This window comes from Aptenodytes patagonicus, chromosome 2 (assembly GCF_965638725.1).
Source record: "Aptenodytes patagonicus chromosome 2, bAptPat1.pri.cur, whole genome shotgun sequence".
Taxonomy (NCBI): Eukaryota; Metazoa; Chordata; class Aves; order Sphenisciformes; family Spheniscidae; genus Aptenodytes; species Aptenodytes patagonicus.
The window spans coordinates 943,847-1,084,863 of NC_134950.1; the positions used below are offsets into that span (position 1 = coordinate 943,847).

Consider the following 141,017-nt stretch of genomic DNA (forward strand, 5'->3'; position numbering starts at 1 on the left):
CGACAGTTGGGTAGGCTTTGCAGCATGGCCCCTCTAGCAAGCAGCATGACTGGACTGTGGCTGTACAACCCCTGACTCCCTTGCTGCGCAAATAGTTTTTTTTCCCCCCCTGCCCCTCTCTTTCTTTTTTTTTTTCCTCTCTGTCCTCTCTTATATTGTCACCTTTGAAAAAGCTTCTACATGGGGCTGTGCTGGCTTGTCCTCAGTGCCTTTCTGTGTGCTGGAAAAGAGAAAAAAAAAAAAACCAAACCAAAAAACCAGGAGCCTAGAATTCCATAAATAAAACAAAATAGCTCAGTTCCAGCTTTTCCCCTTTGAGAGTCTAAGACAAGATGGTTTGTTATCCCTTAGCAGTTTAATTCGGTATTGCTATCGCTAATAACAGGCTGTAAGTTTTGTACTGAGTTTGCAAGACCTCAGGATTGAGGCTTGTTAGGTTTGCTCTGACTGAGCTTGTCTTGACCTGCCTGAGGCTTTCTTTTTTTTAACTTGGCTGAGTGGTAAGAGCAATTTTTCTAATTAACCAAGTGGCTACGGCTAATTTGTTTTACTTTTGTGTATCTTTGTATAGTGCAGCTGTAGGTTTATATAGATAGCAGTAACAAGCTGTTATTCTGTGTAGAATGAGGTATTTATGGCTCTGACTTAAGACATAGTGTAGAGAAATGCAGGCTTGGTACAAGAGCAAAGGTCTCGAAGTGGAGATGTGGGGTGTGGTGCGGAGGAGTGCAGGTATGGGGTGATAAGATGGGGCCTGGGCTGGAACTGGAGACCTCTCGGCTATAAACCACTCACTCAGCCGAAGAAATGCAGACCTGGAGCTGGACCAGGCTGGTTTTAGGGGTAACAAACAGTGCAAAAGTAGTACCTAACATATGTAAAAGGCACTGCATATAGTAAATTGAGATGTAACATGCAGCTGCAGACCAATGAAAAAAGTATGTAAAAAAAAAAAAGTAACTAAACATAATTGAAATGACTCTTGAGTGGATCCTGGGGAGAGGAAGAAGGAACCATCAACACGAACATCTTATTCTTCCTGGCACAGGGCTCCAGATGCTGATGACTCACTGTAACGTCACCAGCATGAAACCCCCAAGAGTGGGAAGGGTGAGCATAACACCAAGAAAAGGGGTAGAAACCACTAAGTGTGTGTAATAACTTTAATAATGTTCTGCATAGGATTATTCTTTGTTTTCCTATAGTAGTTAGATCTAGACCAACAATCATTCTTGGATGAGACTGTTAAGATTTCAGTTATACTAATATATATATACACACACACATACATGGTGTGCTTTCTCTTTGCCCATAAAATGAGATTTTTTTGAGGCTGTAGCAGTAGCATGGCATCTTTCTCCTGGTCTTTCTCGGTTCTCGTGGGCTTCCCTGATCTTGCTGGTACTACGCTAAGCTTAGAGTTGGGGTAACAGAGCTGGTAGAGTAGTGCTTGGGGCCAAGTCATGGGAGGGAAATCGGCGTAGCCACAGGGGGAACAAGCCTTCCCAGTGCTAACCCAAGGCTCCAGGCTTGACCCTGACTGGGCAACCAAAGATGAGGGTCCCAGTCCTCAAAGAGTGGCTCCTCCTTGCTGGACCCAGTATGCATATGCCCTTTTCTTTAGGACCAACGCACAGCATGCAAGTCCAAGAGCCCTCATTCCCCTTCTGGTGGCCTTGCTTCCTCCTAGGCTGTTCACCGCTTCCTACCCACTTATCTCCTGCCTTCTTTCGAAGAGGAACCGCTGCTATCGGTAGCAAGTGCTTTCCTTTTGGCTTATTTTGAGGTATTGAGTAACATGCGCTCAGACGAAGGCAGTGCACAAAACTCAGACAGCAGATGTGAGCACTGGGCTCCTGCAAGGCTCTGCAAGTATGTGCCAGCCCCCTGGTCTGGGCTGTGCACACTGTGCAACGTGTGGGTTGACCTGTGTCAGCCTTTGCATCGGCCACCCTCCCAGCCAGGACTCCACGGAGGATTGGGAGCTGCTTCCCCTGAGGACTGTGCAGGCAGAGAAGAGCAAATGGAGATCATAGAATCATAGAATAGTTTGGGTTGGAAGGGACCTAGAAAGATCATCTAGTCCAACCCCCCTGCAATCAGCAGGGACATCTTCAACTAAATCAGGTTGCTCAGAGCCCCGTCCAACCTGTCCTTGAACGTTTCCAGGGATGGGGCATCCACCACCTCTCTGGGCAACCTGGGCCAGTGTTTCACTACCCTCAGCATAAAAAATTTCTTCCTTATACCTAGTCTAAATCTACCCCCCTTTAGGTTAAAGCCATTCCCCCTTGTCCTGTTGCAACAGGCCCTGCTAAAAAGGTTGCCACCATCTTTTTTTTATAAGCCCCCTTGAAGTACTGATAGGCTGCAATAAGGTTTCCCCAAAGCCTTCTCTTCTCTAGGCTGAACATCCCCAACTCTCTCAGCCTTTCTTCATAGCAGAGGTGTTCCATGCCCCTGATCATTTCCGTGGCCCTCTTCTGGACCCGCTCCAACAGGTCTGTGTCTGTCTTGTGCTGAGGGCTCCAGAGCTGGACGCAGTGCTCCAGGTGGGGTCTCACCAGAGCAGAGCAGAGGGGCAGAATCCCCTCCCTCGACCTGCTGGCCACGCTGCTTTTGATGCAGCCCAGGATACGATTGGCCTTCTGGGCTGTGAGCGCACATTGCCGGCTCATGTCCAGCTTTTCATCCACCAGTCCCCCCAAGTCCTTCTCGGCAGGGCTGCTCTCCATCCCTTCATCCCCCAGCCTGTAGTGATACCGGGGGTTGCCCTGACCCAGGTGCAGGACCTTGTACTTGGCCTTGTTGAACCTCATGATGTTCACATGGGCCCACTTCTCCAGCTTGTCCAGGTCCCTCTGGATGGCATCCCGTCCCTCTGGCGTGTCGACCGCACCACTCAGCTTGGTGTCACCTGCCAACTTGCTGAGGGTGCACTCGATCCCACTGTCTGTCATTGATGAAGATATTAAACAGAGATGAGGGCTATTCTGATGGCGTGTCTGGCTGCTGTCCTCTGCGTGGATGTTGGTGAGTTGTTCAGGATTACAGCAAGGCTTGGGCTGGGATGGAGAGAGCTGGCATTTTCTGGGGAGAAGCCACATCTGTAACTAAGTCCAGTGGTCTTTAAGAAGTCGGTAGATAGTGATTAAAGAGCTGGTCTGCATGGTCAGCTTTGCCTCTCCTCCATGCTGTCACAGCAGGGCCCAAGAACTGCCAAGGGACTTGTGCTGCAGACACCCTGCAGCCTTGGGCTGCCCACAGAGCAAGTCAAAATCTGTCACCTTCCCCTATTCTCGCAATGCACAACCAGAAAGAGCCCTTTGGGTTTTTCTCTGCAAACCCAATCGCACCTTGAGATCTGCAGCTAATGCTACTTCTTGGATGGGGGTGCAGTTAAGCTTTGAGCCAAAAATTGAGTGCAACCTTCACCGCTCTTCTGGCCCTGTGACCATTTGCTAAACGCTGTAATGGGATAGTTGAATATCAACGTCAGCAGAAAGCCCCTGCTGCCCACTCACCTGGAAGGAGGGTTTTTCTACAGGGAAGTGTGTGTTTAGCAATTTTGGGTGTGGAATAGTAGAAAGGGTAGAACTGGCTCAGCCAAATCCTCTATGTCTTATTCTAAGTCCTGTGGACTGCATGAAGATGGGAACAGGTCCAGGTGGGAAGGGGGGTTTCTTGCTTTGATCTCATGCAAATCACTTCTGTTCCCATCCTGTAGCCAACTCGCTGATGTGCTACACCTGCACCAACCAGACCAGCAATGATCAGTGCCTGATGACTTCCCCATGTGCCAAAAATGAGACAGCCTGTGTGACTATAGTTGAGAAGATAGGTGCCGGTGAGTCCTACTGCCATGAACTGCCTGGGTTGTGACCTCCCGACCCTGCTGCCCAACGCTCCTGTGTCCCAGCCCTGCTCTCAGTGGGTCTCTGTCCTTCCCCCCTTTCTGCTCCAGTGCACTTGGGTCTAAAACATTCCCCTTCCACGGGGCTTTGGGAGAACCTGAATAGTGCAGGGTTACAGCCTAATTATTTCTTCGCTTGAATAGCGAGGCAGAGGGTAGTTAAGTGAACACCATAACCTACATAGACTTGGGTGATCTCTCACGCTGCTTACACAGTAAAATCAGGGTTTGCCCTTGGAAGAAGGATTCATGGGTTCGTTTTATATGACTTTTTATCCACTCACCAACAGAAGTTGATCAGCAAAAAACTCATTTTAAATTGCGGTATGTTTCAAGATTCTCATGAATGCTGCAGTCAGGACAACTGCAATCGCAACGAGGCATCTGGGAACTGCAGTTCTGGTCAGTGTTACCAAGCACTTTCTCTGGACTGGACTGTGATGAGGTCCCTGTTGAATAACCCGTGCAAGCTTCTTAACCTATCGTGGTCCCCTGGCACCCGCAGTCATTTTGCCCATCTGTCCCCAGAATGTCTTCTGAACATCTGATGTTCAGGCATGGAAAGACCAGTCTGAAGCCAGCTTGAGCTTGATGAAGAGATCCCTCAGTTATTCTTTTATAGCTTCTCATGCAACAGGGCTCTGCAGCCACAATTTAAAAAAAAATAAAAAAAATAAAAAAAAAATTCCAAGGTGTTTGTTTATTCCCTTTTTTTATTGAGTGCTGACTCACAGCAGGGCTGGGGTTTTGTAAGCAGCATGGTCAGGTTGTTCATGCAAGTATACAGAGAGCTAAACAAATGGAGGTGAGTGGGAGGAGGGTACAATCCCGATCAGCACAGCCCCAGATCAGAGTGTGTCTCTTACTGTTTCAGCCAGGCAGAAATTTCTGAAGGCTTATAGAAAAAGTTGTGGAAAAATAACGAATTTGCATCTCCAGTGGTATTGTTCCAGTATGCTGTCAAGACTCGGTTCTTGACAAGGTCTAGGGCAGCATGGGGAAGGCATATTGGCAAATGAAATGCCCTGTGTCAGTTCCTGGCCCTGGGGTCAGCTGGTAGCCATCTGTATAGCCGAGCTCTCTCCCTCCAAAATAAGGTGGCTGAATCTAAAATGCCAATTGTAAAATAGATCTGGAATTGTCAGCGATGGTCCTAGTTGGTCAGGCCAAAACCGTGCTGAGGAGCATGCTAACGATTAAACGGTGTGGACAACTGTGGGACAGCCCTTGAAACTGCGCATGGGCTCTCTGTCTTACTGCTATAGACATAGCTGCCTCCATGAGAGCTCTTCTGCAGTGTGGTTCCAGCCCCAGGGCAGCTGGAAGGGTGGTGACCTCCTCTGGAGCTTGTGACACCTGGACATCACTGCTGGATACCCCTATTAATGCCCCCAAGTACAGGTATGATCCTGTATGTAACTTAATCCAGACCCAGCTGGGATTTGGGCAATACAGGAGTCCCAGAGACGCCACAAAATCAGGTAATACTGGTAAATAGAGATTTGGTATGCCCCTGGGGCACCATTTCCCTGCCTGGCTTGAAAGAGAGGAAGCCAAAGGGCAGGTTCTCAGAAGGATTTCAACACCTTGGTGTAACCACGCTGTGTTCTTGAATCCGAGTATCTCTGCCCTACAGCGGGACTCCCATGGTGACTACCTGGCCACCTTCACAGCATCCAGGAATGGGGGAGTGAGATGGGGACAGATCTGTGTCAAAGGGATGGTGGTGACAACCCACCTTGCTGTCCTGATTTTGGAGAGGTCACGACCAGGAAGGATACAAAGAATGAGCCTTGCAGGACCAAGCACAAGTAAATCCCCAGGGAGGAGGAGAAGGATGGAGGGAAAGAGCCAGAAGGAAAAATTACTCTTCAGCCACTGTCATTGGACCCAAGGATTGGAAGAGCTGGAGCTTGCCCTCACCTAGGAGGTGCTCAACACACACAACTGCCTCTTCTTCTAGGGCAATGCACGCTTCATAACTCTAGTCTCCCCTGCCAAAAACAACAGTGGCACCATGCTGACCTGGCCTCTTCCTCCACCACAACCCCACCCAAAATGAAGGATGGGGAACAAGACAGGGTTAGATTCTGCAATTGCTTCAATGGGTTTTATTTAGGGCTGAAAAATCCCTGGTGGTGCAATCATACCTGGTGCTGAGAACCTCTTCCCTCCTGCAACCCCTGGTGTACTAGCAAGTGGGTGGGAAATGGCAATATGTCAGACTGGATGCTGATGTGATAGATGGAAATATTTGGGAACCTTCTGAGATACCACCTGAGAAGTGATGAGCGTCGGAGGGCCTGGCAGACATCATGCTATGACCACAGGGAAGCTGAATAGTTAAAAACTTCAGGGCAAATAAAAGGAAGAGCTTCTATGAGATCAAGCCATGATGTTTCTGTCCCTCCTTGCTGTGATTCCGTATGTGGACACTTGTCCGTAGGCCTTTTGTGAGAAGAGCCCAGTATGAGGCTCCCGGGAGATGAGCAGCTACCTGGCTGACTTCTGTTCATCGACTTCCGATCTCTGCTCTTCATCTAAGAAGACACAATGGGCAGAACATTGCAGAGGGCAGATAAATAAAGATGTGTTTTCTAGACAGCTCCAACATAGTGTGGTACAGCCAAGAGTAAAATTAGGGACCACACCCTCATCCTGAAGGATGTGATTCATATGCCTGCAAGGGTCTGATATCCAAGGCTGAACCTAAGCTAGGGAAATAAACAGTTCCCGGGAACGTTCCCTGATCTGTAATGCCATCATCCACAACATCTAATGAAACATTTTAATCGTTAGCATGTTCCCTGGCAAGGTTTTAACATGGAACAACCACCACTGTCCCATGCATCGTCTGGAAAAAACAGAGGAGAGAGCACGAGGGAAGGACTATTCACAAGAGGCCCTGTTGATGTCCACCTCTTGGCTTCCGTGCTGGAGGTGGTCCTGGACACATTTAATTTACTGCTATAGCTGTGGTCTCATTTCTGCTCTGTGATGCTGGATACCAGGACACCTTTTTTGCAGCTCTCTGCCCTGACCCAGCCAAGCACTGCCTTCCAAGCTGCAGTCATGCTGCTTCCATGTGTTGGCCACCCAGGGTGACACCACCATCCTTAGTCTCCCATGTGCCTCTGAGGAAATGCCAGCCATGGCAGTCCCAAACCTCACACATATGCATCAGACATACCTGAGGCCAGGATGGTAACTTCCCAACTATCTGGCTCAGTGGGCCACCAGCAACCCTCAAAATGCCAAGCGGCCCATCGTGCACCCTTGTCCATCATCACACTTGCCCATCAAACCACTCCTGCCAGCGGACCAGTGGTGGACCACTTCCCGTGGCCTTGCAGATCATCTTCCTGCTGTCAGTGAGGAGCACATTTGAATCCCTGGACCAGGTGACTCCTCTCCAGTTCTGTGTCAGAGAGATGTTCATGCCATCAGTCCTCGGAAGTGGGGGAATAAACTGAGTCAGAGACATTTCTTTGTTCAAAAAAACAATCAAGAATGCACCTTGTTAATCATATTGAAGAGTAACACAGTTATTTTTCCCTTCTTCCTCAAAAAAAGAGTCAAATCTGGTTATAGCAAACTGCTTCTTTATCAGCGCAGGCCTTTGCTGGGATGCTCCCACTGCTGCAGGACGCTGAGCCTTGGCTGCCCAGGCTGATTTCCAGACGCCCCAAAGAGTCATTCCTGCAGGAGGACACCACGCAATGAATCACGCTGGGCAATCCTTATTCCCCGGAATAGGTCTAGCTCCTCAGTTGCTGCCTCGTGACATCTGGGAGGACTGACATACCTCCTCTGTCATCCACGGTGGCATGCAGTCCCTGAGTCTGGCAGAACTCCATCTGTTGGGCAAACGATGTGGCTTATCCTCTCCACACCCAGAAGGTGTACGTCCATTGGAGAGGAATGGTTAGTGCTCATGGAGTTATCAGGGCTGACTTCACCATCCTGTTGAGCCTGCTTTATGTCAGCTGTATTGGCAGACCCAGTGGTTTAACGCCGGTGTCAGAAACCTCAAAAATATCTGCAAATCAACCAAAAAAGCCCACCCCAGTAATCCCCTCCCCTTTTTTTTTTTCTTAAAAAGGAAGACACTATGGGTTTTGGTGTCCCTTTGAACTTCCTCTGGCCATGCCTTCACTATGACGAACAATGATTAGTCCCATCAGATGCTCTAAATGTCTCTGATGAGCATGACCCCTGCTTCAGGGATGCTTCCTCATCTGACTGATCTCCTGCCCAGAAACTAATGTTGGGCCCCAATCATTTTCGCCCTCCCCTCGTCCATCTAAGCTCTTTCTTCCACATGTTTTCTAAGCCTCTGCCTCTTCTCCTGCATCTCCATCTCGTAAACCCCAGGCTGTTTAGCTACAGCTGGATCCCTGTTCTCTTCGCTGCAGACCGAGTCTTGCAGGGTGGAGAAGGAAGGGGTGAGCAGACAGCTGATTGCCCAAATGTCTTTATTCAAAGGGGCTGCTCCTGCTTCGTCCTCTCCGCTCTTTGGTAGCCAGGCATGCGGTGACTCACGGAGATGTCTGCTGATATTCAGTACCAAACTTCCCGGTAACTCTTTCCTTGGAAGCAGAAGTGGGACAGGCAGTCAAATGGAGGCCCCGGAAAGGCTGAAATTATCAGCTCCAGGTTCACCCAAATTGTAAGTATGCAGCAAAACCGTAAAGGCTGAGAACGTTATATCTGACTGGTATCTAGCAGGACTTTGAATCGGATGCTCCATGTAGAAGGGGGACGAAGATATTTTTACCCTTTGCTCAGCTGTAGCAAAGGAAAGCTGTTGCAAAGCTGGAAACCAACCTCCAGTGTCCCAGCCTCTGCCTTTGAACCCCAAAGCCATTGCTCTCTTGCGGCAGCGGCTCTCAAAACCAGGACGCAGAGCATTTAGGACTTTGTAGATAACCAGCAGCTTTTATAGGCAAACAGGAGGTTATAAGACATTTCCTGTTTATGTTGCCAACCATAAATATACAGCTAGATCTACCCTGACTGTACATATTGGGAGTTCTCCAGGTCTAACCCTGGAAACGCACTTGGCAATAATCCACCCAGATGAAGCCATTAATTTATGCCACTTATTACCATTTTGCTTTGAGTAGCTGCCTTCACTGAACTATCTGGCCACAGATGTGATGATCAGATTGGAGCTAAACAGTACAAAAGCCCCACTCAGACATCAGTAGCACTGCTAGCCTGACCATAGATAAATTAAAGCATTAAAAGCAATAAATGGAATGAATTGCCTTAGTGCTTTCACTCCTCTCCGGACCCATCAGACCAGCCTGAAGGCAATAGCAAGGTGAGAAAACAACCCACATGCATTCCTAGCCTGTCAAATAATGCATGATCCCTGCCCACTCTTTCAAAATCGTTGTCTTCATCATCACTCAGTCCAAACGCAGGGAAGATATATATCCTGTCCCCAGGTGAGGGTGCTTTTCCTGGGCTGCGGAGACGACTGAGAGAAGATGAAGGCCTCCCTCCTTGCCATGCTGGCTTTGATCCTATGCGCAGATCAAGGTGAGGTATCACGGTTTGCTACTAGACAAAGAACAGTTGCGTGTTTTAAAGTCAGGGAGGCCTCGTAGCCAGGGAAAGAAATCATGGGAGAGGGTGTCTTAGCTCTTGCAGTGGTGCAGCTGAAGGACGCAGTGGGTTTCTTATCTGTAGTCTCAGCCTGGATGTGTGAAAGGTTTATTTTCTGCAGGGAACTTTCCCTATAGACTCATGCGCTACTGGATTTTTATGAAAGCAAGACAGAAAAAAGGAAAGCAGTTGCCACTGTTCTGCCTTTGTTAAGAGACTTTCCAGTGAGTTTGTCTGTTGAGGTGATGCAAGACTGTGGTTATTTCTAATTCTTGATGAAGAAGTGCTTCAGCCTGCGATAGCACAATACATCAGCAGCTCTGTGCACCTGGTTCCTACTGCAGTCAGTGACACCGTTTCTAGCAGCAGCAGTGGGACGGGGCCGGACCTACAACATCTGGCCTTGTGCAGCTGCCTGCTGGATGCCCCTGATTTCTGCCCATCTCAGAGACCTGACAAGCTTGCTGATTTCAGAGATTTTGGGATAAAGTTGGGGAATTAGGGAGAAGTTAGGCTGTGGACTAAATGAGTTAAGCAGCCTTATGCTGGGATATTGGGCGGGGATGTATATCTGCATATTATTTGCATTATAGATTATGTATTTTATTTCACAGAGAGATTGCAAATGAAATCAGAGCCCTCTTAAAGTATACGATCTTATAGCCTCTATGGACAAGACAGTTAAGCAACCAGAGAGAATAAATGCTATCCTCATTTTGTAAAGAGGAACAAGGTTTGCCAGCGCTTGGAAATTTGCCACATTGTCTGGTGCAGAAAAATAATTTCTTGGAACAGTTATTTCTGTCTCATTGTGTCCTAAGCATACCTTTCTGCTATTTAGCTTTGTTCACTTACCAGAATAGCGATTTTGACAAATTTCCAAGTGTTAACAAGGCCTGGGGGACAGAGAGATTGTCTTCAGTGCCAAAACGAAGACTGCCCTAATCTGTGTTAGATAACCTAGGCAGTAAAAATGAAGTGTTAGACTGCATGTGTCTTAGGGCTGCATTCACACAGCAAAGAGTTAAAAGCCGTTCTCCTTACCTTTTTTTTTAACCCAGGTAACACATGTATGTTTGAGGGCACTGAAGTCCCACCCAAAGACACAGGCATGGGAGACTGACTTCTTTAGGCTATGGAGGTCCCAATTAACCTTATTCAACTGTCAATGCTTACTGCCCAATTAGGCTATAGTCTACTTTATAGTGTCTCCAGCAACTAGAAAGGGGGACCCCAAGCCTTGGGACATGCCTGTAGACTCTTACAGAGGACCCTGTCCTTCCCAGCTCCCTGCATCACATCAAACCCAGTACCCTTGGCCCATTGTGCTATTGAGTGCAGGGCGCAAGGGCAGACTTGCACCATCGGTGCGTGTACGCGCAGATGCGCGTGCCTGAGTGCATGTGTTGGGTGTAAATGTGGAAGTGTGTGGATGGCGGAGTGGATCGGCTCTGGGTCTCGCAGCCCCATCGCTTTCAGCAGACCCGCACCTTGTGCATTCGAGAGTCAATGGAAAGCAGGTGGTAATTCTTGCTGCCGGGACTAGCAGGATTTTGTCTCCATCTTCCATATCCTCTGTCTCCTCCTGCAGCAAATGCCCTGTATTGCTACACCTGTGACTGGGAACAAAGCAACTGGAGCTGTCTGAAGGCCAAGAAGTGCTCGGACAAGGATGAGTACTGCGTGACCAATGTTGCCTCCGTAGGAATTGGTATGTGCTGGCTGTCCGTCCTCTGATGGGGACTCACAAATGGGATGTGGGGTTTCGATTGCATTTGTTATGGTTGCCCCTTGTTGATGGATGGGCTGAGGAGTCATGGAGAAGCACATGTGGGAGGTGGAGCCCTTGCTAGCCCAGCCTTCAAAGTTTGCATGGTTTGAAATCCTCCTCCCCATCACACATTGAGATTGTCCTCTTTAGCCTTTGTTTTATGCCTGCATGGAAAAGGCAGGGGGCACTGGGAGAAGAGGAAGGACAAAGAGAGGATCCTTCAGAGGAAGAATAAATAAATTTGAACCTTGATTAGAGAAGGAGATGAAAAGAAGCAGGTAGCCAGGGTGTATGAGAAGGTGTAGAGAGATATAGAGGGGAATAAAATCATTTCCTTCAAGCAGAGAAGCCTGGAAATGTGCTTTCAATCCAGGCATGAACATTGTCTCACGGATGCCATCGTACACCTAAGAAAGCCTTGACATGAGGGTCCATGCTGGGAGGTGCCAGATGCCCAGCAGGGATATTGAATGCCCTGTGTAGCTGGTCACCAGCGCTTATTGGGCTGGGGTGGGATCGGGGTGGGTCTCATTGGCCATGCTGGTCCTTGGGGCTGTGGGGGACAGTGGGACTCATTAGCCCATCTCCCTGCTGTACAAGATCGAGAAGCACTCAACAAACTCTCGTTGCTAATACTGCTCTCTCCCTTCTTTGGGCAAGGCTTTTTGTCTTTGTGGAAGAGGATCACCAAGAAGTGCTCTGAGACCTGCCCACACCACAACTTCAGCCTGGGCCTGGCTTCCTACACCTCATATTGCTGCCAAACCTTCTTGTGCAACCTGAATGCGTGCCCGGGACCCAGGCTAGCTCGGCAGTGAGATGCCAGGGACTCCCATGCCAGTGTCCTTCTTCGCCTGCTCAGTGGTGGTGGGAGAAAGGGGCTTCTGAAGGCCTGAAAAGCATGGTCATATTCCCCCAGGAGGGTATGGACATCGAACATGCTTCAGAATAGATAAAGTATTATGGTCACCACCTCCTGCCCTGTGTTGCCTCCCAACCTGTAGCTTCTCACTTGCTTCTCATGCCTGAGCTCTGTTGCCCCGGCAGCTTGGTGGAGAAGCGGCCGTGCTATGTCCTGCAGCCTGGGGGAGAGAGATGCTGCTTCTGCATGTCCTGCAAATCTCTCGAGGGGTTTCTCCTGCAATCTTACCTTATCTCGGGTTGCTGCTGGGAGCCACACAGTGGCAGCTTCCAGACTCAGGGAGGGGGGTGGGCAAAAATAACAACCCCTCAGCACCAACTCGGAAGGGAAACTGTGCAAACTCACAGGGTTGCTGCTGGGGAAGGGAAAAAGGCAGTCCTGCGTATAAAAGCCTGAGCCTGCGGTGGGTGCTGACTGCAACGCTCCTCCCCTGCACCCCTCACCCCCTCTGTCCAGCCTCTCGCTCCCAGCCCCCGGCTAGGGCCAATGACATCCCCCTGTGCCCCATGAACACTCAGCCACATCAGCCACATACCTCTTCCTGTTGGCTCTGCCTGCGGTGCCACATTTTTATCAAAACGATGCTTATCTGTACAGCCTGCACATCTGTGCACATCTGCGCACATCTGCTTAACTGCAGTCCTTGTCCCCACCTCCACTTCCAGCGGCTGTCCTGGGTCATCCCTTTCTTCGTGTTGCCTCGCTTGCTCGGGGCTGTTGTTTGAGCCAAGCGACCTTACCCAGGGCTAGCACTGCCCTGGACCTACCACTTGGCATTGTGTCTTCCAGCAAGCCGTTCGTTTACCTGTCCCTCCGACATCCCCCAAAGCAACCGCAGGGTAATGAAAAGTATTTGCAGCATTTGGGTCGAGCTGCTGAGGAACAGTGGAGGGGTTTCTAAGAGAAGAATACAGATTTCAGAGAGGCCAAGTATTTCACGTAGATGTTTCCAGAGGCTGCAGAGAAATGAGGGTAAAAGGAAGCTGAAAAAATGAACAATGATGAGAGCTCAGAGATTTTTCATTGCCAGGAGTATTGCTGAATGCCTCTCCCTCCTCCCAGGCAGCACTTTTTGGAGGAGTTTTGTTCTGGCAAAAGCATGGAAATGCTTAAACTTGGGTCAGCCTGGGCTCCCAAATCTGCAAAACATTGCTCAGCCAAGGGATGACGCTCTGCGCTGCGCTTCGAACCCAGCCCTGGTAAACAAGAGGGACAAAAGGGGCTTTGAGCCGTGCTGAGAGCCTCTGCCTTGGGCTAGTGCCCGTGGTTGCTCTGGATGAATGCTGCCTTCTGAAGTGCTGCATAACAGAGTCTTCAGAGATGTGCGCTCTCTTTTATTAATCGACTTCTACTTTCCTTTACCCCCTCCTTCTCACAGTTACGCCATGCTGCGAGGGCAGATCTCCGTGCCAAAGGAGCCACGCTGGGTGATGCACCTCCCTTTATCTCTTCATTAGACCACGATCTCTTTCATACCCTATTTAGGAATTTGCGTTTTTCGCCCTGAAGCAATCCGAGCCCACTCCTGTCCCTCGGTCCGAATGCTCAAAAGCTCTAATTTACTCCTCACATGATATTTTCTCACAAAAAAGGGACTTGTGTGTTTTTTTTTTCCTGAATGCCGGAATTATTCAGCTCTCTGAAAGCACTGAGGAATCCCAGTTGGACAGACTCTAATAATTAATATTTCATTGTGTTGGATTTACACGTCCTGCAGTGGCGGAGACAGAGTCTCCCACAGCCTGCAGGAAAACACAGTCGGGTATTTTTTTTGCCACTTTAAAGCAAAACTGGCTGTTTTTTGCTTGTTTTGGTCTGCCTTTGCTGCAGAAAAGCATTCTTGTATCCCATGGCTAATACAAGGGGAAATAAATCATCCTGGGCATAGTTGAAGAGCAAAGGGTTATTTCCCTTGCCCAAAGGGCACTGCAGCTCAAGGACATTGAAATCTGCCCTCCTCCCGTGGTTCAAAGCTACCCCGGTGGCAATTATTCCTCTCCAATACACCCAATCTGTGCAGGGAGGAAGACGAGGCGGGTGTGATTCCTGATCACTAATTTTGACAAGGAATTAGGGCCAATTGGGACCACAGAGAGATGGCAGTCATTAGCAAGTGGATGAGGCTGTCCAGAAAATTACCCTGAGCCTGTGCCCCTTGCTACGTCGTTGTGCAAAGCAGCATTCACCCCTTGGATTTGAAAGGCGCTTGGAGGACCCGAAACAGAAAGGGGTTGTGAACTGGGTGGAAAGGAACTAGTTGTAATCATCACTACAGACTGCGCTGAGCTGCTCTGACCCCATTCAACGATGTGATGGTGATGGGAGAGGTGGGAGAGAGGTGAACGAGCCCTTCTGCTCTCCCCAGCACAAGGCAGGGCTCAGGTGCAACACCCACGCGGTTCGAGGCACTGCACAGTGCAAAAGAGACGACTCAGCTGGAGATGGTCCAGGGTGTGGGAGAAAGATGCTACAGAGACTCAGCACGGTGTTATTGCAGGCATTTGGGGAGGGGATACCCAGCCAGCCAGACATGGGGAGGAAGGGGAGAGAGGGCTGTTGTCCTCCAAAGGGGCTAACAGACCCCGGTGCAAGGCATGGAGATAGGTCCATGGAGAAAGAAGTGCCCAAGCATGGCACTTAGAAGAGGCAGCTCAAAGCACAGAGTCCTTTCAGCGGCTGGAGCTGGCAGGCAAACACAGCATGGGGATGAAGCAACAAACAATTACAAATGGCATAATAAATGCCTGGTTGCAGATAATAACTAGCAGTTTAAATACCTAAGGGACTCGTCAGATGGACGTCAGGCGGAGTTGTGACGTGGCTGTTTCGGGTCCAGGCTGTAGGACAGTTGGACTCGCTGGGTGTGGTTGTCACCCTTCCCTTCTGCTATCAAAGCTACCAGCTTACAGCCTCAAACAGCCAAACCCACGCGATAAATTTAGCCCTGCGCCAAGCTGTGTGTGTGGGCAAGGCTGGAGGAGTGCTGGGAGAGAGGCTGGAAGCAGGACGGAGCCGTCAAGCCTTGCAAAAAGGGGAGCAGCGGTGCCCTGGGTAGGGGTCCCCATGGGTGGTGATGGCAGATGAGGACAGCCAAGGCTTCCTGTGGTCAGCAGCAACCCCATCTGTCCCACGGCCACACACCCCACTGAGATGAGTATCACGCCAGGCAGGAAAACACCAACCCACCCTTCTGAAGCACAACAGCCCCTGATGTGTTGCCTAATTCTCTGCAGGGCTCAGGGCAGGGGGGTGAGGTCCGTGTTTCATCTGTGGAGTGGCCAGCATCATCGGGATGCCGGTGAGACCTTCTGGGTCACGCAACCTGGGGAGGAGGCAGAGGGGGGGAAGTGACCTGGCTGTCTCCAGCAGGTACCAGGGTGTGCTGCAGGATGGACAGACACGTCTCCGGACTCATGACACCTCCCTGCTGGGGGCTTGGGTGGAAATGGTATGGGAAATTCAGCTCTGGGGGAAATTCCAGCTCTCTGGGGAAACCAGGATTTTCCAAACAAAAGCCAGAAGCTGAAATAACAGCATTTCCCAGGCAATGTTTGGAGTCAAGCCACATTTTTGTTTGTGGTACAAATCAAAAGAGGGGGTTTTTTTAATAATTTTTATTCTCCTTTTCTTTCTTGACTTCTGACTTCATAAAACATACTTGATTTCAAGCATTGCAAACTGAAATGGCCACTGGGGACTCATGCTGTGCCCTTCATTGACTTATCTAAATGCTGGATGCCTCAGTCTGTGCCTGCCCCCCGAGTTGCAGAGAGCTGGGCACTTCTGGAGCGACTCCCCCCTCCTAGGACAGGCATCGAAGATGGCACTTGAAGGGCTCAGTGGAGACCCCCAACTCTTTCCAGAGGCCCAGGGCAAGTGAATCAGAGAGACCTACCATTTACATGCCTAAATTAGTTGCTTTGAATCCCAGCCTCAGTGAGAAAAAGAAAAAAAGAAAAAAAAAAAAGGGCGGGGTGGCAAAACTATCAAAAAACCCCTCCTACAAGAGGAAACTTGATGGAAGTTGGCACATTTCCATAAAACTTTGATGTCTGGTGCAGTAATGAATATTCTGAATTATGGGGGGGAGAACAACAAAAAACCAACAATTTCCTGGGAAATCCTGGACGGTTTCCAGCACAGAGAACCAGACTAAGCCCACGAGAGGGAGCTGGTGCCTCTGTGCAGCGCCGGACTGGCCACAAAATGCTGCCTGCCCGCAGAAAGCCTGTGCTCCTGGAGCAATTTCCAGGGGGAAAACCAGCAGCCGTGCGAGGGATGAGACGTCTTGGCTGGAAGCAGCCCAGGGAAGGGTGGCTGCAGGACCGCGCTGCCGATGCCAGCCACACCGAGCTCTGCTTGCTGACGGCGGGCCCTGGCCAGCCTCCAGCATCTGCTCGCTCCCACGCCGGCGGCAGCCAGGGACGTGCCTTGGTTTGGCTGTGCAGGATAATTCTGGTGCACCTAACTTCAGCTCCTGGGTTGCCTGTGCTAGAAGAGGGGGCATTTGCATCCAAGCCCCAAAGCTGGTACCAAGCCCTGCAAGGTTTCAATCCAGAGTCTGTGGCCATGGGCTGCTTGGAAGTGGGGTGCGACCCTCTGTCCCTCCCTCTCTTATGGTTGCAGTGCTCTTGGGAGTCTCCAGAATTGCTAGGCTGATGTTGGGCTGGGCCTGGGCAGCATGAAGGGAACCTTATTTTCTTGGTACCTATGAGGTCCTGGGGAGTAGAGGGGGGGTCAAATCGGATGGCGCTACGCCTTTCTGTCCCATTATGAGTGACTCTGTCCCCTCTTTCTGATTTTCCTACACATTCCCTCTTTGCGATGACTCCTTGAACATCTTCCTGCCCCTCTAATAATAAACTCCGCTGACTCCCTCCATTCCTCTCATAAATGGTCACAGCCAAAACACAAGACTAGCACCTGCAACCCACCATGCATGCAAATAATGGAAATTCCACCTTTTTCCTCCTCACCCATGGGTTTTAAACCTGTCTTCAACCCACTGCCTGATGCCTTCAGCAACTGTATGAAAGTAGAGAAGGGAAGAAGTCCACGAAGGTCTTTGGGGAGAAGGTCATCTACGGGAGACTTCAAATGAAGCTCTACCACCGCTTCCCCATGTCTGACCTCGGGAGAGTCACTCGGTGTCTCTGATTCATGTCCTTAAGATGGAGATAACAGTGCAGGGCTTCTCGCCCTGACCTGGAGGGCTCTTTGGATCTCGGCACTCAGTATCTTGGTGATGTTTCACCCAGCTGGTCCAGGGATGTCCTTACACCGGGATGAGGAAGGGTCAGCCTGCCCACCCACGGCAGATGTCTGTGCACTCAGAGCTTGCCTCTCCCAGGCCCCTGCAGCGCTGTGCTGCTGTAACCGGTGTGAACACTCTCCATAATGTGATGCAGAAACTTGTCATGGCAAAGCCAGGGCTGCTCCCACGTCGCTCACTCCTCCAGAAATGCTGTTCTTTGACTCACTGTGGTGCCAAGGAGCTTTTGTTAGGAACTCTGTTAGAAGCTGGGCATGCAAACAGTGCAGAAAGACATCTCTCCCCCACTTCCCCATCACACAGGAGCTTTTACAATGGATGAATGTAGACACAGAGGTGAAGGCAAGGGTGTGGGCATTGTTTGGTACATCGGTCGCTTGGTCACTGCCTGATTTGTTGTCAGCAGGCTGACAGGTCTCATGATGGGCTGAGGCTGCTCAGTAGGTCTGATGGGGTCCAGGACCCCTTGTCCAACTCTGAGGCTCCTGACAGTGCAAACATAGGAGCTCCAGGGCCAGGACTTGCAGAGCCGGGTGCCCTCAGAAAGCCTCAAAAAGCAGCAGGAGGGCTGCACGCTGCCACTGACCTGCCTCTCCCTTCGGCAGGCAGGCTGCCTCCTCCCCAGCACTGGCGTGGGTGAGAAGGAGGGCTGAGCACAGCACAGCCTGTGCTACAGCAGACAGGAGAGTGAGGAGGAGGCTTGGGGATGTGCCCCACCCTGCAAAAGCTGGGAGACTGGCTTGTCTGCTCATCACCCAGCTCCCAGCTGGATGTCAGCAGTGATGAGAAGGGAGGGTCATGCTTTACCCCCTCCCCACAGCAGAAAAACCTCCCCAGGATGCTCTGTGTCTCCTTTCCCCATGCTCAGAGCGGTACAAAGCTTTCCCTGGGCATGTGGACCTTGCTGCTGGGGTGGATGTATCTGGAGACAGATGCTCTCCCCAAGGTTTGCTGCCTGCTGTGGGGCTGAAGGATTTGGAGGAAGCAGAGCTTGATGAATTCCTAGGTCCGACCATATTTCATTTCCCAAAATACCCACCGTCGCCAAGGCGTGGTGGCAGAAACGCAGCGCTTCCCCTAGATGCTGTCCTGCTTCCAAGGAAACCAGCAGGAGCGGTGCTCAGCATCTCCCAGGCATTACTGAAATGGTCCTGCCTGCGTGGCCCCGTTCTCTTATTTGGAGCAAGAGGGAGCTGGGTCGGAGGCTGTCACAGCAGTGTCCCCACAGATAATCTCACCTCCCACTCCAGACCCTCCATGTAAAATGCTGCACCGCACACGTTGGCAGGAGTGTGAGGAAGCAAACGGGTGAAACCAAGCTCCTGAAGCTAAATGCTACAGGGAGAGGCTCCATCCAGACAGGTAAAGAGCACAGGGCAGGGTCCCAGGTAAACAGCACAGGACCCATCCCACCATCAGGACCAGGTGGCAGTGAGGGCACGGGAGATGTCGCGGCCTGGTTTTTGGCTGTGGAAGTGACACCAGAAGCATCGCTTGGTGCTGTGGACGTGTCAGAGGAGAGAAGATACCCTGTGTGTCTGCTGTGAAAGCCATGCCCAGAGGACAGGGGGTGAGGTTTTGGCCGCAGAATGGGTCTCGTGATGCTGAGCCCACCCCAGAGCTATTTCTGTTGGCACTTCCTTCATCCCATCTCCCTTTCAGCCTGAACGAAAGTGGGTTCTCCTCCACGCAGGGAGGCAGGAGAGAGCGGCTGTGAGCAAAACCAGGGCCCGATGCCAAGCGCTGTGTTTACAGCCCCGAAACGGGAGGGCATGTCCCTGGGTTTTGCTTTCAGAGGAAGGAAAGCTTCGTGGGCCTCTTTTCCCATCAGAGATTCTGTTTCCTTTCCCCCGCCCTGCTCGCGCAGCAGTGGCCAGGTTACAAAGCAAAGCTAGCGGGAGCAGCGAATGCAGCAGCAAAAGCCACCGCGCTCCCACGCCCGTGACTTTGGGCATGCATCTCCTCACTCAGACTCAATTTTGAAGGCTCTGGAAGCCTTTGCTGAGACATTGTAAAGTCCCTTCAAGACACGGTTGTCTTTTTTCTGACATTTTAACAAGTTGGGAGTGGGTTAAAGCCTGGTACGCAGTGTATCAAAATGGGGCGAGTTATTCCTACCATGCCCTTTCCTTAGCAAGCAGGAGGGTGTCTGCAAACCCAGGGTGGCTTTTCCACCCTGGTATTGCTCCCTGGATCAGTGTGGGTGGCTTTTGTTTCCCATGTCCCTCCCAGGCTGTCATCCGTGAGGTTCACAAGCCCTTGTTTGCGCTGAGTGGTTGGCGAGCTGGGCTCAGAGGGTCTGCTCTGCCCATGGATGGGATCGATCACGGCATGTGAGCTGCTCTCACCATAACCCGCGAGCGGTGGGGACGTGGTGAGAGAAGCCAAAGCCCAGCTGCAGTGTGCAGGGATGCTCTTGAGGTGGACCGATGCCTTTCCCTCCTTCTGCCCTACCACCAGCACAAACACACCCCAGCAAAACCATGCCCTGCTTTTCCAAAAGAATAATAATTAAAAAAACCCAAACAACACACAGCCTTGAATTTTTGGCTAACCCTGCTGGGAAAATACCCTTCTGCTCGCCCAGTGAGGAATACGATTGTGTTCCCAGATATCATCCTGTTTGTTCCTCTGCCCTGCTGAACACACCCGTCGGGCTGGGATGGTTTCTGCCAGGATATTTCCTTGATCTGCAGCTCCTCCGCCTGCCGTGGGCTTTCCTCCGGGGACAGCCCTGCTCTCCTTGCCCTCCTTGGCCGCAGTTGCAGAGGTTTCAGCATGGCTATTACCTGAGGTGTGACAAGTTTCTAGACGTAATGAGGGATGGCCCAAGCTCTTGTTCTCACCATGCAACTGGGATTTTGATGCCGTACCTGGCCGGGTCAGCAGTAGTGGGTCAGGAAAGAAACTGGAGCATCCTGATCTTCCCACGCATGTGCTGAGTTTTTCCACTCACGATGATTTTTTCCACTCACGATGAGTTTTTCCACTCCCAGTTGGGGTTCACTTGGAAAAAAACAGACCCAGAGCCCTTGAAACAAATTAAGAGTAGAGAGGTTGTCTATGGAGCTCATCACAGCTTTCCCAGAGAGAGAGAGAGAGAGAGAGAAACGTGCTTTTCTCGTTTTACTCTCAGCTTTTACCTAACCTTGGAAATTTCAGCTATTGGGTTTCAGCACAGGGGATCACTGCCAGGCCTAAAATACCCATCACGCAAAAGATGAGTCAAGAACCTACAGCAAATAAATGGGGGGAAAAAAAAAAAAAGAGCAATTTTGAAAACCGTGACTGTTTTCTTGCCTTCTGGGGTGGGGTGTGTGTGTCTACCCTTTATAATGGGTAGACATGGAAAATTTTATTTCTTACAGAAGTAAAATGGACGACTAGACTAAGGCTTTCTTGGTGTCCCTGCGGATGGCTGTGGAGGCTCTCACAAGGCCAGCTGCTACCACAACTGTGTCCTAGGTGAGTTTCTGTCACATATCACTAGCCTGGCAGGTTCAAATGACTGCTCTCTACACCACCATGTACTGCCAGGATCTTAAAGTTTAATTCAAAAAACCCCACAAAACAAACACAACCCCCCCAGTGACCAGAAAGACAGTTGTGAAGACAAACATGAGAGCTGTCACCTACTTTTCTTCCTGAAGAGGCTGGCCAAAATCTTCTGCGGCAAAGCTTTTGATTGGTCTTTCATATGCATTTGTGCTGCCACGGTTCAGATGCCTATCGCAGCCCAAGGTTTCCAAAGCAAGACCAGAGCCTCGCTTGTCAGGACCAGTGTGAACATACAGCAGAGGGGACGGTCCCATTGTCGTGCCTGCACGTTGACCGCTCATGTCATGAAAGAGGATCAGGAGGGCTGAACCTCGGACAACGGGAAATTCCCACTTTCAGTGAAAAAGCAATGACAGTTTTGGGAATTATCAACTGAGTTGTGTTACAAGTGCAAACTTAAATAAACCTGTGAGAACCATTTCTCCCCAAACACAGTTGTGGCCAGTGGCATCCTCCTTGGCGAGGACTGGTGTTAACTCTTTTGGGGGAATCCCAAGAGGGTAATGGGTTTTTCTCTTTCACCTCTTCTTCCTCCTCCCAACCATCCTTCTTCACTGCCCTTTTTCCTTCAGACCCTGCAGGTCTCCAATATCCCCTCTCCTGGCTGCAGAGATGCCACCACAGAATAATAAACCTTGGCCCTGGATCCAAGAAGGATGATTCACATCCATAACTCTAACCTGTTTCCTCTACAAACAGGGTGGCTACAGCCAAATTGCTTGCAAGGAGCAGCCCCGTGTCAGGGCACTGTTTGAGATGATGCTGGTTGGGGTGTGCCCGAGCCATGTTGATGGTCCAATGGCATGGATGGCATTGGGGCTGGGCTTGTGCCCTGTTTGGTGAGCTAGTCTGGATCTGGCCCTTCAGCCAGGGCATTGGCAGTGATGTGAATCACGGTGGTTGACTCCATGCATGATGGTGCTGTCTGATATCTCCCCATGAGCCTCTAAGCTGATGGGGCTGAATTATCGCTTAAGACCTTGGATGTTAAGGGAATGCTTTGGTCCCCTGTTGGCTGGTAGCTGCGACCCCAAAGGACTCATGTTCCTCACCCATTATGACCAATAGCAAGGCTCCTCGTGACCGTCACAGCTGTCACGCTGAGATGGAAGTCTACCTGGATCACCTTGTATTTCAGCCAGACACGGTGGATCTGGGCTAGCCCTGTCCTTCCTCGCTGGAGGTTTGGTAGCCTCTGTCATCTGCCACAAGGCTGACCTGAGGAGCTCTGTCCTGTTGTTTGGAGCCTACCAGGTCAGCTACAGTCCCAGATGTGCTTTGGGAAAGGGAAGAATAGAGCAGGCTGCCTGCAACAGTCAGGCCTTAGAGGGAAAAGGCAAAATCTCACACGCAGGTCTTCCTTTTTCCCTGGGGTTGCTGGATCCCATGATCTCCCCCCTTCCTGTCCTTCACCTAACCCTGTTGCCATTGCATGGCCAGCTGAAGCAACCCAGTCTTCCCTGACCTGCCAAGGAAGGAGGAGAGGACACGACCAGATCAGGCTGATGCTGTCCGGGGCTGGGCTGGACTACTTGCCCTGCATGCACCATCTGCGTGACTCAGACACACCGGGAGCACTACCCACGGCTGCCTTCTTCCCACCTTCTCCCATGGCGTCTCCTTTCCCCACTGAGGCTGCAATTTGCAACCCCGAGCTGAAACGGAGAGTTTCCTCCCTGCACCATGGAGGAGAGCTGCGATCGGAGCCACCCTCCAGAAAGAAAAAGGGAGAAAGTGGGGAGAGTTGACATTAAAACATCCCCAGACCTGGCATTTTGCTCCACCTTGCCACTCCATCACGGGTTGAAAACACGCTTTGTCTGGCTCCAGTTACACAAAAGGGACAGGCGTTGCACAATGCGCTTCCAAGGTCTGGCACAAACACATGCTGTCGGCTGCCAAGTTCGAAATGGGTTAAGGTTTCTTCCTTAAAATTCCCAGGCTCTGTTAACTGTTAATATCCTCCGTGGCACCATTGGGTTAACACCCACCTAGCCCAGTTTCTGCAGCAAGAATCACCCTGCTGCCCTCCGCTCTTTTTTTTTTATGTCCCTGGGAAAGTAGTTTTAACACCTCCGCGCTGTGTCCCCTGAAGTCTCCTGACACCATCTGCACTTCCCACTACCCCAGTTGTCTTTGCCCCGGCTTTTCTTCCAGCTCTCTTCTCCCCTTGCTTGAAAAAGTTGGCTGCTCTCCGCTTCAAAGGACACCCGTCCCCCGCCCCACCACTGTGGTGCTGGTTGGAGGCCAGAGCCCTTGCAGTGGCCCTGGGCGTGACTGCAATATCAACAGCGCACAAGAATAGCGTGGTTTTGGGACCTGGCCAGACCCCTGTCCGGGACCCAAAGCCTTTGCAGTCTTATCCTTCAGGGACACAGTGCCAGGGGCCAGGTGATGCCCCAGATGCCTTCGCCATCCGGGCCCCACAGGAGACTCCGCAGTCTGACTCCAGTGGCTGATTAAACTGGGATTTGTGGAGCTATAGAAAATGCTCCTCAGACCCTGAAGGGCTGTGGTTAATACCTGAACAGTGTCTGCCCATAACAACATGTACATTTTGCACAGCGCTAAGTAATGCCACCATAGGAGAAACAGTGAAGCATCGATACTTCCCTCCCATCCCATCTTATTTCTTACCCTCATTTTGCCTGTCTTTAATTATTTCCCCCCAAGCTTTGTGTGTTTGCTTTGATTTATTTTGCTTTGTACCGATATTTCTCAACTCCCTCCTCTCTCTTTCCAGTTCTGGGTAAAATATTAATCTTGTTTATTATTATTAACCTTCCCTCTCTCTAATCTATTTAAATGCTTTCTCACATTTCCACTTCCTACGGCCCATTTCTCACTTGCAGATTTTCTATTCAGCTGCGCTTTGCTTTAACAGTGTCATTTATTTACTGTTCATTTATTTGTTTTAATTTCAAAGCTTTTCTTCTTTCTTGTTGTGGGCTGTGTTCATGCATTGCTTCATTCTTCCTGCTGAGAAGCTGCATTTTTCTGCTTGGTTGGCTCCAAGATGAGCTAAATTCAGTGCAATAATTCTGTTTCACTTCTGGATTTTTGATGTAGATGGAAGGGAAGGAAGTTTTGGTTTCCATTTCTCCAGCTGGCTGAGAGAAGCCTGGCTATTATATGGAAATCAAACATGTAGACTAATACTTACTATTTCCCCCCATGCTCTAGCAGATCATGTTTCCTGCCTGATGTCGTTCACGCATGTATTTATACAAAGTCTTGTTCAGAGAGTATGGCTTTTTCATAGATTATTTCCTAAGTATAGTTGCTACATTAGCTGTCATGTGGGTATCTCACATCCTTGCTAAAAAAGGAGATGATTAAAGATTCATGCTCAAGGTCAGGGCAAATCCAGAGAACAGAGTGGAAGATTTCGAAAACTGGATGCTCATCCCCTCCACCCTGCTCCGGGCACAGGCAGAGACAGAAATTGTTGGGGGCTGAAGCTGCTGTAGAAAGGAAGAACTGGGCAAAGGAAGAATGACTGGAAGCAAAAGGCCCGTCACAGGGGTTGGGCAAGGGGTCATCTGCCCAGGATCCTGCAGACACATGATCAGAGGAAGAGCCTATGAACCAACTCCTTGGGGAGGAATTTGGGGAAAAGAAAGAACAACTGGATGTTCTTTATTCTGTTTCCACATCATTTGTGACCTTACAAACCTTGACTCTGAGCTCCCCTTGGTCATTTCTCTCTCTAAAGATGAAGGGTCCTGGTCTGCTGAGATGTCTTCTTGACCAGGACTTGTTTTATTTCTCAGTCATTTTCGCTCCTATTCGTAGTTTAACTCCTGCAGCTGTTTCCATGCACTTTGTGCCTCTGCCGCATCCTGCCTCATTTGGCAAGAGGTGATGAAGTGGTTGTGGGAGCAGAAGGAGGGAGCCCAGAAGGACTGGAAAGGTCATGAGGGACTGGAAAAACCTGACAGAGCCCAGACTTGGTCTACAGGTAGCAACAAACATCATCGCTTGGAAACCCTGGATGCTTCCGGAGGACAGAGAAGCAGAGCAAAACAAAAGCATCGGACCCCATCCCTGCCTGGACCATGGGAGCCTCTGAGTGACAGTCTCCAGGCACAAATAGTGTCATTGCAGGAATGATACAAGCTGGTTTTCTGCTTAAAGCACTTTCCTTAGTACCAGTGAGATAATTCTGAATGGCTGCAGACAATCCAGCGAAAACCTTCTTTTTTGCCTCCTCCCCCACTTCCCACAGATACGAAGCTCTCATATCAGGGCAGAGAGAAAGGATGGAGGATGCCAGGCGACGCCTACCATCTTGCAAGTGATGAGCCACCCCAGACTGGCGCAGCTGCCTCTGCTTTGCTCCAGGTTTCGTGGTTCAGCCCAACGGAGTAAGAAGGGACTCCCATGTTTGAATCAGATAAATTGTTTCCCAAATTAGCAACGCAGACATGGTCAGCAGGAGTAGGCCTTGGAAAAAAAGATTGGATCTGAATGAGACGTTAAAAAAAATTGCTACCGGGAGCCTCGTAATAGGTTCCTACGCACAAACACACCCATCACTGATCACATCTTATGTGCTGTCACTCCCCAAACCTCAAATTACTGCAATCAAAGGAAGTCAAAGTAAACGCGGTCCCAGTATAAAACCTTAGCGTCGTGCACCATCCTACATTGTTCAGGCTCTGAGGGCACAACAACCATGAAGGCTTTTCTGATTGCCCTGCTGGCGGCAGTCCTGTGTGCCAAGCAAGGTAAGGAGCTTCGGAGGCTGGGAAAGCCAGACGGAGAGGATGAAAATACCAGAAGAGAAATTAGAGATAACACAGGGACAAGAAGGTTTGACAGCTTTTATTGCAATTGGTGAGGTCTTGGTAGTGCAGTTTTTCTTTGGCATCAGCTGTTGTCAAGCAATATTTAGTGTGGTTGAGTCTTAGATTCTGAGTGAGTTCTGCCGAGGTACCCATAACCCAAAGAAGATGAGCTCACCGCTCTGGTTTCTCAAACCCTCAAGTGTCAAGCTCCGACCACTCACATCTGAAGACAGACATGTGAACCCAAAAATACTAATAGGAATTAAGCTGGGCTCACAGTTTTGCCTTTGGTTTTATTTTTGTTCCTGAATGAAACTGGAGGAGCTGTTGATAAAGGTAATACGGCTGGTATTGGCACCGCATCTTCTGCCAGCGTTTCACTTTATTTCCCACAATGACATTACAATTAAGAAACTAGGTTGCTGGCAGATATTTGAAAGTCTAAGAGCTCTTTGCTCATAGGTTTGAAGAGCTTTTTTAAGTGTCTGGGAGCGAGTGTGTTTGTAATGGGATGCACGCTGCTCTGTGCTCGTCCTCTTTCCAAAGGAGGTGCAGATATAACTAGATAATTGTGTTGAAATATCCAGTTGAGAAACATTGGCTCTGTGCATGTATTTGCAATCCCGAGGAGTACTGCAAGCCTTTTTCCACCGTTAAGGCTATTTCTGGCTGCATTCGCAAAACTAGAGCTAATGGAGGGTGGAGGCCAGACGCAGGCAAGGCTTTATAACAGCTATAATGGTTTAAGCTGTTATTGTTTCCTGACTGGGAGGGATTTTCCTTGCATCAGTCAGTGAACACGAGTGCATTTCAGTTGCTTTCACGCACACGTTGGGGTCTCGGCTCCATCTGCAGCAGGAAGTGGCTTGAACAACCTTGTGAGATTTGGCAGAAAAGCAGATCAGAGAGGGCTGCAGGGACTGTAAAATGCAGTAGCGCTTGCTAGGCAGCATGTCTGGGATTGCTCTGGCATGGTCTGCAGAAGGACAGCAGCCCACAGCTCGGGTTGGGGGACCTCCAGAGGAGAGGTGAGAGGCTTAACTTATCCAAGTGATGGAGAAACAGCGAGTGCTGAATAGTCAGTTAAAGAGAAGTTAAAACCAGGATGCAACAAGGATGATTTTATCTGCTGTTACGGAGAACACCTGCGCTCGCAACACCTGGCACTAGAAAAGAGCATCTGGGTAGGTTTCAGAGCAAGACAGTCATATGCTGAGGCACCCAGAGCTGTACCCAAGGCACCTGAGCTCCCCGTATCAATTCTCCTACCTGGGGTAGTTCGGGCCTAAACCGGCTTTTAATTCTCTTTTAAAACTGCTTCTGGAATTGTCTAACCAAGTTTCACGGGCAGGTTCAACTTCAGAGATTGATTTGAATCAACAGCAGCTGGGCTTTGGAATGTCCCTGGGAGGAGTTTTCCTTGTTGAAAACAGGTTCAAAATCAATTGAAAGGGGCTTGTCTGTGCTGAAATAAGAGCATTCCTGGGTTGAGAAAGCCAGGAGGAACTGAACCAGGGAAATTTCAGCCTAACGGAGGACTCTCCCTGGTTTGCAATTTGATCACCTTCAACCAAGAGCTCTCCGCCGCTGGTGACAATGGAGCAGGCTGTCCCCAGAGCAGCTTAACTGCCTCTGTCACCCCTGCTCAGAAATGAGGAGCATGTCATGGGACTCTGAAGAGGAGGGAAACAGTTTCCACCAGTTGTGAATCCACTTCCAGGAACGAGATGGCACATGCCTGTGTTTCTAGCATGGCCAGCTGGCCAGCCTGGAGATTTGACTCAATTTACTTCAGCTTTGTTCAGAAATACATATCCTACCTCCTTCTGGCTTTGTAATAGACCTGGCTCAGCCCTGCTAATAATATCACTGAGAACATGTTGTTCCAGGCGCTGGTAGAAATAATCTTTCTATTGTCCAGGGCAACCTCTCCCAGGGAACTCCCTTTAATGTGGCTCTGTGCTCAGTAATTTAGCTCACAGGGTGTTATAGGCTTTAATTAATTCATGTCCGTACAATGTTTTGCAGACGCAGTCTGAAAATACTAAAAACTAAGCTCTCACCTGAGAACAGTGCCAGTTCATCCTCTCCTTGCCAGAGCTATACTAGACCCAGCTGGGCAGGTCGCGAGCTCTGCTTTTGCAGGTTGGCTGTCAACCAGGCCAATGCGGACCAGGGGGAGAAAGAAAGGTCACCCGAGAGTGCTGCTCAGGCTGAAAAAATGTGTTTTCCAGTTTAGTCACCGAAAATCTCAAGTAAAGAAAGAAAACTCGTTTTGTTCTGTTTGTTTGCTTTTTCAGCTTCATGAATCAAAACCAACCTCTAATGCCACTTGTCGTGAAGACTTGCTCGTAACGTACTTTTCACCTTGTATTTTCCAAGAAGGGACACGGCTTTTGAAGCTTTCTTCCCAGGAGAGCACTGCTGGAAACCACTAATATGTGTCATTTGCGCTCTTTCCAGCTTCCTCGCTGTTTTGCTACACGTGTGACAACGAGCACTCCAACTGGAACTGTCTTAAAACCTACAAGTGTGAAGACCATGAGAAATACTGTACAACCACATACAGCTCTGCTGGGTTTGGTGAGTATCTCCCACACCTCAAGGCTTTTTTTTTTTCTCCCCCTCCAGGGAAACTGATGGGCAATAGTTTTTTTAGGGCACTAGTTGGTCTTGTTGGAAAGAATCGATCACTGAGGTTTACGGATCACAACACGTAACGTGTGTGAATCCCTCAGCGGCGCTCTGTGATCCACCACCTGCGGTATGCTCCTCACCGCCTTGTGGCAGGGCTGGTTGAAGCACACAGATTTTCGTGAGCAGACCCTGTCACTTGAGCTGAGAGCTCACAGACATGCTTTGTGATGGAGGTTGGAAAGGGGTTGGATGTAAGTAATGTGGTTTCAGAAATCTACAATGCATTGGCAGTGATTTTTTGCTGTCCTATGGGAAGCATGGTGTGGATTTCTACCAAGGACTTTCTAGTGTCACGCATTTGATCCAGGTTGTGTGGATACTCACCCAGCACTCATCAAATCCGCCGATAGCTGTTACTGCTGCATCGCAAATTAAGCATAGTGCAATATACCTCCTCCTATCGCCCTCTGGTCAGCTCTTGCACAAGAATCTTAAATCACAGCTCTCCTTTCTTGTCTCTTCTCCATCCAGGCAAGGACATAGGACACCGCATCACCAAGAAATGTTCTGTAGACTGTCCTGAGACAAACTTGAACTTCGGTGTGGCGGCTTATTCCACCAAATGCTGTAGTACCTCCCTGTGCAATTTCAGTGGTGCCAACAGCATAAAAATCAGCTATGCCGTGATGTTCCTGGGAGTTGTGGCCAGTTTGATCTCTGTCATCAGGGCAGGATTGTGATGAGGGGTGGGAGAAGATGTGACAACCCAAGAACCTACCAGGTATTCCCCAACTGAGAAACCAACATCCTCTGTCAAGTGTCTCCAACAGGGTCTATGCTACCCTGTTTTTTCCAAGACATTGCTTCAGATGCCATCCACAAAACGGCACAGCAGTGTAGCTCCTATTTCCTTCCCCCCCCCCCCCCGTATCATTGTTGTTTTGTACTAATTTTCCCTGCAAAAGCTCTTTTGATAGCATGTGTGTGACAATCGTCAAACAAAATAAAGATTTGTGTTATTCTAGAGCGTGTTTGTTATATCCACACTAAGATCAGCCTGAGAAAAGAGCTCTGCCAGAAAGGTCTGTAATCTGAATCTCTAATTCACATTCAATTCCTCTTTTTAGCACCTGGGAGTCTTCTCCTGGCTGCCTTTCTCAGCTGACTCTGTTGCATCCAGCAGCTCAAGACAGACACTCCATAAAGCCAGATGTTCTGCCTGATCACTCAGTGCTAACGAATGAAGGTGACAATCTGGAAAGGTCAAAGATGTTTGTGGTGTTCCCATTGCAAGCAACAGCGAGAATTGTTTTGTACCTGCTAACACACAGGACTGGGGGTTGGCCAGGTATTGGTTGTGCTTCTGGCTGTGCTGCAAAGTTCTCGTGTGATCTCTGCAGGGTGGATGGCTTCAGCTTTTAAAATAGGTAAAGGGCCCACACCAAGATGCTGGAGATGTCCAAGATGAGGACGGTGCTGCTGGAACCTGTCCTCGTGGAAAGGGGACCCTGCGTGCCTGCTTGGAGAAGGTGCTGCTGTCTGAGTGATTGCTCATGACTTCCCTGCAGCGACAGGGGAAACAGGCAGAAAGAGCCTGGCAGAGGCAACGGGTGTCTGATCTGGTGGGGGAGGTCTCTGCTCCTTCCCTTTCCTCTGTCGCTGCTGCATTTCCAGGCTTGGGGATGGAGGAGATGGGGTTGAGATCCCCTGCAGCTCTTGGAGGTGCGGAGCTATAGGTAAGATGGGCAAAATACATGCACTCTTGGAGCTGGAGGGTGCGTAATTCCCAGCTGAGCAGTTTATAAGTGCAGTGCTGCATTTCGGGAGGGCTTGTATAGAAGTGGCACCCGGAAAAAAGCCCTGATGTTTGCAGCCCAGCTGGATTTGAGGGGAGTCCTGCTCCACCAGCGCTCAAGACAGGCTGCAAAGTGCATGTGTTTCTGTGCAACGGGGAGAAACTGCAGGGCTGGCCGAAGGCTGTGAAGATGGGATTAGGTTTAGTCATCCTATAAAGATTTAATTTCTGGGCAAGGAGGGTGTTCTGGCATTTATTTAATTACGAGATGGGCTAACTGAAGAACGGTAGTGTTGCAGCATTTCTGTGCTAAGGGACCAACAGAAACTTGGGTTTTGCACTTCTTTTTAACCACTTTTCCCATCACTTTTCCTATATGTTAATCACAATAATTTCTGAAATGATTCTCAAAGCTTTTGGCCAACTTGAAAATCCACATTCAGTAAAAACATCTGAATTTCACAGTTACTTTTAAATTTCAGCTTTTGTTTCATGAAAACGACATGTTTTCACCAAAATAAAGATATTGTTTGCCCTTCTCACATGACAATTTCAACCAGGTTTAGAACAAGATGAGCAAAACACTCTCCTTCCTTCTCCACTCAGCAACTGTCAAGGGAAATAAGTCTTTCCACCCCATCCTCCACCCCCCATTAAAACCCCTGTTACTCTTTCCAAAATCTTCTTGAAGTTCAGAGCTTCCAAATACTTGTAAACCGTGATATTATCTTCTCCTTTGCCTTGTTCCCTCTGGTGTTCTAATCATCTGTGTCCTTTCTACCCCCATGGGTTCTTTTCAATCTGTCTCATCTGGCACTGGCGAGGGGTGAAGGTAACATTCGTATCAGGGGGACATACGGGACCAGCTGGGAGAGTGCAGGACCATCAAATGGAAAATCTCGACTGTCAGAAATCCTGCAATAACTCCTTTAAGAAATACAGCCTTGCCATCTCAAAATCTCAGCAGCTTGCAGGAGACGAGATATTTTAGTTTTTGCTTGGATGAGACTACAAGGGAGGGTGGGGGGGGGGGGGAAAGTGCCTGGCTGAGCTGCTATTTCTGTACCTGTAAATGGATGCTGTTGGCTGAAATAAATCTGAATGTGGGCTGCCTCTGCAGGCAACGTACAGGCTGCAGAATGGCAGAGCCCCCTTTTCTGCTATTACCTCAAACAGTCAGCAATAAAAGTTGATTTACCGATAAAGGTTCATGAAATCCCTTCTGGATTGGGGAAAATAAAATGTTTCACAAGGAAGAGAGGGTTGCAGTGCCTGGCATGGAGGGTGCCAACTTCTGTTTTCCTCCTGCCTGGTGCCTTACAAAGGTATTGGCCTTATGAAGCCAAACAACACCCCTCCTTTGAGCTTTCTTGGTTAATTGCCACCTCTGTTCCAACTGAGTTTCATGCTCTACCTATTGAGAAAGCAGAAGTTTCCTCACCTTAGTCACGCAGGTTTCCATACTAACAATATTTATACGTCCAATTTAGAGGTGTTGGAAAGAGTTACATCACCTCAAGAACTGGGCATGCCTTTTCGATGAGATAATGACTGTAGGTGGGCGATATTGGAAGCCAAAATATTCAATGGGAGATGGAAATCTGAGCAACTTGGAGACTAAGAAAAAAGGGAAACAAAACAGATGGAGAGCAGCAAGGGGCAGAGTTGCTGGCAGAGGCCTGGGGCACGCAGGTCGCTCCTGAAGCTCCGAGTGTCACGTGAAAGGGATCCAGCTGGACCGTTTCTGGGACTGTGCCTCCGTCCCCACGACTAGATGGCGGAAAGACAACGGTGGGAGGAAAAAGCAACTGCAATCAGAATAAGATGGGAAAGATTCCGATTTTATACAGGGAGATAGGATGAAACATGTTAAAAAAGGAGGAGTAAAGAGCATAATTTTGGCTGGCTATAATTTTTTTTTCTGAAGATTTAATGAGTTGAGATCCTTGATCAGACAATCCCTCATTCTCCATGCTTTTACTGGTTTGTTTTTTTCTCCTGACATTTATTTTTTGTAATTTGTGAAAAAAATCACAGCTTGTTCAATGCGACGGGGGTGGGTGTTATTTTATTTTTTAATTTAAGTGGTCATTTTCATTGCCCAGTGGAATTTATTTTCTAGTAAGAGAACATTTTCCCTCATACAAAATATCCAATTTTAGAACAGAAACATTTACGATTTTGAACTGCTGTCTCAAAAAGGCCCACAGAAAATGATGTCTGGTCCCCTATGAAATGCAGTGGAAGGAGACTGCTCTTCTGATCTAGCTGTATTGACAATCCTGGGAGACATTTTGTAGAAGTTTCAATCCCAATTTCAATTTCAAATTCAATCAATTTCCATATGTACTAAAACAGTGTGCGAGGACAGGATCTTCAAGGATGCAGCCTGATCTGAGACCGATGCTGACCTGGAAAGGAAAACATTCCTCTTCTCACGTGGACACTGTTTTGTTTTTGTGTTTTGCTTTGCCTCCACTTATCCAGAATTAGAAACTGTTGCATACTTAACATCAGATGAACAAACTGCATTGTGAAACAACAAGGAAAAGAAGAAGCGGGGGGGGGATAATATATGCCTGTTTAGATTTCCACCAAAGCATACTTCCACACACAAGCACTGACACGTTACTCTCAATTATCCACCATCTGACACAGCAACCCTACTGTTATTATCCTAGCATCAAAGCAAACACTGCAGAGGTATAAAACCTGCCCTGGGTGAGTCCTCCTTGTTTTGGAGGCTGCGAGACCTATAAAGGATGAAGACTTCTCTTCTCGTCGCGCTCATCGTAGCCCTGTGCACGGAGAGTGGTGAGTCTCCAAGGATTGCTTTGCACTAGCGAGACCCCCCAGAGTCGGGGCATGCCTTTGGTATTGCAGGATGACAAGAGGATTTTGCAGCACGAATGATAAAGCTGAAGGGTCGTTAGGCTCTAGAGAATATTCCAGTCCTCAGGATAAGAAGCCAGGGGACGTGTCCCCACCAGAAGCTGGAAGGATGCTGAGGAGCTGAAGTGGGGGATGAGATACCCATCTCACCTGACTCGCGCAGGCCCAGCCCAGCCCTTGGAGTGGCTCACTGTAGGCAGCTGAGAACCCTTGGTGCGGCTCCGTGAGAAGGGGGATTAGTTGAGGGATATACAGAGCTGGACAGGCAAAGGGCAATATGTACAATAAAGCTGCGAATTTGACATATAACTAACTACAGCCTGATTATTATTTTTTTCACTTGCTTGTTTATTGGTTGCAATTACAAACCATCATTACCTAAATTGGTAGTGATGGGCATGCCACAAGAAGATGCAATTCTGGCTCCCGTCTCTTTCTTGCAGCTTGTTGCTTTGAGGTGCAACTTTGCCGACGTCGATCCCAGGTCTGGGATGGAGACGCAGAGTCCCATTCTCATTCTGATAACTGGTGGCTGTTTCTTTTGGGAAAGATGCACTGGGAACATGCACTTTAACTCTGCCTGGCTGGGCTCTGCCAAGGACCGCTGCCTGTGCCTCTGGAAGATGCCCCGTTTGCACAGGGGCGGGCTGTGGGTCAGGCAAGGAACAGAGGGTGCAGCCTTGAATATCCCTCTGACTATTCCAGGGGAATAGCTGATTTCCTCAGTTTGGGGGGCTTTTGCCTTATTGCAAACTGAATTTTTCTCAGGCTCTGCTGTAGGGCTTTACCTGCAAATTACTTGCCATTCTGGTCCCAGTCTAGCAGAGCACTTAGGCTCACACTTAATTTGAGGCTGTATATGTTCTTACTGTGGGACTTCACAGGCTTTAAATTTGGCATGTGCTAAATTATTGTGCTCAACTGGGTTGAGAAAGTTGAGGGCAATAAAAAGATTCTTTCCTGCTGCTTATCAACTGTAATCACATTTTTTAAAAAGGTCACGTAATGAGACAGCAAACTTACCAAAGGAGTTGGTGAAAATTAACACATACGCAGCACCACTTCACTGTTCAATCTAGCCAGAAGGCTGGTTGCTGTTCCAATTAATCCTGAACCCAACTGATTTTAACCGTGTAAATCCTGCATCCGCCGGCAGTTGCACTTGCTAATGCTTTACATGTGTAAGTTGTTTATCTGGGTGGCTCGAATTATTCACATGAAAATCTTCCTTGAGGAATATTCTTTTTCAGTTAGAGCAGAGGTCTCGCTAGGCACAGACAGGAGACCTCCAAAGGCAGCCTGGTTTAACCCCAGGTTTGCATCCTGAGTGGAGCACGTTTCTAAAGGAATATTGTTCCCTTCCCCGCTTAGTCCTCATTACAACGGCTGTCTCAAAAGATGCAATAAAATCAGAAGTGTTTTTCAGTAGCATGAGCAATTGTCGTTCTTACCGGGACAGAGGATCAAAATTGTCCTACCTGACTTCAGGGTCTTAACTGAGCTACCAGGTTAGGAGCCCACATGCCTCCAGAGTCCTCTGTAGTAAATGTGAGTGAGAGAGAAACCTCCTGAGCACAGAGATGTATTGGCAAACTCACCTCTGCAGGTGCTTGCCCCCTCCCCTGGCTAGAAGAGTCCCAGGACAACTGTACTCTTAAATTAGCAGCTTTGGGAGGTTGGGATGAAACAGGACTTGGGCGTGTAACAAGCTCCACTGTTTCCTGTATAGATTCAGGAAGTTTTTCTTGGAATGGGCTTGATTAAAGAAGCTGCATTAATCAAGGAATAAAATGAGTTACATGTCTGGAAAACCCAGTTGTGTTAATTAAGGAATAAAATGGGTTACATGTCTGGAAAACCCAGTTTGGGGACTCTGCTCTAGTGTAGAGTTATTCTGGGAGGAAAGGGTGGTTCCCAGTGGGGCGGAGCAGAAACGTGCCTGTGTGGGCTTTGCACGAGAAAAGAGAATGAAGCCACGCTGCTTTGAGTGCAGATAGTCTAAAGGAGGGTCCCAGACTTGAAAAAAAAACATGTAGCCTGCAGCGTCAGGAGAGTACTGAATGCAAGAGCCAGGCAGGACAGCCCAGAGAGTCTGGAGATGGAAACGACCATGACCAAGGTAGGAAGCAAATTGCAACAGTCTTGGTATCAAGTCAGAGTGAGCCGGGTGCCAGGTCTGAGGCTTTTGAAATCGTAAGGGTGTTGAGCATGGAACAGAGGGAGATGGGATCTGAGTCACTGCAAGCCCAGTTGCCTGGCCTCTGTGTCCTCTGCTAGCTGCTCTTCAGTGAGAGACAATAGAGGGAGAGTAGGATCTGCGAGGACTACAGACCGCAAGAGGAAGCTGATGGTCAGTTCTGGGTGGCCACGGAAAGGGCAAAGGGGCTGTTAGCTGGAGTGGGGAGAGAAGACAGTTTCCACAGTCAGAGAAGGATGAATAGTGCCCTAACAGGCATTTTTGTGGCTTCCTATGAAATACAGTGCACAGCCTGGTCACCTGGGTCACGGTCGGAGCTGGGGCCAGCTCTGGGCTAGTAGCACGATAGGGAGCAGAGAGCCTGTTTGGGCCAGATGAGCTTGTCTGAGGTCAAACAAGGGCAGCAATGAGGTCAGGACACTGCTGGCAAAGGCACCAACAAGGGCAAAGAAGCTCAGGCAAGGGAGAAGAAGAGCGAGGGAGATGAAGAGCAAGGAAAGCAAAGGACAGTGCTGGTAGAAAAATAAGATGGGTATTAACTGGCCGTAGATAGGGATAGCCTGGAAATGAGACGAATGAGCCTAATCCCCGGTGGGTGACATTACTGCAGGAGTGTTTGCTCCAGATAAACAGATGAGTAGGAAATTCCCCTTATCATGCAAAGAAACCTTCCCTGAGGATCTCTTTGCTATGAATGACTGCTTTAGCTTACTTGAGTGCAAGCTGTTTTCATTCATTCGTATTAGCACAGCGTTTGCAGATTCACAGTGTTACAGATGTACACATTTTGTAGTGTTAGGCAGTCATCACCCACGGATGGCTGTAAAAAGGAGTCTGCTGCAGCCAAGGGGGTGATTTGCCGAGCCCTGTCTTCTACAGGTCCAAGATTGCCTCCCGACACAGGAGTGCTCTGAAAATGAACCAGCCAAATGCAAGCATCCATCTTCCCAGCAAACACTGAGAAGCAGATCTAGGTCACTCGTCCCTCATTTAAGATACGCTGGGGGGTCATGCAGCAAAATATTCATGCCCAGTATGGCCAGGGGGGTTACTCTTAGGTGTGTGTCTCACTTTTTGTATTCAAAAAATTTTTTAAAATAATTCAGTGTTGGTCTGTGTGCTCTGAGAGAGGATGTGTAGGCCAGGACTCTTCAGATGACTTGAAGAGGATGTGAAAGAGTGTGGACAGGAATCCACTGGTCTCTTTCCACGCAAGAACTAGTGTCCAGCAAACGGGGCTTAGAGGAGCCAGGTTGGAAAGAAACCACAAGAGCTTCATGCTGCAAGTGGTATTAGACTGGCATGCTCTTTCCAAAAGCACACTGGGGATACCAGACGTTTAAATGGATTCAGGGAAGACTTAAGTAAGTATCCAGAAGGAAGATCCCTTGAGGGTTACTAAATGAGCAAACCACGTCAGTGTCGGGAGTCTGAGTTTAAAGTAATTTGGGTCCAGGAGAGTCGCTGGGGCCAAGTTTCACGCACCCAGGAGGTTGTCTGCCTGCGGCCGCTGGGCTTGACAGATCCTTCATCTGGACCAGCACCACCAGTTTTGTGTTCCTACGGATATTTCTAGAGGTGACTGATGGGTGTTGTGTGCTTCTTTTGCAGCTTTCTCCTTGACATGTTTCACATGCAAAGATGCATCTTCCAATATACATTGTCTTGGTACAACCGCGTGCTCTGACCATGAGAAGTACTGTCTCACAACCTATTCTGTCACGGGACTCGGTAAGTGCGAAGCTTTTCCAAGGTTCCGATGACAAGATGGGGTTCAGGTTAGGCTGACTGCAGAGCCTCCTCCCACCATGAGGTGTGGTGGAAGAATTAGTGAGGATCATAGCACACAGAGAGCATAGCCCATCTCTGTTGCAATATATCGTAACAATACTGCACTGCTGATTAAACACACTCAGGAATGGGAGACATTGGAAGAGAGAGGATTTCTCTGCACAAACCCCTTGTCTCATCTCCAAGCTCAAATATATGCTCATGAGGTGGTGGAATTGGAAAGGGCCAAGTATTGTGGGAGGAGCAATCCCAAGGCACGTTGGTGACTATGTCTTGCAATCTTGCACTGTACAAATGCATTAGATCTCCAAATTCTTGCCCAAGGTTGCACTCAGCTGGCCCTGAAAACAGCAGAGGAGTCATAAGGCCTGGAGATGGTCTCCACAGGTCACATACGCACAAATAATGATGCAGTGTGACGAAGCCCAAGGCAAAACCAACAGCATTAAGTGCAGAACAACGTATTCCCCACTGGCTATTGCACAGCCAGTCTATCACTGGAATCTGTAAAAAATATACAAGATAAAAAACCTGACTTTTCTTCCTGTTTTCTCCCTCTCCCACTTCAGGCAATGACCGTAACCAGCGTATTAACAAGAAATGTTCTGCATTTTGCCCAACAATTGACCTGAATATCGGCATAGCCAGTGTTGCTACCAGCTGCTGCGAGACTTCCTTGTGCAACATCAGTGGTGCCAGCAGTGTGAAAACCAGCTACAGTATGATAGCTCTGGGCGTCTTGGCCAGTCTCGCTTGCATCCTCCGGCTGGGTTTTTAAAGGGGCTGGGGGGTGGAAAAGAGCTGCTTGGCCTTGCATTGCAAGGGATCAAACTCTCATCTGTACACTGTGAATGCTGCCCGGTTTCTCCTACCTGGAAGGTCACATCCCATCAGCAAATATTTTTGCTCTTACCGTGCTCTGATGACAATGCATAAGAGCACAGCCCTACCTCAAAATGGTGTTTGGAAGAGAAAGGCATGATGTGGAGCCCTGCACATGCAGAAGGGCACCATATAGTCACCGTGTCTCTTACTATTGGCCTTTGTAACTCCCTGCATTTTTTTCCCCTTCATTTTGTCCCTGCCATTCTCTTGTGCCTTTTTTCCCTTTATACCATTTTCTGCCCTGTATCATTTTGCTCTGAGGAAGCCTTTAATATTATAGTTGTTAAACAGAAGCTGGGCACAATAAAGTGTCATTTTATTCCATTGTGTGACTGTGTGGTATGGTACATCGGGCGTAGAGGCTGGATGCATCCATGTTAGCAGCAACAAAAGCGGAGGCGTTAGTCTGCAAGTCGAATTGAAATAATGCTGAAATATATTGCAATTGCTTTGCATTCACTTCAGGAAGCCAGATTTTCTTTTTTTTTTTTTTTTCCCCTGCATTGGCAGAAGTGTCATTTTATGACTCCATTTCAGAGTAAACTGTATTCTATTTAACCTGCTTTCAATTTCTCTTCTGGGTCAGCTGGCTGAAAGGAAATGGCAGTTGAGCTCTCCAGCCGGCAAACAGAGGGGACAAGGCAGGACTCAACACCAAGCGATCTTGAGCATTAAGTTTTATTTAAACTGATTTAAGATCTTCCAGTGGAAATTGCTTTATAAGCATTACGGATTATTTTGAAAGGGGAGGAAAGTATCTTGCATGGTGTTTAAAGGAAAATCATCAGAAAAGACAGACGGTTTCTACCGTGTGTCTGCTGGAATCTGGAAATTTCAGCTTCATCTATAACAAAATATTAACTTTGAAAATAAATCTTTTATGTTTGCTAGTCAAGTTCCCTATTGGGGTTAAAACTGAAGGAACTCATTCCCCTCCACTGACCTTCCTTGTGGATAATCTTAGCTAGGAATGAGAGATTTGCTCACTTAAACCCTTCTGAAGTGAGTCACAGGAGGCTGAAATGCTTTCTCCTGAGCTGAAGAAGCTCTCCACTAGGATTACTCCAGCGAAGATCTCCCAGGGTAATTAGTTGGGTGCAGCTCACCCAGCTGGTTTTCTCTCCATAGACTCATTGCACAGGGAGAGCAGCTACACGCTTTGCTCACTCTGCTGGGTATTTGCCAAGAGCAGAGGAACACCACCACTCAGAAACAGCCGGATCTTTGTAACAGGTTTGTAAAGGAAATGTGGTCTCATGGCTCCAGCTCACCCCAGCCTGCTCCCATCCCTTCTTGTCCACCCATCCTCCCATCCACATCCGACCCCCACCCATGCACTCCCTGGCTGTTTTCTCTCCCAGCCTTCCTTGTTGGCTTCTTCATCCAGTCTTAGTCCGGGCTTTACCTCCAGCCTCTATTTTCTTGCTAGAGCCTCAGCTCATTTTTTTCTCCTTGGTGCAAATGCAAGGTTGGCCAAGGATACTCCGTCTTCAGCCATGAGACTCTCCGTTGTCCTCACGGTTCCTATCGCACTGCTATCCCACAGCTACTCTCTTCACCTTTCTTCCCCTCCTGCCAGATTTAGAGATATTCAAGTGGCGCACACATTTGAACACCTCGAATGAGCCAAGAACTGTTCTGTGGCCTTGGATAGCCATACTCTGCCCCACACCCAGATGGTAAGATGGTAACAACTGAACTTTCTGAAGTAGTCTTCAGCCTTTGCTATCCACAGGTTTAGGATTTCTTAGGGACAATGCTGGTTGGCACAGGCAAAGGCCAAGCTGGGGCTAGTACTGCCGCAGGTCTTGTCCTGCTGAGCTTGTGAACACGGACCCGCTCTTGGCATCCAGGTTTAAAATAAAGTCATGTCTTGTGCTATCTGAACTTGGCAGATGCCTCCATTTTGGGTTGGGAGGGAACCTGGCACTTGAAGGAAGGTATAAAAATGTGTGGGCAAAGGGGGTGAAGGCACGCGGTAGAGCCTGCTTCTGCCGTGGAGGGTTTCATGGTCTGCTTATGGCTGTTGCATGGAGAAGTTATGAACAGCGCTGGGAAGCCAGGAGTCCCATCCTTAAGGGAGCAGCTCCATCCGTGGGCCCCAGCCTGCCTCCCTCTTGCCTGGTTTCTCCCTCATCCCATAGGTTTTGCATTCCCTACTGCCCAGCAACACAACCCGTGCATGTGGGCCAAAGGTTGACCCATATCTCAAGTTACATAAAAGGGCCCTTATCTGGAGGTGGGAGCAGCAATTGCCCTGAGGCACAGGAGGTCCTAAAACCATGAAAGTTCCCTTAGTGAACCCTCCCTTGGCAGCGGGTGTTGTGTAAGAGGAGACTCCTCTCTGCCAGCCTCCCTGAGAAATCCTGATGTGGCATCTCCCATGCAGATGCTGCTGCCTAATTCCACATCCCTCCGCCCAGGGTTTCTTATTTGTTGGCTCCCATGGTTGCATGCATACTCCTTAGATGAGAGTGGCGAGCTGCCCTGCAGAGACATCTGGGGTGCCTGGAGGGCTCTTAGGAAGAAGATGAGTGTCTCACTCAAGTAGTTGGGATTGCTCCTGGGAGGTAGCTGGCTCTCTCTGTGTGGATTATCTAAGAGCTCAGTTTTCGGTGCTCTGAGTCACTGCGCCAGGATCTGAATCAGCCAAGGGGGCCTTGCCCTGCCTAAATTAGGCACCTTGAGGAGTTAGTTTAACTTTGGCCCTTCTTTTCCCTCACTCAGGGCTCTATCACCACTGATTCTGAAGGACCTATGCTGCCTTCTGCTCTCCTCAAATAATTTGGCTGTCTTTTCCCTCACAACATGAAATTTCTTCCCTTTCTCTCTGCTTATTTGCCCAGATCCGATTAATACCCAGTGAATCAATGACAAAGCAAGAGACAAGATGGATGCAAAAGATCAAAACAAGGTCTTCACTGGGTCTAAAAAGCTCTGGAAGCCATGGAAAGTGACAAAAGCATCATTTTTCCAAAATTAACGGCTGCTCTCTTGTCATAAAGCTAACTCATGGTTCCATTTTGAGGTTCATTTTACCCTGAATGGGTAGCAATGAGATATTACTCTAGAGGTGACTCAGCTTCCTTGCGTTTTTTACAGTCTTCCTCAATCTTACTTCTCACTTGGTGTCTCTGGCTTACCTGCTCCAGGCCCTCCTCCAGGCTGAAGGCTGTGATGCTGGGCAGCAGGAGACACCCTTCCTACGCTGGCTGCTTAAGCGTTGCCTCAGACTGCATTGAGTTTCGTAATCTGTCCTTTTGAGAAAGAAGGAATCACCGCGACCCAGTCACTGTGCTGCAAAATTACTGCTCTCCGGACGCTGAGAAGAGGGCATGCTCCAGCATTGCAGCACACCTAGGTACTAACGAAGACGTTAATGTCCTGGGGACAGCTCCCAGATAACTGTTTGACATAGAAGAGCTTGTTTCCTACTCAAATTCCTCTCCTTAGTACATGTTCGATGGCAGTGCTGGGGATGTCTTAGCCTCACCACTCTCTTTCAAAACTGACTTGCACTGAGCCAACATCCTATTGCGTGAAGGTTCGTGTAGAAACGAATGGATGTTGGCAAAGTCAACATGAGGGGGCATATGGCAATAATTAGAGCACTCTTTCATTCATGGAGGAAGGGAAAAGGAATATATATAACAGAAGTCTATGGGATAATGACTAGGACTCAAAAAAGGAAAAAATGGTTGCTCCCTTTTACCCTCATTGCAAAATACCAGCGAGAAGACACACCCACTAATTATGAAGAACAACCTGTTTATAACACACTTGCGCAGTCAACTGAATTCCCCTCTGCAAAGCAAGTGGTTTGATTTGATCATCACCAGCATGTCCCCTGCTGACCTCACAAACCTCCAAAACCAAGAGCCGGGATGTCTATTTTGACATCGGGCTTGAACAACTCTGGAATTCACCGCCTGATGATGTCATTCTAGGAGCAGTTTAAGAGAGCCTGAAAAGTATCAGAAACTCACATGGATAAGAAAATCATCCAGTGTTGGAATGATTCATATTAGAAACAGACAAAAATACCCTACTGATGGCTACTTCTAGGGAACCGCCTGTTAAGTTATTCCGTAACTGCCAGCCAAAGGGGGTTTTGGCAATTTTTTCTTTTGCACATTCTGCTACCTGCTGTCCAGGACTAATCTCACTTTGGAAGAAACGCTGTTGAGATGGCAGCTCGAGATCTTACAAGACGCATCTTGTGTCAGGGTCTATTTCCCTGAATGTCAGAAACAGATTTTAAGAAATTCAGAGGAGAGCAACACAGAGGAATAGAAGAAAAGGGATTGATTTAAGAGGAGAGATTGAAAAAGAGACAGTTTGAGAGATGGCTTTTTTCGAAGTAGAGCAACAATTCCAGGATGCCAATTTGTGGTAACATAAATTAAGGTCTGACTTCCAGAAACTGTTGGGTATGGAGAAAAGCAGACCCTCTAAAGGATCCCTGAAATAGAAGCAAAACTTCATTAAATAAAAAGTGTATAAGGTATTTGAGAATTGCAACCAAGAGAGGAGCAAGCAGAGGGCTTAACTACAGGTAATGGAAAATTGATAAAGAAATGAAGACTGACATGAAAATTTGAGGAAAATCTTCTGTTTAACTAACCATTAGCTAATTTCATTTAGTGTAAAATACACTTATTTTATTGGAGGTAAAGCAGCGTAGGCTAGTTGAGAGTCTGAGCTTCTGGTACTGCGGAATAATTAAAGAAAATGAACGGTATGAACCCTGGTACATCACGCGCTGACTATCCAAAGGGATTAGAAAAATGCACTGCTAGGACTATCTCCCCGTGCCTCCGGGCTCCGCTATTTCATCAGTGCAGCTTGCTGCTTCTCCTGGGAGGAAGGCAAGGAAGAAACTCGGAGGAGAAGAGAGCAGATCCTCATTTCCCGTCACTCATATGACCGGAAGAGCAAGAAATGTGTTGCTAAAAGGACTTTTCCCCAAGGTGCCAGCCTGTTCCATGGTCTCCAGCATCGAGAACTCCCACATGCATATTACACACCCTTAGGTTGATTTCATGTCCACCCGTGAGCCATCGGGAACCTGTAAAACTGCTGCCATTCAAAAGGTATATAACCTGCCCTCCAAACATCTTCCCAATCCGGCTGAGAGGATCTGGTGGAGATGAAGACTACTCTTGTCACCTTGCTGGCTGCTGTCTTGTGTGTGGAGCAAGGTGAGTCTCTTCATGCTGCTGCTAGTTAAGATAAGGCTTATAGAGGAGATGGTGAAAACTTTTCACGTGGCAAAAATTTAGAGGGCTGTCACCAACTTTGCGGTATTGCAATGTTGCAGCCACGCTGCCACCAACTTCCTTCTGCACCTTGATTAATGATTTGCTGCAGAAATAAGATCCTGATAAATTAATTCTTCTTTTCAGCAGGCAGTACTGAGTGATAGAACTCTTATTGTGCGGCGCTGGATGCCAGGTTACATCCACACAGTGGTCTATGGCGTCTTCCCAAATGATGCAAGTTGGAAGTGCCAGAAAGCAAAAAAAACCATGTTTTTTTTAGTCATATCATTTTTTGAGTATTTTACAGACTTTTCTGTACTCTTGCTTCCTCCATTGTAGTGACCCACGTGGTTTGCCATGTGTCTCGCTCCCTAGGAAACGCACCAGTGAGAATTTTTATAGATTAAATCAGAGGTAGAGTTGAAAGAGCTTTTCTGTGCATATGTCATGTTAAAGGCATCCTTCTCCCAAAGGGAAGTCTGAGGTACTCTGAATGTGTGTTGTCCTTCTGGGACTGATACACATGTGTTGCTACATCGCTACTCGCATGTAGGAATAATGACCAGATTGCCAATATTTCCCCCACACCTGATGGTTTCCCAGAAACCATGATGCATATCTAGCAGGGGTTGAGAAAGAGGCATCCAATTAATTCTTGCTCTCTGATGTATCAACCCCCGACTCCTACACTTTTTGGACAGATGGTTCTGCAGCATGCCTGGAAGATCAGAAGCTTCAGCCAGTTTTGGGGTGGGAAAAGGGGTATTCAATTCTAAAAAAAAAGAAAGGATTTTGTGCCGATAATTCCTGAATGCAATGACACAACATGGACAGGGGAGAGTAATTATCAAAGGCAACGTCCTCAGTGTTACCCAGAATGAATTGGAAAGCTAACAGAGATCCGAGACTCTGGCAGCACACATTTGTGGTGGGATACCTCATTGCTGTAGTACGCCGATGACATTTTATATTGGCATCAGCTTCCAAATGGACTTAAGGACAGTCTTTTATACTTCGCCTTTCTGTAGCCCAGTCTAGATTGGAGAAAGCTAGTAGTTCTAATATCAAGACTTTCACATTCAAGAGTAAGAGATCGCAGCTTTCTGGCCTAATACAGGGACAAAGGAAAACTTGGCGATAACTGTTGTTTGATCCTTCTCATGTATCTGGGGTCTCGTTCAAGACCCTAATAAGCAACTTAATAAGCAACAGTCTACCAGTACTTCAAGGGGGCTTATAAAAAAGACGGCGGCAAACTTTTTAGCAGGGCCTGTTGCGACAGGACAAGGGGGAATGGCTTTAAACTAAAGGGGGGTAGATTTAGGCTAGATATAAGGAAGAAATTGTTTACGCTGAGGGTGGTGAAACACTGGACCAGGTTGCCCAGAGAGGTGGTGGATGCCCCATCCCTGGAAACATTCCAGGTCAGGTTGGACAGGGCTCTGAGCAAGCTGATCTAGTTGAAGATGTCCCTGCTCATTGCAGGGGGGTTGGACTAGATGGCCTTTCGAGGTTCCTTCCAACCCAAACTATTCTATGATTCTATGATTCTAACTTTTGATCAAAACTGTTGATCTCTCAGCCCACCAAAGAGGGTCTGTTGCCATTTGCATCCATGAACTCACTGTTATAGATATATTATGTCCAGAAGAAACCTTAAAAGGTCATGATCCTTTTCCCTGCTCCAATGCTGGACCAAACCAGGCAGATGTTTCTCTAATGTGTCCTTGAAAGTTTCCAACAAAGAAGATTGCACAGCCTGGAATTGCTCAGACTCTCATCTTTTTAGAAAGTTAGTCTTAATATCTCTTAACATCTTTTTTTTGTACAGTTTTCACCATAGGATGTGTAGAACAGTTTATTACTTCTTTGCAGCTTCCTTCTGCTTGCAGGAAGAAGGTCTTCACTCAGCATATTCTCATTTTTAATAAACAAACTAAGTGCTTCCAACCTTTTCCAGGAGGTCATATTTTCAAGATCTCTGACCATTTCTCCTCCCTCTCCTCTGGTCTCTCTCCAAATGCTTTGCATATTTTTTGAAGTGCCGCATACAGATTTGGTCATCGGTGTTCCAGCTGAGGCCTTGCCAGAGTGGAAAGGCCACTTTGCATATCTTGCACATGACATTGCTGCCTGTGTTCCTTTGGGTGACGTTTGTTTTCATCGCTGTGGTGTGACACAGTTGACTCCTGCTGTTTGCACTGCAGTCCCTAATTGTAACTTAACTAGTTGTTCCCCATCATACATTTAAGTGGTTAATTTTTATCTTAGTGTAATATATTTCTCTTTATTGAACTGCATCCATTCTTTTTTTTTCATTCTTTTATTACATCCATCTGTCAAAATCACTTAGAACTCTACTTACAGTATGTTTTCAGGTATTTTGTCCTTGGCATCATCTGAAAATGTGATGTACATCCATTATCCTATCCCTACTGTCACTAGTGATGATACTGTATAGACCTGAGCCCACAGCAGAGCTCTGAAGAACCTTATGAGTTGCACTGCTCCAATTGGTTTGACCAATAACCATTGCAAACTACCCCGTGAGGGTGCTTTCACGTCTGGCTTTGCACTTATTCTGTTGCATTTTCACTAGCTTGGATTTCCTGGGCTTGCTCATAACAATGTCATTCAAGATTGTGCCAAGAATTTTGGTGAAACCTTATTGCCTCTCCGCTGTACTGACTTCCCTGTACTCAAAGATTCAACTTTTTTAGTGATGAACGAAGCAAAAAAGCTACACAGTGTTACGGCCCTCTCAGCATCATCAGTTGATAACTTTTTCCTTCCCTTCCCTTCCATCAGGAACTTCTCATTTAATGGTCTCTCTGACCTACATTGCCCTTCCACTTTCTTACAGCCAACTTCTTATCAGGCAAGACTGCGCTCACAGGAACGTGTCCTCTAGTTGCTTTCTGCCCTTTCCATACTGACAGACTGTCCTCAGACTGACCAGGAACATAGCAAGCATCCTGCGCCTGTGTTTGCTTCCCTTTCAGAAAATGTCTGTGTTTTTAAAGTAACTCATCCCCTCTCCTACACGCAAACCCACATATTTTTCTCTGGTTTTTTTCGCAAGCTCAGAACCCAACTACCACCGTAAAACCTATAAATCAATTCATCTGCCTAGCTGGAGAGTGTTCTGCAGACACTGGTGTGGTTTCTCATGCAGGCTGTGGTTTTGCTCTTCTTCCTTTTTATCATTACTTTACAGCGCCTTTCCGGAGGTCTACCTACCACCTTCTGGATTTGAAGGTAAGCGGTACATTCTTGACAGACAAGACAGCTCATCGCTGCCTGCCCTTCCTGCCAGTCATCTTCTGCATCTGTATTGTGGACGTATGAATTATCCAACCAAATATGTGTTTAGCAGTTAAACCGTACTTTTGGTTAAGACTCCCCATTTATTCTCTATCTTACAGTAGTATGCAGAAGTTCGACAGAGCATCTGACTACTCTCACCAGACTTCCTAGGACTGAGGTTAGGCCAGTTCAGTTAGTGGTGTTCCACCACAAGAAAGGATACGTGACAGTAGTCTCCGAGCCAGATGAAAGAGAATTAGGACAATGGGCATTGTCCACTTCCTCGAAATGCTCCAGGCATCCTCAAGTTCTCCCTGGCAAGCCCTGCCTAGGCTTGCCCAGGAGAAGCGACTGAGCAGTAATTGGTAATTCACGTGGCAGAGCTCTCGGGACAGAGAAGCTATTGCTCAGTGATAATCTCCATCATAAAAGACCCCAAATCCTTGAATTCCACTCACATCTACTGCTGCCAGAGATTGCAAACAGATCGATAACACTTCGCAGTCTGAGACATATGAGACAGAGAGGGATTTAACATTGCTGCCACGGGTCAAGGGATAAAGAAAGTCGCCGGTCATTCACACACAAGCATTCATCAGGCTATAACTAGGAAAATGGAGATATCTGGATTGTAGGTATTGTGGTTCCTAAACCATGTCATGTGCTTTCTTTTTCCCCTCGCTGCCAGCTTACCCATTTATGTGCTACGTGTGCCAAGAACAGGAGTCCAACAAGAACTGTTTGACCATTTCCATGTGCACAAAGGAAGACAAATACTGCATGACTGTCCGTAACAACGTTGGAACAAGTATGTTTCTGAACATCACCTTGTTTGTGCTGTAGAAGGGCAGTCTCGGGAACGGGTTTTCATCCCAGTCACGGCCACGTAGGTAAACAACAGCCCTGGTCACCAACTGTTAGGAAACACCGACCTTGTTGCTCGCTATTGCAGTCACTGCAGTGTCAATACATACCTGATATTGTTACCAGGAATTGGGGAAGTGCTGAAGATACATATATAGCAGCACCAGAGAGTGAACTCAAGCCTGGAGCTGTGTGCACTGCTTCACGGTTAGCTCCCCCCAGCTTTGCGCTGACAGCTCCAGCTAGCTCTTGCTATGGCAATACTCACTCCCAGGCTTGTTTTCAAAAATGTTTGGGCAAAACTGCACCACGGCTGACCGCCCCTGCCATGCACAATCCTTCAGGGCTGTCCTTGGGGCTCTTCACCCTCAAACACCTCCATGTGCTCTCGGACCACATCTCAGGTAATACAATACATTCCCCCCGCCCCCGGTTTTATGCTGTAGGAAAACTGTCCGGGTGGGCAGCGACCCAGCCTGAGCATTGCTTCAGGCAGCCTGAACTGAAAGCCAGCCACACGTGCTAATTCCACTTTAGGGACAGAAGAAACGTGTAGCCTAGAGAAGACCAGCATCATCTTGCAGCAGTGTGGACATGGCCAGACTGTTGCTAGTCCTGAGCAGAGGACATATTTGCCTTGGGGACTAGTCCCTGGCTGCCTTTTATTCACCAATGCAGATTTAGCCAGGGAAACATTTTAACAATGATTCTTACATTCTCCTCTTTCTTTTTTCCCCCCTTTCTTCTGCATTAGAGCTCAACAAGCCTAAATATGTCATCTCTAAGATGTGTTCTCCAACGTGTCCAGCAGCAAGTCAGCAACAAAACCAAACCTATCAGAGGGTTTCTTGCTGTGAGAAGCCATTATGCAATGTGAATGGAGTCAGCAGCAAGCAAAGCAGCTATGGAGCGGTGTCCCTGTTTGTCGTAGCCAGCATCACTTACATTTTTGCATGTGGACTGTGATGGGTTAGGAAAAACTCCCTATGGTGGCATTGTCATCTGAAATAAAAGTGTCTTGCTCTGGGATAATTACTGCTCTCAAAGAGTTGTGCTTTGCGGCTGAGCTTCCCCTGGGATTTTTGAGAGAGTCTAAATAAGTTAGGTGCTGAACTCCCATTGATTTCCTAAGCTTACTTGAATCCTAAGTGTCCCCAGACATTCAAGTCACCTAAGAAAACACATAAAAGACAGCCCTTTTGACATGTTTGGGCTTCAAATCGTTACAGCTCTGAAGAGAACCTTGAAGACATATTTTTGCCTCTTTGAGTTTCAAAGCACTGCGAGGAATAACAACCCACCCTGCCTGAAACACAGGTTTCAACAGTTATGTCAGCACAGAGGGGATGTTCAGTATCTTCTGTTCACAGCAAGTTGGTTATCACACATCAGTCAAGCAGTTCATAAACGAGTAAGCAGAGGTAAAGCTTATTTCTGGCAGTATTTTGGATGTTCCTCCAGCCTCAGTGGGGAACAATTTCTGGCTCCTCTGGCTCTTTGCTCTCGTAGGGGTATCACATTTTGAAATGAGCATCCTTTATCGCCCAGCTCCGATGTGTTGGCTGAGCTTGGGGAAAAGGCAGAGAGGATCAAACGTGGCTGAGAGAGGAAAGGCAGCAGCAGGGTACCAGCGGGGAGATGGGAGGGAGAAGGGAAGGAGGGGGGCAGCATGGTGAGCACTGCGCTAGGAATTGCCCGCACACTGCCTCCTCACGGACCTGGTGCAGCTGGAGAAGAAGATATCCCCGTATCTATGTCCTTCTTTTTTTTCAGGACCCAACCAACCTGACAGCTGTTCCTAACTCCAGTCATTTAGAGATCGTGAAATGGTTTCTACAAAACCACGTTCCTGGCATTGAAACGATTGATTGTGCTGGGCTTTGTTTGGTTTCGCACTCCAGGCTCCCTGCTCCCTCCTCTCCCTGCGAGAGCTGCAGCTGAGGGGAGACAGAAAAGCTCTGTAGGGAGGCTGGGGGGTGTCTACAGAGAAGAAGAAGGGCAGGGAGCCAGAGACTAACACAAACAGCCCCGAGCTTCTTGGTCATAGCCCTTGCTGCAAGCTCACTTTTCTGGAAAACAAACAAAAAAAAGGAAGTTGGCAGCATCACTAGCTCAGCTGTGTTCTGGGGGAAACCAGAGCTCGTCCAAACAATTCAAGGAGGTTTTTATTTTTTTTTTTTTATGAGATGTATCTTAGAATCATAGAATCATAGAATCATTGAGGTTGGAAAAGACCTCTAAGATCATCGAGTCCAACCGTCAACCCAACACCACCATGCCCACTAAACCATGTCCCTAAGTGCCTCATCTACACGTCTTTTAAATACCTCCAGGGATGGGGACTCAACCACTTCCCTGGGCAGCCTGTTCCAATGTTTAACCACTCTTTCAGTAAAGACATTTTTCCTCACGTCCAATCTAAACCTCCCCTGGCGCAACTTGAGGCCATTTCCTCTCGTCCTATCGCTTGTTACTTCGGAGAAAAGACCAACACCCACCTCGCTACAACCTCCTTTCAGGTAGTTGTAGAGAGCGATGAGGTCTCCCCTCAGCCTCCTTTTCTCCAGGCTAAACAACCCCAGTTCCCTCAGCCGCTCCTCATAAGACTTGTTCTCCAGACCCCTCACCAGCCTTGTTGCCCTTCTCTGGACACGCTCCAGCACCTCAACGTCCTTCTTGGAGTGAGGGGCCCAAAACTGAACACAGGATTCGAGGTGCGGCCTCACCAGGGCTGAGTACAGGGGCACGATCACTTCCCTACTCCTGCTGGCCACACGATTTCTGATACAGGCCAGGATGCTGTTGGCCTTCTTGGCCACCTGGGCACACTGCCGGCTCATGTTCAGCCGGCTGTCGACCAGCACCCCCAGGTCCTTTTCCGACAGGCAGCTTTCCAGCCACTCTTCCCCAAGCCTGTAGCGCTGCATGGGGTTGTTGTGGCCGAAGTGCAGGACCCGGCACTTGTCCTTGTTGAACCTCATACAGTTGGCCTGGGCCCATCCCATCAGTATCTGATGTTTAAATGAGCTCTTCGGTTCGTCTGAAGCATTGCCTTGGAAGTCTGCTGTGTTTTGGTTGCACACGTGGAAGGATGCACATTTCTGAGATGTTGCACGCTGCCCGTATTACAAAGCAACTGGTTTCCCAAGAGGACGATCAGCCAAAGATGCCCCACCAACTTCATGTTTTGTACTGTGAACTCTGAAGCCCGGTGCCTGGTTTTAAACATTTTGTTTAATGGACAGGAGGGAAACAAAGCAAACGAAGAAGGTGACACCACAGTGCTGGGCAGGGACAAGAAGACGTTGACGCTCGTTGATCTGAGCATGCCGGTGAGCCATGCCCAGGGATGACAGATGTCAAGAGGGCCAAATGTGAACTTGCCAGCAGAACATGCTGTTAATTTTCTCTCACCCAAGCAACCACAAAAGGGAAGGAAAGCTGTGACGGAAAAGGGAAAGGGAAAGACTTTTTAAACCAAAAGGAAGGAAGAGATGTCCAGCTGCTAAGAGCAGGGGCTGGCAGCACAGGTAGGGGCTGTGGTAGCTGTGCTGCATCCCGATGCCATGAGCACGTGCTCCACAAATACTCCACGCAGAGGGAAGACGCTTCTTCCCTGCAATACATCGTGTGCTTTCAAAAAACTCCAGGAAAGTTGGGCTCCGGGCCAAAGCCGTTACTGTCTTTACAGCCAGAAGGAAGCAGAAGGAGCAATTTATATCTCAACCAGTTTCACTGGACGTGAGAAGGCAAAGACCTGGTGGCTGAGGCCAGCTGGCAGGCAGGGAATGAGTCAAGGGTTAAGACAAGTCCACTGAGGCTGGTGGCGTGTGGGGGACCAGGATGGCCAGAGCGAAGGAGGGAGAACAAAACCTCAGCCAGATCTTTCTTTAGACCAGTAGAGCGGGAGTTGCTAGAGGGTCTGGAGAGAGATGTGGTCCGCTCAGAGCCCAGCTAGGCCCAGCAACCACTACTGAAGACTCCCTTTTGTGGCCTTCCACTTCTGCACTGGGAACCCCGGCAATTGCACACTCTTTAAAAAAGCTGCTTGGTTCTGCCTACAGGGACTTTCTCCTGCTGGCAAATTTCTGCATGCATCGTGCCCCCTTGGAGGGCCTTATTGCCTTCCTAGCTCTTCCCCTCCTCTTCACCATGCCAGTTTAAGTGCTGCCTGCTGATAGCACCCAAACAGATGTTGCCTCCAACAAGACAAAATGGACAGAGGGGTTCCTAGGTCTCCTTGTCTACAGATTTAGAGGAACCCTTTCTTTTCTTGAAAATTCTGGACGCCAGAGCACCTGACCATCCCAGGATTACGCCGATCGATCCTTTTCAGGTGAAGTGCCTTAAGGTTTTCACTGTGTTTAACAGGATTTCCTGGTTGCGTTGCCAGTCATACCATCAGCCACCTGGTTCCTGGACTGAAAGCCCACAGTCGTGAATGAGGAGCTGAAGGTTTCTGAAAAGTGAGTATGGGGGTAGGATCTATGACTGGACTTTGTCAGAGCTGATGCTCTGAGTGGGAAATCACTGAAACTCTTTCAAATAAAGAAGGAAGAGGGACACTTAAAAGCTGTCCTTCTTCGTTGGGGGTGAGAAATGGGGTACACGTTGGTCTGGCTAGTGACAAGGTCACAGCTCCCTTTCCACACCAGTACCTGCCTTCCCTGAGCTGGAGGAAGGTGCAGGTAGAAGATCAGGCCTCCTGTGGCCCAGGAGTTTAGGCACAGACAGCCAAGCCTCCTCTTCCTCCATGGGAAGAATCAGTCACATTTGCCTTTTCAAATGAAGCTGCAGCGTGACGTTTGGTTGGTGGTGCTCTCCAGGCTTAGCTGTGCTTGCTGGGAGAAGACATCCAGGTGATGCTTGGAGGTGCCACTTCAGCGTAGAATTTGTTTTGCAGTCTCACAACAACTTTGAGTTGCACACCCAGAGTCAGGAGACGTGTTTTTGCTTCCAGCCTGCAGTACGTGCAGAGTAAAAGGGAAGACAGGTGTGGAGACGCTAACCACATCTAACACAAGAGTAACAGAGCCGTTTTGCTGCTGCAGTTGTTCATGAGATTAACACGGATTAGCCAACCAACACATCAAAAGCAAGAACATTAAAATGAAGCAGGGCACAGGTCTAAGCAAATAAAAGGTGGTGTTTTCAGTATGAGTATGCACATCCATGAGGGATATCAGCCAAACTAAGTGGTGTCCAGGTACAGAGGCATTGGGAAAAGAAATCTTTGGCATCCATCGCAGCTACCAAACCCAGCCTGCTTCACCCGCTCCTGTTTCTTCACAATAGGGAGCTCTGGGTATTTCAGAAGACTGGATACCACCAAGCTCAGCATCCACCATTATAAAGGGATGGGGGGGGACTTTGGAGGCATACAGAGCAGTTAACCCAGACCCCAGTCTTGCAAAAAACTCTGAAATAAATCATCAAACAATTTGCAACGGTGTAGGGGCTATCAAGGAGATGGGGATGAACAGCAAGAGCTTTGTGACAGATGGGTGTTATTCCCACCTGTGACAAGATGGCAAAATCTATAGTTAGGGTGAAAGTGGTACCTGTCACATAGCTTAGTGTTAATAAAGCTTTTGGCACCGTATCACATGACAGTCTCATAAGCAAACTAATACAGACTACCTAAAATCATGAGCAAATAACTGTCAACAGCTTGCTGTCAAACTGGAATGATCTACTAAACAGGGTCCTCTGTGGCTTGCCTTGGCTCTGGTATGATGCAATGCTTTAATTACCGGTTTGAATGACGGATTAAAGAATAAATTCATTGAGCTTGCAGGTGACAAACTGAGAGAATCTCCAAATAGGATAATTCTGTGTGACTCTGATAAACCTAAGCGATAGTCTGAGAAAGAGGATGCAATTTAGGAAGGACAAGCACAAAGCTCTACAGTTAGGGTGGACCCGTCATCTGCACAAATACAGGATAAGAAAATCCCCCTTGCAGCAATCTGGCAGAAAAAGAAGTTGCGGTGGGTGTTATAACACATCACAAGTTTAACATGTGTCAAACTTAGTGAAAAAATTATGAAAAAGAAGGCGGCCTTGTTGGAACTCTGCAGTCCATTGAAAAGTCTTACACGTTGCACTGGGAAGTGTAAACTGGAGTGTGATGGGATCAGATCCTTCCAGTTTCTTCTCCAAAAGAAAGGCCTGGGCTGCTCCATCCTCCCCACTTCTTGCTTTAGGTTTCACATGCCAGCAAAGGAGCTTTTAGATAGTATCAGAGAGGTTTCCTAGCGTCTAATGGATAGTGCAGAGTTGGAGTCATCTGCTGGGAGAACTGTCTCCAGCATCAGCAGCTTGAGCATCATTATCAAGTTGCATCAAACCATGATAGAAAAATACTGTCCTCAGCATCTTGGTGCCTCTGCTGGGGCTGGAGAATGAACTTAGTTGCCTCTCCTGATCCTCTCCGTCTCCTTTCTGTCATTCCCATGTACCTGTTGTGGGTGCTAGTTCCCCTCACTAGACCAGAATTGTGGTGTTCAGGCTTGACTTTGCTTTATCATAGAATCATAGAATAGTTTGGGTTGGAAGGGACTTTAAAGGTCATCTAGTTCCAACCTCCCTGCCATGGGCAGGGATACCTGCCACTAGATCAGATTGCTCAAAGCCAAATATACAGCAATGTCTAGCAGCAAAGGTGACCCAAAGATGCTCTTCCACTGACATCATGTAGGAATTTTACTCCAAAGGATGTTCAACTCCCAGAACACCTTCAGGGTTCCCAGGATCTCGGTCAACAGTAAAAGCAATAGATGTGCTGAGCCAGTGGGTGGAGAGACAGCTCTGCATAATATGAATGACATATGGTTTTCTCCTCTTTCAGCTGATTTCTCACCTAGGCAAATCCCGAAGCACCACACAAAGCATTGTCATCATGCATGGGGGTGATGGGTTCAATCTTCCTTGGTCCAGAAGGGCCAGGAAACAGGCACTGGCTCTGTGCCCAATGCTCACAATAGCTCATCTGGGATCTGCCTCCAGCTCCAGGGCCTGCTCCAGCGTTAGATGTTAATCAGCAATTAGATAATGTGCAGACACTGCTCCTGGGAACAAGAAACTCCCTTCTGCAGTCTACAGGAAATTAGTGTAATAAAACTCACTGCAAGATCTTCCCGGAGAAGAAAGCAATTTTATCCTACAAAATCTCTAAGCAAGTTGATTTTGCCCTCTCACACTCATCCTTACAGATTTAATTTGATCACTGCCTCACAAGCACCAACGTGTGTGTGCCCAGATGATCTGGCCAGTGTCACTTCTATGCCACAGGTAGACAAGAGATGACAGCTATGCAGTTCTCATCATGCCTCCGAGGTTCTTGGCAGAGCACAACAAACTGATTTTGGACTTGCCTTTTACAGCCTTTAGAGAGAGGATGCTGCTTTGGCTCCCTTTCCCTTTTATTTTGCCCCTCTTAGGTGAAATTCCTGAATTTCCCAGTCCTTTCGTTTTCTTTATCTGGGTGTTTTATGGCTCCCTGTTCTTCACCCTCTGGAGACTCTTATCTAAGGTCAGTTTGTTCCTCCTCTTCATTTGAATGGAGTCAGACACAGGGTGCTCTAGAGCAGTCAACACATGCCTTTCCTTTTAACCCTTGCTCTGCTGTTTCTTCTAGGTGCTTTCACACACTTGCACATTCCCACTCCTGTGTCTTTCATACCAAACTCTACATTTCTACTACAACTCTCCACAAGCCCAGCACCTTGCCTACAGCTTCAGCACGGCTTGTGCAGCCTCCCTGGACCCTGGCGAATTCCGTATTTAAAGAGGCACGTTTTTGGTGGAATGGATGGGGAAGGGCCCGAAATGCCTCTTCCCTCCCCAAAACAACCAGGCGATGAGGTCCCTGCTGTGGGAGGGGAGATGCCCCCAGGCACAGGAACCTTTGCAAGTCACTGCAGAACCTCACTGAGGGTTCAAAAGAGGCCAGGACAGGAAACAGGGCTACAACATGGGTGTAAAGTTCACCTAGGAGATGGAGATAGGACTGGAGACAGGTATACCTACTACATAGGTCAAGGGCCATCCAGAAGACAGGGTTGGAGACAAGGTCACAACCCGAGTCCAGTGGCCATCTAGGACACGAGGCCAGAAACAGAGCTGGAGACAAACTACCTACATCACGGGTCCAAGGTCCATCCAGGAGATGGCTGGAGGTAGACATACTTACAGCGTATTCCTGGCAAGGACAAAAGGCTCAGGCTTGGGCTTAGATGTGCACTCAGGGCATGACAACATGAGCCCATTAGTAGGGGAGTCAGTTTATAACGCTGGAGCATTCTAGAGCAACCTTTCTTCAGAGGTAGCCTGGTCGCTCCAGACACGGACGTATCTTCCAGCACACTTCAAGCAGCCTGGAGAGATCACAGCAGCAATCAGAGCTTAACTTTTTGCCTGAGTAATGACCCCTGCTTAAAGCTTCACGGTTATTTTCCTGTCAAAAGCCTAGAATAAACAAGGAGGACAGAAGGTGAATCATGCAGACTCCGGAAGAAGTGTGAGAATACTGATTTCTCTGGTACCAACTGAGCATGCACCAGCCAGCAAACCGCCTTCACCTTAACAGCTCTGGGAGAGAAAGGAAACGGAAATGTTGATGTCAATCAGAAATGAAGGTCCATAAATCTGACAGCCTGATTGTGGCTGCAGGTTGTGGTTTAAGTGGGCAGAGTCTGGAGGTCCTATTCCAGTAGATACTGCAGCTCAAAGATGTACCTAGTTATGCACCCACATTTTCAGGAACCTCAGTAGCTAACTAAGAGCTATCTCAGGTCTGTCCCCATGGGCTGCAGCAGAGAGTGGCCTGTCAGGGTGACGGAGGACAGTGAGCTGTTTGGCACTGAAGAAGGCTCAAAGAAGCACCTGCGGCTTGGTTCGCCCATAAAAAAACTGTCTGGAGCATCCTTGGATGATCCAAGAATGTTCCTGAAGGTCTTCTGGGCAACCCTGATCCAGAGCAACCAAAAGGGGCTTCAGGAAGAGAAACATCCAGGGGTGGGATGATGGGGAAGGGCTGGCATATGAAGTCAGCCCTCTCATTCAGCCAGGTGGAGCAGGACGGCGTGAGCAGGAGTGCAGGGGATGGTGCATCATGGCTCCAGCAGTCTTTGCAGTGTAGGGGGCTATGCCAGCACCTGGGGCAGTGAGGGCCTTTACGCCATGACTACATTGCAGCAGACTGCTCTGAGCAAAGGCACTTGTCCGTCTGAGAGGAAACGCACCTTGCAGCAGGGATGGAGATCCTGGGCTCCTGCTCTTTCAGGCTAGAGAACAGGTCGCGTCCTCCCAGTCCTCTGCTCTGCCAAACTGATACTGCACATTTTACAGTGAGATCTCTTTGACAGGTCGGACAGGACTCTTCCACAGAGCAGTCCCTACCCTCTCCGGCAGAAGAGAAGTCTGAACACTTCTTATCTCTAGAGAATGATGTAACTATTGAAAAGAAAGGACTTTGTCCCCTTCCTGTGGTGACCATGCAAGGCGTTTCAGCAGGTTTGCTCCACGAACCAATTCTGCTCCACTAACTGGGGAAACACCGCATTTGCAAACTCGACTGGGGTTTAGGTGCCTCACAGAGACTCACGTGCACAGCCCTGGCCAGGCTCAGGAAGTCTCATCCAAGCCCTGAAATAGAAACGTGGTGGTAAACGAAACTCTCCGCATGCCACCTGGCTCCACAGAAGCTGAGCAAGATTTTAGCGGGCCCAGGTTTCAAGCTCAAACTCCTGAAGTGCCAGTTCAGCACCGAAGCGTTGCAGACCTAGTAATTCCGGTTTTAATTGCGGCACCCATCTCTGCTAACCTGCTCCCTTGACCCGCGAAGGGAGCTGCCAGTCTTAATTTACTGATTTTAAGACTAGCCATTCCTCTCCAGCATGCAAGCAAACCTTGAAATACGTACTCTAGCACCAGTTTTGCTTTATGATTCAGCTGCTTCCTTATCTCCTTTTCCCTTAAGCATGGTTTTGTACTTTTCCCCAGCACAGACCACATTCCTGCTGCTGGACTCTCCCCCTGCTGCCTTTCTTACCGCCTCCCTCTTCTTCTGAAGAGTTATTTTTCTGCCTTGCATTCACAGTATGAAGCCAAAGGTTCAACGAAGCTCTCCAACAACCCCCAAACTTGCAAGAGGCTGGATTATTTGGTGCAGTGGTTTGCCGCGCTTTGCTCTGGTACAGAAAGCCCTGCCATCAGACAGTTGCTGTGTCGAGCTTTGCAGCCTGCTCTCCCACACCATAGCCTTGGTAAGGAGATGGGAGACACGGACTTAGACTAGCAAGCTTTCAGAAGGGCTTCCTTACCTGGCGCATCTTCCACCATAGCGAATTGGTCCCCAGTCGCTCTGCCCACCTCTTCCATTTGCAGCATCCTGTAATTAATGCTGTCCCCACCCAGCCATTTCAGTAGTATTGGGATGACTCCAGATCCCGTGGTGAGTTGTGTCCTGTGTCATTCTTAGGTCCCCTGTTTTCCTTCCCAGCAGCAGACGGGGCCTCTCCAGGAAACAGTGGAACTGATAATGTTAAATCTGGGGGGGGGAGGAAAACAGAAAGCTGTAGGCCCTTGTACACTTCTCTTGGGGATGAGGGGAGTGCACAAGACACCGAAGGAACAGGAGAGCTGAAGGAACATGCTATGCCTTCCTGATACCCAGAAATTAAATCTCAGGTGCTGCACCCCAAAGCGGAGATAAATGCTGCGAGGTTGCTCACATGATGGTGACAAAAAGCCAGACCAACTCTTAAGGGCACAACCTGAACTTGGTCTGTATGAGACAGGGGTTTTGTGAGTCTATCTGAATTACGGTTGCTCAGGCTACCGCAAAGCTGAAACTTCCCATTTTTTTAGCATTTGATTTGTAAACCAGAGAATGAAACAGTCCCAGCAGCCCATTCCAGTGGAAGATATTAGACTGCAGAAACACACTGCTTGCAGTCAGTTCCTGCTAGAATAACTGGCAACGACAAATAAAAATGAGCCATAGGAGAGAAAAGGGAAGTGGGGGTTTGCAGGCACAGATTTGTTTTCCAAGTAGAGGACTCTGAATACACTCTGACAAGACAGGAGCTGGAATTTCTCCTGACAGATGCATTTGCCAGGAAATCCTGATTCTGCAGAATTAAACCCATCTGTGGCATACAGAGTTTGTCAAACCTGCGCTTGTTTCTTGCTGGCTCACCAGCCGTCTCCTCCATTCCCAGGCTTCCTTGACAGCCAACTTCACAGGGTTCTTCCCCCAACGTCTTCCCTGCAGCTCATTTCCTAGAGGACTTAGCTATTTCTGTGGGACCTACTGAACCTGGGCCACTCCAGCAAACCTTTCTGGTGGACTGCCCCAAGCCCTGAAGACCCATCCTGTCAAGCAGCCCAGGCTGTCCCATGCCACCCCAGCTGCTGGGCCCTCGTACTTTCAAGCTTCCAACCCCGTATGCCTAATCCCATTTAGGCTCTGGTAAACAGCTCAGGAAGTTCGGTCCCTACATGCTTGGGTCTTGCATGCAGGGGGCTTGTGCATGCAGGGGGTCTTGCATGCAGGAGATCTGTGCATGGAGGGGAGCCCTGCACACTGGGGCTTGCGCATGCAGGGCATGTGTGCGTACAGGGTGGTTGTGAATGTATGCGGGGGGGGGTGTGTGGGGTGTACTCAGGGAAGCTGTGACTGAAGATGCACGGAGGAGGGGAGGGAGGCATGAACGCAGCAGGTCCTCGTGGGTGAAGGGAGTCATGGACGCAGGGGGTTGCACTTGAAGAGGGCTGCGCACGACTGGGGTCCGGCATGCAGGGAGCCCTCCTGCTCCTGCCTCTTCCCTCAGCGAAACACAGGGGACCCGAAAGGGGGACGGAAAAAGCCTTCGGGGCAGGCCCAGGGGCGAGCTGGCTCTGCTCCCGCGGGGCTCCCAGCCCCTCAGCGGGCCAGGCGCTGGCACGCCGCCCCGCCGCGCCGACTGCCCCCTTCCCCGGCCCCGGCTCTCCGGAGCGGGGCAACGAAACCAAGCGAGGCCGGGGAGGCGGCGGCGGGAGGAGGCGGGCCCGGGGAGGCGGTGGGGGGAGGCGGGGCGGGGCGGGGCCGCTGGCCTTTCCCCACCCCCGGCGCCCGGCCCTGCCGCCAAGCCCTGCGCGCCGCCAGCCGCCCTGCGCATCTCGCTGGCCCCCACCGCCGCACCATGAAGGCGCTCCTGCTCGCTGTGCTGGCTGCGGTGCTGTGCGTGGAGAGAGGTAAGGGGGGGGGGGGATGCCCCCACCCCCCCCGGCCACCCTCAGCTCTCTCCGAGGTCCCCCAGTCCCTCCCCAGCCCTGGGTTTGGGAGCGGATTCGGGAGGTGGCGGTGCTGCGTCTTTCAGGGTGGGCTCTGGAAGTTGGAGGTTTGCGCGGGGGGGGGCGGTGAGGGTTGCCAAGGGGCTGCGGGGACAGAGCTGAGCCGTGCCGGGGTTTGGCGGGGAGGTGGAGGGGTGTCTTTCCAAGACCTGCCTCGCAGCCGTGTCCCTCTTGAAGCAGGAACTTCAGGGCTTCCGTGCCTGTATGTGTAAGTGTGCATCTTCAGCTGTCCATCTAGATATTTTGGAGCTTTTCCCAGTTGCAGCTCGAACAAAGACCAGGGCCGGCTCCGCTCCCCCATACGGCGCAGCGAGCCGGGATAACAGCGCCGAAATGGGCTGAGATGCAGCCGAGGGGAAGGAGGGTGGAGGGGAGATGGAGCCCAGCCCTGGCAATGGCTGATGGAGCAAAGTCTGGGCAGAGCCACTCGTGATCCTGGCTCTTGCTGCCCCCACAGCATCCTTCGGGGCAGGCTGCGGTGGCCGACGTGTGGGGAGGTGACCCCCCCAAGGGACCCTGCCCTGTGGAGCGCATCTTGGGGCTGCCACCGAAGCTGGGGAGAACGTGCTTCCTGTTGCTGGGCATTAAGCTGCAAGTTGTCCAAGTCGCAGGATCTGCAATCCCCGCCTTCTCGATGACTCCATTTCTGACTATCCAAACTCCATGGGGCCGTGCAAAACCCCATATTGTTTCCATATGTCGATGCTTGGAGAAGCCAAACAAAGAGCAAACAGGAGAGTTCTGGGCCCTCTGAGCCCCTACTCAGGAAACACGGGCCCTCCTTGTCTCCTGAGGACACCAGTGAGAAGAAACTAGTTGTTTGCTGCCCTTCCCGGTGCCCCCCTCCCGGAGGGGTCCGGGAAGCAACGGCCAATTCGAGCGTTGGGTCTCCATCAGAGCCCAGCTGGCATGTGCTCAGCTCCAGCTGGGAGGACGGGCTGTCCAGGCCAAGGCAGGAAGGGGTTTCACTTCCCCCCCCCCTCCAAAAAACCTTTCAGCTTTAAACTAAGTTCTTAGCCAGGCAAAAGGGTTTGTTGCAGGTAGCTTTATCCCCAAACACTCCCAGCACAGCCAGGGAGACTTCTGCGGAAAAGCTTTACCCCCTGCTCAAAGTGCCCTGAAGATCTGGCATATGGTGTATAAGAATATTGTCGAAGAGCAATGGAAAAGGAAAGAGCGTTTGGCATAGGGACCGAATGGAAGAGCTGCCGAAGCAACAGCATTTTTCACCGGTGCTGCTGAGCTTCAGAGCGGGCTTTTAAAGGCTTTTTTTTTTTTTATTTTTCCTGCATTGCTCTTTGCAAGAATGGATTCAACCTCTTATCTGAGGAATTCCCCCAAATGATCCGCTCTGTTTCTCGGGAGCTCTTTGTTCCTCAGAAGAGCTGAGCAGCAAACAAATAAACACATAAATTCTTCCCCTGGAAGAATGCTGCATTTTCTAGTCGGTGAAAACGAGGCTTCCCGTTTGCATTGTTCAGTCTTTGGCTTTTTTTTTTTTTTTCTTCCTTTTTTTTGTAGCCTTGAGCTCCAACTCCTCGCTCTGTCTCCAGCTGCGTAAAATAATTCTGCACCCCTCTTGTGCCTTTTGTCTAAAACACTCAGCCTGCTTGCTCCCTTCACTCTGCAGTGGGTTTTTTCGTTATCTGCTTGCTGGGGCAGAAAGTGGCACTAGTTATGACTGCGTATTTCCTCTCTGAAACTGCGTTGAAAGACTCGCCTCTCCTGGAAAGATTTTGTCTATATTCAGACCAGGGGTAATAGGTAGGTGTGACAAAGAGAAACATGGGGACAGGTAAGAGGTGCTGTGGTAGAAGCATAGATTTAGTCACGTGGCAGAGAATTTAATGCCTAAAGGCACTTTTATGTGTACAAATATTTCTGATGTGTTTGTATCTGGAACCTCTAAGCCTTAATGAATAGCACTGCACCACTCGACTCGTGCGTTCAGCATAGTGAGCAAATGCATATGGGGACATATGTCCTACCATAATGCCCACAGGAAGCCTATAATCCACTTCATTCCTGGTTGCAGACGATGCCTGTGAAATGGGATGAGTCAATTTGCTTCCTCACTTCGCCCTCAGGGTGGTTGCAGGGAGAAGGGTTTGTGACAGGTCACCTGAGACTTGAGAGCAGAAGCATGCTGGGGACAAGCGAGCAGGAGAGAGCTGGGCTTCACTCTGAGGTCCCAGACTGAGTTTTGGCCAATGAGGTCAAAAATGCCACCCATGGAAACGCTCTGAGGGCTCAGCAAGGGACGATGACAGCCTGTAGGCTCAATGGCTGGCTCCGTCCTCCTCCCCCTCTCCTAGATCCAGAAGCAAGGTCAACTGACAAGCCTCTCCTGGGCTTTTGACTCAGCTGGTGGCCCTGTAATCCTGGGTGCTGTGTGTAGGTTGTGGCTGCTGCGTTGGCATGCTCAGCTAACTCTGTTTTGTTGCGAGGATCGTTGGCAGACTGATGATCGTTGGAGGATGTATGAGACAGTCCAGGAAATTCTTGCTTAGGGGGTTGTGGTGTTGGCTTCATCTCCAAAGCAGAGTCATCTGGCTGCCCTGATGTGACATTCAGGATCTCCCACTAACCTGCTTTAATCCGTTTCCCTGAGATTATGTTCTTGTTTTCTTACCCTGCCTTGGCTGTGGCTGCTCAAAAGTCATTCCTCAGAGCACAATTGTTATTTTATCTCAATTTTCCCATAAAAAGCTTTTCTTTTCCTGAGAGAAACAGGATTGAGAAGAATCTCAGGAGGTCCTGCAGTCCCATGGCAAAGTGGGACAGCTGCTGACCAATATTTGTCCAACTTGTTCTTCAAAATACTCCATGACAGGGACTGCTGAGCCTCAGCAAGCTCTCCCAGGGCTTCACTGACTTCACCTCCTTAGGATAATCTGTTTGTGGTGAGGCTGAAAGAGGTAGGAGCAGGAATGATGCTGCCTTGCACTTCCCATCCTGAATCAGCCCCTGCTCCGTTTTGCATCCTGTAAACACAGAAGAGAAAGGCAGTGCCTCATGGAAGGGCTTGCCGTCTGAGTGCTCAAAAATCAGAGCCTGTGAAACATTGGGAACAGACCTGATCTGTCTGCATATGTAGGTCAACAATTGCAATGTGGATGTGATGTTCTTGTATGTGAAATACAGAGATCATCCGTCCACTGCAAAGTGCATATGTCCGTGCTGAGTCACTGGTCCAGGCTGTTTCTGCAACCATTTCCCACCACTGAATGCTATTTTCCAATCTTTCCTCTTTCTTGGGCAGATCTGAAGGATGAGGGATGGGAGCTAGCTGGTGCAGTCCATCCTGCTGGTGTAGGATAGACCGTTTTAGGGGACCTGCCATGGAGGAAGGCATGCTTTATTTGCTCTCCCCCTGCTCCAAATTAAAAAATTTGGTTGCACATGCTGCCTTCATAGTGCTATGACTCCCTGGGTAGCAGGACAGTGCAAGTCCTTGCAGGTCTTGCGGCCATGCTGGGCTTGCTCTAGCTGAGAAATTGTTTCCACCATGTGTGCTAGCTCAAGCGTAGCCTGAGCTTTGTGCCTTGTTGCCAAAGGCAGGTCACGGAAAGCTCAAACCCATGGTCACGCCTGGAGCTTTTCCCATCAGTGTCTACGGTAGCTGGGCTGAGTAAGCCCAAATCTCAGGCTCCAGATTGCAGGCCTGAACTTGCCTCCGTTGTTTAGTTTCTAGTTGGCAGCTGTAGCTTGAACCCTCTCTTGGTGCAAACAGGAGCGTGCCGTAAAGTACCAGGCTGACTTGTGGTTGTATTGAGGCTTTAGCTGACAGTTGATCCTGCCAAGAGCTCAAAATGTATCCCTTATGCTTGAACCCTTCACTTGGCTGATTTTTTTGGGGAAAAAAACCTGTTGCAGATTGATACAGACGGAATAGCAAGCATGTCTGTGGCCAGATGTGGTGCATGCCATGTGTCAGAGGTGGGGACCGCCAAGCGGGGAGGTCTCCCCACCAGCCCCTAACTGAGGTGTGCCTTTCCCTTGCAGCCCACACGCTCATCTGCTTTTCGTGCTCGGATGCATCCTCCAACTGGGCCTGCCTGAAGCCTGTCAAGTGCGGGGAGAATGAAAACCACTGTGTGACGACATATGTCGGAGTGGGAATCGGTGAGTGATGACAGGACCTTCCTTTGCCCCTCTTGGCTGCTCTCCTGGGTCGCCTGCTGAGCTGCAGGAAGGCTTTCCTTCCTTTGACTAGAAAAAAGGGGAAAGTTCTCCTTAGCAGCTGAGTGTCGGACCATCCCAAGGGAATTTTATGAGGGACGTGCTGCCAGATGGAGTCATGTTAAAGCCCACGTGCCTGCACTGACGCCAGGAGTCCGAGGGGAATCTCGGGGTGGGGGCAGGGAGGTTGCTGATGAATAAGTGAAAGCGTGGAGGATGCTGCAGGCTTCCTCTGTAGGAAGCTCCAGGGTTGCCCTTCCTGCTTTTGCCCTGTGTTCGGGTTGTTCATCCCTGAGTCCCACCTTCGCTTCTTCGCTCTCCGTGGACGAGGTGGGCTTGCCAGGAAGGGAGATTTGCAGGTTTCCTCCCTAAGTGCCAGGAAAGATCTGGGGGGGGGGGGTGTCTGTGCTTCCCGGCTGCTGCTCCTAGGGAAGCAGGCTGCTCTGGCAGGTCTCCTGGCGCCATCGCAGAGACCAGAGCCCAGCCTGGCTTGCCTTGCTCTCCCTTGCAGGAGGGAGGGGTGTTGCATGCCTGAGTTGCACGGTTCGCAATGTGGGCAGGTCACGCATGCACAAATGGAGGCCGGGGGCTTTTATAAGCCTGTCGTCTTAGCACAGTGCTAATGGTTTCCTATTTCCTGCTGCTAAATGGGTGCTGCGCCTCTCTCGCAGCCGACACTTGAAATGCAGCCTTCGCTCACGAGTGCCTCCCTGGTGCTCTGTATGCCCCGTGCTCCCTGTCTCGCTCGAGGAGTCCCAGGGTCAAGCTCGAGTGGGATTTTTGAGATTCTTCACCGGAGCTGTAGCGGCCAAACTTTGGCCGACAGCCTGGAAGGGGTATCTCTGGGGTGTTGCACGGTCTCTAGAGTCTGTGTGGGAGGTTGTCATGGGTGTTCCTTGAGATGTGTGGGCTGGCTGAGATTACTGTCGTAGCCTGATGCCAAGAAGCACTTCATCCTCTTCGTGCCACCTGTGATGCTTTGGCTATTTCTGTGCTGTTATTTCCTTTGCAGAACAGGTGATCAGAAAGCCAAGAAACATTATAAACCCGTCTCCTTTTTGCTTTTCTTCCTTTCCTCCTGCCCCAACCTAAATTCAGGCAGCAAGTCTGGCCAGTCCATCTCCAAAGGATGTTCTCCCATTTGCCCCAGCGCCGGGGTTAACCTCGGCATAGCGGCTGCCTCCGTTTACTGCTGCGACTCCTTCCTCTGCAACATCAGCGGTTCCAGCAGCGTGAAAGCCAGCTACGCGGTCCTGGCCTTGGGGGTCCTCGTTAGCTTCATCTACGTCCTCAGGGCTCGCGAGTGATGGGGCTGGCCAAGGAAGACCCGTCTTCCACGGGCCGTTGCAGGTCTCATTAGCCAATATCTTCTCTGTCGCTGTCTGCAAGGAGATCTTCTACTTCTCAGCAGGCTTCCAAGATGATTGTTTCCCAGACTTTATGCTCTTCCAGCATCGGAGACCTGGGCAGTTTGGCCAAGCTGTTCTCCTCCTTCTGTGGACATACCCCACTGCACTCTCACACCTCCTTGGCAAAGGTGGATCGTTTTGGAAGGGTTTCTGCTTTTATACCTAATACCCCCCCCTCGTTTCTAAGGTTGGTTAAAACAAGGCTGGGACTCGCCAAGAACCAATTGACCCCAGATACCACCCGGTCAAGTGTTCAGACGTTCCTGCCTCTCGCCTCCGTGGAGGTGCCTGGCACCAGCGTGCCCCCAGCACATGGGTGGTCCGGGCACCGGGAATGCATGACCCGAAGGGAGACACATTCCCGGCCCCTGCAGCTGCAGTCTCTTTTTATAAAATCGTTTCATTTCTTCCGATCCTGGGCTGACTTTTCTGGAAAACAAATGACGTGTACCTTGTCCCTCCAAGCTCTGTAAGAACCAGACCTGAATAAACATGCTCCTGTTGTTACCTGAGATGGGACGTGTGCTGTGTGTGTTTCCTTGCTCCAGACAGAGAGATTAGAAACGCTCTTAGAAGAAACCCAAATATTATGCCCGGCACGAGGGACTCTTGCCCTCTCAAGCGGCTTTTGAGTGCTTCATCTCAGCATTCCTTCCAGTTCACCTCTGAGCAGCAAGTCCATCTTATCCCTGTGTCTGTCCTTTCCGATAAACACCCGTGGGCTGGCTTGTTTCACCTCTCTTGGGAATTGCGTTTTCCAGGTGCATTTTAGTGAAAAATGTCAGTTATTAGGGTCTGAGTCAACCCCATTACTCCTAACGGAGCAAGCGCACTGGGAACAGGACCTCTAAAAATTAGTCTGCATATTACAAAGACTTGGTGCCTCAGTTTCCCCACTTCGGACTTGTGATGGTGATAGACAATAACATCGATACCTAAATGATCCAACAGGTCTGTTTGCAAAACTTAGTGAAGTCAGAGGCGAAGACATCAATACTCAGATCTTTAGGTTCAACCTGCAATCCCTGGCTGATGGGCTGATGGTGCACGTGGACTGCAGAAGGTGACTTCACCACCAAACCTGCCACTCCTGCTGTCCCTCAGATCCCAGGATCTTCCCAGGTCTTTCGGCAGCGTTGCTCCTGGAAGTTCTCGGCCGTTCCATGGGAGATGTGTCCGCCTGCCATCTCTGCATCGTGCTGGTTTCCTACCTGCTTTGCCTACCTGTGGACCTGCTAGACGCAAACCAAGCCAAAATTGAGCCTTAAACTGTCAGGCGAAAGCTTGCTGTCACTTCCACTGATTATCAGAGGTGCACTGGGCTTTTTTTCTCTTCTAGCAGCAAAAATCAGGCGTAGCGTTGGCGCTCTTTAGCCATGCCCTTCTTGTACGTGGTTCTCCTGTTTTGTGTCAACAAACAAAAGCTTCTCAAGCTGCACACACTGTTCAATTATACCTCTATCCCCACTTAAATGAGTGATAAACAGCTTCTTTTGAAAGATGGCATGCAGATGTATAGAAATATTTGCAACAAAAGTGGTTACGTGTTTTTTGCTCCCCCTCTCCATCTTTTAATTAAAATGACACGGATGCTAATGACAGCCTTTACAACAGGAGGGACTGGTCATCATGACGTGACCCGCAATTAGGTGATGAGTTTGGTAAGAACGCATCGCTTGTCTCGTTGGTCCTCAGATGTGCCTTCCTCTGGTTAATGCATCCTCCCTCGCCTGCTGGGACCACAGGGCTCGAGGTGCGCCGCAAACCTCTGCTATGCACATATAGCACAGGGAAAATTGGGGAAAAAATGACTAGAAATGGGGTAAATGTCCCCTAGCTTCCCTGTGCCTGAGCCTTCCTCCCAAGAGGGTTAGAAACCTCGTTTGCAGGGTTAATTTGTTCCCCGCCACTTGCTGTGAGTAGGTGGTGTAGTGAGACCAAGGCAGCACCCAGAGTACTCTACCTTGCAAGTAATGGGGCTGTAACTCTTTTCTAGCCACCTGGTAAAAGGTATCTTAGTTTTTGGACTCAGTTACCCTCACAACACCTCTGCTGCGAGCGAAGAGCTAAACTTCAAAGCCATCGGCATAGCTGTGTCCGAATGCCTGTGCATGCCTTGACGAGGCTCTTGATGCCACGCTGGGCTAAACTTAACGAGCCGGGTTACGAGACCTGGTTGCCTCCTCCAATGGCCGTCTCCTTCCTATCTCGGCATTTCAGAGTTTGCTCGTGCCGGGGACTCGGTTATGCAAGGGAGCAAGGGCTGGCGGGAAAGGCATTCAGCAGGCTACTTACCCTATACAAATAACAAGTTATTGTTATAGATGGTATTGCCAGGGGACAAATCTGAAGGTCAGTTCACACATGTTTTTGAGCCTATAGATGATGAATAGATTGCATACGGAGATTTTTTTTTTTCCCTCTTCACTCTCTTTTTGTCTTTCCTCCTCATGTGCTATATTCCTGTACGCTTAGTATACGGAAGAAGAGATATTTGCAGTTTTTCCTTTCGAACGCATGTGGCAAAGACCTCTTTGATAGATACATGTATACTTGAGAGAGAGGGAGGGTATGACAGCTTGTCAAATGCAAGAGATGTTATTCAGCAGTTTAATCCCAAGCATCATATGATCAGTTCTGCCAACTCCCACAATTTCTGGTCCTACTATAGATTTTTTTTTTTTTGTCCCCAAATCCCCAGCACCAGAAATCATGTGAGAACTTCAGCTGTTGTAAAGCTCAGGAGTGAAAGGCCTGAAAATGTGCAGCTGTAGTAATTAAAAACATTACTAATGATAAGAAAATAAATAGCATGAACCCAGCATATATAAAGCATTAAAACTGGGGGCTTGTTAAACCAAATGCCTGATTTGGAACTTGAGGGCCACGATGAGACAGCCCTGAAGTGCTTTGAATGTGTTTACTTGGACTGTGGAATTAGAGATCGACATCTCAGCAGAAAACTCAGATCTTCACCTCTTCTGACAAGAGGTTACGAGGGGAGGCAGCTTTGCTCTGTACAAGCATAAAATATCCTGGAACAGTTTTCACTGGAAAATAAGAAGAGCTTAAGTCAAATACCTGCCCGTTTTGGAACACGCTAATCGGAAAACGGTTTCTGTGCTTCCGTCCAGGACATGGCTGTATTTCAATGGCAGCTGCTGCCGTCTACCACTATGCCAGCATTGCAAGGACTCTCATTTTTGGGTGTTGTCTGTACATGCTCAAAGCTTACTGCGGCACCAGCCCTTTCCACTCAAGTTCGCTGGGTTTGCTGTTTGCTGAAAAGGAGGAGTTAAAAACGAACAACGTTCTTCCAGCTGTTTTTGAGAATTTTTTTTTTTGCGAAAGGGCAACATTTCTCCTTTTGGAAAGCACAGACCTGAGGTGACTTCCTTGCACAAACAGCCAGAACAAATAAGGCCAGTTGCTTAATCATTACTCAAAGAATCCACATCATTACTCAAAGAATGTCCTTGCTTGGTGTTATTTTACTCAAGTTATGGGTTATTTGAAATGACTTGCCTCCTAGAGACCCTATTTGCAATGCAGGTGGCTGTGGTCCCACCACCCTTGCGGGAAGCCTGGGAGCTCTGGTCCGGGTGGCTGTGCCTCCATGCTGGAATGAGGTATAGGCATCCATGCTCTCCTGTCTCTGGGAAAGGATGCTTGGAGGTTTAGGGCCCTATCACAAGCCCCTTGCTCCTGTGATCCCAGTGCTTTTGCACCCTGCAGCCGGGCTGTGCTTTCACTGTCATTCTCCGCGGTGAGGTGCTGCGGGTCTCAGCTGTTTGGGATGAAGATGGCTCCGAATCCTTCCTTGATCCTGGAGGAGTTATTTCGCCCCTGGAAAGCTGCTGTCTGAGTCTATCAAACTGGAATGGGGATAGACACACCCAATTTTGCATTTTGGGAGTGTCCATGGTGCACAGGGAAGCGAAGCCCCGGGTCGGTCCTGCCATCTACTGGCTTTTGCCAGACCTGGTAGAGATGCTTCGAAGCCCAGATCTCACAAGTCAAGGAGGAACATAAAATCACGAGAAGGGAGCCAAGGGCGAGCTACCTTTAACCAGGTAATTGCATGCAAAGCAGAGAATCAGAAGCATCAGAGACAGATTGAATGTTTTAATTTGTCCAGCTTTGCTCTGACAGTGTAAATTGAGAAATGAAAGGCTTAACAGCCTTCCCAGGACCAACGTTTTCCGAAGGAACATTTTTTCCAGCCCAAACCCTACCGTTTCATCAAAACTGAAACAATTCATGAAAATATAATAAGGCCGATAAAGTGTTGCAGAAAAAATATTGACACATTTTATTTCAGCTTTGTTGGATGATCCCATTTCACTGAGGTGGTTACACCGAAATGTTGATTTTACTAATACGTATATGTGAGATTTGTAATTGTGTATTACCTTTATTGTAACAGAATAAAGAAACATTGATTCCTTTAAATATATTAACATAACTGTAGAGTATGTTACATATTGTTTCTTATACTCTAATAAAAATATATGGACTTAATAAAAAAGGTACACTTGGAAGAAAATTTTTGGATGGTTCTGCAGCTATTACAGATATTACCTCTTGCTTTGTGTGAAAAGAAAGCGCTTGGGTTGGATTCAAAGCCCAGGGCTGGGGGTTGCAGGCCGGTCAAAAGGAGGACAGACATAAGGCTGAGCCTATAGACTATAGGGAGGGATAAATCCATACATGCCATCTCAAGGTCATTGGAGTCTCTTCCTGGTGATGGGTAAAGAACAGGGATTGTCTTTGCCTTCAATAGTCATGCTCATAAATATCGTTGACTTGCCCGTGACCCTACTGGGAATGGAGATGGGATTTGTCCTTTGAGCCTCTGCTCTTTCTTGTTGGAGAGGGCGGCTATTTTGGGCACATAATGGCCCCTGTGTGGGTGTCTGTGGGCAGCTGCTCCTCTTCCCAAGCTCCCGGGGGCTGCAGTGCTTCAGGGGCTGCTCTGGCCCCTCTCCGGCCCGCAGACAAATGCACGCACGTGGACACACGAATGTGGGGGCTGGTTGCTCTGGAGACTCCCCCCTGCTTTTCTGAACCAGGGAACATTCATGCTGCTTTGCAAAGATGTGTCATTATAATTTTTATTTAAAGCTTTATTATTTTGGGGAGCCCAGTTGGATCCTGTGGGAGAAGGAGATTATGTTCCCTGGGGAATGTAAGACAAATGCAGAATAGCAGCGATGGGCTCTCAGGAGTTTCGTAGGAACAGCAGCAGGCTGTTTGAAACAGAGTTAAAAATATCTTTCCTTTTCTCTGGATAACCCCAACCTGGACTATCTTCTTCCTGGGAAAGACTCTTCTTCCACTGCTCTCCCTCCTTGCAATCTGTGTTTTGCAGCCCTGCCTACAAGTGTTTTTGGGACAGGAGAGCACCAGCATTGACAGGGAGTATTTTCAGGACGGGAGGGCACTGCACAGCAGGTGGGGACAGAAGAAACCAACCCCCAAGAGGCTACACCTCCATCCTACCCAGCATTCCCGTCCTTTCTGTTCACATTGCCTTCCACGTGCCCGCTCCTGCTGCTCTGTGGGGACCTCTCTGTCTCTAGACAGGCCCAGGATGGGCTCTCCCACATTTCAGGTGTTTGGAAAGTTGAGGGAAATGGTGCCATTTCCCCACATCTAAGAGTGGACGCCATTAATGTTTTGACCCAGAGGTAATAATGCTGCTTCCTTCATTGAGATCCATATTTCCAGGTAAGCCTTGTTAAGAGATGTAGTAATACCAAATACCCGAAAGTATTTCTGGAAACTAAACAACACAGGCTCTTGACAGTGTTTCTCTTTCAGTTGGCTCTGCAGACGTTTCTCACTGGCATCCCAAGGTCATAGTGATTGTCTCAGGGTATGAGACACCACCTGCTAGCAAATGGGTCTGAAGCGGGAGAATTCCTGCCTCCCCATCCCTGCCCTTTTCTGTTCCTCTGGACATGCCTCCACTCTAGCCATGGCAAACACAGGTTTTAGAGGAAGGAATAGCTCTGGGGCTGGAGGGGAGTCTCCAGAAAACAGGTTCATTTGCTACTTTTGATGTGGAGGAGTCAAGAAAAGTGTGTAGGTATAGTTTGCAAGTGAAAATTTGAGTGATGCTAAAGGAAGGAAAAAAAAAAGGCTGAATCAAGAGCTCCACCTTCCTGCCAGTGCTAACCCTCTCCACTTTCTTTCCCTCTGGTTCCTTTTCTCCCTAGTTGAAGGTACTGAGATCCTCATGAAAGGCCATGGGGAGCAAGGGGGAAGATGGCACCTCCAGGCTGCAATGCTGACCTGAGCAGCAGCCGAGATGGGAGGAGGCTGGAAAGATGGGAGGTGCTTTGCGTGGCTGTGGGAACACGCTCCAATCTTCCTGCTTATCATCTCCCAAGAAAAAAAGATTTAAAGCGATACACAATGCACCTTGGTTTCCTTGGGTTTGGTGATCTGGCCCTTCCTGTGACACAGGGACACTTGGCCATCTGATCTGCCATTAAGTTAACAACTCTTGTCCTTTGTGTAGAAAGAGTTAAGCTAGCACGTCTAAAATGTAACACGGCATCAAACCCCTGGGGGAAGAGGTGTAACCAGCGTGCCTTGCTCTCCTTCTCCATGGCAATTAACAGAAACAACGACTGGGTGTATTGTATTTCACGCAGATTCTTGTCATGCCCACATCACCGAGAGCGATGTCACGTTGTTGTCCCTGAGCGCCAGGTGCTCCTGGCTGCGATTCTGTCTTCTCATTGCTAAAATCGCGGGGATGCGGTCACCCGTTCTCGCACGAGAGTCTGAGTTTGGCACGAGGACCCCTTCCTGAGCTCAGACCAGTTAAACCTGCTGGTTCCAGAACGGCACCCTTTTAGTATCACGGTCCAAACTATTAGAGGAAAGATGACAAAACCCAAATACGAGCACTCAATAGATGTGGGACGGTGGCACCTTGTATGCGACCACCTTGCAGTGCTCAGGTTCTTTGTAAGGGCAAGGTGCAGCTGCTCATTGCGTGTTGGAGTTCAACTCATGGTTTGTTCAAAGCAGCTTAGACAAACTGAATTTTTCTCTCTTTTTTATTTTCACATGGATATATCTCATCCTAAAGCTGATTGGAACTAAATGATTATGAAAGCTGAATTTTGGAAACAGTGAAAATTGAAAACTACCAAAACAATCCTAAAAATACCTCCCTTCCTTCTTTGGGAAATGGGTTGGGACCAGGCATTTGCATTTTCTTCTCTTGTCGGAAGGTGGCAGTGGCAGGCCCCGGATCTGCCAGTGCAGGCTCAGTAGGACGTCTTGGGATGGGTGTGTTGATGTATCAGGACCACAAGCCCCTTTTGCTAAGGGACATGATGCAGAAAGAAGTTCATCTGGAGCTTGGAGATGAGGAAGAAGTGCATTAGCTCAGCATGCTCTTCACTGTATCCCAAGCATGGAGACACCACAGCATTTCTGATCTCCTGTTCCAGTATTTTAACGCTCACATGGAGAAATACTTTTCATTATATCTGACAGAATTTCACTTCCTGCAACTTGTGGTTGATGGGTGCCCTCAAGGAGAGCCCAGCTCAGCCTTCTCTTTGACCCTCTTTTATGCCAGATGCTGTTACACCCCCTGAGCCCTGTCTTCTCAGCCTGTTTTCCAGGTTGAACGAACCCAGCTCTCTCACAACTCCTCGTATTGCCTATGGTCAAGCTGTTGGCCAAACCACACTTGCAAACAAGGAAGAACTTGTTGGGGATGTGAAGTTTGGGGGCAGCCTTGGCTGCAGTGACCATGAGGTGGTGGAGACCAAGATCCTGAGAGAGGGGAACAAGACAAAAAGCAGTATCACAACCCTGGGAGTCAGCATGGATTCACAAAGGGAAAATTATGCCTCACCAGCCTGATAGCCTTCAATGATGAGGTGGCTGGCTTGGTGCATGATGCGAGAGAAGTGAATGTCGTTTATCTCTACCTTATTAAGGCTTTCAACCCTGTCTCCCACAACACCCTCATAGACGAGCTGACAAAGTATGGGTTATATAAGTGGACAGTGAGGTGGACTGAAAACTGGTGGAGCAACTGGGCCCAGAGGCTTGTGATCAGTGGCACAAAGTCCAGTTGGAGGCAAGTCACTAGTGGGGTACCGCAGGACTCAATACTGTTCATCATCTTCGTTAATGACCTTGATGATGTGGCAGAGCTCACCTTCAGCAAGTTTGCAGATGATACAAAACTAGGAGGAGTGGCTGATACACCAGATGGGTGTGCTGCCATTCAGAGGGACCCGGACAGGTTGGAAAAATGGGGGAACCTCAGGAAGTTCAGCAAATGGAAATGCAAAGTCTTGCCTCTGGGGAGGAATAACCCCAGGCATCAGGACAGGCTGTGGGCTGATAGGATACAAAGCAGCTTTGCAGAGAAGAAACTGAGGGTCATGGTGGACACCAAGTTACACATGAATCAGCAATGTTCCTTGGTGGCAAAGGCGGCCACCAACCTCCTGGGCTGCATTAGGCAGAGCATTGCCAGCAGGTCAAGGGAGGTGATCCTTCCCCCCTACTCAGCACTTGTGAGGCCACACCTGGAGTCCTGTGTCCAGTTCTGGGCTCCCCAGTACAGGAGATACCTGGATGTACTGGAGAGAGTCCAACAAAGGGCCACAAAAATGATGAAGGTGCTGGAGCATCTATCCTATGAGGAAAGGCTGAGAGATTGGGGACTTTTCAGTCTGGAAAACAGAAGGCTCAGGGGAGATCTTATCAATATCTATAAATATCTGAAGGGAGGGTGCATAGAGGACAGAGCCAGGCTCTTCTCAGTGGTGCCCAGTGCCAGGACAAGAGGCAAAGGGCACAAACTGGAACACAGGAAATTCCATTTAAACACGAGAAAAATCTTTCTTTACTGTAAGTGTCGTTGAACGCTGGGAAAGCCTGCCCAGAGAGGTCATGGGGTTTCCACCTCTGATATATTCAAACCCAGCTGGACACAGCCCTGGGCAACCTGCTCTAGTGACACTACTTTGAGCAGGGGGGGTTGGATTAGACCATCTCTAGAGGTCCCTGCCAAGCTTAACCATTTTGTGATTTGCTGCTGGTGTTGCTGGGGGTGTTTGCGCTCCTCTGCTTTGTGACAAGTGCCCATGAACTGGTCTTGTCTCCCACCGACCTTCCTTTGCCCATTTGCCAGGACCATCAGATGGGCTGAACTGCTCACCTGGCTGGGAAACATCACCGCTGGGCTGCTTCTCTCACCTTTACCAGGGACAAATGCTCCAGGAGGCAGAAGTTTTTTGGTCAGAAGCTTTTTCCTGAAATCCTCAAGCATCTGGAAGCCAAACCTGGGATGTTTCTTGCAGCTGGTAGGAGACAGGCCGAGCCTATCACCTGGGCAGTGAGGATATCTTCAAGACACTTAGATTTTCTACTGATTTGGGCAGACTGAACCTGGAGACACGCTCCTCAGCCAGACATGTGGATATTTCCAGCTTCAATGCTAAACACTGCGGCATTAGAGGGAGTTGAAAAAGGCTTGGAGGCAAAGCTGCTTCCTTTCAGTCAGGTCATTTACTGTTTTACATGTGTTGTCCTTGTTTTTCCCTTCTGGGTCAATGAGAAGTGACTCAGATAGGAAAGTATCTCTCGTTCATCAGGTTAAGTCTTGAAGGAACATAATTAAAGCAGGTAACAGCTAAACTGAGCAAGCGATTTACATTCCTGCATCGTTAACAATGCCTTGGAAAGCTGGTTGGAGCAAACAAGTGATTAATCCCTCAGTCAGTCAGGGTTGATGGGAAGGGAAAAGATACCGGCTTGAAAGCAAAAAGAAAAAAAGGAAACTAGAAAAATTTGATGGGGAAGGAAGACAAATTCCCACTAGTTATAAATATATGATCAATCCTTTCTATGCACATTATGAACAGAGAGGGAGAACATGCTTCAGTAGTTATTAAGTCCTGTAAGATTCCCCCATAGGACCACTGTATCCATAAGCTGGCCACTGGCCAGGCGAGTGATAAATATGAAAATCCCACCCAGAAGGAGTTAAGTGCTACACAGAAGTTAGTCTAACTAATAACCTAGAGGTAAGAGGTACTTGCATGGAGTTCAAAGTGAAAAAAAACCCCACAGGTCAGGGGCAGGGGGGAAAGGCAGGTGAATCATTACATACAGGGAACAGGAATCCTTATGAAAATAAATCATCTTGTTCCCTACCTTCCTGTCCTGGTGAATATACAAAGCATCACTAATTTCCAGACACGGCATACAACACACGCCTGGGGCAGAGGGGATAGCTATAGTGAGGTCCAGTGGGAATTTGGGAAGAGCAGCAGAGTTAATGAAACCCTTCGTACTTGCGGTCTGGTCTGATCTGTCTGTCCCAGATCCTGCACTAACCAGCATCCCTTATGTCCCAGTCCAGTACCATGGTGGAAACCAGTGTGGAGAGAGCTGCCAAACTTTCTGTACCCATTTGCAGCTCCAATCTAGAGCAGACTGACCTGCTACCAGGTGCGAAAGTCACAACTCTCTGCTCAGCAGGATGCTTTGAGGCTATGGCTTGTCAGATTGAGGGGACACATGCCCTTTCCCCAAGGGAATCTTCCAACAACTCGGTTCCAGGAATCACCCAACCTTTACATGCTCAATAGGCTTGAGAGAGGGCCGAAGTGTCTCGCAAAGATGTGCCAGTATAATGGTTTTAAAGCCAGGCAGAGACATGCTGGATCTTGGCCATACGTTGTAGGGAATTGTAGTAAAATCAATTAGTAGGAATAAGGCTGCTGTGACTAATGAGCTAATGAGTGATGCCTGAGTGGAAATGGCTCTAAGAGAGCTGCAGGGTTGGATTCGTGATGCATTATTGATAGGGGTAGGCCAGGTTCCGGCTTGGCACTGTTTGTTTTTCGCTTTGCTTTTCCAGGTTTCTCTTTAACTTTTGAAGACATGGCTCATCAATGGAGGAAATGGAGGAGGGCAAAGATATCTGTTTAATTCCTCTCTTTTAGGTATGAAGTGGCTCTCATGTCTGGAGAATTGTGGTTTCTATGAGAGGTAGATGGGGGACATGATGCGTAGGATGTGAAGTTCTTGGTAATTTAATCCCTGGCACTCTGCACACCAGCAGGCTTACTAATTAGACTAACCCATCCTTGCTGCTGGCTTCCTTAAGTGGCTTTCATCACTGACACCATTTTGAAGCTATTAGGAGAAAACTGAATTGTTTGAACAAACCTCCTCTTCAGCCTTTCTAATACAGAGCTTACATTGTAGTTGTGATCAACCCTACAACATGCCCTAACTTAATATCTACAATGGGGAAACTGAGGTTAATTTTCCAAGGTCAGCTAGCAAATAATTGACAGAGCTTAGAATAAACCTCTAAGCATGTGGCTTTCAGGCCAGCACTCACTCCTGTTGTTTCTTGTAACTCATGCACCTCCTATCAAGGTTGTGCAAAGATAGCAGAAGAGCACTGATGAAAAAGGAGCATTAACTAATGGTTAAACCATGTGGAATACGATGCCGGCTATATTTCTGGAGTTGCTACTACCTTGCTCCATGAGCCTAATTAACCTCTCTGCATCTCAGCTTCCTTATATCTGATTTTGAGATAATAATATTTACTCATCTTACAGGGGTGTTTTTGGGTTTAACCTACTTGTAGGTGTGCAGCAAAAGATTAGCACTAGTGTACGACACTGTCATGTCAGCAGCTCTCCACATCTATCTTTGAATCCAATCATAGCTTTTGGTCATACATCTGTCTGCTCTGGAAAGCTGTGGGATTCCTAGGAGATATATAAAGAGCTGATTAGAATCAAGAAAATGGAGAGTTGCCTTGGTTTTGACTGGGATAGAGTTAATTTTCTTCATAGCAGCTAGTATGGGGCTGTGTTTTGGATTGGTGCTGAAAACAGTGTTGATAACACAGGGATGTTTCAGTTACTGCTGAGCAGTGCTGACACAGAGTCAAGGCCTTTTCTGCTCCTCACACCACCCCACCAGCGAGCAGGCTTGGGGGGCACAAGAAGCTGGGAGGGGACACAGCCGGGACAGCTGACCCCAACTGACCAAAGGGATATTCCACACCATATGACGTCATGCTCAGCATATAAAGCTGGGGGAAAAAGAAGGAAGGGGGGGATGTTTGGAGTGATGGCGTTTGTCTTCCCAAGTCACCGTTACGCGTGATGGAGCCCTGCTTTCCTGGAGATGGCTGAACACCTGTGTGCCGATGGGAAGGAGTGAATGAATTCCTTGTTTTGCTTTGCTTGTGTGCGCGGCTTTTGCTTTACCTATTAAACTGTCTTTATCTCAACCCACGAATTTTCTCACTTTTACTCTTCTGATTCTCTCCCCCATCCCAGCAGGGGGGAGTGAGCGAGCGGCTGGGTGGGGCTTAGTTGCTGGTTGGGGTTAAACCACGACAAGAGTTGAAAACGATCAAATCAAGAAGGCTCTTAATCGAAACCAGCGCCTGCACTTCTCTAAGCACATACACGGCCCACGGTTCCTGAACCTCTGCACTGGAGGTGGATGGGCATATCTTAAGACTTCCCAGCGGGACCTCCTCAGCCTGGTAATTAGGCAGTGTGAGCCAGTCTATTGGGAGGTTACGGGATTTGGAGACTATTTCCAGCATGGATGCAACTGTTGCAGGACTGCTCACATCAGATGTAGACGCCTTCACCCAGAGACTGTCTCAGCTGGCCAGGTGGGACAGGAAAGGAGTTTGGCACAGGTTTCTCAGGCTGGAAGTAAACATTTGACTCTGTACTTTTCCTTTTATTTATGATAATAAACTCCTCCGAAATGCAGAGAGTTCTTGTACTGGTTTGCCTTTGAACACATACACTAAAAAATGTCTTTTTTTTTTCAAATCCATCTTGTGGGTTGTTGAGGCAGATTTATACAGCTTGTGTCTTTTTATTTTTTTTTCTCTGTAGTTAATGGAAAACGCCCAACACAATAGGCTGTGATTACCCACAAAAGAAGAAAAGGAGTTCAACAGAACGCTGTTTGGATGTTCCTATTAATTCTTGTTATTTCTTTGGTGACTTGCCAACACTGCAAGGTCATTGCATGGGATGTGCATAAAAGAGGAAACATTTCAGGCGATGCTTAAAGACTCAGATAGGATCAACTGAAACTTTAAACAAGTAAGGTATGTTGTCACACATGCCTCCTCTCCCCTCCCCTCGCTAAACAACCCTCCAAACTAAAGGAGGGCACAGGATTTAAGCAGGACGTTGGCATATATTCTTCCGTCCAAAACCTTATAATGTAATGAAGATCACGTTTCAGATGTGCATGTGAAACAATTATCTAGCACATATTGTTCGAGGCCACCTAATACCAGAAACCAGAAACCACACCCCTTTCCATGTTTAGTTGTGTTTGTTTTTTTCCTAAGAACAAAGCAAACACGATCAGCGTGTCTTTCCCCTTTCTTAAGAGGATTATAAAATTCTCTGCTGAACATGAGGAATGCCGAGCCAAGAATATACCAAAATGCCTTTCCCTAGATAATTTTGGGTTAGAAATAACTGCTAAACTTTCATAATCAACATAGTGACTGTATTATGGAGGCAACGTGAAGACAATGGGTCCGAATTCCTGAGGGTGTAGATCACCCAGAAGTGTTGTTTGTAAGTGAGGCAGGGCTTGCTAAAGTGATACGACCTTCACTGGAGCTTTTGGTTTGGAGAGATGAGGACTGGGTTGTTTATCTGGGAGTAACAGAAGACTGTTTACTTCTAACATTTCAAGAATTCGAGTGATACTAACCCTGAATAAACTTCCTCCAATGGTGCGATAGAGAACAAAGGTGGTGGCAATATCTCCAAGAACATCTTTGTTTCAAATTTCCCTCCTTTCTTTCCTTATTAAAAGGGGGGGGGGGGGGGGGAGCACCTGGCATAACCACAGAAAGGTTCTTCCTTACCATTTTTTGCAATTCCACAATCAAACTTGCCCATCACACTTTGCAGGAGGATTTACTAGCCTGGGGCTGGCCTGAGGCACAGGAGAAGCAGGCAGATGCCTGGGGCAGCAGGGTTTGGGGATGGGAAAGACAAGTTTTTTGGCAAGCAAAGAGGCTGTGGGCTTGCTGCCACACTTGGAGAGGGGTGGCTCAGACCACGGTGGTTTCTCCATGCACCATCCTCCCTGAACGGCTCAGGGTAGTGAACCTGAGACACTCCCTTGGCCCAGACATTCATGGCCCCGTCCTGTTGTCTTCCCAGTGCTCCCTCCACCTGTGTCTTGGAGAGGAGAGAGGGAGATGGCATGCTCCCACCCACAGCCCCCTGAAACCCTGCTCACAGCGTGGGGAGAGATACTACAGTACCAAAACCCCAACCATGCTGTTTCCAGCGAGTAAGGGATTGCAAGTCAGCTTTCCACTTCTCCTCCTGGTGATAAACTCTGGTCCCTGCTGAGGGTAAAAACACAGAGAAGAAAAGTATGTGTGGTTTAATGCCTTGCTGTTCACAGCTACAGACACTTTTTTCCCAGGATTTGTGGAAGCCACCCAGGTGTCTCTAGCCACTACAAAAAAAGAAGAAATATCAACAAGCTGCGAGGCAAGGCATAGCCACTGGGGTTATTTAATAGCCCTGGGCTTACACATCATGCGTAGACACAAAGCACCCAGCTTAAACAACCTCAGCTATTGTCCATCATGCAAACCCTCCTATTCTTCTCCAAGGATCATGAAAAGAGATGACTGTATGGCAGGAGGTGGGGCCTGCTTTGTAGCTTATTCAATACATTTATATCTCAGACTCATTTTTCCAGGAGAATTGGATCTTGGGTCAGAATCGGTACATGGCAAGCCACCAGGAGGTGTCCCATTAAAGCCAGAGGTGAAGAGCAGTGGCAGCCCAGTGACCAGGCGACGAGGGTCTGTGCAAGATAAAGGTGTTTCTGTCTCTTCTGTTGGTTGCCGTCGCTTGCATGAAGTTTCTAAGTTCCTGCTCTGACTTATCCAAACTCCTGCAGGAGATGCAGCATGACGGGATGGGGTGCATCCTGTTCCCTCTGAAGTCCATGCCTCCCACTTCGAGCAGTTTTCAGCAAAAAATATGTCTTTGGAATATTTCATAGAATCATAGAATCATAGAATCATTGAGGTTGGAAAAGACCTCTAAGATCATCGAGTCCAACCATCAACCCAGCACCACCATGCCCACTAAACCATGTCCCTAAGCGCCTCATCTACACGTCTTTTAAATACCTCCAGGGATGGGGACTCCACCACTTCCCTGGGCAGCCTCTTCCAATGTTTCACCACTCTTCCAGTAAAGAAATTTTTCCTCACATCCAATCTAAACCTCCCCTGCCGCAACTTGAGGCCATTGCAGCCTGTCAGATGTTCAGGATCATCATGGTCTCATTGGGATTGCTAGTTCAGGCTCTTTAGGAAGTGTTACAAGACAAAGTGTGATTATATCATGTCATTTCTTTAATGCAATTTCAAGCTCTCGCTTTTTACTCTTCTTGTTCAAACTGACTTTCACCTTCTGTTTTTTTTTTTTTTTTGTTGCCTTTTTTTAAAAATTTCGGTTCCTTTTTTGCTATTTAACCCGGAAGCCAGCTAGCCAGTTTAACGCAGTGTAACGGCTCTCTCTAATTATACGTTGCATGTGTGGTTTATTAAACTTCAGCCACTAGAACTGGGAAAGATGGGCTGGGACACTAAGCTGGTGGCCCAGGTACTGCACAGCTGATGTTTCCAGCTCTGTTTAGTAACACGCTGTGGTCTGCATGAAGTCAAAGACAATTTCGACAGGCCACCTTGGAAAACAAACAAGTGTGAAGCGTTTTGGGGTTTTTCCCCATTTGCAGGAGGACATGTGAGTTTGTCACCGCAGGGAGTGACCTCCACCATCCTCCCTCCCTCCTTTCTGTCCCTATTAGGCTACCTGCCACCTCGCTGGAGGGGGTAGGCTTGAAGCACACAGTCAAGGTGGGCAGCCAACAGCAGCCTGATATTGGGGGTGACCCATCTGGGATGTGGAGGTAGGGAAACAAACCCCATGAGTCCAGTCTGTACAGGGATGCCTTGCAAACCTTACCCCCTCCATTTCCATCAGTGGGATTCAGTTGCTTCTCCTCCGTCACCAACTCCATGAAGCCAAACACGGAGGGGGGTTTGGGATATCAGTGTTTTCACTCCCTAGGAAGTAGGGAATCCCCTCATCGCAGGCAGTCCTACATGAGTGGTGATGCCATAACCTCTAATGGTGGGAGGTGACTGTATAGTGGCATAGACTCCCCATCCCTTGATGCTGCCACCAGAATAACTTCTTGCACAAAAACTTATTTTATGCTGACGATCCCAAGCTCAGAGTCCATGTTAGCCTGGGTGGCCAAGGTAAGTCCAATGCAGGGTAAGTGCAGGAGCTGTAATTGTTAATTGGGACAATTGCGTGCTCTGCACTACTCCTCCAGATCCAGGCAGTGTAGGGCCTGATTTTATCTGTGCCTGACTGGGATGTGGAGCTATGTTAGGATTCTTTCCTTTGTATTTATTTCCTTCTTATGTAAGGACGTTTTCCTTCCTCCATCTTTGGGTCTGCATAGCAGATTCAGCAAGAGAGGGGCAAGTGGATGGAGAAAGAAAGGGATTTTGGAGGATTTTTGTGGGAACACAGCTGCTGTTTGGAGAGGCAGACCCAGGGCTGGAACAGTAGCCCTCTCTTTTGTGTAATGCACTGACTGTCCTGTTATCTATAAGACTTGTCCTGGCTCTGGTCACTAGTAGTTCAAAGCCTTGAGTTGCTTGTGCTGTGTCAAGATCAATGGGAGCTTCATGTGCTCACCCCAGCTGCTACAGTAGAGATCAATCATTATTGGTTTCCAGAGCAGGAGATATTTCCTTTCATCATTATACCCTGCTCATTCTGGGGATTCGTGTCTGCTTGTCAATGGAGAGACAGCAGTTCAGAGAGGAACATCATTAATTAATAGAGGATGGCTTGGAAAGAAAGGGACTCGATAATCAGGTATCCTTAAGGGACGGGCAGGAATCTGAAAGGCAGAATGGAGCAGGAAAGCAATGGGGTGGGATACAAATTTGGTCTAGGATTGACTCGCCAACTTAATTTTGCCATCCTACTTAATAAGACTTTGTCAAGAGTTGGGCAGCTGGGGAGCAGAAGCTCCTGCTGTGACCCAGTGCTGCCACATTTCTCCCTTCTGGTCCCTCCCCACTTCCCTGTCCCATTCAGGTGGGTACAGTCAGGACGGATGCTTTGATTTGGCGGGCAAACATTGGCAGCTTCTGGAAACTTCACAGTGGATTTGACAAGCAGAATTTTCTTCTGCACACTCTCTCCTCTGCAAAGCTGGGATAAAACCATGACATATCTGCAGTTCCTCTCCGCTTTCTTCTGAGCATGAGTGGAATCTGTGTAATTTTGGCATTTCCTGGAAAGCCAGTCAGAGTTGAAGCATGGAAGATCTGCCAATATCCAAGTGAAGCTAGTAAAATCTCTTCTAAGAAATTCCATGATTTTCTGCTTTTTTGTCTCCTTTTTTGCTTTCAGCACTCTAAAAAGAATGTGCTATAGCTAAATTGAAATATTTTAGCATTTTATATTTACCTCTTTTTTTAAAGAAGTTTTCCAATATGTCTCTATTCCTTTTTATAGCGTAATTTCATTTTTAAGCTACTGCATGTCTGCTGGTGTATGTGTAAGTTCATAAGCCCTTAAAACAAAAAAGGGACCACTAGAGCTTTGTTATCTTCACAAATATAGAATCATAGAATCATAGAATAGTTTGGGTTGGAAGGGACCTCGAAAGGTCATCTAGGCCAACCCCCCTGCCGTGGGCAGGGACATCTTCAACTAGATCAGGGTGCTCAGAGCCCCGTCCAACCTGACCTGGAATGTTTCCAGGGATGGGGCATCCACCAACTCTCTGGGCAACCTGTGCCAGTGTTTCACCACCCTCAGCGTAAAAAATTTCTTCCTTATATCTAGACTGAATCTACCCCCCTTTAGGTTAAAGCAATTCCCCCTTGTCCTGTCGCAACAGGCCCTGCTAAAAAGGTTGCCACCATCTTTTTTTATAAGCCCCCTTGAAGTACTGATAGGCTGCAGTAAGGTCTCCCCAAAGCCTTCTCTTCTCCAGGCTGAACAACCCCAACTCTCTCAGCCTTTCTTCACAGCAGAGGTGTTCCATCCCCCTCATCATTTCCGTGGCCCTCTTCTGGACCCGCTCCAACAGGTCCGTGTCCTTCTTATGCTGCGGGCTCCAGAGCTGGACGCAGTACTCCAGGTGGGGTCTCACCAGAGCAGAGTAGAGGGGCAGAATCCCCTCCCTCGACCTGCTGGCCACGCTTCTTTTGATGCAGCCCAGGACACGACTGGCCTTCTGGGCTGCGAGCGCACATTGCTGGCTCATGTCCAGCTTTTCACCCACCAGTCCCCCCAAGTCCCTCTCGGCAGGGCTGCTCTCCATCCCTTCATCCCCCAGCCTGTAGTGATACCGGGGGTTGCCCTGACCCAGGGGCAGGACCTTGCATTTGGCCTTGTTAAACCTCATGAGGTTCACATGGGCCCACTTCTCGAGCTTGTCCAGGTCCCTCTGGATGGCATCCTGTCCCTCTGGCGTGTCGACCGCACCACTCAGCTTGGTGTCATCTGCCAACTTGCTGAGGGTGCACTCGATCCCACTGTCTATGGCATTGATGAAGATATTAAACAGTATCAGTCCCAATACGGACCCCTGAGGAACGCCACTCGTCACCAACCTCCTTCTGGACATTGAGCCATTGACCACTACCCTCTGGATGTGACCATCTAACCAATTCCTCACCCACCGGACAGTCCACCCATCAAATCCATATCTACCTTTCACAAATAGGCCAGATGATAGATATTCCAAGGCTTGCTTAAAACAGGGCTTTTGGAATACAGGTCTTTACGTCTCCAAGTCATGGTGTTACTTCCCTGCTCTGTGAGGTGCCAGCTGACTATTGCTGCTGAAGAGCTGCCTCATTAGCAAAAGTAGTTTCATTCCAGCTTTTGGTTATTTAACTGTGTTAAACGCTTCCTGATACACTATCTTTTCCATCTCAAAAAAAACCCAAAACTCATAGTTCTAGCTGCTATTTAACATATTTGGCTGTGTTTGAACCTGTTAGTCTCAGTAAGGTTAATGAAAATACTGGGTTTGCACATATTGGGAACAATGCTCTCTTAATTTAAGGTCTTTTGATTGGTTATTTTGTGGCGTGGGTTTTTTTTTCAAAGAGGAACATAAATGCTGTGGCTTTGACTTGTCCAGTGATGAGTATCATGAAATCTGAGACAAATGATGAAGCTTCCTCCCTAAAGATGTATTTGACAGCTGTCAGACATAGAATTGATGCAAACAAAACATCAGTTCACAATGGGCAAAAGAGAATAATAAAGTGAGCTTTGAATAAAAGCGAGGTAATTGCTGGGTCTGTTTATAAAAGGGCTCTTTCTGGCTTACTAGTTAGGGTGACATTGCATTATCTATTTTCATAAGGTGGCTTGCTTGCCTGAGCCTGCTGTTATGACACCCCATTTTAGGCGTGCTGAGATGAGCTGAACTGTTTTTCTTTTTCAATGGGGTTTAAAGGGATTTCAGCAGGGCTGTCACACAGATGGGGTGAGAACTGCTTTCCAGATAGACCAAGGAGTGGCTGCTGGTCTGTGATGGTACCAAAATGCATTGCTACGCCTGTAAGGCGCACAAATTCACATGTCTGGCTGGGGGGTGGAAAAGAGGACCTAGATCAGGGGTTGGGTTCCTCAGAAAGACCTGCAGAGAGCAAAGTGCCCTGAAAATCTTGTCCAGAAATGGCTTCCTTGGTGATAGGAAATACCAGATGCTATTTTGACTTGATATCTTTAGCTTGGAGTGCTCTGGAAATACCGCATCACAACAATCTGGGCTTTTCAGTGTCTCTCTCTAAAACCTCTTTATCTCGAAAGACTGTAGGCACTGAAGGGCTTGCGCTGTGGTTATTCTGCATGTCTAGGAGCTAACTGGTACCTGCAGGCTTTGCAAAGGTCTTTGCAGCTCAACAGAGAGGTGATAAAGAGCATCTAGGAACTGGTGAGTGATGAGGCAGGGTGAGCTACCTTGGACTGGATTTGGGGACTCGGGTTCCAAAGTCTGTTTTTATGGTCTGTGTCTAGAGCGGTACATGTCCCAGGGAGTCTATTATTATGGCCGCTGTCACCTTTTTAAAATAACTTTTTACACATTCTTCTCACGAAACTAGAATCTCAGCAAAGGGGAAGGGTTGTGCTTAATTTGTTCTCACGGCTCAGTAAATTTGATAGAGACAGTTCCTTCTCTCTGGGACACTCTCCTACCTGAGAACTCCCAGTCTTTGGAAAGAGCCGACACAGTGGACAGCACCAGATGAAATTCTCGCTGCTGCAACTCACATTCAAGTCTGACTTCTCTTTGTATGCAGATCCTTCACCAAGGGGAGGTCATGCTTGATCAACTTGATGGACTTCTATGATGAAATGACTGGCTGGGTAGATGAGCGGAAAGCAGTGGATATTGTCTACCTGGACTTCAGGAAGGTCTTTGACACTGTCTCCCATAAGATCCTCACAGGCAAGCTGTTGAGGTATGGGCTGGATGAGCAGCCAGTGAGGTGGGTTGAAAACTGGCTGAATGACCGAGCCCAGGGAGTGGTGATCACTGGCACAAAGTCTACTTGAAGGCTAGTAACTTGAGGTGTACCTCAGAGATCAATACTGGGTCCGGTCCTGTTTAACATTGCCATTAATGATCTGGATGATGGGGCAGAGCGTACCCTCAGCAAGTTTGTGGATGACACAAAACTGGGAGGAGTGGCTGATAGAGGGTCATGATAGAGGCTGATAGAGGGTCATGCTGCCATCCAGAGGGACCTTGCCAGGCTGGAGAAATGGGCTGACAGGAACCTCATGCAATTCAACAAGGGGAAGTGCAAAGTCAGACACCTGGGGAGGAACAACCCCATGCACCAATATATTCTGGGGGCCATCCAGCTGGAAAGCAGCTCGGCTGAAAAGGACCTGGGGGTCCTGGTGGACACCAGGTTGAACATGAGCCAGCAATGTGCCCTTGCGGCAAAGAAGGCTAATGGTATCCTGGGTTGCATTAGATGAAGTATTGCCTGCAGGTCAAGGGAGGTGATCCTCTGCTCAACACTGGTGAGGCCACACCTGGAGTATTGTGTTCAGTTCTGGGCTCCCCAGTAAAAGAGAGACATGGACATGGAAAGAGTCCAAAGAAGGGACACAAAGATGAGCATCTCTCCTCTGAGGAAAAGCTGAGAGAGATGGGACATCAGGAAACACTTTGTTACTGTGCACTGGCACAGGTTGCCCAGGGAGGTCATGGAGTCTCCATCCTTGGAGATATTAAAAACCCAGCTGGACACGGTCCTGGGCAACTGGCTCTAGGTGGTCCTGCTTGAGCAGGGGGATTGGACCAGATGACCTCCAGAGGTCCCTTCCGACCTCAACCATTCTGTGATTCTGTGAGTTTGTGAGTCTGTGAGTCTATGATCTCTTTCTGATGCTCTACTAATGCAAAGGCAAGGAGAAAAGCAGATGCAAAGTGAGAACAGAGTTGAGGTAAACCAGCTGCGTGTTTACTCTCCTGTGGGAATAACACAAATTAAAGGAGCTTGGGGATGTGGTTGGCTGGGAAGCAGAACAGTTAGATACCTGGCATAAACATGTGAAGCAGGTCCTATTGACTAATTGTGATAATGATTAAAATAAAAATATTTTGCTAATTGCACAATTGAAGTATTGGACTTCTCCTGGGTCCCTGCATGTCTTAGCTGTCTGCTGGCACACGGGGCAATATCTTCAAAGAATTCAGGCCCTGAGATGTCACATTTTGCAAATTCCATCTGCTGGCTTCCAGCCACTGCACAGAACAGTCGGCCCTGTCGTAGGCAACCCAATTACCCCCACAGTGGTAAGGAAGAAGTAGGTGGGTCAAACGTCTCCTCCTTGCTATTTTCATTACTTTACTCCTGATATTTTTTTTATCACCTTCATCATTTTTGTTGGAGCTGGGATGTACCAGCACATTCAGCCCATATTTACTGCATGTTCTAGGGTGCAGATCCAAAAATTAAGTAAAATTACCTTTATACTCTCTTGCGGACTATTTAAGACCTATCTGCAAAAAAAGCCAACCTACCAAACCCCCAATAACAAAGGAAGAGCAAAAGGACCATCTTTGTGCCCCAAACATTCAACACCCTGGTGTTGATAGGACTTTCCTGTATCATGGGGTCTTCTGTGTGTGTGGCTCTGTGTTGCTTGACTTGTTACAGGGCGTCTGAACCCACATCTGAGGCTGTTCTTTGACCACTGGACTACTGTATTTCTCATTCCCATTGGTACAAATACCTTTTACTATGCCATTCCTGTTCTCAGTATGAGTAATTTGGAGAGATACCCTCCCCAGAGGTACCTGGAGGGGCACGGACAAGAATCTGGTAGTCCACACTGAGCCCAACCTCATGTTTTTTCTCCTTGCAGCCCAAACCTTGCAATGTTACGCTTGCCTTGAACATACTGCTGTTGGTAAGTGCCTGACGATCCAGAACTGCACGAAGAATGAAACCACGTGTAAGACCACTATGTATTCCCTGGAGGAAGGTAAGAGCAATTACTTCCTTATCCATATTTTTCACGAGTCAGTGTTTCTACAGTGAAGACTGCTGGTGTGGGAGCAGTACCTTTTCTCACTTAAATATATAAGCCTGGAAGAGAGCAGTCTCCTGCTGTTGCGGAAAGCAGTCTTCATGTGAGTGAATACTTAGTGATTGCAAGCTCATAGTTAATGCTCAGTGTTGAGCATGGTTAGAAAAAACGTGTTGACTTGAGCTCGAGGCATGGAGCTAGAGAGTCCTGACTCTCCAGACTCTTTGCGTGACTCGCACAATGGGCGTGGGTTAAACAGTTCTCTCCTGACCCGAGAACTATTTATGAAAGCTGGGTGGAGTAGAGAGGCGAGTGGAGATGAGCCAAGCTTAGTAAGGTGAGGACACCAACTTCTGGTCATTTGGAGGCAAACCAGAAATGCTGTTGATTTCTCTGGAGCTCTCAGGAAGGCATTGTCGGTCTGACTGGTGACCCTACAGGTCACTACAGGACCCTACCTGTCCAAATAAAGAAATGCACTGTGAAGATGGAGGCTCTCTCTTTTGCACGGTCCTGCTGATAAGGCTCTGGTCGCACATGGGAGAGGCAGGAGATAGCCAGTAGAGTCAAAGCAGAGGCAGAAAAAGTGCCTAACTGACCTTGTGCAGGGTAAAGCTGATCCAGGCAGGACACAGAGGATGCAAGGTGCTGTTCAGCTTGCAGCCACTCAGTGGGAACTCTTTCCTATATTCCCGGTAGGAAGTAGACCAATTGTATTTGAACTGGAGCTAAGACTTTGGTGGTGAAGGCAGCTAATGCTTCACTACGGACGAGGAGAGTTCTCCATTCCTCCCATTCCTAACTGTTCCTTCTTTCTTGCTTTGTTGTAGCTTATCCCTTCACGAGAGTCTTGACGGTCACCAAGATCATCCGACGTGGACAAGATTGGCGTGACGCACCTCGTCTCCTGCTGTTACTCTGACTTGTGCAACACTGATGGCGCAGCTAGTCTGAGGATCAGCTTTGTGCCAGTTGGGATGCTTGCAAGTTCCCTTTGTGCCCTCTTCTGGACTAGACTGTGAGGAGCTCATGGGGAGATCTTTCATGCTGAAGAATCCAATGAAGAAGAGAATAAACCCCCTGCCAGCCCACCTTTCTGTTGGATGCCTCATGGACAACCCTCAACAGCTCCCAGAAGTTGTTTTTTTAGTACCCGCCCTTTTCCCACGACCAAGAGAGAAGGAAAACTCAGGAAGTCTCGACACAAATTTTTGAATTGACTCTTCAACAACTCCCACAAAATTAACTGCGGAGTTTCTTTGCTCTGCTGGTTTGGTTGGTTTTGAACTAAAAAATTCTGCTGTATGAAGTGTATTTAAAGCAAAAAACCTTGCGCTAAGAGCCTTCCATACCTCCTTAGAGCATTTTTTCCCCAGGTGTCAAGCAGCAGAATAGCTGAATTAGCCAGTCTTCTCAGATGAAATTCAGTTATGTGGCAGGTCCTCTCCACCCCACAGTTTTGTGCTGGCTCTTTGTGCTGTCTAGATGTCCTTCTTTGTACACAAGAAATTAAGGAGACACTTCTGTGTCCAAAATATGAGGCAGGAGACTAAACTTCCTGGGCCAGTGATCTGATCCAGAGAGGCTAAAATCTCTTGCTTTCTGCACCCTTTTGAGCAGAATAAAAAGAATGTTGTATTAAAACTGTAGTGATCACTAAAGTTTATAGTGCACCTGTCCTCTGATAAAGTTTATTATTTAATTTAATTTAATTTTATTTTATTTTATTTTATTTTGTTTATTTTATTTCATTTTATTTCCAAACTCCAGTTCCACCTTTCAGTATTGTTTATACAGTGAGATGAGTTAGCTTTTGCCGTCAGTCTTGCAGCAGATGTGCAAGACATTTCCCATTATCCCCCACTGGCAGTAGCCTGCCATCAACGTTCCTTCTACCAACTCCACTGGTGCGAAACTATCTTTACTGGGAAGGTTGGGTGATTTGTGTAACCGTTCTGGCCTGAATTTGGAATTCAGTGGAATGACTCACCCTTGCTTCAATCCTCTAGAGCATCATCTGCAATTGCTCGTATGTTGGTAAGGGCTCCTACATTTTTATGTTGTCCATCCTGTTCTGATTCCGCGTTTTTCTATAATCCCCTTTTCAAGATCTACCAACAAAAATGTCCTTCTCCAATTATCACCCTGCCTGTGGTATCTGAAATCATCAATAAAGATGTGATTTAAAGTCTTCTGTGTAGCACATGCATAAAAGCAGGTTTCCAAGAGAGATGGTACAATTTCCATCCTTGGAAGTTTTCATCACTTATCTGGATGAAGTCCTGAGAAACCTGGGCTGACCTCACAGCTGAGAGCTTTGATCAGGAACTTGGATTAGACACTTCCCGAGTTCCCTGTTCCAATCTGGGTTTCCTGTGATCTTATGATGTACCCACTGAGATCACCGGAGCACAAACCATTATTTTCAGGCATGCTGCAAAGTCTGGCAGATGTTTCTGCAACGATTTTCACCTGTCTTGCATTGCTTCCCACTGCCAAAATGAGATCAAGTTTGGAACGAACTGCAATTCTGGATTCACACACAGCTGCCAGGTTGCTCAAATAGAATTCCTTCGCTGGAACAACATTGTGCAAGTGGTCAGGGTGCTGCACTGGCATGGAGGTGGCTGGATGAACCACATCCCTGGCTATGGAAGGACTTCGAAAATGAGCTGCAGGCTTGCATTAGCTGGCAGTGTGTGCTTTGCAGTGTCCTCTACCTGTGAACCGTGCCGAGAGCTCAGTCCCCAGAGGTGTGTGATATGTTTTTGGCTTTCTGCTGCACAAGGGTGGTACATGGAGTTTCTCCCTTTTTATCTGCCAGTTCTGGCAGTCAGCAGTCTCAGGTTTTGCTGGCCCAGGGGCTGCATCAGGACCACTGTGTATGGTAACCAACAGTGAAACGCCACCAAAATGTCTTATTGCAAGTTGATTTTATTCACATTCCCAGCCTTCACAGCATTTTCTTTTTATTTTATTCACACTCCCAGCCTTTTAGGCTTAATGCTGCCACTTCATTAAGGGTAGTTTGTTTCTCTTTCAAACCCTCCACCTCACAGTTTCATTCAGACCCCTTGTTCTCATAGACGAGCAGTAGTGAGAGTGCTCCCTGTCTACCTTTTCCGCACCATCTATGTTACATAGCCCTGTGTCCACCCTGGTAGCTCTTTTCCAAGCCAAAGACCCCTTGTCTAAATCCAGGTATCATTCATGAACCCATGAGTACATGAACCCATCTGTATTCCAGGTACCGAGTGCAACAGAGAGGACCATTAAAAATCCTGAATGAACCCCATGGGGAAAGAAGGGTGTCAAATATTCTTACCAGTCCCAGGACATGCACGAGCGCCAAGACGTGAAGTGGGCACTTCACGTTCTTGCTGCGCTAGTGCTAAGACCTAACACGAGTGATTTGTCGTGCGCTGGTAAAATGCAATGGTGACAGGCCACTTTGTGGCCACTGGGTTCCGTCATGGCCACCTCCCTGCTTTTCATTGCGTAACTGAATGATGTTTGTTACATCCAGAAGCCCAGGGCACTTTACCGTAGCTGATAACTTTCTTCTACAATCTGAAGAAACTGAAGTTTCCCTGAAAGCAAAGCTGGAGCCCAGATATGTGGATAAGCATTTCCTCATCTCTGTCCATAGGCACTTGTGACAAACCCTATTTTATCTTCTTTCTCCAAACAAAGCCGAAGAGAGCCCCATTTATTGTGCATTGTTGTAACTGGAGGGTTTATTAGGACGTGGTCAAAATACCCGGCTACTCACTCAATTGTTAGGAATAGAAAAAATAATAGACGTTTCCTATCCACTGTCCAGAAGTTTATGTACGTCAGCACTTCTGCACAGGAAACCAACATTAATTACGTACTGGCAAAACTCAGAAAGAAATACAGCGTTCACAGATTTTCACTGCACAGCACTGCTCTTTCTCAGATGTGAGTTACTGGCCTCAGACTACCCTGTCCTTACCCTGCATTGGTTGATAAGCGGTGCAGTCATGGCCCAGAACATCACAAAATTATCATGTCAAAGAGCATTTAAAAGCAAATACATCAGGAGCCAGATTATTGTGTTATATCGTCATCTCAGAGAACGACACTAAAAATACCACTGCAGTCATGGACAGTGAGAGTATAAGTCATGGGCAGAGATGCTGAAAATGCTTGAAACCAAGCCATTGCTGGGATTGGGAAGGTGAGCGAAGCATATCTGGCTGGTGGAGCTAAAGTCATGTCACCAGAAAGGTGCACGGAAGACAAAACATTGGCTCCCAATTGCAAGAGATGACGATATAGCTCAGTAGGCCAGTAAACACAATACTGGCATTGTTCTTGATAGGCCACACTCTTTTAATTGAGTTTGCAAGTCCTCAGGGCTGAGGCTTATTGGGCGTGCTTTGTCTGGAATTGTCTTGACCTGCCTTCAGCTTTGTTTTTACTTTGCTCAGCTGTAACAGCAGCGTTCCTAGTTGGCCAGGCGGCTATGCCTAATTTGCTTTACTTTTGTTTATCATTGTATGGTGCAACTGTAAGTTTACATAGAGAGCCGTAACAAGGAGTTGTTGTATGTAGAATGAGCTATTTACCACTCCGATGTAAAGAAATACAGACCTGGTACGGCAGCAGAGGCCTCAAGAGATGGAAGCGCAGGACGTGGCAGAGAGGAATGCTGGCATGGGGTGATACGAGGTGGGGCGCTGGCTTGGCATTAGAGACCCGTCGTCTATAAACAACTCACCAACAGTCAAAGAAATGCATAGAATCATAGAATCATAGAATCACTGAGGTTGGAAAAGACCTCTAAGATCATCGAGTCCAACCGATGACTAGGTCCTCAGACCTAGAGGTGGACAAAATCATCTTTAGGAATAGCAAAGAGAACACAGAGCAAATATCAAACCAATGTAAAATGCACCATACACCGTAAAATCCCATGTGACGTGGACCTGCACCTTCTGATCAAGGAAAAAAAGAGCAAGATATGAAAGTGTTTTAGCCAACATAATCAAAATGATGCCTGGTACGTCCTTGGTTAAAGAAGAAGAACCCATTGCCACCATCATACTCCTCCCGATGGAGGACTCGGAATGCAAATGACTCACTGTACCTTCCTGTAAGGTGGAAGGCAGCAATTTTAGTGGAAGAGTGAGCATAACACCAGGAAAATGGGTAGAAACTAGTACGTGTATAACAATTTTAACTGTATTGTTACTGAAACTTTTTCTGTAATAATTATTTCCTTTTTCTTTTTATGTCTGTAATAATTTGATCTTCACTAATCATAATTCTTTGATTAAACTGTTAAGATTTCATACATAGTAATAATAAATTCTTGGCTTTACATATGTGTTTCCTTTTTGCCCGTAACAAGATTTTGAGCATAACAAAAATATGGAGATTCCCAGCTGGGTACGGAGAGATGGCTAGGTATACAGGTGCTTAAGTAGGCCTTATCTCAAGGGCTGCTTATTTGGTTGTAGTGCACATCAATATCTCCATGGGAGACTGTCAGTCTAGCTCCTGACACTGAAGGCATCTTTGTGGTATCTGAGAAACTCACAGTCAAGGGGCATGTTATTCTGGGGAGCAGTGATTTTGAAAATGACTGGATTTTTTCAGATGTCCAGAAAAAGACATCTGAAGAAGAGCTCCTAGAGAGACACCAAAACCCTTTGGATTATTGCGGTATGTGTTTTCAATGGGACATAACACCACAGGGCTGAGAAGGTTATGTCACCTCTCTGCTCTGGACCAGTGACGTGGGGGAGAGAAGCAATGAGCAGCACTTTTCTCCTCCTTTCTTTTGTGCCATACCGCTGTTTGCAAATGCTCACACTGCGAGTTCAAGGATGAGCAGTGCAAGTACTTCCATGGGGAATGGAAGTCTGGTAACACGAGACTCTTCCGCAAGCAATGGTATAACAAAAGATGCTACAAGCTGAAGGCAGGCAAATTCAGACTGGAAATAAGGTGCACATTGAGGGAACTGGGGTTGTTTAGCCTGGAGAAAAGGAGGCTGAGGGGAGACCTCATCGCTCTCTACAACTACCTGAAAGGAGGTTGTAGCAAGGTGGGGGTCGGTCTCTTCTCCCGAGTAACAAGCGATAGGACGAGAGGAAATGGCCTCAAGTTGTGCCAGGGGAGGTTTAGATTGGACATGAGGAAAAATGTCTTTACTGCAAGAGTGGTGAAACATTGGAAGAGGCTGCCCAGGGAAGTGGTGGAGTCCCCATCCCTGGAAGTATTTAAAAGACGAGTAGATGCGGCACTTAGGGACGTGGTTTAGTGGGCATGGTGGTGTTGGGTTGACGGTTGGACTTGATGATCTTAGAGGTCTTTTCCAACCTTAATGATTCTATGATTCTATGATTCTAGTGAAAAATCAAAATGATTCATTTTGTTTAGAAAAGTTTTGAGAGTAAAAAAAACCTGGGAATTTTCAATTCTGGAAACAATAAAGAACAGCTTAGCATAACTCATATCTGAGCTTTATGTAAACACTTCATGGAGCTTCTTTGCCAACCCTTTGCAACAATGGCAGAAGTGGAAAGTGGGCTGTTTATTTTAAAAAAGAAAAAAAAAAAGCTATATAAAATATCCCAGCAAATGTTTTGAAATGCTGGGAGAGGGCAATGGTTCGTGTTACAGATGCAAGGCAAGGAGAACTTCAGGGAGAGATGGATAACTTGACATGTCCGAAAACTCTCTGCGGATATCAGGTAGGACTTTTCTTGGTCAGTGGAGAGAGACTGGCTTTGCAGCAGACATCCATCCCACCCCTTCCCGACACTTGTATAGGGCTGGCATAACTTGCTACCTAATTTTTTGTTAATGGGAATGTCTCCCAAAGTGATCTGCATTCTCCTCCTAGCTCAGCTCAGCGATGAATTTTTGTAGATCAATCTGGCTGTAGCTCGTTGCTTCAGCTACCAGCCCGCGAGCCCTTGCCCTGGGCCTTGGAGCCATCTAAGACAGGTTTCCCCAGAGAGCAGCAGGTATCAGCTAGGACTCTCGATAAACACAACATCACTGTATGCAGAGCTAAGCTACCTACAACATATTTCTCTGAATATATTATGTTTTCTCCCTTTCCCCGGTGGCACAGCAAAGGGAGTGCATTGGCTGCGCAGGTGGACACTCTGCTTGGAAGCCCTCCAGGTAAAATCCATCTTCGTGACTGCATGATATAGCAAAGGCAAGGAAACTGGGAGGCAGCAGACACCCCTGCCGGAAAGCTCCAGGTTTGAGACCTGGCATGGCTGCCCTTGAAAAGCATGATAAGCCCAGACCTGTGTCGTGCTTCCAATCCTCACAGAGTAGTTTGAATCTATTGTGTTTGTTAATTCTTTCTTAGAGGAGGCATTTCAGGAGGCCAAGGCATTTGTGACCTCCTGCTGAGATTGCAGAGCCATTCAGCAATATCCGGAGGAGGAGGCATGGAGGTTTCCTTTTATGCCCCTGCATAAACATGCACTTTGCTGCTGCTGACAACGTGAGCCACAGTCTGAAGTTTAAGCCGTGCTGGTGCTGTCCCCTCTAGAAGAGCATCACTCTAATTCTCTGCTGACCGCAGAGTTGCACAGCAGGACCTCATCTCATTTACTGCTTATTTATTATTCATGGCTGTTCTCATTTGCTGTGTTTCTTCATGCGCCTTTCTGATCAAGCCTGGAGAGACCCACCTTCAGCAATGCAGCTCTGCATTACCCTCCTGGAAAAAAAACTAGATAGCTGTACCAAGAGTGAGTGTCACAGTTTGCAAGCAGAGTTGCGTGTGTGCATAGGCAGGAAAGCAGTTATGTACACTTTTAAAATCCAGGAAGCTCTTTTGAAAACTTATTTTTAAAACAAATCTAGATGACTTATTTCAATCAGTGAATAATACCCATGGTTATATAACAAGAAGATTATCTTTCACCTAATGCCTATGTAAATATGACTCATGACCTTAAGAGTAAGGCTGTGTTAGGCCTTTAACCAACCAGTCAATGGTTATGCATTTGCAAATATGTGCTCCCTATGGCAGCTTTGCCTTCCCCTTTGCAAACAAACTGTGAAGGACTTGGGTACAGCACAGCCACTCCTCTGTAGTCCTCTGAAGAGGGAGAATAGAGACCATTGCTGACATTTGGAAAGATATCCAGCTCTGAGTGACAGCAACTGGTGTATAGTGAAAGGCATTTTGAGAGTAAAGCAGAAAACAAGGAGTTACCCCCAGTACAGATCCAGATCTGGAATTATAAAACAGATGAGGTCAGAAGGGAACTCTGGGGTCTGTGGTTTAACCCCCTGAGCAAAGCAGGGCTGGTTTGGGGTCCAATCCAGCTAATCTCTTCACTAGCTGCTGTTATTTCGCACATGAGCAGACCCCACGTGAGCACGGACCTGTCCTCCCCCTCCCCAGCCCCAGGGCAGCAGCATGAGCAGTAGTATTGCTTTACGCAGACAAACACCTGGGAAACATGTAGATTGAAGTCCTGATCCAAAGCCCACGGTAAATTATATAGGTTGAGAGACTTTCCCCAGGCTACAGTAGGATGAAGGTGGGATGGGAACTGAGCCATCCTTCACAGTTGCCCTGAAAAATCAGCTCTCCCTTATTCATGGATGAACAATATTTCTTGCAAACAGAACTGTTTCTGTTCTCTGGGACATGTTTGCAACCTGCTTCTGATTTTCATTGGAGTAATTAGTCATTCAAAAGCCTTCATAAGCCACACAGAGCCTTTGGTTCTTATTTTTGCAAAGGGCTTTTGTTCAGTGTCACATATAAGGGTGCGCAGGATTACAGCACAGCTTCTCTGACTATCAAATGAGAAGAATATTTATCACCCAGCTTTGATGCTGAAGTCCTTGTGTCTAAATTCAGACTCTGAGCTCCTGAGAGAGAAAGCTGCTATAGAGCTTCAAAGCCTTGTTTCTATGATTTTTTAGCTTGGCAATGAGTCCTTACCAGTGCTCCCATTTGATTTACATCCAGGGAGCGCAGGACACTTTCCAGATGCAAAGGTACTGGAGCATCCAGTTCTCCTGAGAGAAGGATCTCGCAGAAAGCCTGAAGCTTGGCTGGAAATGTTGCAGTTTTCATCCTCCAAAATCAGGGTCTGGATGCCCAGTGCATCCTTGTCCTAGTTATCAGACTGAATTAGAATATGCAGCTATTTATAATGGAAACCTACATCTCAGTACCAAAAATAGACTGGAATAAAACCTCGTGAGGAATTAAAAAAACATTAGAAATAACAGTGCTGCATTTCAAGAGCTGCAGGTATGCCATGGACCTGGTTTGCTTTAAAAGCTGTTGTCGTGGTTTAACCTCAGCTGGCAACTGAGCACCACGCAGCCGCTCGCTCACTCCCCCCCAGTGGGATGGGGGAGAGAATCGGAAGGGTAAAAGTGAGAAAACTTGTGGGTTGAGATAAAGACAGTTTAATAGGTAAAGCAAAAGCCGCGCACACAAGCAAAGCAAAACAAGGAATTCATTCACTACTTCCCATGGGCAGGCAGGTGTTCAGCCATCTCCAGGAAAGCAGGGCTCCATCACGCGTAACGGTGACTTGGGAAGACAAACGCCATCACTCCAAACATCCCCCCCTTCCTTCTTCTTCCCCCAGCTTTATATACTGAGCATGACGTCATATGGTGTGGAATATCCCTTTGGCCAGTTTGGGTCAGCTGTCCTGGCTGTGCCCCCTCCCAGCCCCCCGTGCACCTCCAGCCTTCTCAGTTGGCAGAGCACGGGAAGCTGAAAAGTCCTTGACTAGTGTAAGCACTGCTTAGCAACAACTAAAACATCGGTGTGTTATCAACATTGTTCTCACCCTAAATCCACAACACAGCACTGTACCAGCTACTAGGAAGGAAATTAACTCTATCCCTGCCGAAACCAGGACAGCTGTTTACTTTGTTGGTGGCTAACTCCACTGCATCTTTCCAGACCTATACTCATGGCAGGATTTGGCCCAGGACTTTGGCAGATACTGAGTTTCAAGGAGAGAAGTGATGCTATGAAATGAGGAACAGGAAAAGTTTGGCCCTATGCCTCCTCCTGTGATCAGGAAAAAGATGATCCCACTCTGTGCTGGACTTGCCGGGGCTGCAGAGAGTGTTAGCGCAGCCTGTGCAGCAAGCTGCTGCCACCGATCCCTGTGCCATGGTCAGTCCCTTGGGACTGGGTGCACCCAGGACACGGCAGAGATATTTCCCGGGGCTCTTTCTACCTGAGTGCTGGGGGTGGGAGGAGGTGACCATGTCAATCCTTCTCCCCAAAAACAAAGCACGAGGATCTTGGAGACAATCAGCTGCAAACTTCTAGGGGGTTGTAGGTAGCGCTTGACAGCTAGCTGGTGCCTGACTACAAACTCCTAAAAGCCTCATTAATCTTAGATGCACCTACTCCTCCTTAATAAAATAATCATGTCATGTTATTTCAAGGTTTCCATGATTACAGGATACCATAAAACACGTTAATTCTCCCTTGGCCTCCAGGGCTGTCAAGATCATGCCAAAGTAAATGAGTGAGGTTATTGAGGAACTAGGGAGAAACAAGAACACAGGCACATCCATCCACCCATGCGTAGAGTCCCACATGCACATGCTCCTGCCTTTCCAAAACACACAGCCACCCTCCATAGCTCCTAGCCCAAACACCGCTGGCACCATGGTTCAGAGGTTGGGAGACGTCTGAGCCCGTTGCAGGATGGATCCCACCACCCTGGCTCAGGTCTCTGTGACTTCTCAGCTTGATGAGAGCATCTTTGTCCTTCCCTGAGCACTGCAGAGTGGGGGATCCAGCTCCCTGCTGGTGGGGTGGAGGATGGTTGAGCTCTACAGGTTGGTGGGATACATGGAAACATCCATGGGGCCAGGGCAAGTGGAGAAAAGAGAAACTGAATAAAAGACCTGGATAAAATAAATAAGAGGAGCTGAACACCTCATCTTAGACTTGACATTAGGAAGCATTTCTTTACAGAGCGGGTGGTCAAACCCTGGAACAGGCTTCCTAGAGAGGTGGTCGATGCCCCAAGCCTGTCAGTGTTTAAGAGGCATTTGGACAATGCCCTTAACAACATGCTTTAACTTTTGATCAGCCCTGAAGTGGTCAGGCAGTTGGACTAGATGGTCATTGTAGGTCCCTTCCAACTGAAATTATTCTCTTTTCTCTTCTCTTCTCTTCTCTTCTCTTCTCTTCTCTTCTCTTCTCTTCTCTTCTCTTCTCTTCTCTTCTCTTCTCTTCTCTTCTCTTCTCTTCTCTTCTCTTCTCTTCTCTTCTCTTCTCTTTCTCATTCATTTACACTTCGCTGCTATTTATCTTGTGACGCAGCATTTTCTATAGGCGTTAGACGCACTTGTGTGACCAAATGATTGTCCCCGATCAGAAAGTTAGTGCTTGACTGCACACACTTGATATTTCTTTCCCACAGACCTCGTGGCTTGTTGAAGCAGCAGCCTGTCAGCAACTGCATTTTATTACATGTGAAAAAATGTTGCATGTCTGCCAACCTTTTTCTAAGGAGTTTGAGAGGATTTTGATGAGGGACCCTGAAAGCTGAAGCTCAGCCCTGTGCATGCATCCTCGCGCTGCCAATGGAGGGGAGGTGCTGTGGGCACACATGTGCTCTGATGAAGTGACGGAAATGCCTGCTCATCCCCATTTTTCATTTGATGAAAAACACTTGCTTTCCCTGCCCCGTTCAGGAGAACCGGCACAACAAGAGGACTCCAGTGAGACTCTCATCTGTGTTTTTCCATTGGATAAGGATTCATGAACTGCCTTCATAAAGGGGAAATATTGTAGTTCAGAGACTGCCTGAATAAAACACCTCTCAGCTCCTTTATCCAACCCAACCATGACCCTGGAGACCACTGAGACAATAGATCCTCTAAGGATCCTTTTTGTGATGGCCTTCTAGCTCATGAGATCTTGCACATAGCTTGGATTGCCCAAGGTAACCATGGCTTGAAGATGACACAGTCACAAATAATGAAAATTATTGTGCTTGTAGAGCTGATCTTCCAGGAGCAGATCAGAACAGGCTGACTTGTTTAGTCGAACAAAACATCTCAGGCAGGACCAACTGCCCGTAGAAATACTACCTCAGAGCAGGGAGAAGAAAGAACAATACTTTATTACAACTGTGGTTTCTGACCATCACAGCAGTGAGGGTCTGGAACAACCTCCTGCCAGCAGAGCCACAAACATGCATATACTTCAGACTAATTTTTTTCTTTAAAAGAGTGGTAAGAAGAAGTAAGGGTATGGGTTGAGTCTTACGAGCTTAGGAGACCCTTTAGATGTGCTCCTTGGGGTTAGCAGTAAAAGCCCCTTGAGACACCTAGACTTGCTTCCTACGCATGAGGAACCCCAACTGGCCTGTGAGATCTTTGCACAGAGCTGGCACAGCAAAAGTGAGCTTGCAGAAAACCCTATCGTGATTTCAGGACATCAGCAGGTAAAAAAAAAAAACCTCCTAGTTGCATTCCCAAAGGCAAAGATAAACTAGATCCCTTTCCCAAGCTGGCCATGGCTGGTGGCCTATAGTGGTTTGTTTAAAATCCCTTCTTTTCTGGGGTGGAAGTCAGATGTCTTGCTATTAACTCTCCCCTCCTCACCAGGATGGCTTTCCTCCTCTGCTGTAGGTGCATCAGAGTCTGTCACTATCTCCTGGGTGTTTGTTTCTCTTTCAGTTTTGGATGTCATCCCCAAACACAGCGACAGTTGTCTTCACACTAAAAACACCTCTTCCCCTGTGTCCTCTCTCCCCAGAGCCAGGAGATGGGCAGCAGCCAGGAAAGATTAAAAACAAATTCTGGCATGTTTTTAGCCCAGCTTTATAAGGACATGGCTCATCTGATCGTGGATTTGTGCGTGTGCAGGTGACAACATACAGCTGCTGGTTTGAATTCATTGCACGGCAAGTTTGTGAAGTCCCTGTGGGTTTCAGGAAAACAAATATTCAGATGGAAGAGACTCTACTGAAGCCTTCACTGGGACTGAAGACAGACCAGCCCTTTTTAAGGCTTCAGAGGATCCATGATGAAGAGCTACATCAAAGCACATTGTTAATGAGGCTTTGCTGTTCTGCCACTCGCATCAGCTCATGGTGAGCACGTCCTGGTGCCACTGGGAACCTGAAGCCCACTGCCCACTGCGGGTTGGTGCTCCTTGCTGGGAGTGGTGGCACATCCCTCTGCAAGCATCTCCCACCACTGTGGCCTCACAGCCACCCTCTGAAATCCTGCCACTGCCTGGAGGAGAGTTTCGACTGGCAAAGTGCCACCCGCCCCCGGGATTTCACATAGGCAAGTGGAAAAACGTTGTGCCTCAGCCTGCGTTTGTGCCTCGTCTGAGGAACCAGCCGAGCAGCAAAGGTGCGTGCATAGCAGCAGTGCTCAAAGAAGGTGCAAAACTTCTCCCAAGCATCGGGGTGCTCCTCGCCCTGCTCCTCGCAGGTCCAAAGGTACTACAGAAGCAAATGCACCAACATGAGCACCTTGACATCACTCCATCTCCTTTTCCAGGCAGTCTTTTGTATCTCATTCCCAGATTATTAGGCAAAAGCAATTTCTTTTGCAAGGAGATGAAGGGATGTTCATGTCAGTCCCAACCACAGCTGACAACAAGGCAGGATTGAGCTCTACTGCTCAAAACACTGGTGAGTCCAAGGCAAGGCTGCGTACTAAAATAAGAGTCGGACAATGCTTCAGTGCTGGTGTGCCATCGTTGATGTGACTGAGGGCACATCAAATTGCCCTTGCAATGGGAAGGAGTGGCCTGAAGACATGAAAAATATATTCATGCCTTGTATTCAGAGACCTGCTGGCCAAAGGGAGCACGTAGTGTTTTTGTTCAGATGACTGGGTTAGAATTTTGGGACTCCGACCCATGGATTTCATCTGCTATGGCTTTTGGTTGCCGTTAACATTGTGGATTGGCATGGATTTCAGCAACATGCCCATGAAGGACTAGTGCAAAATTGGTTCACCTCAAGGCACAATGTCCTTACCCACATTTATCAAGTGTATTCAGAAACTTAAAGCTCAGTCAGCACTAAGGATGTGTTGCAGGACCGTGCCTGGAGCTACTTGACAATCCCCATCTGTGCAATAGGGGCTGACTGGGGAAGGGGATCAGGATCCAGACCAGCCTCAGATAGGGCACAGAATGATTAATTGACACACCTTGTGTTTTTTAAAACCTCATGGCAAACTGCAGACTGGAGGCCCAGGGAATGGGGATGAAGGCATGTCGGGAAGGCAGTTAATGCACACCCAGGCCATCTGCCCCATCCTTTTACAATACTCTGAGCATCCCTCTCGAGTTCAAGTGGTCCTAAATGACTTTGCTAAATTGAGATACCAAACGTGATGCTGTGCTTGGCTTCTTGCCCCCTCAACATATCCGCTTCAGAAACCCAAAAGTTCCCTTTCACTTCATTTTTAAGGGATTTGTCTTGTTCTCAGACCTGGAGCTGTACTGGATAAAAAGGCTTCAGATTTATGTTCCCCTGGAGTTAGGGATGTGAGAGTTGTGCAGGAGAGCGATGAAAGCATCTAAGGGAGGATGTGCTGGCATGTCAGAGACAGCCGTTCCAAGCCATACACTGCTGTCGTGGTTTAACCCCAGCTGGCAACCAAGCACCACGCAGCAGCTCGCTCACCCTCCCCGCCCCTGGTGGGATGGGGGAGAGAATCAGAAGGGCAAAAGCAAGAAAACTTGTGGGTTGAGAAAAGAACAGTGTAATTGAAATAAAATAACAACAACAACAAAAAAATTGTCATGAAAAAATGATCTCTGCCCCCCCAGCCAACTACCCCCAGTTTCTGTACTGAGCATGACGCCGTATGGTATGGAATATCCCTTTGGCCAGTTTGGGTCAGCTGTCCTGGCCGTGCCCCCTCCCAGCTTCTTGTGCACCTCTTTGCTGGCAGAGCACGGGAAGCTGAAAAGTCCTTGACTTAGTATAAACACTGCTTAGCAACAGCTAGAACATCAATGCGTTATCACACATGCTAATGTGTTATTCTCATGCTAAATCCGAAACGCAGCACTGTACCAGCTACTAGGAAGAAAATTAACTCTATCCCATCCGAAACCAGGACAACTGCCTAATATGGAAAACCAGATCTATTTTAAGAAGAAAAAAAAAAGTGCACATGATAGGTTTTAGATGAGAAATAATTTGGGAGTGATATTGAAAATGATAGCACTCCTGCTGCACTTCAGTCCTGCCAAGCGCATTCTATAATTAATAACTACTTCAGATGAACTGACTTTCTTTTGAATGTGCAGTATTAAACATTTAAATCCCTATCTGTAAATATAAGACTGTAGCAGATATCTCCATAAGCCTTGCAGCTACATGATAATGTGTATTTATATTCTAGATAGGTATTTTTAGCAAGAACTACAAGTTCTTTCTGTATTTGATTACATCAGAGCTCTGTTTTACATTAAATGTCGGGACCACAAAAATATCCCCTTCTTTTTTCTTCTCTTAGAGTTTTGCAGTAATTTCTGCCCTAGTGTCCTCTCTTTTCTTTCATGCCTACATGGATTAATGCACCTTCCAGGAGGGCTGTATGGGTTTTTTTTCACCCTCTCCCTCCCAAAGACGACCAAATATATATAATTAAAAGAAATAAAGCAGCAAAACAGCTCCTGGTTTTTCCCACCTTGCAGCTTGAGCCAGCCTGCAACCAGGACACGCCATGATAATTACCACCACTCAGGGCTATGCATGATGTGACCAGTGTCCTGCTGCAACTGGTGGAAAGCAACTGCAAATGATCCCTACTGGAAACCCCGGTCCTTTAAGTATTAATCACGTTGTTTGCAGCTTTGCTCTCCCACAGCACCAATGATGCCTTTGTGGGAATCTTGCCCAAGTCAAAGCAGCAGGATTGAACCTGGATCCTGATGCAGCCCAAGCCAAGGCTGGTTGTGCACTGTGTTTCCAGAAGAGGAACTATCCTTTGAAATATCCACTCCACCTTCAAGAATCGTGGAGCCCACGAGGAAAGGCCACGCAAGGCAGATGTATTGCCCTGATGGTTGGCTGGAGGTGGGACTTAACAGGGTATACCAGTTTGAATATCCTCACCAATGTGGGACTGCGAACACCTCCCTGGAAGTTCAGTCTCTGTCGTGCTTTACTCCTCAATTTCTAGATGGATGAAAGCATTTGGAGATTTGCAACTGAAAGCAGGTGATGCAGATCAGGGCTGCACATCTGTAGGGCTGCCCCACATTTGCCGAAGGGCTAGAAGGTGATGGAAAAGGCAACTTCTTGGCCAGATAAAGCATAAGGCACCGAGGAGTGCCTTCAATTCTGGAATTAAGGTCTCTGGACATGCACAGAATGACCGCTGGGAAGAACAAACCCCCAGAGGGGCAGGTAAACCCCTCCAACATAGCAACAGCAGTGCTGGATGCCGCCTGCTGCGAAGCCTCATCGTGCAGGGCTGAGAGGCTGCAAATCTTTTTATGGCCCTTTGGACACACATCTCTCTCTCTCTGTTCTATTTTATTCAGCCTATATTTAAACTTCTCCCTCCGTATGTCCACTCGACCCAGTGATGCAAAAGTCTGCCTACTCCTTTGAATCCCCTGGCAGTGTCCTGCATTTGCTGGGGCAGTGGTGCTTGCTGGGTTTAACTCCTAGGGACCAAATAGCAAGAATAAATAAAAGCAATAACCAAAGCAGCAGCAAACCGAACTTTGCAAGGGCTCCCAGTGACGACTATTCAACCCGTGGCTTACGGCTAACACGGTGTGAACAGATGAATATTAATGCAAAAGGACATTTTGTACTCCTGACGCTCTGTGTGAAGGGTTTTTTACCTTGCCTAATCTAGGAACATATTACAAGTGCTTTGAAGCTAAACCCTGCCTTTGACTCTCTTTTGGCTACAGTAGAAGCTCGCTGCTCTGGTGATGGAGCCACATTAACAGGCAAGTCCCAGGTGACAGGAGACCTGCAGCGCAGTGTGATACAGGATGCTCACAGCCAGCACCAGTGACACAAGGAGGGCAGTAGTCCCCACCCGCAGCATCTTTGCAGCACGGAGCGGACCCCGAATGGTTGCTCCCAGCCGCCTGCTTGCCTTGCTGTGCTGAGCTCAGCCGCTTTCTCGTTGCCTGCTGCAAGAGAAGCTGCACTGAGAAAACCCCCAGTTCTCTCTGTGCATGCCCCAGATGAGCCTCCTGTAACCGCTGGACAGTACTTGACCCTTCTCCCCCTCCTCTTCCAATGGGGATAGCCTTAAACCTAGCTCTTCTAAGGAGTATTTTTGCATTCCCTTGCTTGTCCCCTTCTGTAGCTTTTCTCCTCTCTGGCACAGGGCAGTTGGGGAGCTGCAGAAAACCAGCCAGAGACATGCCCTCCTTGCAGCCCGTGCTGCCCCACGCTCCCTTCCTGGGTGAAGGCTGAGCGCCCAAGAAAGATGCTGCAGACTGAAAACTGGAGGATCCAACTTTATTTGCTAGATTCTCACCCAGAAGGGAACCCTCACCCTCCCAGTCCCTCTGTATCCAGACCCTGCCCCATTTGTACGTGCAATAGATGGAGGAAAGTTCAGCCCACGTTAGCACAGCACGGGACCCTGCAGCCAGCGTGGAAAGGCCACTGGGGACAGTGACTTACTCCAGAGCTTGAACCCAGGATGGAAAAAGCGATATGAACTAAGGATGGCAGTGATGGTGGTTTGCTTCTGGCCTGACACATCAGACTGTTTTTGAAGCAGGGAAACAGAATAGACGAGTAGAAGCAGAAGCTGGTGCTCTGTGTCTGCAAAGGTGGGTGTTATATCAGTATTTGAGTAGCTCCCAATCATTATCCTCTCAATGGCATTTCCCCCCCCGTAGACGTCAGCATTGGAAGGGTGTCTCGGGGAAGCTGTGGCTGTTTTAGTGAAGCAAGAAGCATTTCACCTCCAGAAAAAAAAGGGCTCATCAGCCTCCCAAGCCCCAGGCTTGCATGAGGCCCTCTGCCAAGGAATGCAATGCCTTGTCAAAGTTTTCTTGCAAATGGTACTGAGACAGACCTTGAGAAACAATTACCTCTGTGCAATGAAAAAAAAAAAAGTCTCCCTGCTTATTCCTTTAGTTTCCTGGCTGCTGTCTTATGAAAACAAAGTAAAAATGGACTTTGCCACAGAGGAGGCGGCAGGGATGGCATGAACGCACAAGGATGGTGCACGGGATGTACCCATGCTCCACTCTGCCCTTGCTCTTGCAGGTTGTCCCCTGGACCAGCCCTGGCAGTAGGAACAGAGCAAATGGCAAGTTCCCCAGCTCTCCCCGACCAGAGAGGGCTGCGAGCTGGGCACACCTGGCTCATCTATATCCGCTTCCACTCCGTCTGGTTTTACAGCAGACAGGGCATCAAAATCAATCTTAGAGCTGCTCCAAGGGAGAATGGAGCAAATCCCCAGCTGGGACCCAGTAGTGTTGTTAACCGGCGTGAGTGGAGCCGTTTACTTTTCCCAGAGTTGAGGGTCTGGGATAATCATTACTTTTCTTTTCCTGCGGTCCCTGCTGTGAAGGGACAGGGGAGGGCAGGGTAACAGAAGAAGTTGCTTGAAACGGTCTGTAAAACATCTGGGAAGGGAAATCCAGGATCTCTGATTGCAACCCAAGCTCAGGCAAAGGGCTGATGACGGAGGTTTTGGCTAGCCAAACTCACAAATTTTCTTTTGCAGGTCTAACCCGCCCCAGCCTGTTAGTCCAGGACATGTTTTGAGTTTTCCAGAAATACGTTCCATCTCAATGCATGAAGGCTGAGCCCTTCTGAATTCATTCCATAGCTTATTCTAGACAGAGCTAAGTGCCAGTGCTCTGCAATTGCAAACCACACTCTGCTGAGCAGGTAGTGAGAGGGGACCAACATCCATCTGCTGCTCTGACTCAAGAGACGGCACCAAAAATGGAAAGAAAATAAACCGAGCTCCTGGTGGAGGGTTGCAGGATTTTTTTGGGGTTGTGCACAGGAATATAATAGAGGCCCAGAGACACAGGTTGCGTGGGAGCTTGAGGAGACCTGGGAAAAAAGCATTGTCCACGTCCAGTGTGCATACAGCCCCTGCTCTTGCTGAGGGTGACCCCAGAGCACCAGCCTTGATGCCACTGCCCAGGCCCTCCTTCCGCGCAGAGCTGCAGCGCTTCACCCACTACTGCTCCCCACAGAGGAAAGCTGTAGGGGGAAAGGTGGGTCCTGGAGGCCAGAAGCAGCTGAAGGTGAGGAACATCTGCTTAGCAGCTGGAAACTGGAAATTTGAGGGTTTTAGGTCCAGGTGCCCAAACTCTTGGCTTGAATCCACTTCAATTCACAGCATTGAAGATGGGTGAAGCCACACATCAGCGAAGAAGGTTATTCCCAAGGCATCTAAGGGTTCACGAGGCAGCTTGGCAGAGAGAGAGGAGTGGGGATGTTTTGGCTGGAGCATGGGCACTTATGGCATTACAGAGTGCACTGGAGGAGCGTGCCAACAACCATGGTTATCAGACCCAGCGCTGCAGAGTTGCTTCCCACCCCACTGACACTCCTGGTGTCATCGGTGCAGAGGTCAGTGTAGCAGCATGACTTGGGCCTGGTCGTCCCTATCCCGTTATAGGAGAGGCATTCCTCCTCACAGCTTCTGGTCACAGTGATGTTGCCAAAAAATGGGTAACCTGAAACAGGCAGGTTGGAGAGAGGGAGAAGAATAAGACAGAGAAAGAAATGGTAAAGGAAGGTGACAGCTGGCATCAAGAAACACTGACTTTGTGCAATGGAGGGGAATTAAAAGTAAAGTGTTTAAAACTTTAAAAGTGAAGGATAATCCAAGCTGGGACTAGGAGGGGGCGAGGGAAGTGTGGCCAGCAGGTCGAGGGAGGTAATTCTGCTCCTCTACTCCGCTCTGGAGTCCTCAGTACAGGAAAGACATGGACCAGGTGGAGCAGGTCCAAAGGAGGATCAAAAAGATGATCAGGGGGCTGGAACACCTCTCCTATAAGGACAGGCTGAGAGAGTTGGGGTTGTTCAGCCTGGAGAAGAGAAAGTTCCGGGAAGACCTTCTTGCAGCATTTCAATACTTAAAGGGGGCTTCTAAGAAAGACGGGGACAGACTTTTTAATAGGGCCTGCAGCGATAGGACAAGGGGTAATGGTTTCAAACTAAAAGAGGGTAGATTCAAATTAGATCTAAGGAAGAAGTTTTTTAAGATGAGGGTGGTGAAACACTGGCCCAGGTTGCCCAGAGAGGTGGTGGATGTCCCATCCCTGGAAACATTCCAGGTCAGGTTGGACGGGGCTCTGAGCAACCTGATCTAGCGGAAGATGTCCCTGCCCATGGCAGGGGGGTTGGACTAGATGACCTTCAAAGGTCCTTTCCAACCCAAACCATTGTGTGATTCTGTGATTCTATGATTCTATGATTCTAAGTTCATGAGGTAATTTGGCCCACGAAGGATGCATCTCTCCTCTCGAGCACTCACAGCAAGCAAAGAAACTTACCTGAGTCTACGGAGTGCAGCGTTGTTGTGCACACGTTGGCTTTTGGGGGGCACAGGGTGGCTGTTCTGCACTTAGCAATGTCCGTTGGTTCCTTGCACGTGTAACATCGTAAGGACTGGGCTGCAGAGGGGAACAGAATGGGTCTGAGGTGGTCGCAGCAGCAAAGACAGACAGCAAGTCTGCAGCTTCTCTGCGCTGTGGTGGGGACTATGTGACAGTCAGTGCTTCATCCCCCCCTTGTCCAAGACACAGTGAGCACAGAAATTAAACACAGCTGGAGAAAGTGGCAAAGCCTGGATATGTCAAGGGGGAAAGACCAAACCCCAGCACCAAAGGACAAGGATGGTGTTGTGGGAACTGAGCATGATCACTACCTTGGGGGCTCAGCAGCCCCCCAAAAAAGCAGGGATCTAGAGAGACCTATTGCCTGAGCAGGTTTGATAGGATCTTTGCATCCTCCGTAAGAGATGCTGTAACAGAGAGCAAAATAGCTCCTTCTGTTGAGAGTAACATTCACCAGCACCGAAAGACTGGCACTTCCCCCGTCCCTCCACCCACAGTGACAGCTCCTTCGTGCTTGTTTAGAGGGATTTCTGCAGACCTTAGTAACTTAGAGCAGAATTTAAATGTCAGAGCTGTACCAGAGATCCTAAGGGCTGAATGTGGCCTAAAAAACACTTTCATCAAGGGCTACTGCTGATTTTAAAAGAGATGATGCTACTAAGCTCTTGCTGGCTGCCTGCTGACACAGGGATACCTTTACATATGCAAGCATTGATCACAGCAGTTGCTCAAAAGTCTCGGTACGAGACCTGTCTGTCCACAGCCGGCAGATACCAACTGTACATATTTTTTGGAGTCATGCTGCTGTGGCTTGATGACAGAAACCAGCCTGGTTTGATACTTTCTAGCCTACCTGCCTTCCACCAGCACGGCAGCTGAAGAACCACCCAAATGTGTCCGCTGCCATCTACTGGTAAAATTGCAGAGGGACAATGTTTTCTTGTTACAGTTCTGCAGCATCTGCCGTTAGAAACTTCTGGGACTTTGTGATAAGGATAAACATTTTTGAAGGCAGTTGCTTAAAAAATGTGACTCTAGAAAGAATTTTCAGGGCATCTACTTCTCTTAGCACCTCCTTTGGAAAATTCAGCTGTGCAATAGAGCTTACACGATGCAAAAGCTTTCTTTGTCCTCTCTGCAGAGGTAGGAAGGGCTTTTTAACGTGAGCAGTGGTGGTGTTCTTGTGGCCATATCCTTTGTAAACAGGTGTGGTGGAGCCATCCCTGTTTATCCGAGCTGAGGACCTCAGTAGATCCCTTCCAAATGACCCATGAGAGGCTGTTTTGTATGTTTTATAGTGAGAGAGAAAAAAACAACGTTGTCAACCTTGCAAGCATAGGGACGATTGTGTGTGTGTGTAGGACTGGCTTATGTATGGATGGAGCAGTGCTAGTTTAAAGCATCTGAGGAACTGATCTGCAACCTTTGGGTTGAGCTGGTTTCTAAACCTCATCGTTTTGATGGGTGAGCAGGGCAGTACCATGGGCTCTGGGGGAGTTACTTCCAGTTAAGAGTAAGTTTAAGGAAGTAAACCATCAGCCCCTTATCTTTCACTGACTCTGGGTGGGGCACTCAGAGGATACTGGTATTGTAGGAAGGCTGCAGTGGAAGAGGAAAGCCCAAAACTATAAGGACCAGAGCAAAAGAGAAGAACTGAACACAGAGGACAGTGCTGTGCCCTGATCTGAGGCCAATAATTCACCGTTCATCACTGTCCAACAGCACCTTCTACCCCTTGATTTCAAACCTCTGGAAAATGAGTGGTATATTTTGAATCACAGACATATTCCTGAGCTGCAAGAGCTGTGCCTAGACCAGCTGCCTCCCACTGGATCTTCCCAGAAAAGCCATTTCTGCCTCCATCTCAACTATAAAGCAAAGGGTGGTCATGCCTCTCTGTTTCCACAAAACGCTTCGAGACCTGTGGGTGGAGACCTGCTCTGTCGGTTCCTCAGCAGCCCCATTAAATCCAGGACAGGACTAGGCCCAGAAGGAGAAGAAGAAATACATAATATGCCACCTGTGAAATATCTTGAAAGAATGAAAAAAAAAAACCCAACGAACCAGCAGGTACTGCAATGTAAAAAACTGCAGTAGCTGTATAGAAGTAACTGCACCTGTCCTGGTTCAGCCCTGGGGTGGGTTTGATCCAAAGCATGACCTTCAGCCAGCAGTTGGGTTTGCTTTAGAGACAGGTGGAAGGAGGAATGAGGGTAGGGGGATTAAAAAAAATGCAGCCTGAAGAAGAGACCCAACACACTTCCATGCATAAGAATTGCAAGGTGTATGCCTTTCAGCCTTCTTCCACTTGCAACCCTCTGAATGATCTCCATGTAGACGTGCCTCCAGATGGAGATGTTCGACCCCTGCCCGGGCTGCCTTTCCTCAGAGATCTTTCAGAATCTCATAAAAGCAGCCTGAGGATCTCTGGGACCCATGGGCTGGAGGTTAAAACCCACTGGGTTGGTGTCACCCCAAGGATGACTCTGTTCCAGGCCAAGTGGGTTACAAATAGATGGAGTAAGAACACAGCGATGACCAGACCGTGCTGCCAGCTTGCCCAAGATCCAGACTCATCAGAGACCAAACCCAAACAGACCCAGGGGAATTTCCAATCTCCACCTATCTCCTAGTCTCTAGAAATAAGTGAAAACCCTGGAGCTGGTGGTTTAATGAACCTTTCCAAAGTCCTTGGAGTTATTTCTCATACCCTCACTCATATCTACACTGAAGCCTCGCCCTCTGGTTTTCAGCGCTTCCAGCAGGCAGCCAGGAAGTTTTAGGGATGGCAGGAGCTCAGGATGAACACACCACATCCCATCCCTGCGGGGACAGGTTGGCAGCTTAAGCAGAGGCTGTCGGTTCAGGTTCTTGCCCATGCTTGTACTGCCCTGTACCGTGTGGCTGTCAGTTACACCTTAGTCTTATAAAGCAGCGTGTCGGTCCCCCCCGTCCCCGGGCACGGTGTGAGCAGGGTCAGGTGACAGGCGACCACCTATGTGCCTGAACGATGTGCGTTGCTCTCCGTCAGGTGTCAAGGCTCTCCCCACCAAGAATGCATATCCCCTTTCCCCATTCACTCTCTCCGTTGACCTTCTTAAATACATGAAGGTGTTATTTCCCCTACCTGGGGATTACCAGGTCTTTCTGCACTGATGCCTTTCCCCTCCCCTCCCAGGCATTTCCCAAGGGGGTCCCTGCAGTGTCGGGAATGCAGCGGTCTTACCCAATTCCACGTATGCCAGACCAAGTAGGAGCCCAACCAGAAGAGTCTTCATGCTGAGAGCAGATCCGTGCAGCTGGGACAGTAAAAAAGAGCTGCTCCCAGGGAGCTTTATATGTTTTCCCGCCCTCCACCTCCTGTTGATCCTGTGGGCGGATTGCCTCGGGGTGATCAGGGGAGAGCTCAGCTCCAGTCTGGATTGGGATTTGTAGAGGAACAAGTTCCCCGAGGAGGTGACATCACCGCAGTGAGCAGACTCCTGCCATACATCGTCTCTTCTTCAGGTTTATGTCCTGGGGCTGGTCCCATGGAAAAGGAAAAACACAGCTTGCGCTGCAAGGGGTGGCCCCATGCTGGTACTTGGATGGGGAATGTGACAAGTTATGTTTATTCCTTCAAGTCTGGCTCTGCGAGCCGAGAGCTGGGTTGTGTCATGCATGTTGCATTGGGCAACAGCAGTCAAGGTGCAGGTGGCAGCAGGCTGGGCTTTCACTCACGTTGGCTCAGCCTCACCAAAACCTGTGCCATGTTTTCATGCCTACTGCTCTCCACGCCGGCAGGCGGGAAGCTGGCGTGGCTGGATTTTCCCAGAGCATGTCTATTTTCCCAAATCCAGTGCAAAAGCAAGCCTGGTTTCTGGCTCCCAGGGGCTTAGTTATTAACTGAGCCCTGGTGCTGAGCTGCTGGGCATGGGGAGTCATTGAAAGGCCAGTGGAGGTGAGCATGGGAGATGGTGCTTCCAAGCCTGGGATTTGGATGTGTCATTTTGTTTCATGGTCCCAGGTCATGCTGGCAGAGCAGGGCGCTGTGCCTTCTTTTGTAAAGCTGTCAACTATTTACCAAATTTTATTCTGAAGCTGGGAAATAAACCCAACATGGAGAAATGGATCAATTTTCCCACTGCATTACCTTCCTGATAGAAAATGTCACTTTATGCATTTCAAGGCAACCCTTTCCAACATAATAAATTTTTGTATCTTATACAATATTTGTGGAAACGGCTTAAAAAGCTTGCAGTTAGGGAGAAATGCTTTGCTCCTCCCTTTTGACTGAGCCAATGGCATTTTATATTTCATAGGAAAAGTTGATAGGCTTTTTGTTGTTTTTGTTGTCATCCAGGGTGGAAAACACCAAACATTATGCAATTTCCCGTAAAACAGCTGAATAAGCCAAAGAAGAAAAGTTTGTGAATCACTGTGAAGCACTCGGAGAGTTCAGGGATGGAGACAAGGTGAGTACACAAGCTGATTTAATGACTTTGCTTGTCACAGGCTTGTTGCGGTGATGCACGTGGGCATTGCTACCATTCTCAGCAGCCTGTCCTTTCTCCCAGATTGAGAACGGGGCTTTTTGGGAAAGTGCTGCTCCCTAAAGGGTTCTCAGTAGCTTGAGAAGCATTGCTAATGAAAATTTCCACAGTCACGGATGACACAAAGCCAACTGAGCTGCGGCAGCGGGATCAGTACTGTGCCGTGGGAAAGGGAGGGAAAGACATGCACCTTAATGCTCGCTTGGCTGTTAGGGTGAAAGCCACCATTTATCTTTATTTTATCTTGCTGTGCTGTCAGAGACCAGGGACGTAAAGAAAAACAGCGCAAACATACCTCCCTGGGTATATAGGAAAGACTCTGCTCTGTGAAAGCCACCACACCTGGTTACATCCAGATCCTTTCTTGTAACTGGGCAGTTCAAGGCACATTTGAGCAATATCTTAACTAACAGCCATGAAACTGGAAAAGATCCAGTGCTTTCAGCATTCAAGGTGGTTATGCCTCAATAGGTAAGCACAGCGGGATTGGCATTCCAATGTTCACATCATTAAAAGGCTGACTGTGTGTAGCTTGCAGAACTGGAGATGTCCACACAGGCATGTTGTAGTGGTGTGCCCGTGCTTGAAAGGCATCGCATACCGAGAAAGCCTTGGAATAAATCAGGGTGGTTGAAGGAATAGTGATATAAATAGGAAACTAAATGAGTCTGTCCAACTTGGTGGAGGCTGTCCATCACTGCGGTGTCTGGACACGAGATGCATCAGCACGGTAGGATAGTTTGCCTCTGGCCAGTGCAAAGCCACTTAACTCTGTCTAATGGCTTAAAAAGGTTTGAGATCTGGCCGTAAGGCAGAGCATCGGGAAACCACCAGAGCTGGGGTTGTTAAAGCTCCTGAAGACTGGCTAAGTGTGCGGGAGTGCCAGACTTCAGGGAGAGAGAAGTTAGGAATACGCCAGTAAAAATGCGGAGGAAAGGGAAGACCTACAGGTATTAGTTGATCTAAAGATAGCTAGGAGCCTCTGGTGAGATAAAGCCCTGAAAAAAAAACCCCAAAGCCAAACACAAACAGACTCAGGTGATGTCAAATTGTGTGTTGGGGTGTAAGGGAGGCTGTTAGCAGGGTGATTAGGGAAGCCCTCGTGGCTTCTCACCTGGAATTTCATTGCCCCTGTCAAGAAAAAATGGGCTCCTGATGGAAAAAAAAATGCAGATGGAAACTAATGGGAAGACTGGGAGAACAGAATCCACCCAAAAAGATGACGCTGGAAAACACTGGCCCCTTTTAATTTGGCAGAACAGAGGCTGAGTGGAGATACGATTTTTTTCCCCAGAAATACATTGAAAGAATCGAAAACAGAGCTATAGAAAGAAAAACTCCTTAAGCTAAAATGTCACACTGGACCAGAGCTGAGTTAAGAGTAGCATGAGTTAAATTAGACTGGAAATCAGAGGCAGGGTTTTAAATGCTAGGAAAAATTGGGTCCCTTCTAAAAGCAAAGGCAGGGTAGAAATCCCACCTGCTTTAAGATGGAGCTTGATAAATATGTGAAAGAAGTGGTTTGATACAGCAGTTAGGATAGACTTAGACAGCTTGTAGGACTCAGGAGGACCTAAATTCCCATCTGTCTTTGTCAGTGGCGGAATAAACCCTGAGCAAGGTTTTGAACACTGACTGACAGGAGCCATAAGGGACTCCAGTTGAAATGTCATTTCAGGTCTGAAGATCTGAGACTATCAATGAGGCGTGGTATATAGGGAGAAAGGCTTCTGTGCCAAAAACATCTCTGAATTTTCAGTGGTATCAATCCAAAACCACTACCAGCCTGTCCCTGTGAGACTGTCCTTATTTATAAGGTAATCTAGGTAGATACAATCTCTCTCTCTGCTTATCACATATGCAAGGAAAGGCAGATGACATAAATTCAGCGTTCACAGGCAAGGCGGCCACCATGTGCTTTATAACTATCTGATCTAACTTCCATAACAGTTAATTCTCGTTTGAAAGAAAAAGGAACCAAATTTTGTAGAGATGTCCTGTGACAGGGAGCGTACACCGAGCTTTGATAAGCTGTTCCAGCGGTCGGTTATCAGCCACACATAAAATAACCCCTGTGTAAAATATTTCTGCTCTGATTTATACAGCTCCTAAAGCCAGTGGCTGTCGTTACACCCCTCTACTAAACTTAATTGCTCACTGTTGCAATTTTCTTCTCCCTGATGGAGATGCATTTTGTCTAGGATATCCCTTTGATAGACTTTGGTGGGCTCTTTGACTCCTTCTCTGGAAGGTCTGTCCTCCAGGGCTTTAATCCTTCCAGTGGTCCTTCTCTGAACTACCTCTGTTTTACCACCTTCTCTCCTGCATTGCCCAAGCCAGAACTAGATGTCTTGCAGCAACAGCCACTCCAGCCCCAGATATAAGCAGAATGGATCCTTCTGTCATGAGATGAGCATGAAACAACTGTGTTTGACACTGTGGCCGTGGCATTGTAGCCGTGGCATCAGTCAAACTGATTTCATAGAATCATAGAATCATTAAGGCTGGAAAAGACCTCTAAGATCATCCAGTCCAACCGTCAACCCAACACCACCATGCCCACTAAACCATGTCCCTAAGCACCTCATCTACACGTCTTTTAAATACCTCCAGGGATGGGGACTCCACCACTTCCCTGGGCAGCCTCTTCCAATGTTTAACCACTCTTTCAGTAAAGACATTTTTCCTCACGTCCAATCTAAACCTCCCCTGGCGCAACTTGAGGCCATTTCCTCTCATCCTATCGCTTGTCACTTGGGAGAAGAGACTGACCCTCACCTTGCTACAACCTCCTTTCAGGGAGTTGTAGAGAGCGATGAGGTCTCCCCTCAGCCTCCTTTTCTCCAGGCTGAACAACCCCAGTTCCCTCAGCCGCTCCTCATAAGAGGGTCTGTTCTCCAGACCCCTCACCAGCCTCGTTGCCCTTTCAATGTCTTTCTTGGGAGCTGCTTCGTAGGATGGAGTCTGCTATCAGGTTTCCAGATATCATGGTGATGGCTGCAGTATTGGAAAATAGAGAGACTACTGATCAGCGTATTGAGCCAACTTGAGTTCAGCTCCTGTGATTCAGGGAGGGTAGGTTTTAGCTGGGGACCATTTGGATGACTGTGTCTGTGGGTTCTATCATCTGTGTCTGTGACTCAGTAGCAGGAAAACATGCTGTCCCTGCTCATGGCTGCAGTGATGCTTGATGATGTGTTCAGCTAATCGAAGCTCCCACCTCTCACGGGTGTGCGCTAATAACAAGACTGTAGGCTTGTTCGGGTGGAGTTTCTCTCCACCCTCCTGATGAAACTCTGCCACCGGGCAGAAAGGAATGCAGGTTTCATTGGGCTGGAGAAGGGTGAAAGTGTGAGCATGACTCAGTGAGCACCCTTCCACTAGGAGCACTTTAGGTCTTCCAGGGGCTGTTTGATACAAAACACACGTGTCTTCACGTAAGGGAGTATCAAAGAGAAATCCAGAGTCCCAGCAATGACTCAGTTAATCTGTAAAGAGCTCTTTCCCCTTTCTTCCCATGCCTGTGCTTCATTTTGGTAGTTTGTACACCTGTCCTGGTTTCGGCAGGGATAGAGTTAATTTCCTTCCTAGTAGCTGGTACAGTGTTTTGGATTTAGGATGAGAACAAAGTTGATAATGCACCGATGTTTTAGTTGTTGCTGGGTAATGCTTGCACTAGCCAAGGACTTTTTGGTTTTCCGTGCTCTGCCGACTGAGAGGGCTGGAGGTGAACGGGAGGCTGGGGGGGGGGCACAGCCGGACTGGCTGGGGGGACATCCCTTACCATGTGACGTCATGCTCGGTGCATAAACTGGAGAGAGCTGGCCAGGGGGGCCACTGCTCGGGGACTGGCTGGGCATCGGTTGGCGGGTGGTGAGCAGTTGTGCTGTGCATCACTTGCTTTGTGTATTATTGTTATTATCATATTATTATTATTATCATTTTATTTCAATTGTTAAGCTGTTTTTTGTCTCAACCCACAAGTTTTTTCTCACTTGTGCTCTTCCAGTTCTCTCCCCCATCCCACCGGGTGGGGGGGAGTGAGCGAGCGGCTGCATGGTGCTTAGTTGCTGACTGAGATTAAACCACGACAACACCCTGTCTGAAGATTTGAGATGGGAAATTGAACCTCTCCAAGCGGAGAAGGAAATTGTATTCACATCTCCCAAATTCTGGCCCAAGCACACTAACCTCTAGGATAAAAAGTAGGTGCACTTCTGCAGATGGGAGGAAATCCTCCACACCCGCTATATTTTTAGAAAAAGAAGTGAGCTCTGTTCAGTGCTTTGAGAGAAAAAAGGGGAGTCCAGGGACATGGACTCTACATCTGCAGGTTCCTCTTCTTCCAGCAGCAGGGTTGAGGACAATCCCTTCAGACATCACCTCGCCAGCTGTGTTTGGTCAGCCCTGGGAACGTAGGTCCCCCAAGCATTTGCAGAAGACATGCAAAATGTCCAACACATGGTTCTAGACTGTACCCCAGAGGGATCGATATCCACAAGTCAGGCATTGCAGGGGTCCTTTAACCTATATCAGTCCTACTGTGGACTTGAGGACTACCTAGGATGTGTAGCATTTGGCAGGGTGCCTGGCCCTGTTATGGCCTGAACCCACTGGATGTGTCCCAGGCAATGCCCAGGCACACTCTGAAGCATAGCGTGGGCCAAGGATGTTTCCAATGAGGACATTCTGGTTGGAGGGATAAGAAAGTTCAGTTATGCAGGCATGAGCTGTGACAGTTGTCGTTAGGATCAGAGGATGGATCCTGGCCCCTTTAAAGACCACACTAGACATAGCCTGGATGTGTCCTCAAATGAAAGCCTCTTGCATTCATCGTTATGTTGTGATTCCCCTTTCTGTCCTGGTGATAGCTGCTGCAAACCATATGTGAAAGTGTTTGCCTTGTAACCCATAAGTGCGTGCTCTAGCATGTGAGAGGATCTTGTGACCGTGTGATTTTCCATCTGAAAGTTGGATGCTTTAGAGCCAAGGCTGAAGGGTGCTGGGAATATTCATGGGGGCTGCTCTTGGTTGGGAGTCTCTGATGTCTTGGTCCACACTTTGATCAGCTGATGGCACTGACAATCTCTGAACAACCTTCTGCAGTAGTGCAGGAGTGGACAACATGCAAAGACTGACCAGTTACAGGGGCTGGTACATCCCTCCCATTAGCAAGGAGTTTTTCCCTCTTTATCAACTAGGTTTTGGTTGTGCAGAGGACAGGAGAAAGGAAATGGAGTTCTCTCCATTAACTTAAGATATCACTTAACTTTGTCAAAACCAGGGACTGTAACTGAGTCTGCGACTGAAAGTTGAAGTGGTTGACATCACTTTGTCAACGCTTCAATATCATCAGCAGTGCCTTTGACTGGCAGGACTGACAGTTGTATCAGGAAGCCTGTCCCTCCAGCTACTGCTTCATGTCCCATGTTGGCAGCAATGCCTATCACCAGATACAGACCTAGATGCCTTGCCATGAGCTAATCTAAATAGTGAGCCTTGCTAAATCATAGAATCATAGAATCATAGAATAGTTTGGGTTGGAAGGGACCTCTAAAGGCCATCTAGTCCAACCCCCCTGCCGTGGGCAGGGACATCTTCAACTAGATCAGGTTGCTCAGAGCCCCGTCCAACCTGACCTGGAATGTTTCCAGGGATGGGGCATCCACCACCTCTGTGGGCAACCTGGTCCAGTGCTTCACCACCCTCAGCGTAAAAAATTTCTTCCTTATATCTAGTCTCAATCTACCCCCCTTTAGTTTAAAGCCATTTCCCCTTGTCCTGTCGCAACAGGCCCTGCTAAAAAGGTTGCCCCCACCTTCCAAAAATAGAAGCCCCCTTGAAGTACTGATAGGTTGCAGTAAGGTCTCCCCAAAGCCTTCTCTTCTCTGGGCTGAACAACCCCAACTCCCTCAGCCTTTCTTCATAGCAGAGGTGTTCCATCCCCCTCATCATTTTCTTGGCCCTCTTCTGGAGCTGCTCCAACAGGTCTGTGTCTTTCTTATGCTGAGGGCTCCAGAGCTGGACGCAGTGCTCCAGGGGGGGTCTCACCAGGGCAGAGTAGAGGGGCAGAATCACCTCCCTCGACCTGCTGGCCACACTGCTTTGGATGCAGCCCAGGATACGCTTGGCCTTCTGGGCTGTGAGCACACATTGCTGGCTCATGTCCAGCTTTTCACCCACCAGTCCCCCCAAGTCCTTCTCAGCAGGGCTGCTCTCCATCCCTTCATCCCCCAGCCTGTAGTGATACCGGGGGTTGCCCCGACCCAGGGGCAGGACCTTGCCCTTGGCCTTGTTAAACCTCATGAGGTTCACACGGGCCCACTTCTCGAGCTTGTCCAGGTCCCTCTGGATGGCATCCCGTCCCTCTGGTGTGTCGACCGCACCACTCAGCTTGGTGTCACCTGCCAACTTGCTGAGGGTGCACTCGATCCCACTGTCTTTGTCATTGATGAAGATATTAAACCTAAAAACTTAAATCATAAGAATAGCTTATGGTGCATGTTGCTGTGGGTATCCAGCACAATAAAAAGAACAGCATAACAAAGAAGCCAGTGCCCGTCATGGGGATCTATGTGGCCAGGGCCAAAAGTTGTGGGAGCACCAATTAACAGAAAATGCGGAAGACAATAACCTTTGAGAATTTGCACAGCCACAAACAGATTGAAGCAGGTGTCGTGGTTTAACCAAAACCAGCACGGCAGGACACAAAATCCCAAGTGGCAGTCATCTGTTTTATGTACAGCCTTCCTTCTGTAACATAGATGTCTCCCGGGTGAGTCACCATCCATCTTTCTTTCTTTTTGCAGTCAGGCAGACACATGCACAATTCATCAGAACCGCTTTAGACAAAAGCCTCATCAAAAAATGAATGGCACTGTAGATTACGTGTTTCCCTTCACCAGCTTTGAAAGGCACCTTTCAAAGGTGAGGACTAGGTCACCTGGAGACCTCTCCATAGTAAATGTGTGTATTTTGTCAGGTGCCTGCCACTCCAGTGTTTGTTGGCTTGGAAGGTACGAAGTCAAATGTCCCCACAAAACGTATCTCTGGTAAGGAGCTGAGTGGCCAGTGGAAGAGGAAAACGTATCCATGTATAAGTCCCTAGGAATGGTTTTTAAAAGGACGTGGAGAAGAAGGTCTCAGAAGAGCAGCTCATTCCAGATGTCTTTGAGATTACACTCAGGATGTTGACAGGACACTGCAATGGCTCAGACACTTCTGTTGGACTGCAGGTTTTTTCGGAGGCTGCTGCCCTCAAAGTATCTTCAGATTTTGAGAACAGCTCAGCACCTGAGGACATGGGTGAGTATGAATATTGTTAGCTCATAGATGAGGACTCTAGTTTGTGGGACTATAAAATTATTTTGCAGGTAAAGCAGTAATAACAGCTCGTGTCATGGTGATGGAAAAATTCCACTGACCTCTTTCTATCTACATTCTCAGCATTGCTGTCAGGGTGGAGCTGCACTAGATAAATGACTGAAGGAAGAAGCTTGCTCTGGGCTCTGATGCTGAAGTTTCTGTGTAGGCTCAGGCTACAGGTGTGGAAATGGTGCTTTGCTTTCCCAACCACTAGAAAGATTTGCCTGTTAGCAAACGCATTTTCTTTTGCATGACATTATGTTAGGGACTTCCTGGCTAGGTTCCCAGTATATGTCTTCCTTTTGCCTAACATCAGTGTGTTGCTCAGTTGAACTGAATGCATGATTGTATTATAATCCCGTTGGATATTTTTCTGATAAGGCTACTTTCATGGCTAGTTTGGAAGAAAAAAAGAGTTGCTAAAGACAAAAATACAGGGGCACTTTGAAGCCACTACTGCATGAATAACTGACCGAGTGTGGTTACAGAATAAGTTGGATGGGGTATCAACAAGACTTCTTTGACAAGGAGTACAGTGAGCAATTAAAACCTACTCATGGGCTACTCGCAGTTCATGCCCTGGCATGTAGCAAACTTGCAGCATAATGAATCTGCTGTGATTTTAATAATAAAGGATCAACCACTAAAAATCTTCCCACTTGGTCATGAGTAAGGCTAGGGATGCTCCTGGAGATGTAGAATGAGAATGGCTGTGATGCATGGTGTCCAGTCTTCTCAGTAATTCATATTCTCCACCCTCCCCTCATGCTTCATGAAGAGCGCATACCTTTGGTACATGCCTGCAAATGACAGCTGAAGAGGACAATGTTTCCCGAATGGGTCTTTGTCATGAATCTCTTTTTTGCCATCCCTGCTTTTCATAGAATCATAGAATCATTAAGGTTGGAAAAGACCTCTAAGATCATCGAGTCCAACCGTCAACCCAACACCACCATGCCCATTTGAGTCAGTGTCTCAAATGACAGGACATTCTTGCTCAAATTGGAGAAAGAAATGCCATCCGCATACAGAACTGTGCCAATCCTTCCCAGTAGGACCACGCTCCTTCCTCATTCATCCATGTGTCCAACTGAAATGACCACAGCCAACGGTCTCTCCATTTGCCTTCCCTAGGTGTGTTTCTTCTGGGTATCCTACATGTTTCCAGAGCTCAGCTGCCTGCTCAGAGTTTAGCTGTTCAGATTCATTTTGATCTAATCTGGCTTCAGCTCCATTAAGCTGCCTGCAACACAGACCAATTGTCTCTTCCCTTCCTCCCCCATATCTCCCCTCCTTGCAGAGATGTTTTTTGAGGTGGCATACTCTGATGGCTGGGCCCAGGAGTCTAACACACTTGGAACAATATTCTCCCCTGATCCAGCTGAGTTTTGGATTGATTCAGTTGAAGATAAACAGATACCAAAGATAGATGTTGATATATGGTGGCTAGAGAAAGGGTGAGTGAACTGTGAGTTCAAGGATGTGGAGGCAATGCATGAAGCTTGTGGTTCCCTGAAACCAAAGATTTGGAAAACTGTCTGGAATATGTTTCCTTAACAAAGAGGAAAAGTGGAGAAAAAACATCTACAGAAGAAGAACTGTGGCCTGAAATGGGTGAATAACCATTTCAAAGATTATAGTAGGAACGAGAGGGAAGCCTAAAAGAATGGAAGCAAAAACGGAGCAGCAGACAAAATTACATGACAGAGGCTAAGAAATACATAAAGTAAAAATTTGCAATAGTCAAAATGACTTAGATCTCAGGAAAGATATTAAATGTTAAAATCATTCAGCCCTTATATTGAGAGACAAAAGAAAGTAGTGGATGTGATAGATGAAAACTGAATATTAAATTAAACCACTTACTTATTCAATATAGAGTGTGCTTTTGACTTTGGGGGTACAGACAGCATGAAGACAGGGGTCCAGAAATAGAAATAACCCCATCTGAGGTGGAATAAAAAAGCATAATGTATTCAAGTCGGGACAAAGCAGGACAGGATATTTTCCATCCTGAAACTCTTAGAGAACTGGCATACAGAACAACAGGTCCAGGTCCACTCCCAAATATTGTTCATAAATTGATCAAGTTCAAGACAGTATCACGTAGTCAGAATTCACCACCTAAATTAAAGAAAGGAGGGGCAAAAGTAATTTGTCTCACCTCGATAGCATGCCAGGATTAAGAACAATTCTTGAAGGAGAGAATAATGAAAAACATGAAAAGGCTTAAAAAACAAGATAATGATCTTCCTTGATTTCACATTAATAAAGTCTGATTTTGAAGAGTTCAGCAAAGTAATAAAACAATATAATACAGAAATATTTATTAAGATGGCATGGATGGAAATTAAGTCAATATAAGCTGGGTGAGAACTTTTTAAAGGATTGGAAGTGGAAGGCTTGAAAGTTTTTTAAGGTGTTGGGAGGGGGATACGAGCTGGAGGAGGTCAGTAGTGCAGTTCCTCAGGAACTGGTCTTGGAGTACTCTTGTTAAGTATTTTCTGTAAAGACCTTGAAAGATGCTAAATAGGATGGCGTTAATGAAATTTACTGATGATACAAATTTGGGAAGCATGAGCAGTGCTGAGAAGGATCAGGATGGTGTAAACAACCAGATGGCTTGGATGCAAGTCATATACTAATAAGATCATGTACTATAATAAGTAAGTTATACAGTAAACTAGGAGGTCACCTGTAAATGACTGGAGAGATGAAAGACATGAGAGTATCGGTTGATCACAGGCTGAATATACGTCAGACATCTGATGAAGCGTGAAGAAAGCTTTCATGATTGGGGGCTGTGTCAGTGAGGACAGTGCAGGGCTAAGGTCATTGTGCAAGGCACCAACAAGACCACACTTGTACCACTGAATGCATTTCTCACTACCTGTGCCCAAGGGAGCTGAAATCTCATACAAAGGCTAATATGAAGATGAGTGTATATGACAGTATATCAGGCTAAAAGAGCTGGGATTTCTTGGCAGAAGGAGAAAAGATTCCCAAATATGGACATACTCAACAGCAGGCAACTTGGATGGGAAGACCTGTCTGAGATAAGAAAGATAGTGGCACTGGACACATAGGTGGGATCTGGCCATGAAACAAATCAAGGCTGGAAATTAGAAGGGTGTGCCCAAGCAATGAATTAGTCTTCTACTAACAGATGGGGAAAAGAACAAACAGCTAGATTTTAAGACGGAATTTGATCAGAGTATGATCTATTGATCAATGTATTGTCAAGATGATGTGTTTGATACGGCACAGAAACAACTTCAGTAACCCAGGGGTATCTCTTTCCTTTCTAAGCCGCTCTTAGAGTTGCATGGCTTTGTGCTGTCAGAGGATGTGGTCACTGCTTCTTTTGTGCTCAGTGGAGAGATGGGTGGCCCAGTCAGCACAAACTGGCTCTAGAACACAGAGAAGCTGAACTAGGCAAGTCCTTTACTTCTCCATATAAATGTACCGAGTTTAGTTTCAGCCTGGGAGCTGCTCAAGGCCGGAGCAACACTACATGTGCATGTGACTGGCAAATTGGCATGGAGACACAGAAGCAAAGGCTGGTTTGGACTAAATATAAGAAGCGTTCTTGCCAGACACTTGAGCAGAAGGGCTCTATGTCCTTCCCAGCAGTAGTCTTCCAGGCAAAGCATTAGTCTCCTCAGCCTTCAATACCCGTCTACTTAGTGAACCTAATGGTACTGCCCTGTCATACAAGGATGTTGGGTAGATGCATCATTTGGGATTCTAGGTGTGCAAATAGCCCCTGTAGCTAGAAATAAGAGTTCATGGGCAGGAATAGTGCTCAGCTCTGGGCACAGATGAAACAAGCTTTTCCATACGCCAAGGCCTATTTTGTCTGTGCCAGTGCCCTGGCAATCCGTGTTTGGGGTACGTGGAGTGGTAGAAGTGGGTGATGAAGGAAGAAGTGACCAAGCAGCATCTCTGCTGGCTTGGAGAAGAGCTAGGTAGTTTTGAAAGTTATTCTACATGTGAGCAAGATGAGAGTAATTCGCACTTGATTTCTGCTGAAAGCACTGATAAGTCTAATGTCAACTCTGGCTAGATACTGTTGAAGAGATGTGACTAGGATAATAAGGATGGCATAAGTGAAACGTTCACTTGGTTGTGATGTGTGGGGACTGTTTTGGAACAGCAGTGTTATTCCTGAATTCTGTGTTTGCCTTAGTATCCTATTAAAGGTATTGATGGAGTAGATGAGACCCTTTTCCTCTTAGGTTCTTCTTGGACAGAGAGCCCCATTACGTGACCAGCACAGCCCCCCTTCGCCAACCATCTTCAGAGGGTGTCCGCATAGTCACTTTGCCTCCTACATCCTTGGTTGTCTTCAGTACGGTGTCTGCTTCTGATCTCACCATTCAATAGGAAAGAGGTAGCTGTATGTTCTACTTTAGCCTGAGGTCTTTGGGCTTGTTTATGTCAACATCTTAATCCCGAAGCCAGAAACACAGAAGCCAATGTTTCAATGTAATTTCTGCAATGCAAAGGTGTCCACTGTTTTTTATTTCATGGTGAATCACCAGGGTGGTGATGGCAGGGGATTTACCTTGAAGTATCCACACAATGTTGTAGATTTGCTTCCTGTGTATTTCTGCTCCACCCTTTGCATTTTGGGATTCTTCGCGGAAAGCATGGTGAAATATGTGCAGGAAAATAGCCAGCTGTTCTAGATAGAATAGAATAGAATAGAATAGAATAGAATAGAATAGAATAGAATAGAATAGAATAGAAATTTCAGTTCGAAGGGACCTACAATCATAATCTAGTCCAATTGCCTGACCAATTCAGGGCTGACCAAAAGTTAAAGCATGTTGTTAAGGGCATTGTCCAAAAGCCTCTTAAACACTGACAGGCTTGGGGCATCGACCACCTCTCTAGGAAGCCTGTTCCAGGGTTTGACCATCCTCTCGGTAAAGAAATGCTTCCTAATGTCCAGTCTACACCTCTCCTGGTGCAGCTTTGAATCATTCCCATGCGTCCTATCACCGGATACCAGGGAGAAGAGATCGGCACCTCCCTCTCCACATCCCCTCCTCAGGAAGCTGTAGAGAGCAATGAGGTCACCCCTCAGCCTCCTTTCCTCCAAACGAGACAAACCCAAAGTCCTCAGCCGCTCCTCACAGGACATGCCTTCCAGCCCTTTCACCACCTTTGTTGCCCTCCTCTGGATGCTTCCAAGGACCCTCACGTCCTTCTTAAATGGTGGGGCCCAGATCTGCCCACAATATTCAAGATGAGACTGCACCAACACTGAATACAGTGGGATAATCCCCTCTTTTGACCGGCTGGTTACGCTGTGCCTGATGCACCCCAGGATGCGGTTTGCCCTCTTGGCTGCCTGGGCACACTGCTGACTCCTGTTGAGCCTGTGTCGACCAGCACCCCCAGATCCCTTTCTGCAGGGCTGCTCTCCAGCCACTCCTCTCCCAATTAATACTTGTGCCCGGCGTTACTCCACCCTAGGTGCAGAATCTGGCATTTGGACTTGTTAAATTTCATCCCATTAATCATTAATTCCATTCTGTTCCACATCTGGGGAATAAACATCCATCCCAGACTCCAGGTCCTCTATTTCTGTTCTTTGCATCTTTTCCACTCTCCACAGAAAGGTCTCTGGGGATGAGACGTTTCTCCAGAACACCGTTATTGGAAAACAAAGGGATAGAGTGTCATCTGTGGTTGCCCCCAGCCTCCCTCATCACAAGAGTCGCACAACTTTGGAAGCCTACCTTTACAGGTAAGCAAGCTGGTCCAGCCTGGATGTTAACTATGCCCGCCGAGCAAGGAGAATACAAATGTGCAGCTCTATACCTGAGGACCTTTCATGGACAAGCAACAGCAACGACCGTTTTGCAGACCTTGACTGGGGTTGAGGTAGTGACTGGCTGAAGGCACTTTACCAAGGGTTTGGACAGATCTAGGCTGGGAGGAACAGTTCAGTCTGAGAACTCCTGGGTCCATTTGGAAGAGGAGTTTTCTTCGTCAGAATACTCAGCACCTAGCAGCTGCTAATAATTAATGACAAACCAGTTACCCTATGCAGATTGGTGCTGTAACACCAATAGTTGGGTCAGACTAACCATTCACCCTCCATGGCTCTTTCTGTCTCCAGCACCAGAAATCCCACAGTTCAACGACAGCATCATGCCACCTTTTACTGAAACCTCTTCAGTCTCTGCAAACATCCTCTTCTTCAGTCTTTTGCTGCCAATTTCAACTTCAACAGACATTGCTTGTTGGTTAAAACTGGTATTGCAGGGTACCTAAAAAATTAAAGATGCCAAGGTCCAGTCTCTGACTCTGAAGCTGACTAACAAGGAATGCTCTATGACTCTTTTTTCCTGCCAAAACAGACCGGTTGCATCCAAACTGTCTTCTGGGAATGGTCATTGGCTTGTGTTAACTCCTCTGTCATCTCCAGGAATTGTCTGGGAGATCCTTGGGCCTAACCCATGCTGGTGACAGTAGGGATGACTAACTTCCAGTGCCCAGAAGTGTCCACTGGCCTGGCTTGATTTACTAACATAACTGTAACCTCTGGGCCTGGAACTTGCTGGTCCCATCCCTGGCAGGTTAGAAAAGTAGTAAGTTGTTTGTATTTTGGGTTCCATGATTTTGAAGAAAATACTTTTCTCACCCTTTACCTACCCTGCATTTCTGAGGCGTATGTGGGTATATCCCACCTCCAGTGCTTGTTAAGCAGGATCCTAGCAGGTAGTATAATGGGTTGCACGGCTACTTGCTGCTGGGCTTGATTTATCCCTAAATGGGCCTCAGAACCCATACAATAATGTAGAAAGAGCGTTGCAAGGGGACAACATATTTTGGTGGAGGCCCAGGTAATGACTACATTTGAATTGCTTTTGGCAATCCAAGCATCGGTGAACTCTTGACTCTTATGGATACAGATGTCAATGATAAAAGTCCTGCAAGAACTTATGTTTTTTCTTAGCATAGACTTAACATCTTCTTATTAAGCTCTATGCAGAAATGAGACTACAGAGGTTTTTATAGTAGGTAGGCAAGATCTCCTGGGGTAGCTGTTCTGCCCTGTGATTAACCTTCCATCAGAAGCTACTTGTGTCTTCTCCAGCAAAGTCTCAGTGCTCAGTAAATATGTATCTATGTGAATGAACAATGTTTTTCTTAACCTCTTTTCCTTCAACGGTCACACTGTATACATATATACATGTGCCCTTTCTGCCCATCTGAATGTCTCCAAGAACTTTTGAACCAGAGAGCCACCCTGTCTCTGCAAAAGGCCACGTGGTGACCTCAGCTCTCATAGATGTTAAGGGAAGCGACAGACGAGACTAGCCTCCAGACACAAATCTGTACAAAACCAGGTCATGGAAGTAGTTGTTGAAATGGTGTAGCTGGAACGTGGATGAGATGAGAGGGAGGTAGGAGCAGGGCATAGTCTGGGTGAAGGAAGGCTGTTGGTTTGGTTGCAGTGTACCGGTGCTTGTGATGGACATGGGCATTAAGTGGACCAGGAAGGAGGAGGAGATAAAAGGTATAAGGAGTATTTTTGTTGTCTTCAGAGGCCATTTTAGTACAGGGAGGGAATGACAGTGAGACTCAGAAAAATGTCTCTGTTCTTTGCTGCCTTTAACGCCAATCCCTGGCACCAGCCAGCAAAACAAATGCCGTATCTCTCGTGCCCACACGTGCTCACCCTTACCTCTAGGTGTGCTGCTTGCAGCCTCTGTATTCACAGGTGCCAAGGATGGCAATGAGGTTTCTCTGTTGGCTTCTTTGGGCTTCTGTCGGGCTCTTGACTTGTTCACAAGTTCCCTGGGCTTTGGGACAGCAGCTCTTTCTACATTAGCAAGATGAGTAAGGGTTGTCCTCAAACGTCCAGAGTGGGTGTCGTGGTTTAACCAGGACAGTGGGGAATTGGGACAATTTTCCATTCACCCTGTGAGCGCCCCTGCTTTCTGAGATGAATAGCTTTTGTTTGCTGGGTATTTCTTCATGCCGGGATTGTTCTCTCTCATTGTCTTTGTGTCAAATGCCAGCTCTTCAGATCATCACTTCTTGAATAGATTCAAGGTTGAGGAGCAGCTCATGTAGCACTTCTGATATGGACATGCTTGTAACTGGCTTCAGACTCCTTGCTTCCCATGGGCACTGGAAGACATCGCATCAATAGATCTCCATAGCAAAGGCAAATGCTTCTTTTCTCCATCCTCCTGGGGGAAGGATGAGGAGAAGCAGGGTAGAGCTGCTGCATTTGAAGAGTACCTGGTAGCAGAGCATTTGCTGCGAAAACAGCAAAGAAGAGAAATTAATTGCATGGGATTATGAAGGGCAGGGAAACAGATGTCTTTGATAGCACATGGGTGTGAGAAGTGTTGTGAAACGCTCTGCCATTTTATCACAAGGCAACTGGAGCCAGTCCAGAAGCAATGACTGCACATGAGCACTACACTCTTGGCAAAGGATTGCCATTCTCTGCCTCTATGGCATGCAAGACCAAGAGCAGAGAGGGTTGTTTTCTTAATTGTTTTATTCTAAATATTCCCATTTAAACTTTGAATAGTCAAATTCTTATGTCAAGTCTAACCTTCCTTTATTTTTCTAAAGCTCATTTCACGCGTAGAGGAACAGAATAGGTCAGATGTATTCAAATTATCACATCTCAACTGACTGTTTGAAACTTTAGCCACACCTTCCTCTCTTTTTAATTGCTATAGTTGAATACGTGTCAAAAAACCTAGTCTCTGCCCAAACATCAGTATTTGAAGCAGGATGAACACTCTTTTCTTCACTACAGAAATATTGGATGTTACAGAGACAGATTACACCATTTTCTCTTGAATTTGTCTGTGAGAGCAGACAAACATGTTACCCTTGCTACATTGCAGAAAGCAAGTTTAAAGGATGCAGCTGAATGCAAATCCAGAGCAGAAGACACAACTAGTTTGGACAGAAAGCACCCTGTGTAGCACCACGCAGCCACCCAGGAAGACAGGTGGGCCCCTGCAAATAACGTGTAGTTGAGTTTCCCCTGATGAAAACAAGTCCCCTCCCTGCCCATCACTCCACTTTCACTCACCTGCCCTGGGTGAAGGCCTCATTCCACAAACTCCCTTCAGGCCAGATTGAATCTTTAATGAAAATAACAAGAGAGGAAGGAGCAAAACATTTTTCTTTCCTGACTCAGCCCTATACCTGTCATCTCTGTTGCAGGGGAGGTGTATGGAGGCAGTCAAACTACCCCAGCCGTGGAGGGCCACCAGCAGAGCTGTGAAAGGGTCCAGGGCTGGGTCACGGTGCCTCTAAGTGATTCATGTAGGGAAGCACTGGCAGAGGTGCACATGTGCCCATGAAGGGCATAGAGGCTATTCCAGTGTGGCTGGTGAACACAGCTGGTGTATACAAATTCTGGTACAGGCACGTAGCAAGAGGCGTTTTAATGAGCTGGTGACTTTATAAGGTGATGCCCCCATAATATGGGCTTGTGGATGAGAAATCAGAGAAGCCATGTAGGGAGGAGGTCAGGGCTGCAATAGGAGCTGGGGATCGAGAGCATCAACAGAGTAGTCATGGGTGCAGCATCTGGTTTGCAAGGAGTCCTGTGATTTAGCTTAGAAAGGCATTACTAGAGCTCAAGGTAAGGTCAGAAACGAGCTAGCGAGGAATCTCTCTGCCACACAGCTGTCAAGTGGCAGGATGGGAGTGGGATTAGTCAAGATGGCATGGGACGAACTTGGCTTTATCAGCCTTGTCCAGCCAGCTTTGCCCTGGGTGGTACAGTTACTTTAGGGATGTTCTGCAATCAAAAGGCAGGTCTTTTGACTGCTTTTAGTGACTGCCCTAATAGCTGGCAGAGCAGAGCTAACTGCAGGCTCTCTCTCCGGTCTATCTGGACCACAGAAAGCCTCATTGCACAACAGTGAGTGCATAATTCAGAGCAGGAATGTGGCAGTGCAGGGTGGGTTGGTAGCGGGTAATCCTTCCCCAGCTCTGTTATGCTAGCTGACTCTATTCGAGCTTATTTTTAGCCTAAGTCTCTCCCCTGACCCCATTAAAGTCACTATCTGAGCATCTCTCGATGTATTGGTCTTGATAACATCTGTACAAGGCACGGTATGGAGATGCTGTGTAACTTGCCCCAGGCCATGAAGGAAATGTGGAGCACAGCAAGGAACTGTTGATCCATAAATGCCAGCTCGTCTGGCCTCTCTGCCCCAGAGGTTTTCTCCAGTGTGATCAAATGGTTTTTAACCAGCTGTCGCAAATTGGATTGAGTTCAGGGGACCTTGGCAACGTTTTTCAGACCAGGTACAGGCACTGGGTGTAACTTCTGCTGGGACATAGGAAATACTGTGTGCCCTAATCCCTATCCACAGAGATAATGAATGCTAGCTAATACTACCACTAGCAAATACAGCATCATAACAATAATATAAGCAACACTGAACGTATACCAAAGCAATTACTTTAGATCAGAGTTGCTTTACCTTTCCCATCTGTAAAAGGTAACCTCACTGGAGAATTGTATGTTTACATTCAGTCCATAATGCAACTGCAGCCTTTGGAAAAGTGCAGCTGCTGCCCTTGAAAAAAAGAAGCCATCCATTTTATTGTCCAGCTATTTATTATTTAAATAAATGATCTGCAGTTTGATCCCAGAGGAATAGAATTCTCTTGCATACATGATGGATTACTCAATCCGTGTTTAAAGAGCCTGTCCTCAATTTTAGGCCTTTTGATGTGTGGAAAAGATAGGAGAAGAACTGATAAAACTGCTCAGCCAGCAATGTCAAGAGTCAACTTGCTTGGGCAAAAAAATAGCCTTGTTTTTCAAATAAATGTTGTGCTTGTGTATCACCCAGCAAATAGCTCTTAGCCCTTTTTTTCAGCACCTGGAGAGTAAATCGACCCTCAGCCAGGGTTTGCATCGTTGTGTGATGCCAGATCATCTGTAATAACTGAGCATGCTGCTGACAGAGGGTGCAGATGAGAGCAGGAGCGACCTAGTCCTGTTTGTGTTTGTTAGGGGTTTACAAGGCAGGAGGGGAGGCCAGCCTTTCTGTCAATGCGTAGTCGCAGCACCTCGGAAAACAGTCCTATTCCTGGTCCTGCCCTGGCCCAGCCCAGGTTCTGAGCCATGGCTGAGTCATTTATCCGCCCCAGTTCACCTCCTCCTAACCCTTCCCAGAATTTAGAGGGTTGGTTTTGAGGCTGTCTGTCGGTGACCTGAATGGGGAGCGCAGTGTCGTGCTATTGCAAGTGCTGTGCCAGGCACCCATGAAGCAGCAGCGAGTTCCACTGGTTAGCGCCGTGTTGTGTCCGCAGGGGCTTCCTACCCTGCTCTTTACTGCGTCTATCCCAGTCATGACCTCTCACAGTTGCACCTTCTCCTAACTATCTAATCCCGCCCCAGCAACACATGCAAAAACTCTAGATATATCCACAGAGAGTGTGCACCTCCATATATATCCAGGGGAAAATCACTCAGCGATCGATTGTGGACTCCTTCCAGAATATGTACAGAGAGAAAACTGGGAGGAGGAATTGTCCACTCAGCCTGTAGGGTCCAGACACCAGGTCTCAACCACCAAAGCAAGGGGAAGTCCCCTCCTGGCTCCAGCAAGAAAATCCTAAATGCTGTGTTCCGACAAGTAGACGATATTGCCACATGGGACAAATATGCTATAATACAGATAAACTGGAGCTCCCATTCATGCTAAAGGCTTTTGTCACCTCTCTTATTTTCAGGGCTGAATGTATTTGACCCCTCCAGCAGCTGGAAGAGGCTGTGTCTCACTCAGCATTCCTGGGGACTCCTCTGGCTCTGGAGCTGGCTAACATGCTTTGGCCATTTCTGTACAGCTAAACTCCCAGTCTCCAGACAGGGCCATTGTAGCCAAATTGCTTGTTGAGAAAGGCTACTGGATGTGAACATGCCTGACTGCCTGGGAATTGTTTCAGAAAGTGGACACAGGGCAGTAGTTTGTCAGGGATCTTCTTACAGTGCAAAAAGATGAGCCCCTGGACTCGAGAGGTCATGGAGCTGGTCATCCATGCAGAAAACAGCCTGGCTGGGAGATGTACAGCTGGATGAGCCCCCTTTTCAGTGACTAAGGCTCAGGAGGTTTGCAAAAGCCAGAATAAATCATCCCACATGTCCCGTATCCTCCCTCTGCCAACAACCAGACTTGCCTCATATGAGGAGGGTGATTCACTCTGGATTTTCCTCCAGGGGAAACCCCTTCCCTGCTTCCTATAATTAGCAGCTTGTTAATGACTTGTGTCCCAAGGATTTATGTACTTTTCTCTTTCACAATAGCAGACAATGTCATTGTTTTCTGACATCCCATTGACTTCATCCAAAATTTGATGCTGGCTCTTGTCCATGGCTATAGGTACCCCGGATGACTCATCTCCACCAGCTAAATGCTTCTTTGTTATTTCAGCCTGTGGCTCTGCACATCCTTTGCAGCTCCGATAGTTCCTAGGGTATGAGAGAGGAAAATAGGGCTCTTGGCCAATCTCCCTCCCCTTTTAGTTCACCCATTGCTGTCCTGACTTCACAGCTCCTTGACTTCATGGGTCCAGCCTGCCTTGACGCTCCCACCTGTGGTGGTGGGAGGAGGCACATGTGACATTCAGCCTTCTCCAGGATGTTTTCTACCTTGTTTTTCAGATCTCTTCACATATGTGTGGCTTGGAGGTCTTATTTGAGAGTTTCTTTCAGGCAGCTTTGTGTGGTACTTTCTCTGCTGCCTTTGCCAAACACTGCACAGGATCTCCCAATGCAAGGTTGGAACACTCAGGTTTATGGCCATAAACTAAACTATCTGGAGAAGGCAAACTACATAATTTAGAACCCATAACTTTATAGAGGGGATATAACTGTATAGGAGAGATGTTAAAACTATAGAGTCTGCCTTGCACACAGACACCTCATTGGTATCAGCAAGAGAGAGGGCTTGAAATGGTTTTCCACATATTTGAAGCTTGCATGGTTGCTACATTCATTACACCAGTAAAGGTGAGCAAAACATGATGATTCTATCAGTGCCAGAGGCTGCACTAAGCTGCTCCTTCATCAGATGTGAACCAAATCTTCTACATGTGACGAGTGGAGAAAGCCACTCTGGCTTCAGCAGGGAGTCCCAGGAAGGGGTCAAGATCAGTCGGTGAAGAAGGGAAATTCCTATTATAAGGAAGGGAATAAAGCGCTCTGTGGGTATCCTCATGTCCTCAACAAATCTTCAAGAAACACCAGTCTCACCCTACTCATCTGCCCTCCTAGCCCTGTCCTGAGAGCACCTCAGGAGGAAATGAGTCAGCCCTGTGCCTTTCCCTAGCTCCCCTGCTCTTGTTTGCCTTCATCTTGTCCCTACACTTGCCGCCTCCCCATCTCTCACTGACTGTATCTCACGTGGGGGTGGAAATGGGTGTGTGCCCACAGGTGTGTGCTCACCTCCATGATCAAGGTACCCAGAGGGGAAAATGCAAGCTTTGATGTTTACTCTCTCCACTCTCCCTGCTCTGCTAGGCAACCCCACAGGACCTTTGAGATAAACACCTTTTCAACCTTGTGACAGGACGTGTGTCCCAGGCTGTGGCATGGGGAATGGGTCAAAGAGGAACTTGGAGAAGAAAGCTTGAGAACTTGCCTGTGGGAGATGGGAACCTTCAAGGGATGCCACTATGGCCAGGATGGAGACTGGCAATCCCAGAATTGGATTGGTTGACCAGGACACCATGGGGACACCCTTTCCACTTCACTCCAATGGTTATTGCCCACCATGGTGCTCCAGGCACCTGAATGTGCAGTCCTGCCCACCATCCCAAGGATGCCACAGCTATGGGAAGGCGTATGAATGGCTGTGTGCACACGTAGCAGGGAAGGCGAGCGCTGCTTTTGTCTGCTATGGTAGCTAACAAAGTGCAGGGTCCCAGGGTCTGTAGGTCACAAGCAAGTTCCCCTTCAGGTGTGGTTGCTCTTCATGGGTTTTCTTGGGGTATGTGCCCTCCAAAGTTTGTCATAAGCCAGAGCCCCTCAAGGTTTGGCGGTACAGATGCCAGCTCTATTCTGCTCTGCCATGGCACCTCTCGGCACATGTCATCATAGGACAATGCCTACGGCAGGTATTACATTTACTGCCTGACAGAGATGAGTTTCAACATGTCACTGATGGGTTTTGTGCTCAGGTCTAAGAGCAACTGAGCTGTCACCACAGATCTGGACAGGGTAAACAGCTTTTGCCAGATCTAGAATGGGAGAATTAAATCATAATCCGCTAAAGGAGTTTACACAGAGTCACACAGACGGCTGCATTCAGAGCTGGCTGTAGATGGGCCTAGGTGACATTCTATCCTTTTCACTGAATTCACCTAAAGTCAGCTCTGTCATTGAATGCTCCTCCTAACTTCGTGACTTGGTTTCGCCAGACTCAGCCCCTTACATTTTAATCCATGTTCCAAACTTTTCAAAGCCATAAACTTAACTATTGCCCCTGTAAGAAAATCACTTTTGGTGTTATGAAAGAGAAATAAACCTAATTTTGTACAGGCGAGAGACACTGGTAAGTATTTGCAATGTCAAGTGCTTAACAGCTAGTGCCCTTTTGAGCAGCTGCACCCTCCTGAGGTTCGTTCCATGCACTGGCACTGCACTGGCCATATTGCTCAATTTTTAGCCTGATCTATTGACAAACACTGAGGAATTTATGGGGTACAGCATGCATGTACTAATATGACTTTGTAATCACACTCAAGTAGCCAGTGTGGGGAGAGGACTTGGTGAAGGTCAGCACCACTACTAAGGGACCAGTTATCACCAAGGGATAAATGTTTTTCTTCTGTCATTTCTGCTTAACATGAAAGCCATCTGAAAGCTTTTTTATCACCTTTTCTCCCCAAATGGCTTCTCTCTTCCTGCTGCACACGGAGCTTTGCTGGCCCACACCAGCTGGTGTATCTAGAGTAGGTGAGGCTGGCTTGGACACCTGAGTCTGGGACCATGCTTGGCTCCAACGCCACAACTAAGACGTTGCCCACCGTGACTTTTCCTTACTGATCACATCTGTCTTGCATGTTTCCTTATCCTTGCAGTCCACTTTCATCTGACATTTGGAGTTGCTGAGCTGTGACATGCAGCTGTAACACTGCAAAGAACCTGCAAGAGACCAAGAGGGGTTATAAGACAAATCCATCTGAAGCCTTCCAGGGAACCAAACTTAGTGCTTGAACTGGGAAACAGGACCATTCCTGTGGCTCCTCAAAGAAAGATGGTACCTCTGTTATTGGGAAAACAATGGGTTTTTTCCATTTTTGGTGGGGAATAGTACACTTGATTGGGGTGAGAGTCAAGTTTTACAGGTGCTGAAGCTGCTTCAGATCTAGTCAGTGCAGTGAGGGGGCAAAAAGAGACCAGCTGGATAGCTGGTCCCATTGACTGGTCTTATCAGTCAATGGGAAGTGCTTCCCAAATGCTTCTTCCTCTGCATTTGGGGTGTCTAACTCAGTTCCTGTCTGGAACGGGCTTTTTGTGATATTCTCACCTCCTGAGCTGGGATGAAGGGATGAAGTCCCCAGAAGGACAGGTTGATATAATTTGTCTGTCTCTATAGACATTAGTGTTTTACCAGGTGGGCTTGTGAGTCTTAGCTGAGTCATTGCCAGGGTTGGATGAAAGAGGGAAAACCCAGAGGGAAGAGAGGGTGAGGGAGGGATGGAGCAGGCAATTTGCAAGGTCTCTTCCAGCCCGTTGTCTCAGTTTGACCAACTTGTGACACGTACTTTCCGTCACCCCCTCTTAGAAAGTAAAGTGCAAACACGGCTTTCGCCTCCCTCTGAAAACCAGGTCACCACGTGTTTCCACCCCCTCATGGACGTGCCACTCTATGGGGGACACAAATCAGTGTTGTTAACATCCGCTGTGCTGTTATGCATATCAAGCAAAGGCAGAATAAGCATTGCAGCTTACAAGTGTCTCGCCCTGATGAAAAATAGTCCTCAGAAGAGTGAGAGCATGGTGCAATTACTTGTTCCTATTACCTACCCATGCCCTAGGGCATCACTGGAGCCTTGCAAGTGTGAGAGTTAATATATATATAAGTACTTTAACCCCATGACCACCAGGCTTGTATCATGAATCCCTCAAGTCAATATCCTAATGCCTAAAATACTCTTTTAGGACACAGAAAAGCCCTATTTAGAAATTACTGTTATTCAGAGCAGGAACAAGAAGTGATTTGAGGCACTTGGTCTCCCTCTGCCCAAGCTGTTTGGGTATAAATGACTAATGCAGTCATAGAGGCAAGGAGCCAAACCCCAGTTTGTCTGTAGTGCTGCACTCTGCTCTCACATTTATCCGACTTGTAATGCAATAAAAGTCAAATTTCAGAGCACTCTGATGGAAGCTGGCCGAGGAGAAGTTCTGGCCAGGACTGTGCAAGACCCTTCTCAGCCTATTCCTTAAGCATCCTCTGCTGACTGAGAAACATTTCTGCTCAGATCTGCTTCTTCTATTCTCTGGTAATAGGGAAAAGCTGGTTTAAAACTATTTTTTCCCAGTGAGGCTAGAAAAACCTGACAGTGTGCGAATCCCACCCATCCAGTTTATAAAGTAACACGCCATGGCATTCTCCCTTTTCCTGTCCCATTAAGATTCTGACAATCTGTGCAGTGTCAGAGGCCACTTTTGAAATGAAGAGTCAGAAAACAAGTTGGAACAAAACTTACCTTTGCAGAAATGTTGCAGTTTTGATAGACTGGGAAGAAGAAAAAATAATCCTCCCACCCGACTTAAAAAAAAACACACACACACGGTCTGGCTTAAATAACTTTGATTTCAATTAAATTCAGTTTTGTATAGGTTTTATCTTTCCTGGAAGCTGCTCTACCCAGCACTAGGATCACACCATCAGCAGGTTGGGACTATGCATTTTTTCCATGCCACACCCAGCTCATCCCATCAAAAAGCAAATGTCTTCAGATGACAACTACGCCAGCATTTCTTCCCTCACTGCCAAACCCCATCACAAGCCTTTTCTCCTACCTGAAGATCTGCTGTAGGGGACGCGGGGTGGGCTCTCCATGCTGTCTTACCTGAGTCCAAGTCCAAGACTGCTCTCAGCAGGAGGACAAGGAAAGCCTTCATTTTGGGATAGCCTCTCTCGTGTTGAATATGGGTTGTTTCCTCATGGGGCAGTTTATATACCACGGGAGGCAACAATTGGGCATGCCCCAACGGTTACCCTGTGAAGCCACCTGAGGGAGGCTGCTCGCTGGACCAAGGGAAGGGTTGGTTTTTGGTGGTGATATTTGTGTTGGGTGCCTCTCCTATCTGACCATGATTCTCAGAGCTGCCAGCAGCTCCTCTCCACCACTACCTTGGGCAAAGTGTTCACATGAGTGGAAAAAAACCTAAATTCTTTAGAACAAGGCCGGCCGTATGCATTTCCCCAGAGCCAGCGAGGCTGCTGTTGCACCCTGTGAACAAGGCTCTCCGCCCCCATTACTATCCTGAATGGAGCTATCATGTTTAAATCAAGGACAAAACGTTCCTTTAATAAACACCTCCAGCTATTTATCTGCATGTGTGACTGTCTCTGTGACACTCGTGGCATGTGGTAGCAAGATATGTGGACAAATTACAGTGTCTTGGCCTCTTCTAGGTGTCCAGGTGCTCATTTTCCCTTATTTGTATGTATTGTCTGTACTCTAGTAAAAGACAATGGCCAATACAAATTTTTTATGTGTGTTGAAACCAAAGGGACCTTGTGATGGCTTTGTTTGGTGTTGTTTTTATCTGCCACATCTGCACCGTGGCATGCTTCTCTTTGTCTGCCAGTCTCTCTGTCTAGTATAGGCTGGGTACAGTTTTGACACTTGAACTTCCATCAGCACGTACTGTAAACAATCCAGGCTTGCCAAAGAAATGCCACTTCTCATCACAGATGAGGGTGAGTTCAGCCACGTTCCAAACGGAAATGCGAATATTTGCTATGGTGGATTGATTGGAGACCTCTCCCATCCCTCACGTCCTTTGACCACTTCTCAGTACTTGCTGGTGTAAAAGAAAAGAGGCTTTTCTGCTAAATTCAATTTGCCACGGTTTCTCGCTTTATTTAGGGTTTTTCTTAAATCTCAGGAACTTAGCACTTTGCAGTAATAGCCTGCAGGGACTTGGTTTTGCGCAGTTTAGCTCTGAGGACACCAGGCACTTTTTTAAAATTGAAAGGAAGGTGTGCTGGCGTGTTGGTGGATCATTGCTCCTGATCAGTGGCCGTGGGATGAGTCATAGAAGGTCAGCTGGACTAAGTCTGCTGAAGTTAATGATGCTGCCCTGATTCACACCAGGGCATGATTTTGCAAAGCCTGTTTCCTCTGTGGGGATCTTAAGTGCTTCCCCTTGGACTCTTGAACTTCTGTTTAAAAAGAAAAAAAAAACCCAACCCAACACCTTCTTTCTGTGTCTATTGACTTTTGCTCCATCATATTTTTGCAGACCATCGCATTTATAGCCAACGTTTATGGAATAGCTGGATAAAAAAAGTGACAATATGTTCTCAGACTCTGGCGTTCCTTATTCAGAGATATTTAAGGATATTTTTCTTTTTTAATCCCTTATGATTGTCCCTGTAGGGTTTGGTTTCTTGTGTTAGGGAAGAACAGAGCCAAGGCGAAAGCATAACCTGGTCACCCCGTCAAATCCACCCGGGCCTTGAATTAAATATTTCTTCCTTCAAGCAACTCATTGATAAGCAAGAGGGAGTACTCTTTTCATCCTCAGCAGCCTGACTTGCTGCCGGTGAAACTCTCCTAGTACTATTATTTCTTTTGATTCCTTCTCTAACAGCATCAGGGCTGCCAGCGAAGACCAAGACTCATGGTGCTGTGAAAGAGGTGCTCACAGCTAAGAGCCTGTCCATGCCCCAGTCCTGCTTGGCTGCAGCCCGAGGCTGTGTAAGAACCCAGTAATTCCTATATCCTTACATCAATTGTTGCTTCTCACTGATTTTTTGAACATTTGTGTGCAGTTCCTGCTCGACTCCTGAAGATGGCAAACGTGCCCCGTTATAATTATTACACATACATTAACGTGCAGCTGTCCATAGGATTGTGTGTGCATGGTGTTTTTTATTTTCCTGATGTTATAAAATCCCCAGTTCATCTAACTGCATGAAAAAGACCATCTATTTCCCCTGGGAATCTAAGGATGTCTCCAAATCACTTGGGTTTTGGTTTTTTTAATGCTATTCTATATTGTCACTGCAGATTCCTGACAGATACAGGTCTGGAGCTTTCTGTTGAGGAGGGAGGGAAAGAGGACTTGATTGTTTGCTTTATCCTGGTTCACCTGCCGGGTGTCAGGCTGGGAAAGTGATGGTGGATCATGGTACAGAGCATGGTGTCACAGATGGTATTGAGGGGCTGCATAACAGTGGTATGCATGAGCTGGAAATTTGAGGACAAGAAGGGCAATAGGTGAAACGGTGCCTGGGAAAGCTGGACAGAGATACTGAGTGTTTCCGAAGGCAGAAGAAAGTTAGGGCAACGAGGCTGGTGAAGGGTCTGGAGAACAAGTCTTCTGAGGAGCGGCTGAGGGAACTGGGGTTGTTTAGCCTGGAGAAAAGGAGGCTGAGGGGAGACCTCATCGCTCTCTACAACTCCCTGAAAGCAGGTTGTAGCGAGGTGGGTGTCGGTCTCTTCTCCCAAGTAACAAGCGATAGGACGAGAGGAAATGGCCTCAAGTTGCGCCAGGGGAGGTTTAGATTGGACATGAGGAAAAATTTCTTTATTGAAAGAGTGATTAAACATTGGACCAGGCTGCCCAGGGAAGTGGTGGAGTCCCCATCCCTGGAAGTATTTAAAAGACATGTAGATGAGGCGCTTAGGGACATGGTTTAGTGGGCATGGCAGTGTTGGGTCGATGGTTGGACTTGATGATCTTAGAGGTCTCTTCCAACCTCAATGATTCTATGATTCTATGATTCTAAGTTGCTCTGATTTCCTGGGCTGTGGCAACCATTTGGCTAGGTGGTCTGAAGAGGCTGTAGGGAAGCCTACAAGATGACAGAGATAATGTATTAAAACTTCAATCGCAGACTGCCTTTTTTTGTGGGGATGTCTTATGAGCAGAAGAGAAAAAAAAAAAACAGAACCCAGCAAAGAGGAAACTAAGATGAAATTCCACACACTCATCCAAGCTCCTGAATGAATTGTAGTCCTTGAAGGAGGCGGATCATCAGGGGATCATGCAGAGTGTCCAGCTTCCGAGCTCAGAGGTGTAACACGTTCTCGGATGCCTTAATGCAAGCCAGAATTAAGAGCAAGAACAAGAGAAGCTGCTTTACAAGGCTGCCCTGAAGAGAGGTCACTGCTTGCTCAGCACGAGTGTGGCTTGCAGCTCCTTTTCAGGATGTTCTGAAGTACGCGTGTGGAGGTTGCAATGGGCTGCGG

At 47.9% G+C, this 141,017-nt stretch overlaps 6 protein-coding genes across 6 annotated transcripts; 5 read left to right on the forward strand and 1 right to left on the reverse strand.

The window, feature by feature from the left end:
* Window positions 1–9,359: 9,359 nt before the first annotated feature.
* Window positions 9,360–12,269, forward strand: LOC143156081 (lymphocyte antigen 6E-like). The gene is made up of 3 exons (XM_076328993.1): window positions 9,360–9,460; window positions 11,118–11,237; window positions 11,958–12,269. Exons 1-3 carry the CDS (start codon window positions 9,409–9,411, stop codon window positions 12,113–12,115), a joined length of 330 nt encoding a protein of 109 aa, XP_076185108.1. The 5' UTR covers window positions 9,360–9,408; the 3' UTR covers window positions 12,116–12,269.
* Window positions 12,270–25,672: 13,403 nt separating this feature from the next.
* Window positions 25,673–29,500, forward strand: LOC143156082 (lymphocyte antigen 6E-like). The gene is made up of 3 exons (XM_076328994.1): window positions 25,673–25,779; window positions 28,303–28,422; window positions 29,008–29,500. The coding sequence occupies exons 1-3, from the start codon at window positions 25,728–25,730 to the stop codon at window positions 29,214–29,216; spliced, it is 381 nt and encodes a 126-aa protein (XP_076185109.1). The 5' UTR covers window positions 25,673–25,727; the 3' UTR covers window positions 29,217–29,500.
* Window positions 29,501–42,902: 13,402 nt separating this feature from the next.
* Window positions 42,903–48,499, forward strand: LOC143156083 (lymphocyte antigen 6E-like). The gene is made up of 3 exons (XM_076328995.1): window positions 42,903–43,237; window positions 47,292–47,411; window positions 48,222–48,499. Exons 1-3 carry the CDS (start codon window positions 43,186–43,188, stop codon window positions 48,431–48,433), a joined length of 384 nt encoding a protein of 127 aa, XP_076185110.1. The 5' UTR covers window positions 42,903–43,185; the 3' UTR covers window positions 48,434–48,499.
* An 11,086-nt stretch (window positions 48,500–59,585) lies between these two features.
* On the forward strand, window positions 59,586–65,909 carry LOC143156084 (lymphocyte antigen 6E). The gene is made up of 3 exons (XM_076328996.1): window positions 59,586–59,707; window positions 63,812–63,931; window positions 65,087–65,909. The coding sequence occupies exons 1-3, from the start codon at window positions 59,656–59,658 to the stop codon at window positions 65,293–65,295; spliced, it is 381 nt and encodes a 126-aa protein (XP_076185111.1). The 5' UTR covers window positions 59,586–59,655; the 3' UTR covers window positions 65,296–65,909.
* Window positions 65,910–78,029: 12,120 nt separating this feature from the next.
* Window positions 78,030–89,125, forward strand: LOC143156045 (ly6/PLAUR domain-containing protein 2-like). The gene is given in 5 exon segments (XM_076328942.1): window positions 78,030–78,146; window positions 80,305–80,359; window positions 87,939–88,058; window positions 88,934–88,970; window positions 88,972–89,125. Coding segments are annotated over 5 exon segments (483 nt in total).
* A 16,447-nt stretch (window positions 89,126–105,572) lies between these two features.
* Window positions 105,573–111,956, reverse strand: LOC143157311 (secreted Ly-6/uPAR-related protein 1-like). The gene is made up of 3 exons (XM_076332132.1): window positions 111,893–111,956; window positions 108,604–108,723; window positions 105,573–107,781 (listed from the first exon to the last, which is right to left on the reverse strand). Exons 1-3 carry the CDS (start codon window positions 111,942–111,944, stop codon window positions 107,570–107,572), a joined length of 384 nt encoding a protein of 127 aa, XP_076188247.1. The 5' UTR covers window positions 111,945–111,956; the 3' UTR covers window positions 105,573–107,569.
* Between the last annotated feature and the right edge of the window lie 29,061 nt (window positions 111,957–141,017).

What these genes read in the sequence shown, in the direction of transcription:
- LOC143156081 (XM_076328993.1), top strand. Translation starts at nt 9,409, where the DNA reads ATGAAGGCCTCCCTCCTTGCCATGCTGGCTTTGATCCTATGCGCAGAT. An exon ending in GATCCTATGCGCAGATCAAG is followed by an intron (nt 9,461 to 11,117) that starts GTGAGGTATCAC and finishes CTCCTCCTGCAG; the next exon opens with CAAATGCCCTGTATTGCTAC. An exon ending in TGTTGCCTCCGTAGGAATTG is followed by an intron (nt 11,238 to 11,957) that starts GTATGTGCTGGC and finishes TCTTTGGGCAAG; the next exon opens with GCTTTTTGTCTTTGTGGAAG.
- LOC143156082 (XM_076328994.1), top strand. Translation starts at nt 25,728, where the DNA reads ATGAAGGCTTTTCTGATTGCCCTGCTGGCGGCAGTCCTGTGTGCCAAG. An exon ending in AGTCCTGTGTGCCAAGCAAG is followed by an intron (nt 25,780 to 28,302) that starts GTAAGGAGCTTC and finishes CGCTCTTTCCAG; the next exon opens with CTTCCTCGCTGTTTTGCTAC. An exon ending in ATACAGCTCTGCTGGGTTTG is followed by an intron (nt 28,423 to 29,007) that starts GTGAGTATCTCC and finishes TTCTCCATCCAG; the next exon opens with GCAAGGACATAGGACACCGC.
- LOC143156083 (XM_076328995.1), top strand. Translation starts at nt 43,186, where the DNA reads ATGAAGACTACTCTTGTCACCTTGCTGGCTGCTGTCTTGTGTGTGGAG. An exon ending in TGTCTTGTGTGTGGAGCAAG is followed by an intron (nt 43,238 to 47,291) that starts GTGAGTCTCTTC and finishes CCTCGCTGCCAG; the next exon opens with CTTACCCATTTATGTGCTAC. An exon ending in CCGTAACAACGTTGGAACAA is followed by an intron (nt 47,412 to 48,221) that starts GTATGTTTCTGA and finishes CTTCTGCATTAG; the next exon opens with AGCTCAACAAGCCTAAATAT.
- LOC143156084 (XM_076328996.1), top strand. Translation starts at nt 59,656, where the DNA reads ATGAAGGCGCTCCTGCTCGCTGTGCTGGCTGCGGTGCTGTGCGTGGAG. An exon ending in GGTGCTGTGCGTGGAGAGAG is followed by an intron (nt 59,708 to 63,811) that starts GTAAGGGGGGGG and finishes TTTCCCTTGCAG; the next exon opens with CCCACACGCTCATCTGCTTT. An exon ending in ATATGTCGGAGTGGGAATCG is followed by an intron (nt 63,932 to 65,086) that starts GTGAGTGATGAC and finishes ACCTAAATTCAG; the next exon opens with GCAGCAAGTCTGGCCAGTCC.
- LOC143157311 (XM_076332132.1), bottom strand. Translation starts at nt 111,944, where the DNA reads ATGAAGACTCTTCTGGTTGGGCTCCTACTTGGTCTGGCATACGTGGAA. An exon ending in TCTGGCATACGTGGAATTGG is followed by an intron (nt 108,724 to 111,892) that starts GTAAGACCGCTG and finishes TCCCCTCTGCAG; the next exon opens with CCCAGTCCTTACGATGTTAC. An exon ending in GCTGCACTCCGTAGACTCAG is followed by an intron (nt 107,782 to 108,603) that starts GTAAGTTTCTTT and finishes TGCCTGTTTCAG; the next exon opens with GTTACCCATTTTTTGGCAAC.